This window comes from Calonectris borealis, chromosome 1, assembly GCF_964195595.1.
Source record: "Calonectris borealis chromosome 1, bCalBor7.hap1.2, whole genome shotgun sequence".
Taxonomy (NCBI): Eukaryota; Metazoa; Chordata; class Aves; order Procellariiformes; family Procellariidae; genus Calonectris; species Calonectris borealis.
Window position 1 is genome coordinate 7,964,388 of NC_134312.1, and position 144,179 is coordinate 8,108,566.

General features: G+C 47.6%; 1 protein-coding gene across 1 annotated transcript; it reads right to left on the reverse strand.

Moving 5' to 3' along the window:
- Nucleotides 1-2,608: 2,608 nt before the first annotated feature.
- LOC142079585 (FERM domain-containing protein 4A-like) lies at nucleotides 2,609-80,082 on the reverse strand. Its single transcript, XM_075144011.1, has 5 exons — nucleotides 79,964-80,082; nucleotides 61,777-61,842; nucleotides 26,278-26,372; nucleotides 18,272-18,364; nucleotides 2,609-4,313 (listed from the first exon to the last, which is right to left on the reverse strand). The coding sequence occupies exons 2-5, from the start codon at nucleotides 61,840-61,842 to the stop codon at nucleotides 4,187-4,189; spliced, it is 381 nt and encodes a 126-aa protein (XP_075000112.1). The 5' UTR covers nucleotides 79,964-80,082; the 3' UTR covers nucleotides 2,609-4,186.
- Between the last annotated feature and the right edge of the window lie 64,097 nt (nucleotides 80,083-144,179).

Sequence of the window (144,179 nt, forward strand, 5' to 3'; positions counted from 1 at the left end):
CTGGCTACTGCACGGTGAAGCGTGCGGTGTGTTTTCTCCCCTGGCTAGGCTTCAAAGCTTTCCCTATGCTCCTGGAGACCAAAGTGAGGGAGAACCTGCCCACTCAGATGTGGAGAAAGCCAAATATTCTGTGTAATGGCTTGGTAAATGAGGCATAACTGCATGTGCATGAAGGGATCTTGGGGAGGAGGGAGGAGAAGGCAGGTGGAAGGGGGAGGATCAGGGTAATTTTTATTTTCTTGTGTGATTTCGTGAAAAGGAGTCTGGGAAATACATTTTTTCTCCCTCAAATGTCACCTGTGCTTCAGGGGAACACAGCCTTGTCCTTGACTCACAGAAACAAGGAAATGAGAAAATTTGTCTTCACTGAGGTTGTGTCAAAACCCCCACAGAACTCCTCTGGCCCTTGCTTAGGGTAAACTCACACGAAGAAGAGCCATATTCCCTCTTGGAGCTCTGTTTTTGGCCCCTTCATCCCCATGAGCACTGGGGCTGGGGGTGCTTTGAGAATGAGCTGCGACAGCAAATCTTTTGGTTGATCTTCATTGCTCCATTCTATAGGATTCAGGCCTCGATGAAGGCAATCTTGGAGGGTCAGTAAGTGTTTTGCTTGGACACCATGGTCACATGAAGGACACCGATGGTCCCATGAGATCCTCTCAGGGTCCTTCTGCTGTGCCTGAGATCGTAGTCACAGAACCAATGGGTCCAGCCACTGCTCTGTCTGAATGTGTGGGATGCAGACACGGCATCAAAGATGCTTGGGATGGGAGGCACGAGCATTAATCTTGTGGCCAAGTGTGCTCTGTCCGAGTCTCTGGTCCCTGCTTTTGGGAAGATAGTGGGCTTTCACTGAGATACTGTTTGGGCCTCTATTCTGCAACTAGAACTCCTACGTTGTCTCCTACGTACGTGCCCCTGTAAACTGGGTCACTGTTCAGCTCACTCCTGAGGTGGTTTTTCTGTTGTATTTATTTAAGCTGCTGTTTTTAATATTTTACTTCATCTGGCAAGAAACGAGTGATCTAAATATAGATCACTGCTGTGATCCATGCTCCAGCCAAGTCATGGCCACACCTCATTTACAAGCCACAATTGCTGCGTTGGCTTGTCTCTGGCAAAATCAAAAACAAAGGGAACAAAACAGAGGATAAGATCCAGGTGTCCTTGGCTTTCACCAGTGCCAGCTTTTTAAAATAAGCACTTCCTTCACCTCCTTCATAACAACTCCTTGGGGAGCGAAGACCAGCTCTGCTATGGGCAATAAACACACCTTCCCCTGTTCAGCTAAACTGCCTGATTCACGCAGGCACCTGCACTAACGATGTGCATCTGCCAAGGAAAGCGGCTGGTGCAAGATGTCGATTCAGCTGCAGGCAGGGCCGGGCTGGGGCAGTCAGGCATATCCTACAGCAAGGGCCGATGCGGAGTAGAGCCAGAGTGCCTGGTCTTCCTCCCACCTTGAACCACCGGGCATCGCACGGACAAACCAGCCTCTGCAACCACGTATCGATGTTATGGCAAGGCTATACAAGTAGGTAAGGTGGGCCATTCTCTGGCCCTAAGGGTACATGGCACAATATAGCTCATGACTAAACACTCTCCCTCCCTCCCCCGGTCCCAGATGGGGTTACCTCCACTGTATTGCCTCTTGGGAACAGGTGCTTATCCTTGAACATCCTTGCCCGAGCAATGACTGGGACAGGGCTAGTTGGCACAGGCCAAAACCCGTGCCAGAACGTGCTAGTCATTAAACAGCCTGACTGATCAAGGGACAGCACTCGATGCCAAGCCCTGTCTCATTTGGTAGTACAAATGTGGCTTGGTCTTTCTGGGCAACAGTGGCTTGCTGGTCCTGTGCGAGGGTTTGGATGTGTGGGTCCACAAATGTCTCATTATAAAACAGGGTGGGTGAGGAGGAGGCATGGGCACAGCCAGGAGTATAGTACCCAACGCAGAGCCAGCTGGCAACCCAGGGGACCAGCAGCCCCAAGCTAAACAGGCCACAGTCATCTTCTTTCCCAACTGAGCAGCCCTGTGCATGGGGACATTTGAGGTTGTGTGTCTGGAGAATCAACAGGGCAAGGTCTGAGGTGCTAGCATGGCGTAATGAACTACCCTTGTATCATACGCACTATGGTCTTTCTGAGCTGCAGGGGAGCTTGGGGTGAAGTCATCTGTGGGAAGTCCAATGAGGAAACCTTTGGTGCAACAAGGAAGCTTTCAAAGTTTGGGAGCATGCAACACCCCCTGCTAGCTGCAGGGACAACAAGCACTGGCTGTGCTTAGACACTGAATGCCCCTTTCTAGACCTAGAGCAATCCTCCAGGCATGCCGGCTGGGTGCTCGCCCTGCGTCTTAGCAGAGACTTTGCACCCAACCTTCAAATTCAGCGCCTTTAATAGCACAGCACGGCTTAACTGTGGCTGGAAGTCAAATGGGGAGGGACCCGCATGGGAGACTGGGAATCCAGCAGGGCTATTTTTGGATAGAGATGACAGTCAGCTTGAATGTGCAAAGTAATGGTTTCAGAAGAGGTCAGACTAAAATAGACCAACCTAGATTTGTAGGCACTCTTTTTCTTTTTTTTTCTTCTCTTCTTCTTATTAAGCTTTCTCCAAAAAAAGAACAACAGTGTAAGCGTTTCCTGGCAATACTCCCAAAAGGAACTTTCCCCAGGAACCAAAATGTGATGTTCACTGAGCTCGTTGCTGGAGAGGGCTGACTAAGCACATCTAATTGCAGCCTTGCCAGAGAGCAAAGCTCTGCACAGCTCAGCTCAGCAGCCCTGCCTCTTTCCTGGGCACTGGAAAAAAGGCATTTTCTGGCTTCTACCCTGCACTTCAGGAGATGCAAAGCTAGTCCCTGCATTTTAGGACATGCAGATGTCAGGGAGCGAGGCTCCAGATTCAGTGTAAGCTAGGTGGCTTAGCAGGTCACAAACCTGCTGAGGGTTGTGGGATGGCGGTACAATCCCTCCCTAACTACAGCTGTCTTTTCCTACCACTTCCTCCCTGGCAAATGGAGGTGAGTCACCGGGAATGGCCGCTGCCAGCACAGAGGGAGGTAGGAGGGATCCTCCCAGGGAATCCCAGCTGCTGAAACCCCTCTCCTAGTCCCACACATCGAGCCGCCCCTCCGGTCCACCTGTCCGAGTCCGAACGCAGCCAGCCCCCACCTCAGCGGGTTTTGCGCCAGCTTAATTTTCTGGACCCTGCCCTTGCACTTGTATGGTTGGCTTGTGGCATCGGAGGGATCAGCTTCGCAGCTCTGCCGCGGGCACTTTGGTGGGGGAGTGGAGGCCGTGCCAGGACGCCCTTGTCTCTGGCACACAGAGTGCCTTGCAAGGGGCAGCTCTGTTACAATGCCGGCGACAGCAGGCTGGTGTTTTCAATAGCCTACGAGGCAGGGCTATTTCTGGTACAAAAAACATTTCTCCGTGCATGGCTTGTTCCTGTACAAGGTGGTCTTCAATACACACCCACAGACACCCTTCCCTGCCCCTCATACGCCCACATGCTCACTCCCCCTGGCTCACAAACTCTCAGTCACACTGTCACAAACATGTAGTCATATCCATCGCTGGCACACTTACACACTCTCACAGGTGCACGAACTCTCACGGTTCCAGTCACACACCCCTCACGCACTCAGCCCCCCATGCCTACGCCCACTCTCGCACGCACAACCTCACGCACTCTCACACTTTCCTTGCACACTCTCTCTCACACGTACAATCTCACAGACACACGCACTTACTCTCTCACAGACTCACCCCTCCGTACACACTCCCGCTCCCTCGCCGCCTAGCCCAGAAGATGGCGCCCGCGCCGCAGCCCGCGCGGCCGCTGCCGCCCTCTTCGGGCGGGAACCGCTAACGACATCCACTCAGCCCAGAGCGGGCCGCAAGAGCTTCTCCACCGGCGGTTTTTTAACACAAACCCAGACATTTCCTTCTAAATACAAGCCAGTTTATAATTTTAGCAGCTGCAGATTCCCTCCTACCAACTGGAAGAGTTACTTCCAGGGGTGTTTTACCTCAGAACCTCCCTCCGACAGGGAAGCTGGCCAGGGCGGTTAGAGACAGAGGAGTGAGGGAGGGTGGGAGGAGGAGGAGGGGGTCGTATCTTGAAGTCCGGGTGTGACCAGCATAAATTTTGGGTGAGGGGATGCAGACCCAGGTGTCTCAGCCCACCCCAGTGCCACCCAGAGCTCCCCGAGTCCTTACCTTGTAGATGCAGGACTTGGCATTCAAGAAAAACAGCTCAATGGTGGCATTGTCCTTCAGATAGGAGATGCTTTCAATATAGAACCTGAAAGGGAAAGCAAGAGAGGTGAGACACGAGAGGGAACTAGGGCAAAGCATGAAAATGCACTCATTACATGAAAAATGTGGTTAACGGAGTCATGATGCGTATACTAAAAATGAAGTTTCTTTGCTTGTGACAGACTGCGGTGATGAAAGAGGCTTGTGCATGCTCCAGGATGTGATCAGACATCACCACCCCAGCCATACCAAAGGAACTGGATCATCAAGTGGATGATTTTGTTTCTAAATAATCCTTTGTTTTGTTTTTAAACTTCAAATAATCCTTTATTCTGTTTGCTTGTAAACTCCCCTTCAGTCTCCATCACATTTTGGCATTTCTTCTTCACTCGTTTACCTAACCTGCCCATTTCTGTGCTGTTGACCTGCGTCTTGTAAAATGTTCACTGACAGGAATCCACTTCTGGGTTCCTTTGCTGGCCACTTCAGCTCTGCATAAGGCAAAATTTATAAAGGCTTCTTTACATATTTTAGCAGCTAGCATGTAGCAGCTATGGTTGCAGAGTAAGCAACCAGCAATAGTTAAGGACCTTGCACAATTTACCAGTACCATGAGTAGCGATGTTGGGAATGACTGGGAGTGCCAATAGTCTGATTTTTTTTTTGGATCTGAGATGACTTCTCAGAACTCAGTAGAAAGTTGACCAGCCCAAACCCTCAGTGTCAGAAAAACCCACGGTCTTGCATTGGCTGATTACACCAAATATTTGCAATTATGTTGGAAGTCTATTATATGTATGAATCAATTCAGTACTCCATGTCCTGCCTGCTTTGAAGATTTGATCCTTTGGCAGTGAACTCCATGAGAACTTTGCCACTGGCTTGAATCAACTCCAGCCCTTAATTCTGCCTTATGATCTTTTGGGGAAAAAATCTTAGGATATTGTCAAAGTTAATGACTGATCATTACATATAAGTATGTTGTGTGTTCCTGTAGTAACAGAGAAAGCCTGGATAAGTTCAGTGAATGATTAAGGTGAATTTTGCATTTACTTTGTGTTTTAAGTAAGCAAAAAAAACCCACATCTGTCTGCCCACCCTATTTTACAGTGATCTTTAAGTTGCAGCACAGCGGCAGCAATGATGTTCCTTACATAAATTCCACTACTATCGTGCCTTGTCAGAGGCAATTAGAATAGGGAAGGTGCCAGGGAAATGCTGTCTGGATCAGGAACTTAAAAAAATGAGATACCTTAGAAATCTGTGTTGAGATGCGGGGTCCAGTTACAGAGAAACCTTACTCCCTGACCCCACTGTCTGGGAGTGGAGCTGAGAGACCTGCTGACTCTCCTGGGGCTGCACACAAGCACTGGAGGAATTGTCCATGTTAAGCTATTTGCAGAATTGAGGGCCTTAAATGTAACCTTCTTAGGGGTAACGGTCAAAGCTTTGTAGTGCTCCTAAGTGTCTTTTGAAAACCCTCTAAAACAGTTTATTTCCTGACAGATACAACCAACTGCTTGCTTACCAAAGTGAGAGAAACATTTTGAGCTCTTCTTGTTTTTCTGCTGAAGTGCTCCTGCTATTATCCCTCCTTTTCCCCCTCCAGAAGAGTTCAAATGAGAAATAAAAGTAAAACCCAAATCAAAAAAACCATTTGAGTGTAGGGACCATGAAGCACAAAAATTAAACTTTTTCTTGATTTTTTTTCTGGTTTCCACTGAGTTTCACCTCCTGTCCTTGAAACTGCCTCTCTCTTTTTTTGGCAAATAAAAATATACTTGGCTTTAGAAATGCAAAAAGATGCTGCATTAAAAAAGGAACCTTCTTACTAGATCTGCTCTCTGAGTGCAGCTGGCTTTCCATCTGCTGAATTCATGGAGAAAAATGATAATTTTACACATTCTGTGATATTTGAAGAACCTCCTCTGCTTATCAGCACTACCAGTGCTCTCCAAGTTGTGATGGTAGGATCTTTAATTTCAGGGTCAGAAGAAAACAGGAACATTTATTCCATTTTTTAATCCCAGTGAAGGTTAGCCAAAATGCTTTTTGTTTCATCAGATCAAACGAGACCATCCTCATCATCACTAGAGGGCAATATTGCATTTCTTAAGGCTGCAAGGATCTTTCCCAAGGCTTTTCCACATACACAGATCATTTTCTGTGCAAAATTGAGTCTCTCAGAGCACAGAGCCTGCACATGATACTTCATCTTCACAAAGAAAACCCAATTCTCAAGTGATCTCCAGAGTGGAGAGTGTGCTGGGGAGCTACTGGCTCTCACACATGCACCCAGACAAATGCAAAGCATGTGCACCAGGAAATTGGTGCTACTTAAAAGAAAACAGATTTGCAGAGAGAACTCTTGTGGGATTTTCTGTGTGGCAAGCTCAGAAAACCCGAACTGGAGCAGATCCCCTGAATTCACAGACGGTGCTGCAACAATAGAAAGGGGAGAGAAAGACACGTTTTTTGCACTGATCGTGAATCTCTGTCAGACCTCCTCCTGTTACCATCTTTTCCAAATACGGTGAAGGAAACCGCACTTTACAATGACCAATGTCAGTGTCTAAGGAGGCAGGAAGAAGCATCCAGCTGCTAAGGCAATGAACCAAGCAAAAAATCTGGGTTAAATTCCTGACGCGGACACAGGTTTCTTTCATGACCTTCAGAAAATCATTTAGCTGCTTGGGGCTGTTGTGCTGTGTTTAGAAAACACTCCTCCCTCCTCTGCCTCCCTCTGTCTGTTTTGCCTGTTAAGCTTATAAGCCCTTTCTTAGGGCATGTTTCAAGATCATCAGTTTTAAGGGGCAACTCTCAGATTTCTGTTGAGGACTCCCCTGAGAGCAGCATTCCTCCATGTGCTGTGAAACTGATATATCCAGGAAATAATGGATGGGCTGGACAGAGAAGCAGGCGGTACAATGTGTCCGACACCTCTGCTCCGCTACCTACATCTCTTGCAATACAGCCAACAAACAGCTTTGCCTCGAGCAGCTCCTACAAGAGGTTCCTTGATAGCCAGCAACTGTTGGTATGAGAAATTAGGTGCCTGCAAGAAGGGGGAACACCCCACAAGACTTTGCGAGCGTAAAAACCAGAGAAATCACTTTTGAAAGAGTTTAAAAGATCAGCCAATGTTGATCTGTTTCTGTGTTCCCCATCCCTCCCCACCCCCAGTAACTTACAATTCATCAAGTACATTTTCTAAGCATTAACTAAATAGGCCAGTGAATATTACGCTGGGTAATGAACACAAAGTGCCTATCTTGACTGCTCCTTCTCAGTGGCAGGAAGATAATAATGAGTACTGCAGAAGGTATCTTGGAAGACTTCAGAAACTGCTGCATCTGAAACATTTAAGGCTTTTTAGCTGTGAGGACATGCCTCGTACTGATCAAATTGCTCTATATTAAGCCTTGGTTAACTGACAACTTGCTCTGAGACAGCTTAAGCCCCCTCACACCGTGATGAATGGCAATTCCCATCGTAATCAGCCAAGCACAGACATTTATATAGCAGTGCCTGTGAGAAGCAGCTGTGGAAACTCCAGATCCTTGGGTGATGGGAAACGGGCACCACTGTAATTTCTCCCTTGCATTATACACATGCCCACCTCCGACTTGCAGCAGGGAGAAATGCCTGACTGAGCATTGGACTCACTAGTTTGATTACTGGTCCTTCAGGAGTTGGAGAATCCCTGGCTGCTGCTGCCAGCCTCATATGCGAACCCAGTTGCGTGTGTGCAAATGCGCAAATTTAGCAGTGTTGGGAAGATACTTGATAACTAGTGCTTTGTCCTTGCAGTGGGGATAAAAGGCTTCAGGACTATCAGGGAAATGGCCTCCAAAAGCACCTGAGCTGGTGGTGTGCTTGTGTGGCCAGTGAGAGCTGGAATGAGCAGCACTCCCAATTTCCACACACCAAAAGAAACTGTCAAAAAATATTTAGCATTGCCTCTAACACGCAGCCCTGGACATATCCCTTCAGCCTGAACTTGGCCATCTATCACCTAGCAGGGACCAGGCTCTGAGCGATCGAGTTCCTGACTGTGCAAATGTACTGTCATAGCATTTGAGATCACATATCCATGTGTTTATTTCCAAGCAGAACCTGCCATCGGTAAACATATTTCACTGTGATCTTCAACAGAATGATATTTTGAAGCACGACCACAGCAAATGGATGTCTTGTCTACTTCAGGTGTAGATCTGTCCTTGGGCAGTGATATCATCCTAGTTCTTGTGACGTTTGACTCTGGTGGGAACCAGCTGGTCTAAAAGGCTTTTATCCAACAACAAAACCATTTTTTCCACAAAAAGAAACACTCCAAAACTCCCATTCTGGTGCTATGGTGTTTTCTTCCAAGAAAATTCAAAGAAGACATCGGAAGGACTTTGGAAGACTTCAAAAAGGTTTCAACACTTGGTTTCACTGAGGAACAGCATCTTCTTGAGGAGTGCCCCTACCAGAAAAAACTGTCATGGAAACTGGAGCCCTAGCTAGGACAAAGGGTTCCTCTGCCATCTGGAGAGCCCAGACCCGGCAAGGGCATAGCAGAGCATTCTCTTGTTACTGTCCTATCAAGCGTCACTCCTCAGATGTCTTGCTGCTTTCAGAGGAAGGCAGTGGGGTGGCCACAGGGGCACAGGAGGCAGCTGGGTGAGGGACATGCCAATGCGTGTGGCTCCGGTGTGCTGGTACAGTGCTGTACAAGAGGGCCAGTCAAAACAGAGGCGAGCAGTGCCAGGCAGTGACGGGGAGGCCAAGGATGGCACTGAGGATGTTTGCAGCTGATCAAGGTGACCATGACTGATAACAGTGTGGCAGTGATTTTTGGGTGAGTTCCTGCCTTTTCCAAAGGGCAGGAGCTGGCGAGTTAGTATTGGCAAGGAGGGTACCTTCCCTCCAGCCCTGTGATACTGTTTCCATGCAGGGAGGCAAAACACCCCTCTTGTTCCTTGGAACAGGAAAGGGGAAGAATCACAGAATAACAGTCCCAGTGGCTTTTCTTTCCCCTGGTGAAAACATTAATTTTCCCATGAAAAAGGAAAATAAAGGGTAAAATCGGATTTCATGGAAAAAGTCAGAATGAAGCAAAAGGATTTTGGTTTTGATGTGCAGTCACCTTCCCCAGTGTTTCCTCCTGCCCTACATGGGAAATACACTCAGACCCGAGAGAAAGGATCGAAATGGGCAGAGGTGTCTCCCGTGTCCTTCCCAGCTGGCTGACTCCATTCTGGTTAGGGTGCAGGACAGAGGTGTCAGCAGAGCTCGGTGACTGCCTCTTATTTCATTATTACAAAGCAATGGATAAAGGAGGAGACCCCTTTTCTGCCTCATCTATCCTGGGGTCTGGCTCATTATCCCTCACCATGTCATTTAAAACCTCAGAGGATAATTTGAAAAATATGAGGCCATTTGCTAACCAGGAAAAGAAAAATCACATGCGTTGGTATAATGGGCTTAAATGCAGATGTCATTATGTCCAGTGTCTCATGCTAAATGAGTATTCTGAGCAGCTCAGGCTGCAGAGCTCCTTTTATGTTCCAGCCCTGTTTGCTAATAGTCATGGGTGCGCACTTTTACGTGCTGACACTTAAAGCAGACAATGGTCATGCTAAATAGTTGGCCTGTTAAGTAATCAGCCAGGAATGAAAATCAGAGGCGCTAAAAAGCTCCATTTACCTCCCCTTCTGCATTCATTTTGATTCTTATCCCATGTTCTGTTCCCTGTGCTTGTGCCATGCTCAGACCACCCTCGCCCAGTGCCAGGGATTGGTATGCAGGGGACAGGACACAGCAAGAGAGACCTATGTCAACTTTTACCTCATTGCAAGGAAGCCACAAAACTGGAGCTGAATGTGATTGCAGGAATATAGGGAATTGCAGCTAACAAAAAAAAAGCTGTGGATATTGTTTAACCTCAGCCTATTCCCCCTCTCTTTCCCACCAGCTGTGCCGTACTATGTACTATGAAGCTGTTTGCACCTTTACTCATCACCCATCCATTTTTCTCAGAGTTTGTAAGAGGCTGGCCCATTGAACTCCTGGAAAACCACGTGTTTTGGGGATATTTGCTCATTCCTACGCCTCATCTTTTCCATGTACAAAATACTAAGGGATCTGCTTTGGAATATATAGAGACCAGCTCTCTTCCTCTCTTCCAGGCTGTACGTCCTGGGGGTCTTTGCAAACTGCAAAGTGCTCCAGTATCAACATAGAGAAGGAAAGGAATCAAGGCGGTAATGCAGGCACATTCCTCCCTGTTGTTTGGTTACAGCATCAAGCACCACATGGAAAGACACTGACCTCAATACAGGGAGGCCTCTGCCCTTTCACCAGGACGGGTGTCAGGCCTGACCAAGCCATAAAAGCAGCAGCCAGCTCAATATATTCTGCAAATCGCTCCACCCCTGAAATGTCCTGTGGAGCCTAGCTTCCAAGAGAAGTGCAGCTTTGTGCAAAAAGGCTGTTGCAGCTCCTCTTGGCTTGGAGCGATGTGGTTATCTGTCCCAAGTGTGGGGCAAGAGCAGTGACCGGATCACAGCAGCACACTGCCTTCCTCCCCTCCTCAGTCACCAGGGGAATTTCCCCACACTCTCCTGAGCTCCAGCCCAGCTCTTTCCTGTTCTTTGATGTGACATCTTGGCAATTACAAGTAACTCGATGGGTGCGCTGCCTTCCATAACACCATCCCTCGGTATTTGTAGACCACCTTTCATTTGAGGATCTTGAACTATTTTAGGAATAGAAATCCCTCCAGCCATTCCACCGTGTTGTCAGCAGCACACAAAGGTATGATTTGGCTGTGAAAGCTGGCAAGGGGTTTACTTACTCACTGGCTCTACCCCTTTGTTCAATGCCACGGCGATGGGACCCCTCATAGCAGACCTTTCTGCTTGCTTCACTGATGACAGCAAATCACGCTCACTGGTGTAAGGTATAAATGCACAAATTGCAATGAAAATGGAAACAGCGTCTGCATGACTTTGACCCAGTCAGAGAATCTGTGTGTAGGCGTTGACATAGCTATTGCTGCTTTATCCAAATTAGGTACAAATCCTGCACTGACAGCATCCATCATTTCTGCATAGTACCTATCATGCTGTCTAAATGCTTCCCAAAATTAGACAAGGCAATGCTGCCAGCATCAACACATTCAAAACGTGGCTCAAAACAACACATTTTTAGAATGCTGCTTTTTCTTCCCCCTCAGGTGGCTGAATGGAAAGGAAAAACAACTTACCCCCTTCTCTAAACACAGCTCACTTAATACAAATATATTCCCAGTTAAGCAGAAAACAGAAATGATGTTATGGGACTCAAGAGCCAGACTGCTATTAAGATGTGTGTGTAATGGATGGCTTAGCTCAGAGCTGTGTGCTAAGTAGCAGAGCCCCATTAGTTCCCTTCCTCAAGCAAAGGTCAGTTTTCACACAAGTAAATCTTCTGACTGGAGAGAAGTTTCTCATATCTCTAAAGAGACTCTGAGGAGCAAAGCCTCCCCGCAGGCAATTTATTACACCTTCCCCCTGGTGAACAGAGCAGGGGGCCACCCTGAGAAGGCTGCAATAAATTGTCTGCAGGGAGCCTTGTCTTCCAGCACAAACAAGGTCTGAGCGGCTGTATTTATACTCTGCGGCTGGGTGGGAGGAGGGGGTTTGCAGGGCTGCTGGCTTTTGAGATCTTCCCCCTTAGCGTACACACAGCTGATGTACACCAACCAGCAAAACATATGCTGTACAAAGAGATCTGGGTTACGGCACAGCTTCATATGGGACTTCATAGACAGAGCAGCTCATGGGAACCCCTGAAAGCAGCTTGGTTGGGCTGGGTTGGTTATGCAGGTTTAATATTCTGATTTTTGCTATTGTTTCTACAGCACCCCAGCAGTGCGTGGAGCTGTAGAGATATAATGTGAGCAGAAGATGTCTCTTTGTCTCCTTTATATGTAGCATAAACTGCCTGGGAGCTTGGTGCGGGGAGTTACCAGCTCAGTGCTGATAGTGAGAGCGGGTGAGGAAGACAGCACAGCTGGAAGGAGCTCAGAGACAGCTAGCCACAAGGATGAGGACGGGGCACCCCAAGCTGCTGAGACATCTCAGGGCAGTTCCCTGAACTCTCCTGGGATGATTAAGCTTCGTGGCAAAGTGGGGTCCAGCACCACCCTCCTTGCAGCATCCTTGCAGAGGGGTCTACAGCTGACCAGGGAAGAGCAGAGGAGCAGAGAAATTTGTGTATATATGATTTTTCCCCAGCATCTTTTCCTGGGTGCTAGCAGGTGAGATGAAACATATCTGTGGGTAAGAGCACGGATGCTGCTTCTCTCCCTCTCCCCTGGCTGCCAAAATTGATGTATTTGATAATCTCCTCGGGCCTCTTTCCCCAGTTCCTGCAAACCCGTCTCACACCATGGGGCAGAGAGAGGGCTGCTCTTTCTCCCTCCTTGGTGGGAAGAGGCAGAAGCTGGCGATGCGGGGGAAGGATACTTCTGCTACCACCTCTCTTCCCTCATCTTGGCATCAGCTTCCCAACTGGCTTTCCCTCATCCCACCCGCCTTACTCAGGGATGTACTCAGAAACCACTGCAGCTCGTCCACCGCCCTTATTCCCTGCCTGGAGGAAAGCGGTGAAGCACCACATACCCCTCTCTGGTGGGGAAAACTGTGGATGGAGAAACACAGCCCATTACATGTGAGACAAATAAATTGCTCTGGTTAATTTATTGTGGTTCTATTCCGCTTTTTCTGCCACAGCAGGCTGCTGTCATCACCACCCCCTAATCTAATTTCTCGGAGAGATGCAAAGCTGAGTGGAAATGAATGGCACACACAACTGGGGTGCGCTGGGATCGCCATGTGAGTGAGTCGGGCAAGTTGGGAGCAGCCTGCCATGAATCTGCACCCCATACATGTCTTCTGGCCAATGTGGGAGGCAGCAACATATTTCAGCAGCAAGTTGTAAGGTCCGTCCAGCCCTATGAACAATCCATATTAGCAACCACTGTCTCTCTTCCTTCCAGGGTCAACTGTTTCCAAATGGACTCCTGCTCGTTTTATTTTTAACATTAGTCTTTTTCTAATGGAATACTGCTTTAAAGGCTGGATATAAAGGAAGGCTGAAAAACTAAAATAGCCTAAGGCCTCATTAGCAGCTGAAATCTGGTCCAATTCCGTTCAGGTAGTCAGGCAAAGCCTTGTAGATGGGAAATGCCTCCTCAACCCTGTCTGCGCCAACCCTGTTTTAAACAGTAATCTGAATTTATAGGCTGCCCTTGATGTACACAGAGGGGATTAATCAGGTGAAAAGAGGTAGCTACAATGTAGATGCCTACATCTGAGCAGGGATCTGAGGTCAGAGAAGAGACATAGGTATCTTAAATTGCAACTTACTGAATTCTAAAGCAGTCATCTAAAATAAGTCAGATGAATTGTTCCTGGAAAAAGTGCCTATTTCTTTCCAGTGGTTATACAGGGAGGCTGTGCTAATTAGCCCTGATGTAGAGCCGTCTACCAGGTAAACATCTCAGGTTTGGTGTGGTGAGTCCCATCTCAGACATCTGTCCCACCTGCCTCGGACCTGGACCACTGCCGGTGCACACAGACTTACGTTCCTTCAGGTTAAAGGAAGCAACGATATGCGTGAGCTTTGCACTCTGTGTTTCAGCGCTGGTCTCTCATTTAAGGCCACTTTGTTCGGTAGTAACTGTGGTAACCTGGCAAAACGTCTGGCCTCAATATTGAGAGTCCTGAGCCCCCGTGGCTCCCATGCTGACTTCAGCCTAGCCGGTATGTATGAACACATGCCAGACGTTGCTGGACACGGGCATTCCTTTGTGGGAATACTGCCGGGCCATAGATACAAACACTGCCCCACAGTGTATTTGAGTATTGAGGATTTATTTCACACTTTTTTCCATGTCTTTCTGTAAGAAAAACCTTTCCACGTGAGAGATGTTCTGATTCAGCATGACGACTTCTGCAGTGAGTTGTCACTGTTTAACTGGTGGAGCTACCCTGAGAACACATAAATTAATTCCTGGGAAAAGATCCACCAGTGAAGTGAATTTTATTTGCGGAGCTTGTTCATATAAATTAACAGCATGACAAACATCCGGAAGATAAAGAAATCAGACTCATGCTGGTGGTTCCCTAGCTAAGGATTGCTAATCCCATAAGGCCATTGTTTGAGGATGAGAATTCACTGCAAAGCCTGGCCAACTTTGCTTTCTATGAACAGACAGCGTGCTTATGCTCTGGTCCTCTCTCACCTCAAAGATTTAGGGAGTAACAAAGGGAGTAACTTTGCCTTCCTTCTCCTGCCTATATGAGTCAGAGCAAAATGCTTCCTTCCCTGCCAAAAATATAACAACCTTTATCTGCACCCCTGCTAGCTCTGTTTTCCTCTGACCTCCTTGCTGCCTGGGTCTCCACACTTTACTGAGGTTCCTGCCCTTTGCCGTGCAGCTCATGTTGTAAGGTACAATTTCACTGTCCTCTTCTGGTCTCAAAACACCTCTGTAAAATCAACTAGTCAAGCAATCCTTCCTTCCTTCATCCCCATCGTTTGCTTCTGCTGGACTTTAGCTGTGACTCTCATCTGACTTGGTTTATCTGCACTGTAAACCCTCTGAGGCAGGGAATGAATTTCACCAACAATGAAGCGACCAGGGCTTTAGAAAGCCACCTGGGGAAGCTAATTCTAAGATGAGAACTAATATCACTCCCATCCTGTTGCCAGACATCCCACCTCCCCTGCAAGACACATGGCACTCCCTCTTGCTTTCATGTATGGCTTTAAAGCTATATAAACGGATATTAGCAGAGTCTCATAAAATAATATTGCACAACAATAGCCATGGGGCAGTTCACAGCTGCCCAAGCAGTTCTGATTGCTTCTTAGATTCCTATGTTGTTCTCAGTGGAAAGCTTCCAGAGAAGCACTAGATGACGACCTGAAGACAGAGCTGCGCAAGTGTACAAGGGCAGAAGCAATTTCTTCTAAACTAATGCTAAGAACATCTTTATAAAATCCTCCTTCTTTGACACAGTGCTGTGAAATTTTTGGTCTTTGATTACGGAAGAGAGTAAAGACACTGGACATCAATCTTTCAACGATGTCAAACCCTGAGGAAATGTATGTCAAAAGATGAAGCTTCAGCAGTACTGCAGAGATTTAAATAAGGGAGGAGAATTTCACACTGCAAAGCTTGTGAAACTTCCTATTTTCAGCATGGTTCTTCCAAGAAGCCTTTGCTTAAAAAGGCATGCTTCCTTTAAATGTACGTTTAGAGCAATCTAAAAACTATGGCATCTTTGTGGGCATGCTGCCCACCAACAGTGCTGCAGGCATGTTAAGAGTAAAAACAATTTGATGGTCACATAAAAGGTGAAAATGGTTCCTCTGTATCTTCTCTTCTTCACAAACTACCGTTTACTGTTCTTGCCTGAAGCTTCATGTCTTCAGTAGTTACACAGTGTGGCTGAATTGTACATTTACTTTGACTAGAGGGAAAAACCAACATGATTACTAAATCCTGATACAGTAAACAGATTTCTCTGTAATGAACATCTGGCACATCCAGTTACTTGTATTGCTATCCCCCCAGTTAGGACCCCCAGCACCAACCTAAGCTGTCTCAGCTGCAATGCTTGGGAGAGGTAATGCAAGAAAGGTATCTGCAAACACAGGCAAACCTTTACCACTAATATAGTAGGTGTCATGGGCACCCAGTCCCTTAAAAATTAATGCATTTTTAATTAGGTATGGTACAGCATTAGTTATCTCTGCTTTCCACCTCATGGCAGCAGGGGAGAGGGAGCATTCTGTTTATGGTATGGATGGCTCTGCAAGCTGCTGTGCACCCCCAGATTATCAAAATACAACCTTGTCTATGGGTGGGTCTCTTCACAACCATTCCTTCAGCCCTTGCTTTAGTTCCCAAGCCAGAGCGGAAACCACTGGTAACAGATACATGGGACCTTTCCAACTTCAGCCAGCTGGCTGGAGTCGATTTCTTCTCCAATTGCCTTCTGCTCAGATCAGATTTGGGGATGGATATGGGAACTCTCCCAGGGGAAGAAAACCAGTAGAAAAGCCATGGTAGGTTAGTGCCCATTCCTAACTCTTGAGGCATCTGGCCTTCCAGTCCATTTCAAATTGTAACTCGGTGTGACAATCCACTCATTACTACCAGAAAAAAGAGTATAAGCCCATAGTCAGTCTGGTTTTCACACACTCACTTTTCAGACACTGGATGCTGACTTTTCCCTTATGGATTTCCCCTATGGATTACGATTCTGGAACAGGAGAGGTCACTCATTTACTAACTGTTGTATGGATCCATAGTCCTAAGAAGTCTCTTGGCTAAGATCCTGCTAGAATGACTTGTCTCCGCTGTGCTGCCAACTTTCATAAAACAACACAGATGGCAATATTTATGCTCATTGAGTGGTCTTTGAAATGAATATGAAAGTGGCTCAGTAGCACCGGCTTTCATGTATTTAGCAGTTCCACTCCTAAAATCTGCTTTCTGTGGGATCTCTGCCCTAGCATGGACTCCTCAATTTGGGCCCTAGGCAAGATGCTTGATAACAGAACTGGTATGTTCTTAATGAGGTTTGTTTGTTTTTTTTCTTAAATTTGCCTAGAAGTTTAACACTTTTGCAGAAGAGCACCCACAGTTTTGTGTAGTTCTAAGCACAGGTGGATCTGGATCGTATACACTGGAAATGTTCAGCCCTGGATCTGCCCTAATGGTTTGAAGCACCCAAAATGTAGACTAAGCTCTTCTCTTGGGAAAGACAGCAGGCCAGTTCTGGAGTCATGAGGCTTTGTGCAGTCTGGATTTGTCCTAAGATATATCCACCACTAAATATGGGGACGTAACAGAACAAAGAGTCTCTTCTCTTGAGAAGCCTCCCTTGTAATTGAAGTTAAATGAATGACAATCACTATGCAGGGCAAAAAAGCTTCACTCAGGGGAAGAAACTCAAAAGTAGGTCCTCATTTTTTGTGGGTACTATGCAATGAATGAGAGTGATGTCAGATGTAATATAGCACTGGAGTGGAAAGGCTAACAGAAGAAGACACTGCAGAAAAGTAACACTGCACTGGCTAGTTCTAGACATGAGCTATCCATTAAAAGTAAGTCAAAACCCTCAACTTAATTTTGTACATATGCCATCCCAACCCCCAGCCTCTCTCTGGGTGTTTTAAAGCTGTAAGAACAGATTTGTCTTCTCAGAAAATATCTCCCTTGGAGGCAAAGACGCTCTGTACACAAGAGCACTGGCAGCTTTTAGTGCCTTCCAAACACTAACAGTTCCTTGCAAAATTCCCAGATACAGAGAAGTTGTCCCAAACTGGCATAGTCTTTATTAAAACCTTTCTTGTCTGGTCCGGTCCAGTCTTTGAATACGGTCTATGCCCATGCAGAAGCCAACCGGTTGCCATAAAATGCCATCATTTGCTATTTGCGGGTAATTCATTATACCATTATGTGGTTGAGTCCAGAAGGCAAATACGACAGAGCTATACCGGGATTAATTTGGTCCCTGACATAACGCACACCCTGGGCACAATCCAGAGGAAACGGATGGCTCGCCGACGAGGAAGCGAGTGTGTTCTCTCCAGGTGGCTGGCTCAGGTTGGTTATCCTGGCAGAAAGAGGTCTTTGTTCTGCAGCCCTCGCCAGCTTGGATTTTCCAGGAGTTCAAAACCCACAAGTAAAAATGTAAAGACATAACATTTGGTCTTGCCCTCATACAAGGTTTCTCTGTGGGCAGCTATGGGTGGTTAGTGTGGCTACTACTTATTTACACTTGTGTGAGAAGAGTTTTCAAAGTCAAAGAGCTCAAAAGAAACCTCTGTAAAAGTGTTTGTTTGTCCACAGGTGTTTCTACAGTGTGAGAAACCAACAGCCTCATTTCCTGGCCTCTAGAGAACAGGTTGTCCATAGCTGCATCCCATGGGAAGGGCTTGCCATCACGCACTTACCTGACACAAAAGTACAAAACAACTGGTCCTGACTTTTTGGGGAAGTCATGTTCCAGCACCCGGCGATCCAGCTGAAGCCAGTTCAAGTGTCCCCTGACAAGAGAAGAGACAGTTTTAAGCCCGGCACTGAAGAGGTTTCTCGCTACTCATTGCAATGAGGTCTGAGGTGTTACAAAAGATGAACCGAAGCGCATGCTATTTGCCCTCGGCTATTGCATGATATTTGAAAAACACACAGTAAATGTTTGAGAAGCGGAGGCGATATCATCCTGGCAACATTTCAGTCTGGGAATTGAACTGCTAAAGTTCAATCTGTCAGGGTGAAAGCTGGCAGCACCGAGCAGGCAGGACAGCCCAAAATGTTATGAGCTTCACCTTTTTATTACAACCCCCCGGAGCAGTCGTATCATTAAAAGTCTGTCAAGATTTTCATTAGAAATCCTTATTGTTAAGAGTTTCCACAACGCCTGCAATATTTCACTCAAGGCTAAACCTGACTCTGCAGCCTCAGACAGTTTATTTACCACCCACATGCCTGCAATAGCCTCTCTAGGTTTGCCCAGCCTTCGTTTTTCCTCCTTCAGAGAGCTCCTGAAAAACAGCTGCTCCATGAAGCGTTCCAGCTCCAATTACCACATGCTGCTTTTCTTTTGCCTAGATGGTACCTGTCGCTATTATTTTCTCCTATAATTTATCCATTCGTGCTTTGCTGCTGGAAGCTTTCCTGGGCAGGAGCTCTGTTCTTTGTCACGTTCCCCACATTGTAGCGCGCTGTGCGTGCGTGAGAGGTATTTTATAAATACCATTATTTGTATTACAGGGGCATCTCGCTCCCCAGCTGAGATAAAGGCCCTGTTAAATTAGGCACTGTGGAAATATATAGGGTAAAATTCAGGCCCCACTGAAGTCGGCGGGAATTTTGCCATTGCCTTCAGTGATGCTAGGGCTGCATCCTGTGAGCGTTTTGCTATTGATTTCAGTCAGACCAGATTTCACCCAGAGGGAAAGGCAGCCCTTGCCTCCAGCACTCTGCTGTCTAGACAAGCAAGGGGAGAGAGAATTGAAGTGATTTTGGGGAGAATTTTGCAGCAAATAAAACAGGAAATGGAACTCAGATGTCCTGAACTCTATTCCAGTGCCTATTCACCAGCTCACGCTAATCCTCAAGAATAATTCTTCATTCTACCGAAAATGAAAAAAAAAAAGGAAAAAAAAAGTCTTGGTTTTAAAAAAAGCATTAAATTAACTTCTAGGGTTGCCACAAGCCTTAGCAATGTACCCTGTCAGCAAACACACTCAGCTTTCACAAGGGTCTGCCTGTTACTCCTTAGCAGCGCGTGTGCTTTAGGCAACTGAGAAGCCCCTTTGGAAAGTAAGCAACAACATCTATTTAGCAATTTAACTGGATTTGTAGTACCCCCACTTCATCTTTTCTAGAAAAATAAATAACGGGAAAAGTAGCAGTTTCAGGAGGCTTTGAATCGCCTGGATTCAATTTGAATTTCTGTACAGCTGCCCTGGCTTATGTAGATGCAGAAGAGGATGGGCAGCTCAGGGACCTTCAAGCCCAGGCAGCTGCGGGCTGCCCTGGAGACCAGCTGGGGCATCGTGCGTGATCACCTCAGCGCAGCTCGCTGCTTTGCACTGTCTGAGGGATTCAAAATTACTTGTGACCACCACTCACAGTGGGTTCAGGATCAGATATTTATAAAGACGTTATCTCACCTCAAATTTTGCCATATAGAAGTCAGGTGTTCATTTTAAGCAGCCTTTGCATCTATTTTGCAAGAGTACCAAGTCTCAGCTTGGTACAAGTGATAGGTGTGGAGTTGGGGACTTTTCAAACCCATCCTGGACACCTTTTGGTGTACAAAAAGCATCAGAACCTTTTTTATCCCCTGCTCTAGACACCTGTGTGTTTCTCTCCAAGATATTTTAACTTTTAGTCATTTTTTTCTCTAGATAAAGTTTTTAAATAAGTTTTTTCTCTATTTTTTTTCTCTAGGTAAAGGACAGCCTGAACTGTGTATTAGGGGCACAGATTTACTAGCAGCGTGGCTACCGGAAAGGGGTGACATAATGCAGATTTTCAAGTCCAACTAGTCATCTCATATGTCTCTATTGCTGTACATGGGCTGAGGTCCGGTCTGCCCCGCTGGGTCAGTGCTGTGCAGTGATACTGCCCGGGATCAGGGGGAAGGATGGCCGTGTTAACGGGACCGGGTGTACGGGCTAACTGGTCTTGCTCCTGGCAGGCTGTGTAGCTGGGCACACAGCACGATGGGGTCTCCTTCCCTCATTTCTGCTGCTGGGATGCAGTCGCCCAGTGCTAGTGCGGGATCCCTGTTGTTCAGCACAGCTATGTACTTTAACAAGGCTTGGTTTTTAGAAGACAGATGCTCCAGGCTGTCAGAAAATAAGCCCCATTGAAAGATTCTCAGCCTAGGCACCCAAAAATTAGAGGTGTCCGCATTTCCCACTGCATCCCCCTTCTTGAAATCTGTCCTTTTTCCTATTTTTTTTTTGTCCTGAAGTGCTGTTATGTTTCTTTTAATTGGACTCGGGAAGGCTGACATTAACCGTGAAGGCCACAGTACACACGGGGATTGAAACTAGACATGCTCACCCATTCCTAGCCAAAGTACAGAATGAGCATTTAACCATGTAGGCCAAGGTACAAAACACTGTCAGAGCAAGGAAAAGCCACACTAAGCCTGACATCCTATCCTGAACCTGTCCAGCTGCATTTGTATCACCAAAGTAGCAGCCACCAGCAGCTGATGGCATTACACACTGGTTCCCACCGAGACTCATTTGTTGACAATGGACTTACTGTCTACCTCTATGTTTATTCAACAGAAATGTCTGGGTTTGCCTAACATGTACAACGAAGGGTTGAGAAGCCATGGTGCACAGCACAATAATTCACTTCAAGGTATTTCTTACTTTGAAAAGGCTTGCTCTTTTCATTCTCACTGCATTTTAACTTGAGAAACTGGTTGATATAATCAGTACAAAAAAAATATATGCCTATACGTATGCATGGCAGGTTACACGTTTGTGTTGCACACGTACATGCCTGTGCGTACTAAATAACACATTTAATTGCCACTGAGTTTTTGGGTTAAGAGTTTCATTACTCTCATCTGCATGGAGCTTAAATCTAAAGCTCCTTCAGAGGAGGAAGGTCACTTAAATCACTGCCAGGAGCTAACTGCTCACTGTACTCAATTACCACTTACAATCTTTCATCGCTGAGGGCTTCTGCACTGCAGATTGTCACCTAACTCCTTGTTTCAAGCGTTCATGTGTGGTGTGTAGAGAACAGCAGCAGTGAACAGTCGCTGGCATCTGCCTGTGAATGTGGTCTATCGGGGAGCCAAACTCCAATGCCGTTACACCACAAAACGCTTTGCTCTGGAAGCTGTCTTCCTGTCTTCAGCAGAACTATTCATGGAGCACAATCCCATGTAAGACAGAGAAAAGTATGGGCATATAACCCGAGGCATGTAGTAATCCTGACAGTTTTCATGGACCAATTTAGGCAGCTTGCACTGGGATCCCATTCAAACATGCCTATGTCTAACTGGATTTCCTTCACGGTTCAATTTAGAGACACAAAGTAGCTTTTGTTTCATTATCGTCATTGATTTGTTCATTTGGGTATTTATATCAGTGTATTCACAAATAATGGGGCAAACAGTTTTGGGTGACCTATAGGAAGGTTGAATATTGGAAGCCAGATCATTTTTCTCTGTTGGTTGGCAGTTAAACCGGTGTGTCAATAACAAATACATAATCGCTTGTAGAAGAGAAACTGCGTCCATTTATGTTACAGACTGAGTATGGATTTTGGTGCCCAGGGTTGATATTGCTGATTGCATGCAGTAGTTCTCTTTTCTTTTATCAGGGCTCTCAGTAAAGAGTGGTACATCAATGAATACTTTGCCTCCAGGTGGTTCTCTTTATACAGTTTTGCTGGTTAGTGTCCAGTTTTCTGAAAAGTGGATCCACATGGATTTGTGTTATAAAGGTATTTGGACCAATAAACCAACTCATGCCCCTTCAATGTCAAACTCATGTTGAATTGAATGGACATTGAGAAAGACCAATTCACATAATAGAAACCGTATAAACTATTTTACATTTCCATCAATCATGACAGAAACAAAAAAAACCCTTTAAGCTCACAGATTTTCTCGTTTAAGGTCTTAATCCTTCAACAGAAATATTTTTGAAGGGGCTGCAAAGCTCAAGGAGTTTAACTACACAGATTTTGCAAAACGGTGGACGTGGTGACAAAGGAACTGGTCTAACGCCAGCGCAGGACATTATTCTGAGAGCTGCACCCTCCACTGGACTGGCTGTTCAGCCAGGACATGGGACACCTGGTCCCTCATTTTGGCTCTGCCACATGGCTGCAAGGGTGGAAATAGGCTTCCCACCGGTTCCCAGAGATGAGAGATTATTCCAGGGAACCCTGCTCTTCCCTTGCCATCCCCTTGGCCATAGGGTCCTGGGCTGAGCAAGGGCGCTCTCTGTCATTACCGTATCACATTAGTACAGTCTCTGGCACAAGTGTAACACAAATAATGGGGGCCTCAATGCCTTGCTGTTTTTATCCTATATATTAGCTAGCTGAAGAAGCTGCTCTGCAGGTTCTCCTCTGGCGAGGGAGCAAAAGGGTTTGGATCAGCTTTTGGCTGGACCCACAGAGAGGGGGAGCTGTGGGATGCAAAAGTTGGTAGTTCTCCATGGAGCAGGTGACTCACGTCTAAGGACAAGTAAAGGACGTGGAAAACCTGCCCGTGGCCCAGACGGGGCGTCTGCAGCAAACAGAAGGGTGATCCTGACCACTTGCTCTCAGTGAAGGCTGGAAGAGCTGATGCCAAGGGAAAGGGCGGTTCGTGGAGATTCGTAATCCGCTGAACTAAAAAGAAAAGCCCTTTGCCCATTCCTTTTCACTCTTAATCAACCAGCATATAGCTCTTCTGGCTTCATGTGAAGCTTGGCGCCACGTGCTGCACAGGGACACCCTTTTGACCTGTGCTCTCCCGCAGTTAATGGCTCACGCCATAAAGAGTTCCTATGATCATTAAAATAGGAGGCGTTATTCTCTCCTCCATAATAGTCTGACAATCTAATTTTACTCACGCTGAATGCAGTAATGACCCTATATTATCACAAGAAACTATTAAGTCGCCAATGCAAAGGTTGTTCCTATTGATTTTCTTCTTAGGTTGTCATGATAGAGCACAACTAATGAATGGAAATCCCCAGTCCAAATAATTTCTAAATAAATTACTCTCATAGAGCTTTTACTCTTAAATAGAAGAATTGATTTAATACTTTAGTGGCTTTTCTTCCTTCTAAACTTGCAATTTAGCCAACCCCAGACTACATTTATGAACCAGGCTTGTTCTGTTTTAGCTGGTTATGAGTTCCCTTCAAGTAAGGCACATGGAAGCTCAGTGAAGAGTGAAGAGAAGGAAATCTCTGAGGGCCTGCGTCACAGAATTAAAGGGTTTCTTTTTGTGTTCCTGTTCTGTATCAGCTATAGGGCTGTGTTAGTTGCTCTGCAAACACACATCAAGAGACTGTTTTTCCTACTTTTTGAAGAAAGGATTTTTTTAAAACTTCCATTTCATATTGCAGGTTAAGATCTGTGGTACAGACAGCCCAGTTTATTTTCTGAAGGTGACATGGGACACCTATTTCCAAGACACAAGTATATTTTTTTGGCTGTGTTCAGTCAAATAAAACGATAGCTGTTTGTGCCAACTCTATTCAAAGGTTTTTACACCTGAAAAGGAAATATTTTTGTCAAGGTTATTTTCACAGCACTGAAGAAGCCTCAGTGCAAAGGTCAGACTCGCTATAGGACAGCAAAAAGGCTGCAGACCAAGCTTCATACCAGCTAGGACTTACTGGCATGTTTCTGGGTTGTGTTTACTAGGTTTAACGAGGCTGTCCCCAAATCTTTCATCTGGGCTGGCTGAGCATCTCCTAAAATGCACCCTGCTGCATCTTGACTACAGGTCAAGAAGGTGACCAAATGAGTGGATGCCATCACCTCATCCTTTGAAATCCCGTCTAGACTGCGCATCCATCTGCATCCACTGCACGTCTTTGAGCGCTGCCTCGACAGCCTCTGTCAGCCTCTCGCGCCTCCTCCCATCGCTAACCCAGATCTTTGCTCACGCCGCTCCGTGTTAAACCTGGAGGCCCCAGGGGAGGCTGGGCTCTCTCTAATTGCTGACACCTCCTCATTAGCTTCCCTTGCACTCCCAGGGGAGCCCTGTGCCCGCTCAGCTGAGCTGAGAGCTGGGACTTGCTCAGCTGCTATCTGGTTGCGGTCTGACATGTGTTTCTTGTTTTTAACCTGTACAGTTAGGACTGTTAAGGGAACATTTTCATCTCTCAGTCTGCTTTGGCTTCCCTGCGTGGCTTTCCTGCACCCTTCAGGCAGCACCCACTGAGTAACTTGCTCTCTCCAATAAGAAATAACACCTTGGTGAGGAGCAATTTCCTCCTCCCGCTTTATAAATTGCCAGTGCCTCCTGCTGTTCCTCCTTTGAGGACCAGTCTCATTAATTTGTGTTGGGTTGGAGATCGCCTACAGGGCTGAGCTGCTCACGTCAATGAGATGGAATGGATTCTGGGATCTCCTCTGATTCGGATCCTGCTTCTGCACGTGCCTGATGAGTGTTCCTCCATCCTGGGTGTCCTGAGATGGCCTCAGCCTGCCCAAGACAGGCGCTTGCCAAAGGAACTGGCTCTAGAGGGGCAATTGCTGCTGAGATGAATGTGGATATGTTTGTACAATTACCCAGCAGCCTCTAATTACCTCAACCCGAATCATTATTCCAGCAGATAATTTACATTTCCCTGCCACTTCAGCAGGAGAGCGGAGCTGGCTCAAGACAGCAATACTGCTGACTCAGCTGTTCTAGGAACACAGCACTGGCTTGAAAATCTTGTTTTTTTAAAGCAATATAGGTGCGGGAAGCCCCTTCCTGATTAATATACAAAAAACCCCCTATTGCAAACCAAGGTGGAGTATGGTGGGCGCGCATACAACCACAGTCCATACGCCGAGGACAGTCTAACTACAAAGAGAAAACAGGCAGCTGGAAAAAAGTAGCAGAGAGGTCAAAGTCTAGGACTAATCATAGCATTTGGCAGACCTTTAATGTTTCTCCAGTGCTAATTTTATACTTGCATTTTAAACAGGGGGTAGAAATGGCCTGTCTTGAGACAAAACCTCAAATTTTGTGGTAATACTAGGACTCTGGGAGCTGGGGTTCAAGGCGAACAACCAACATTGCCTGAGGTGACTGCAGTGTCAGGGTCCCATCCTTTGGTTTAGCTCAGCCATAAGGCTGTTGTGTGATTCCTGGTAGGGTCAAATCCTTTCCACAATGGAAATTTTATATTTAAAAATGCTTTTCATTCACGTTAAATTTGGCAATCCCTTCCTTTCCCACACTTTCTTCTTTCCCTTTTTTATGGAACTCTAATCTGGGACCTAAAACATCAGAAATAATAGAGTAATTTTGTGAGGTTGTTTCTTTTTTTCTTTCCTTGAAATAATTTAGCATTACTTTTAAGCCTGCTTGAGTGAATAAACTGATTAGCACTTTGATTGAACAGTTCCGCCAATCTGGTAATAATTTTGAACTAGCGAGTGGATCTTAAGTTCATGAGAGCTTAAGCTAACCTTTTACCATTGCCAAATGACACCAACTCTTTGAACACAGAATTAGGAAGGGATTGTTACTGCCTCTGTACACCTCCAGCCATGCTTAACTTGCCGTGAGAGGCCTCCAGACCTCTGAGGAAGAGGCAGTACAGGACAGACTGTGAGGTCCATGCCTCCCTAGACCTTTGTCTAGGACCTTGGGGTACACAAGTCTTCTATCCTGGTCATTTTGCTTAGGACAAAACTGCCAAGATTTCCTGTGATCTAGGAGTTGCCTTTTAGGTCTTTGATTTCTCACACTTACGTTTCATCTGTGAATGCAATTCCAAAGTACTCCTTCTCCTTCAGGTTGAAATGAGATGCCACCAAGTCAAGCAACTCCTTGGCCAAAAGCTTTGGCTGGAAAACAAGAATGAAAGAAAGTGATTAATGTGGAGAACTTGCATTGTGCTTCTGGAGGGAAACGCTATCCTTGAAAATACTCCACTGCTGTTGCATTTATGTTCCCTCTGGTGTCCAAGCTAAATCTGCAAGCAACATTAGCTCCGTGAAACAAGCAGTAATTTTCCTCCTAGGTAAATACTAAAAACCTGGCGATTCTGACTTCCTCAGTGTTTAATGTCTCTGCAGACAGATGATCTGCCGCCTGCCAGTGTTCAGATCTACCATGACCAGCTCACTCATGCCTCTCTGATAATTTTAGTTGTTAAAGCTTTTTATCAAGGACCTTTGCAAACAGATTTCAGACACCCACTCTCACACACACAGCACAGATATATGCTCATAACACTAAGAAAATACGTAGTGCCGAAAGATAGGATGTGACAGGACCAAATGAGAAGTAAATGACAGAACAAAATAGTTTCCCATTCGGTATTGCCTGTCATTTAGAGATAAGGATACAGCCTAAAATTTAGGCACTTGGAAGGAAAGAGAGGAAAGTAACACACACTTCCAAAATACCCTTTGTAAAAGCAAAAAAGCCAAGCTCAGAGAAACTATTCACCCCATACGGAGGACAGTGCATTACTACCTTTTCTGCAAAACCTTATTTGACTTTTAAGTCTAACGCATCCTCTTGCCTCTGTGAATTTTCACCAGCTCTGCTGAGCTCCTGTGTTTCCTACTGGACTACTGAAGTCTTGGCCATAACAGAGCTCTTGTCCTGACTGTCACTGGTAGGAAACAGGGGTACAAAGGATGCAGCCTGTGATCACAGAGCCCATAATAGCCCCGGATCCCAGAGCTGCAATGGTTACAGCAGCACTGGCACACCTGGGATCAGAGGTCCCAACAACGTTCCCTGGTGACTGCTCATAAGGATTTGGTCTACAAATCTCTGTGCTGCAAGCCTCAGTGAAAATAAAGCTGTCTGCAGGCTTGACTGCCCCAACGAGTCTGCCAAGCAGCTGAGTCAGAGTTACCCCACATGTGAACCAGTTGTTAAATGGAGGTGAAATGATGATGCTGTGCAGAAAATGGGTGGCGGGGACCTGAGAACCCTACTGCTCTTGACTGCTCTGTCCTGTAAATACAAACACAGCTTGAGTTGAAAAAAGCCCTGATTTGTACTTAACTCCCAAACACATTCATAAGACCCTCAATCTCTCTCTAAAAATGTCCCTAAACCCAGCCCTGTCATAGTATCTGACACAGCTGAGACAAACTTGAAGTATACTTCCCTGGCATTCATGTGAGCGTTACACTGTCCTCCACCCACCCATCTCCCTGCCATGTCCTAGTGCAGTTCCCAGCAATGTCCATACTGCTCCTTTGTGCACCCAACGCAAGGGTGGTTTCTAGGTCATGCCGGCAAAGAAAGAAGCCGTAGCCGTGCCTAAATGCAGCACTAGCTTAAAGCAGCCTCCGAATACGAGGAAAGTTGCTGTGTAGGAGGAACAGCCTGGCAGATAGTGAATAGGTGGGATGCAACTAGCTTCATTTTAATTCCCAACTCAGACTTCTCAGGCACAACCGTTGGAATCTCTGCTATGTCTACGCTGCCTGCTGCATTGCCTTTCACAGACGCCTGAACTAGCTCCTGAATGGTGCTCAGAGCTGAGTAGACCAGGCGTGGTCATGTCCTTTGTCCGTTCAGGGACCCAAGCAAAGAGCACACCAGTTACACCAGTCTCTTTGGAGGTTCCTCAGATAGTTCTCTCCTGGCATTGTGCTGGGTGGGATTGACATTCCAAGCATCCCTGTCTCCTGTAAGATGAACCTACCTTTGCTGGAGCATTTTAAGGACAAGCTACGGTTTGGCTTATGAGGTACTCGGATACTGTGGTGAAGAGGATGGTAAGACTGCCAGGTGAATTCAGAGATACATAGGCGCAGTGCAGGTACTTACTGGGGGGCATTGGATGAGTTTTTAGCTTAACAACAGACAAACAAACACAAACTTTTAAAGGAGAGGGGGGAAGGGGGTTTTGTGCCTGTCAATGTGCAGTTCGAGAGCCCAAGTCTTGCTTTTCCCCCACCCCTGCCCAAGCCTCCCTGCTCCTTTCTCTCCTGATCGGGCCAAACTCTCTCTGCACCAGAAAGGGAATTCTTCCCAGCCCAGCGCTACCACAAGAGGAGGAGTGGGAATGCATGGCCAGTGGTGGGTGTAGGGGAGGGCAGGACTGACCCCTCCATGGCCAAGGCCACTGGTGGGGGCAGTTGGTGGCGGTGAATCCGGGCATCCCCATGACGGAGTGCATTGCAGGCGCTGCGCTGTGTGGCTGGCGCTGCCTGGCTCCCAGTGCTCTGGGGTGACTCAGTTATTTGATAAATGAGCAATTGTGCTGCCAAGCAAGGAAGCGAGCCATCAGCCAGCCTTGCTGGGTGTCCCACCTGAGAGGGCGAGGGTGGGGAAGGGCGGTGAAAAAGCATGCCTCAAACACAGCAGCGTTTTCTCAAGCCTAGGTTAAGGACTTGGAGGAGATAGGTTGAGCTTCCATATTTCACAAGAAAGCGGAACAGAGCGATAAATGGCTGATGTGAAACAGGCTGCCCGTGGACATGGGGAAGTGACGGGTCCCTCAGCTCCAGCCAGCCAGCACTGTCACAAGGGTCACTGGACAAGGGGTAAAATTCCCTTTTGATGTCCAGTCACATCATGGAGAAGTGATGCCCAGCGTCCCTTGTCCCACGCACTGCTTCATCCAGCCCCAGGTATCGAGTGAGGACCTGAAAGCACCTGCCTTCAGCCACCCTCCCCAGGCAAGAGGGGTGAATGCAATGTGCTGCTGCCTTATTTCTGCTGAGTGAGACCTGGCTGCTGAAAAAGCCACGGAGAAGTTGTCGGCATGGCGTGACAGCTTTCCCTTCTCTACTGCCCAGTGGCGGCTGCCTCTCTCCCAGCACAGACCCCTCCTGTCCCCGGGGCTCAGCAAGGGCACGATCTCCACTGCCCTTGCCGTGGGGCCTCCTCCAAAGCCTGTGGTAGCAGATAAGGCAGGATAACCCTTTGCCTTGCAAGATAAGGGAAAAGAACAATAGATGCAGACCCAGCACTGGAGCGGTGCCAGGTTAGTTACTGGGCCAGAGTCCCTGAAGAGGCTTACGGCAGTGAAGTTAAGCCCTGCTAGTCCCCTCCAAGATTACTTTCCGCTCTCCTCTTAAGCTCTACAAGGTTATTGTCCTTTCCAGTGGGATGACTCCTGTGTCCTCCCAACACAGACGGGCAACCTGAGATTTCGAAGGGAAGAGGAGGGAAGGTGTCTTCTCCAGGTAGCAAAGACTCATCAAGAAAAACATGCACAGCAGGGATAAGGGCAGGAAAACCCTGCCAGGCACAAGCCGAGCTGCAGCCTGTCACGCTGTCTCAGGAGAGACCCACGCGCTCAACGTTAACGGTTAATCTGCTTGCTGTTCGCAATGGGAATGGCTGAGCAATGACCTCCTTTCATGTGAGCCGCACAGACAAAGAGCTCATTAGCAATGCCTGTGGCAAGTTGTTTTAATTCATTATTAATTTCTGGACTTCATTTTCCAGAGGGATATTCATTTTGCATTAATACAACTTCCGTCACAGACACATTGAAGAAGATGGGGACTGGTCTCTGAGAGCACGGAAATCAATAGAAAGTGGGCCCAGGACCTTCTACATCCAATATAGCAGGACAGCAAGATAGCTTGTGGATCCCACAGGCATAAATCAGGAATAACGGGTGGCATTCAAACCAGAAACCAAACCGTGTCCTCAGTGCTGCAGAGCTGCAGAGCTGGACCGTGGTGCACTGTGAGCTGCCCAGGCAGCTGCTGAGACCCCTCTGTATCTGCTGCTTTTCATCTCCTTCCTACCCACCCCTTCCTGGCATCCTCCACGTAACCTGCATCAGAAAAAGCAGCCTGGGGGAGCATGTCAGAGCTGCAGCTGGCTGGCCTGAACTCGGGACGGGGTACACCAGCAGAAATCCTTCAGCTGGAGCAGCGAGAGCTGAGCATGCTTTGCTGGTGGAGGTGGCTTGCCAGAGCAGTGTTATTCAGCCAGGGTTTCCCCTGCTGCTCCCTCCCGCTATAGGACCCTCTTTGCAAAAATGCACATGAAGAACAACGCACTGTAAATCAACTGTTATTTTTATTAGAGAAATCAGCAGGGCCCCGGTTGTGGTCCCAGCACACGGAGCTGTGGCCCTGGGGGAGAAGAGCCTGCTCGTGGTGAGCGTCTCCCCCTGCCAGGAGGAAGGGCTGAGGGACCCATGCTCCCATATAGTGGACTCTCTGGCACACACACACCGGCCATTTCATAGCCAAACACACTGTCCCTGAGGCTTTTCTGCAAGGCAGTGAGCTGAGTGCTTTCACAGCTCCGGACCCCTACGTGTACTCCTCAATTCCTACTCCAGCCTGGGACAAGCAACACTTTGCAGCCTGGGCTCTTTAGACTTGCAAACACGACACTTTCCACAAAACTTAACACCTCAATACTCAATGGATCCACCTGCCAGGTATGATGGCATCAATGCGTCATCCAGGGGATTCCTGGTCATCTGTAGAGTGGGCAACTCTTCTGTGAAGTCAAACCTGACTTGGGAGCACTCTGAGGTTTCTCCCTTCCCTCTCAGAGAGGCAGGAGAGCAGAGATGGACTCATTAGGGGCTGCCTCCTTATTAGCAGAATGACCCAGACACCCTTCACTGTGCGCTGGGCCACACCTGAGAGGTTTATCTGAAATGCTGCGTAATGGTCTGCAACCACAAACTACTTCTGCCTCAGCAGTGAGGAGCACAGCGAGCACGTGGCCGGGGCTCTTCTGCAACCCCAGCTCCTGCAGCCTTGAAGCAGTGAACTCATTCCCTCCCTCCCCTCCAAAACAACTTAAATTTGTTCAAATAATGACTTAGAGGAAAGGGAGAGCTTTATTAGTGGTGTTGGGAGGTGGCAGGGAAAGAACTGAGCCTCAATAACAGCTCTGTGACTTGAACTTGCACCAAGAAAACTTATGAAAAGGCACCAAAGACAGTGCAGGGAGGTACGTATGGGATCACAGCTGGCTGACACTCCCAGGGCTGCCTCCCTGCATCTCCCCGTTGCTTAAAAAGCCCCCCCCATACCTGGGCTGCAGGCACAGCCTGTGCTAGAGAGAACCACACCAAGACAACTTCAGTGCATGCAATGCCCAAGCTCTGTCTTTATCTCCTTGGCTCTATTTTAAGGAGCATTCAGCACTGACAAATTAACCTTAGGGGGTGAGTGTCTCTTCCATGCACTGCACTTATCTCTGTACAGAGACACTATATACAGGGGCAGTCTATACGGGTGTCTCTTCCCAATTAGACATGAAGGCAACTTCCCTGAATAACGACAGAGCACAGCAAGCACTGAAGGCAAGTAGGGAGGGGAAGGGCAAGCCCGAGAGCGCCTTGGGAAGGGGAGGTGGAGGCTGCGTGAGGGATAGAATCATAGAATCATACAGGTTGGAAAAGACCTCTAAGATCATCGTGTCCAACTGTCAACCCAACACACCATGTCCACTACACCATGTCCCTAAGGGCCTCATCTACACGTCTTTTAAATACCTCCAGGGATGGTGACTCCACCACTTCCCTGGGCAGCCTGTTCCAAGGCCTGACCACTCTTTCAGTAAAGATATTTCTCCTAATGTCCAACCTAAACCTCCCTTGGCGCAACTTGAGGCCATTTCCTCTCGTCCTATCACTTGTTACTTGGGAGAAGAGACCAACACCCACCTCGCTACAACCTCCTTTCAGGTAGTTGTAGAGCACAATGAGGTCTCCCCTCAGCCTCCTCTTCTCCAGACTAAACACCCCCAGTTCCCTCAGCCGCTCCCCATCAGACTTGTGCTCCAGGCCCTTCACCAGCTTCGTTGCCCTTCTCTGGACACGCTCCAGCACCTCCATGTCCTTCTTGTAGTGAGGGGCCCAAAACTGAACACAGGATTCGAGGTGCGGCCTCACCAGTGCCGAGTACAGGGGCACGATCACCTCCCTGCTCCTGCTGGCCACACCATTCCTGATCCAGGCCAGGATGCTGTTGGCCTTCTTGGCCACCTGGGCACACTGCCGGCTCATGTTCAGCCGGCTGTCAACCAGCACCCCCAGGTCCTTTTCCTCTGGGCAGCTTTCCAGCCACTCTTCCCCAAGCCTGTAGCGTTGCCTGGGGTTGTTGTGGCCCAAGTGCAGGACCCGGCACTTGGCCTTGTTGAACCTCATACAGTTGGCCTCGGCCCATCGATCCAGCCTGTAATGGATGAGTCATACTGATTCAATGTCAAAAAACCCTGAGCACCACAACTCTCCCATGTATTTATTGGATGAGTTCTCATTAGCATGACCCCACTAACATGCGCTGCTGGAGCCACTGGGGGAGTAGGCTGGGATCTGCTGCCAGGAGACCTCCCCAGCGCTGGAGAGAGGAAAAGGAGGAGGTGAGACACAGGTGACGCAGAGCAAGGCTTTGCTACACAAGGTGACGTGCAAAACCCATTTTGGTGCCTCCTAGCACCAGCCACGGTCATTGTCACACAGGTTTAGTGATGATATTGATACGTTATGGGCATGTATTGGCCACAGAATGGGAGGAGGAGGAAGAAGGCTTCTGGGGAGACGAATCTCTTGTAGCCTGGGGGAAGCCTGACACCAAGCTGAGTGGTGCAGTTGACACGCCTGAGGGACAGGATGCCATTCAGAGTGACCTGGACAAGCTTGAGAAGTGGGCCCATGTGAACCTCATGAGGTTCAACAAGGCCAAGTGCAGGGTCCTGCACCTGGGTTGGGGCAATCACCAGCATCAATACAGGCTGGGGGGATCAATACAGGGGGATGAAGGCGTTGAGAGCAGCCCTACAGAGAAGGACTTGGGGCTACTGGTGGATGAAAAGCTGGACATGAGCCGACAGTGTGTGCTCGCAGCCCAGAAGGCCAACCGTATCCTGGGCTGCATCACAAGAAGTGTGGCCAGCAGGTCGAGGGCGGTGATTCTGCCCCTCTGCTCTGCTTTGGTGAGACCCCACCTGCAGTCCTGCATCCAGCTCTGGAGCCCTCGGCACAAGAAAGACATGGACCTGTTGGAGTGGGTCCAGAGGAGCTGCTCTTTCTTCTCCTATAAGGAAAGGCTGAGAGAGTTGGGGTTGTTCAGCCTGGAGAAGAGAAGGCTCCGGGGAGACCTTATTGTGGCCTTTCAGTACTTAAAGGGGGCTTATAAGAAAAACGGAGAGAGTTTTTACCAGGGCCTGTAGCAATAGGACAAGGGGGAATGGTTTTAAAATAAAAGAGGGTAGATTCAGACTAGATATAAGGAAGAAATTCTTTACGATGAGGGTGGTGTGACACTGGCACAGGTTGCCCAGAGAGGTGGTAGACGCCCCATCCCTGGAAACATTCAAGGTCAGGTTGGATGGGGCTCTGAGCAACCTGATCTAGTTGAAAATGTCCCTGTCCACAGCAAGGGGGTTGGACTAGATGGCCTTTAAAGGTCCCTTCCAACCCAAACCATTCTATGATTCTATGATAAGCTTCTAGGGGCAACTAGTCTCATCCTGAAAGCGGCCCAAATTCCCACAAATTTCTCTCCAGGAGGGTGTGGTGATTGACTCAGCTGAGGATCAGCACTGTAAATATCTAACCTGACTTGAGCCAAATCCTGCCCTGAGAGGGCAGTGCGGCCATCCGAGGAGAGGGTCCTTGGGGGCTGCAAACCAAGTAGCCCAAGTGCCACCATGGGTGCAACTGGGAGCTCACCTCACCAAGCCACGGGCACCTCAGCTGGCTCAGCGCCTGGGAAGTGAACATCTGCCTATCATCTCAACCAGCAAAATCAGAGAAGCACAAGGATTTCTCTGTAGCTTCAGAAGATCATGTCAATCATTGTGGAAAGTACAGCAGAAACACAAGCATTCCAGTATTAAATATTCAATATAATTAAAAGACAATGTCACTGGGATTTGAGCAGCCTGAGGAACTCCAGAGTCATGTGTTTCCCCAGTGGAAAGACAGGCTGCCCACTTTTGGCAGAGAAGCATGTTTCTCAGTGACAGCTTCCCGTTACGCTTAGAAATGAGTGAGTTGTAGAGAGAGATTATCTATCCACAGTCCAACAGTGCCATGAATAAAAAACAGATGACATGGTGTTAGCAGCTGCTGGTACGTCCCTAGAAACGCAGGCACACACAAAGTATATTTTATTGTTTTATTAACTGTCAAACAAGCCTATCTATTCCCCCTCCCCCATGTCATAGCTTTTCCTTAATTCTCCGTGGCAGAAGGTTTCTGAGAAATGCATAGTTTCAACATATGGACAGACGCATGCTGCCCAAATCCATCCAGCACAGAGACACACTGAACTGTGGGAACCAGGTAACCAGATCACACTTAGTAATGCCTCGTTTCATTAGATTAAAAAGACCGCTACCATCCACTGTCTCCTTGCTGGAGGGACTTACAGCGAGGTATATCATGAGAATATAGAGATGAGACACTGCTACGCCAAGTGCTGCAACGCTAAAGACTGTTTGCAGTACCGGTGCTCAGCCTGCAGTGATTTTGTACTTTAACCCAGCTGTGATCAGACAGAGGCTCCAGGACTCAAATCATTGGTATTTAACTGTGAGCAGGTGCTGGTGCAGTTGGTACCCTCCAAGCCAAAGCCACCAGGGCATGGCCCAGACCAGACACAGCCCCAAGGATGGTCACCCTCTTTGGGGGAGAGAGGGAGTTTACCCCTAGAAACCCCTGTGCCATGTGGCTTCCAGCCCAGCCAGAGAGCCACGACCTATTTTATTTATGAGTGCAGACATAGCAGATGCTGTCTGGCGAGTTCCTGAGCGGGTTTCGTTTCTGCAGGATGGACCGTGAAGTGTGTCTATGTCCTGGTTCTGGCTGGGACAGGGTTAACTTTCTTCCCAGTAGCCTGGGGGGTGTGCTGTGTTTTGGGTTCGGTGTGAAAGGAGCCTTGATGGCCCATTGATGCTTTGGCTGTTGCTGGGTGATGCTTGCACCGGGAGGGGGGAGCACAGCCAGGGTGGTGGACCCAGCTGGCCAATGGGGTATTCTATACCATGTGACATCATGCCCAGTATAAAAACCAGGTGTGTGTGGGGGCTCACCCCGTTCGCGACACGCGGTCGGCGGTCGGTGAGCAGTTGCATTGCGCATCGTCTGCTTTGTATATTCTGTAATTGTTGTTCTCATTGTTATTCTTACTGTTCTACTTAGTTTTATTTCAATTATTAAACTGTTTTTATCTCAACCCGGGAGTTTTCCTACTTGTGCCCTCCCGATTCTCTCCCCCATCCCACCGGAGGGGGGGTGAGCGAGCGGCTGCGTGGGGTTTATTTACTTGGCTGGGGTTAAACCACGACAGTCTAGTTCAAACCAGCCTCTTAAATCTTGCTGGCTTGGTCTAATTTTGATAAACGTTCAAAGGTTTGAAAAACATCTCTTTGGTGGCTTGAGTTGAAATGTAGGCTGGGGGCGGTGTGCGGTGCGGCCAGTCCATCCGTGGGAGAGGTGAGGTGGAAAAAGGAGCGGTTTGCATGAATACAGAGTAATTCCTGCCTTGGCCATGCCCCGTGCGGTACCACCAGGCAGGGTACAACGCTTCTTCATCAGCCGGCAGTGGCTCTCGCCCATCTCAAGCCTAGGGCAGTGCAATCAGGAGGAAATAAAAGTGCAAAATGGTGATGCGCACACAGTTCTTCCCCTCCACCATTATCATTTGCTAATGAAGCAAACTCCAGATGCTGAATTAAATCATCTGCTAAAACCAGCCACCAAGCTATGCTCCAACACCAGTGATAAGGGCAGTAAAGATGCCCATATAGACCCTTTGTGTTCCCACTATGTTTCTCGAGGCATTGGTTATTCAGTGGCCAGCAGCCTTATCTGCTGGAGGCCAGCAGCACGCGTATACCCGTATGCATTAGGCAGTACATTACCCCGTGATAGTTACGGACCGTAACTCCCTCCCGCCCCTGCTTCCTTGTGCATGAAACACTGAAATCTCTCATCCGGGGGCCATTGAACTGTCACTCACTCGCAATTCTCTTCTTGTCAAATTGGCTCTGCCAACAGCTCCGTCACCCGGTTGTTTAACCCATTTTACGCACTTCAAAGAAAAGTAAAATCCAAAGTCGCTCCATAGTAATGTTATGTAAATACCAAATAACGGCCCTTTCAGCTATCGTCTTGTCCGAATACAGCGTAATAACATTGTACAAAACTGCTCGGGCTGAAGGCTTGGGGCCTTAGGGATTTCAGCTTTACAATTCCCCTTATGGGATAGATCCACCATTCCTCAACTCCGCGTTACTGTGTCAATATATGGAGTGCACATAATCAAAGCAGGCTGGGATGTAGTTGGGTGAAAAATTATTCATTGAAATGCAAGATGCCTGGAGAGGGAAACGCCTTATTTTTTATCACGGAACAGCTGAACTCCGCCAGTGTTGGGGACCGACGGTGGGAGCGTTGCTCGCGCTGGCACACGCAGCACCTCTTTCCCAGAGTCAGCCGTTGGCTCTAAAATCTCGTTTCTTCATTTGCATAGGAAAATGAGACAACTTGCCTCCAGCAGTCTCCTCGGGAACGTGGAGGGTGGTGACAGAGTGCCATTGACGTGTTTTTTTGGAAAGTCAACACTCGCAAGTTGTGGGAATTAAGATTTATTAGGGTCAGAGAGACAAAGACAAGTTTTAAAAAAAAATCTGTTTGGTAGAAGGATTAGAAACACCCTACTGACAAGTTGCCTTAGGAATATGCACAGATAGCTGCATTTCTGGGTTCAGCTAATACCTGACGCTCAGTATCTTAAGTCAGAAGCCATTGCCGACACTCTCTAATTCCCCTACATATTAGCAGTGTGAATCTGCTTAAGTATTTTTGTAGTCAGAGAAAGCAGAGAGCATGAGCTGGCCAAGTCTAAATGGCAAATTCATGTCAAAGCCAAAAGGAGAAGCAGTTGGTGGGAGAAAACGACACTTTGGGGTCTGTAGCATCCCTCCTCCCCTTCTTGCCCAATGCAGAGGCAGCTGCACGCTTCCCCCATTCAGATGGGGTCTGCATCGATGGTGCCTGGTGACCCCATTCCTCTCTGTTGTCTTCTGTATCATCCCGTGACTCCAACAGCGTTTTCAGGTGACTGCGTCCAAAGAGACCAGCCAGCTGCTACTGGGACGGGAAATCTGCCCGTCTTCACTGCTCCATGCTCAGACCTTTCTCTCGTGCATAACAAAAGCCTCAGTGCTTCCCTCTTCCCTCCCTTAGCCCTCTGTCTGCTCCATCTCCTCTCTGCTAGAAGCAGCTAATGTCCCCATGTACAGCTGAGAGAGCCAGCTGATGGGCTGAAGATGGAAGAAGGGTGAGCTGAGTTTTATGGCAGGCCCCCGTTTTGTGTACATGTGTTTTTTTATCCATAGACTTGAAGCACAAGGAGATTTGGTGGCTGCTTAGACCACATCTCACGTGGGAATCTGCATCGCTGTCTCCTACACAGCTGGGGAGAGGGAGAGGATGCTGTGCCTGGCAGTCAAGACTGATGTCCTGGTCTGCCCCAGCTGCTTGGGGTGCCAGCAGGAACAGCACACTGTATTTCTGCCTGCGGTCTCCCAAGAGTCTGCATCTCTGCGCTGTGCAGCCGGAATGTGCTGGCTGGACGCACATCACCTTCATGGAGCATCTGTGCCGGGTCCACTGTCTCCCAGTGTACCTCCCATATGCCAGAGTGCTGATCGGTGCGGGCACAAGCAGCCCTTTGCATGGGATTTCCAGAGGCTTGAGAATCAAAGGCAAGTGGTCAAAATCCTGACATTCCCCCTGGGTAATCTTTCTGGGCAGTAAAGGAGATCATAGAATCGTAGAATGGTTTGGGTTGGAAGGGATCTTTAAAGGTCATCTAGTCCAACCCACCTGCTGTGGGCAGGGACATCTTTAACTAGATCAGGTTGTCCAGAGCCACGTCCAACTTGACCTTGAATGTTTCCAGGGATGGGGCATCTACCACTGCTCTGGGCAACGTGTCCCAGGGTTTCACCACCCTCATTGCAAAAAATTTCTTCCTTATATCCAGTCTGAATCTACCCTTTTTTAGTTTAAAACCATTCCCCCTTGTCCTATCACGACAGGCCCTGCTAAAATTGAGATTGTGCAGGGTAACCTCATACGCAGCCATGCTCGAGTCCTTTCCAACTGAATAGTGCCCAGGAACATGAACCGAGTGAGAAGATCTGGCCAACCACAGAAGCAAACCCAGATTGCAAGGGCAAGCAGGCATTTTTTTAGGAGGGATTTGATGGGAAGTGTGGAATTCCTTATGCCGACTGATGTAAAAATTGCTTTTGTAGCACTGCCAAGGTCACTGCTGGCTCATTTAATCAGCCATGAAAACATCACTGAAGCAAGTTAAAAAGTTGCCCCGAGTCAATTTGCGCACGCAACTTTTATTATTCTTTATTTAAACTTTCTAGGTTTATTTTTGGATGGTTGGAGGAAACAGATCCTTCCTCTGTGATGTTTCGTTGTGTTTCTCCCAAAACCTAACACAACATCAAATCTGTTTTGTCCTTTACAAGACACTCCTGACGACAAGCCTGGCTGGCTGCTTGCTTTGCTATGTGTTTACTCTAGCAAATACTGTGTTTTCAGGAGACTACTCTGAACTCCATGGGAGGTTTCATAGTATTGTCAGGAGCTGCATTCTGTGGATTAATACAGCTTTAATGAAAATACATCCCAAATTTGACAGCTTTGACTGAGATTTGCTTTGAGCTTTCAGGGAATTTAGAGTAAATTTATGAGGTGCAAACTCAGAAAGACTGGTACAAAAAAGGTACCCACTTATGTGGACCCAAACAATCAACTTACAAGTGAATTCAGTTCCCTCAGAGCAGAAAAAAACCATTCCCAGCTATGATGGCTAGATTCACTAGCCCTTCAAATCATTCTCAATGTCTTGAACCTATTAATGATCTATTCAGTAGCTTCCCATCTCCTTCTGCATGAAACATCTATGAGATTTCTATGTATAAATGAGAAGAATATGGAAAATAGATCAATAGAGCAGAAGGAAGATACCCACACACAGGTCGTCTTTGCCCTGATTGAAGACCATCGGTTTCATATAAGCAAAAGACAGAAACATCTGTGCTTCAAAGCAAAACACTATTTTCAAGGTCACAGTGCCTTAAGCATCTCCCAATTCACCTAATCTCCAGATAACTGGGACTGGGCATATTTGGCACTTGGATCCCCATGGTTTAGCAGCACTGGCAATGTCAGTACTAGTAACCTGAAGAGGGGCACAGGACTTGAGTGGTCTCCAGACTACAGCACCATTTGCACAGTGCTGGCCTGTGGGAGCTAACATTCTCCCAGACAACGCCCGAGCACCATTTGAGGGATATTTTGGGCCAGGAACCACTTCTAGATGTCAGTATGGATCTGTCCACCTCATTCAAGGGGAAGAGAGTTCACCCAGCTGGATACCAGCAGAGTCCATGAGCCAGTGAGCAAGTTCTGACTTGTTTCTCCTACTAGCACAGACAAAGTAATTGATTTTCCTCCCCTGTGAGCCAAGTCAGAGAAAGGATGGTCCCAAATTGGCCGTCAGTAGTCACAATTAGGTAAACAAACCCAGATTTCACATATTCCTAAACCAGAAGAATGTGGTAGCAGGTTCTGTAGCAACGTTTTGCACAGATTACAAGACACAGCTCAGATGTGCATGGCATGTCCAGCCCTTTCTGCCTGTCACCTAGCCACAGCCACATGTCTGTCTTAATCCAGCGGGCAGAGCACACGGCTTTGTCCCCTCCCCTGGGTTTGGTCCCACGGTGAAGGACACTGCAACCCGGCCAAGCAAGAGAGCTGTGTGCTGGTTTGGGTTCAGTCCCTAGACGTGGCCTCCCCAAATACAAGAAAAACTCAAGCTGTTGTCTCTCTCCTCTGACTTGTCTTAGATGAGGAGAAGGAATGCTGCTCTAGACTTGCTTCCCACTGGGAAGCAGGGATGTGATGATCTTCTGAGTTACTTTGGCGTAACGCAGCTGACTTTGTTACAGGTTTTCTGCTTTGTATACCTGTTCTTTTAGCAAGCTCCTACACCCCAATATCTTTGAGCGGCCTGGAAGAAGCCTGGGTAGCCAGGCAACTCTTCTTCTTTCCCTCATCCTTGCAAAGAGTCAAAGTCATCTCATTTTGCAACACAAAGGCATTTAACCTCTGAAAGTTGCCCCCGCAACAGAGATACTGACAGAGACACTGGCTGAATTTTGGATTTCATTGCCATTATCTGTAATCAATTTAAGCAAGAGAAGATATTACTGAGACTAAGCATATCTCATGCTTTTATCACAGAAGCGGAGTCTGCAGAGGGTTTTTCACCTTCCTTTACATGTAACACACAGCAGTGATGGATACAGAGACCAGATTAGATGGAGCTCTCCAATTGGAGATTGGTGCTAAATTAATACAAAGTGAAGCAGCTCAAGATGCAAATTGCACATGCTGTGGAGTTAAGAGGGTTTGTGTACAGGGCTTTGGTTCAAACCCTTGTCTTAATGCAAAGGAAGAAAGACAGGGATATGGCATTCTTTGCAGCCTGCTGGGTTGAAAGTTATATGGCTGGTTTAAGAAAGCGCTTCCAACATGACAAATTTATGCAAATAATCTGTATCGTAAATGTTTGGCTTAAAGTATTTTGGGGTTTCATGTGTACTTGCCTTTCCGTTTCTGGAGATCTGTATAATTTTGAAAAAAGGTAGTCAACTGCTGCAAGAAAGTCAATTGTGTTTTAAATCATCCGACTGTATCACATGTGGCAAATCAAACTTTGAACATGAAGCGAGCTTCAGAGCCAACTTTCTGTGGCAGGAATCCATTTCACACTCAGTCGACAACAGGGTTTGATAAGAGCTCGGCCAGTGTGAATAACCAGCTGCCTTCTATATATATTTTGATTTGGTAGCATCTGTTGAAGTTTTATATCACTGAGAGATTGTTGGTATTCTTTTTAAGCATTAAAGCTACCTTGACAAGGTCAACAACAGTTTCTACAGAGGTCAGCATTTTTATTTTGAAATATTTGATCATAATTCTGTCAAACATTAAAGAAAGAGTTTGGGCACGTAATGAAATTGGACAGCTCACACAATCCATTTATCTTTTCGACTGTAAACCTCTGAAGCGCTCTAGTTCATCCACTTTCAAATCAACTGTAGAAATGTCCATCTTCCTTCATCCAGCCTACAGAAATTGGTGCTTGGAAATGCTCTTGATCTCTTATTGCTGATGTGGAAAAGGAAAAATAATTTTCCAAGACATACTAGCTTAGCTGCATTCTTATGTTCTCTTTGCTTTTTAAAAATCTCTCCTGAATAAGGATGTTTATTTCCACCCCGACTCAAAGTCACTTCTTTATTGCTGAAAATATTTAATAAGCTAAGTGAATGCTTATTTTTGTAGCACATTTTCTAAACACATTAAAAACATTTATTAAAAAAAAACCCTGCAGAACCTACATGACCATCTTATGAATCGTGATAAGCTAGTTCACATTTTAGCAAATCTAACGGCAATAAAAGTAAATAAAATCAATAATAGTACTAGATCTTATGCATAGAATTAGATCTTCCTGTTTTATCCTACACACCATTTGTGAGTGCAGAGAAACTAATTAAACTTAACGAGAGTTACATCCTCATGTGCTGAGACTGGGGAAGGGGGATGCCTTCAGAAGCATAATGGTTGCATAGACTTTTGTGCATTCATCTTCTTTATCCGAACTTATACTTAGGGATGTAGTCAAGAGAGCTGACTCCACTGTTAGATTCTCCGTACATACAGCAATATTAGATACTCCCTCCCCTAAAGAGCCTGGAGTTGAAGCATATTGGTCTTCCTGGATGCTCTCATCAGTTTAATTATCTGTACATATACAGTTGCTATATTAAGAACATACCACAATGTTTTGAAGCTTCTGGCTTAACACACTCAAATGTAAAGCATGCTACGAAAATACTACACATCAGACGGACAGTTCTTCCCCTGGGAACGTCAGGAGATAGAAGCTGAACCTCACTTGCCAGATGTTGGTTACATTGCTTAACGCCTGCTGGCAAAGCTCAGACGCTACAGGGAGGCGAGTGGTCAGAGACCGCAAGAAATGGGATAGCTAAGCAAACTGCTTTAACCCTGAAGCCGAATAAAGGAATGATGCATTGTGTAGGTCCAGCTCCCAAGGCTCAGTAAATCAGTGCTACTCCACTTACATCCCCACTGATAGTCTGGCCTCTAATCTCCTGTGCGTGAGTGTGGCCCCCAAGTTCTCCAGTGATGGCTAGGAGCTGCCCGTGACTCTCCTGGGCCATGGGGAAGGGTCTAACACACTTTATCCTCAACAGAGAGGATCCACTCCACTCTTGGTGAGCCCCCAATGGAGTCTTTGCTTCTTGAGCCAGCAGAAGGTGCTGAATATAATCAAGGATTAGGCTTGTGATAAAAAGATGGTTATTTCAAAGGGAATGGAGAAAGTGAACAACTTGTCATCTACAAAAGGATAGAAACTCCCTCTGCCTTCAGCTACTCATATTAAGTATTATCTACAGTCTTCCCTAATGAGTCCATACATTCAGAGCCTATATATGGAGCCAACCGACTGTGTGTGTCCCTGAGAAACAAAGGTTTCCGTGTCCTTGGGACACAGCCAGGAAGCTGCCTGGGGACCTCTGAGGTGGTCGCCTCCGTCAGTCATGGCAGTCACCACATCCAGCAGTCACCCGTGTCAACAGAAGAAGGACAGGGACAGGGCACTTCATGGAGCAGATTGAGTTGCAGTGGAGAAACCCTGGGCACAGGCAAATCCTGCCTCCACTTCTAGATGTTCAGTTATTTCTCCTGTGATACCTGCTGAGCTAACACAAGGAATGCTAAAACTCAGTGTGGCTGAAGCACGTGGACCATCCTGGTGCACGTGTCAGGACTGCCTGCAGCCCAAACGGGTCCTACCACTCAAACAGCTCTGCTCCTAATGCCCTTGAAGGCACAATCCGCTGGTGGATGAGAAGGGGATGAGGATGCTGGGCTTCCATTTCCTGACTGCAGGCTCACCATCATCACACAGCGACCCCCATAAATAAAGGAGGAGGCAACAGAGAGTACTGATAATTGGTCACAGCTCGAAAGAAAAGAGAGCAAAATAATACTTGCTCACCATAGGAGTTAATGGGGAGATAAGAAAGGCTTATTTCCCCTGATATTTGTAAAAAGAAGTGCTGGTGATAAACCAGGCCCATTAAAAATGAGGAGGGTGAAATGAATGACCGGATGAGATAGTGAGTGTCTTTTATTAAAAAACAAAAAATCTTTTTTCCGCAAAGAAAGAATAAAGAAGAAATAGGACGGAGCGATTAGGAGAGAACTCAGGCAAGACAAAACCTGTTAGTGATAAATAGCTACTAAGGAAATAATTGGAAAATGTGAACGCATACAAATGTGGGTGATGACCCATGTACTGGGGCGATAGCGGAATTAGCCAATAAATGTAATGAACCGTGGAAGGAGAAGCTTGGAAACTTTATGGAGAATTGAGGAAGATCTTTCTAAGCATGAGGGGTAGAAAGCAAACAAAGGCAGTCTGGTTTCTGAAAAGGAGCGATGCTTGGCCTGCGGCTGGTGCAACGTCACGCGGGAAGAAGGAAGGGGAGGATGAGTGCACAAGATCGGCTGGAGAAGGGGATCTAGGAAGGGAAGCTGATGCCAGCTCCACCGCTTCCCACGCTTGAAGGCAGGAGTGCCTCCAAACCTGGAGGAAGGGGCAATGGCCAAAAATGGTCATACCCACTTCCCTCTCCATGAGCTTTCATTTCAGGTAAAGGGAATCCTTGGCTGCCTCATCTTCTTTTTGCAGAATGAAGGTCAAGGACAAGGTTTGTAACTGGCCCTAGTGGTCTTGGGACTGGGACTGACTTCCGAAGGTGGTCCGGTTTCTGAACTGCAATGTCATGTGTCTGCCCACAGGCTTAGTGTCCTAGAGGTGGGATTTGGGGCATTTTCTGCTCAGGAACACTGCAGAGGAGCCAAGAGCAGACCAAGCTGGCCATGCAGTGGCAGGGCACAGGGAGCTGCTAGCCACGGACTGAGCCAACTGGAGTTATGGGGTCTGAGATATGCTGCCAAAATGCACAGTCAGCTTTAACCCAAGGACAGCACAGGTCTTTGTCCCTCAAAATATCTAAAATCATAGAATCATAGAATAGAATCATTAAGGTTGGAAAAGACCTCTAAGATCATCGAGTCCAACCATCAACCCAACACCACGATGCCCACTACACCATGTCCCTAAGCGCCACATCTACACGTCTTTTAAATACCTCCAGGGATGGTGACTCAACCACTTCCCTGGGCAGCCTGTTCCAAGGCCTGACCACTCTTTCAGTAAAGAAATTTTTCCTAATGTCCAATCTAAACCTCCCTTGGCGCAACTTGAGGCCATTTCCTCTTGTCCTATCGCTTGTTACTTGGGAGAAGAGACCAACCCCCACCTCGCTACAACCTCCTTTCAGGGAGTTGTAGAGCGCGATGAGGTCTCCCCTCAGCCTCCTCTTCTCCAGGCTAAACAACCCCAGTTCCCTCAGCTGCTCCTCATCAGACTTGTGCTCCAGGCCCTTCACCAGCTTCATTGCCCTTCTCTGGACACGCTCCAGCACCTCCATGTCCTTCTTGTAGTGAGGGGCCCAAAACTGAACACAGGATTCGAGGTGCGGCCTCACCAGTGCCGAGTACAGGGGCACGATCACCTCCCTGCTCCTGCTGGCCACACTATTTCTGATACAGGCCAGGATGCCGTTGGCCTTCTTGGCCACCTGGGCACACTGCCGGCTCATGTACCTCAGCACTGCCAGTAATGGGAAGATGGCTTGATGATGTTGACCCAAACCCTACACTGTAGCTAATGCTCTCTCCTTGTGTTAAGGACTCACCCGCAGTGCCTCCAGCCCAAATACATCTCTCCGTGAGCAGACGCAGGGACCGATGTCCTGCAGCGCAGCTGGCGTTGAGGCCATGCTTCCCCTGTGGACAGGATAGCAGCTGCCTGCCCTCGAGAGATGCTGGAGCCCTTCCTCTTCCCTGAGGAAGAGTTGAAGGAGACTCTGCCAGCGTCCAGAAAGCCTCTTTCTGCATCTCACCCAGACACCTCCTTGCTGCATGGTACAAGAAAGTGAGATTGGAGTGACTAAGTATATCTGTTCCTGCTTTCATCAAACCCAATGGGAAGGGTGGGCAGGAGCAGATCCAAAGCAGCAGTGCAGGCAGGGAAATCAGAGGGATGGTTCCCAGTCCATTTCTTTGAGTGACAGAGCCGAAGTCTCATAAGCTGGGCCAGCCCAGAGATCAGAGCCTTGTCATGCTGCTGGCAGATGCTGCTGTTGGAAACACAAAGACTTCCAGAAAATGATGCTGGAGATCTTGATGACCCTCTGGGAACTGAAGTCATCTCTGCTGACTGGCCAGTGGTCACGCTGCCTGTGTGACAGGTCTCTCTCTTCGTCCTGATGTCCTACCAGATGGCTGTGGACCCACCACAAAACTTGCTCCTACTGCAAGGAGTAAATGCCTTTATCATTTCTAATGCTGAAGGGCTGCAGTTTTGGGAAGAGAGAGGGTGAAGAGAATAATCGTATTTAATGTGATTTCTGAAAAACTGAGGAAAGTGAATTCGGGCAGAGGGAAAGTTTTGTCCTTCTCTGTGATAAAGCAGGAGAGAGATCTGATTTGCAGTGGGAAATTGGCTTTGACTACTGAGGGGTTCGAGTGCCCCGGTGTTGCAATCCTCTCTTGCTTCATAGTCCCTTCCACAACTGTGTGCTGATTTTTATCCCTTGCATTGAAAGCTTGCCATGGACTCAGTGGATGTCTGCCTCTGATAAACATTCAGAGCTTCATTACTTAAATGGTGGGAACTGCAGTTTTATTGATTTTCCTTTCCAAATAACTTAAACAGTTGTAGATTGTCGTGGTTTAACCCCAGCCGGCAGCTCAGCCCCACCCCGCCGCTCACTCGCTCCCCCCCCCGGTGGGATGGGGGAGAGAATCGGAAGGGCAAAGTGAGAAAACTCGTGGGCTGAGATAAAGACAGTTTAACAGGTAAAGCAAAAGCCGCGTGCACAAGCAAAGCAAAACAAGGAATTCATTCATTGCTTGCCACCGGCAGGCAGGTGTTCAGCCATCGCCAGGAAAGCAGGGCTCCATCACGCGTAGCGGTGTCTTGGGAAGACAAACGCCATCACTCCGAACGTCCCCCCTTCCTTCTTCTTCCCCCAGCTTTACGTGCTGAGCATGACGTCATATGGTATGGAATACCCTATTGGTCATTTGGGGTCAGCTGTCTCGGCTGTGTCCCCTCCCAACTTCTTGTGCACCCCCCAGCCTCCTCGCTGGTGGGGTGGGGTGAGGAGCAGAAAAGGCCTTGACCCTGTGTAAGCACTGCTCAGCAGGAATGAAAACATCCCTGTGTTATCAACGCTGTTTCCAGCACAAATGCAAAACAGAGCCCCATACGAGCTGCTGTGAAGAAAATTAACTCTACCCCAGCCAAAACCAGCACATAGGTGAAGTGAAAGCTTTGGAAACCAGGTAGCTGTCATCTGAATCTATCTCCAAAAACTCTTTGGACGTTGGTATTAACCAGGATCATTCAGCTATTTTAAACTCTGATTTGGCATCAGGAGAAGAAAAAAGGACTTGCCCCATTCCCGCTTCCCAAAGTGTCGAGGTAGCCCTGCAGAAGCAAAGGATGGGCTGACCGCAGCCTAGGAGGTCCTTGCTTGCAGCACAGGAAAGACCCGTATGGGTTGCTGGTCCCTGTGCCTTCAGTTGCAAAGTGGGAATACCCTGTGCCATTAAATCACACTGTAATATGTCCTTTCATGCAGAGCCTAGCCTCCTATTGAGCGGACTTCAGTCGGAAAATCTGTATTTCTACATATCCCCCCACAAAATACTATCCCTCTGTGTAAATGGAGCTTCCAGACCAGCTCCTTGGTCACTTTAATGTCTCGATGGGTGGACTCTAAGTAGATTATTGAGGACTACAGGAAAGACCATATATCTTTAGAAAGACATTTTCCGTTCCACTTGCCATAATGATCAGGAGAACATTTGCCTCCCTGTCTACTCTCCCAGGAGGCTCTGAAGATGTGGTTGCGGTTTGTCCTAGGAAGAAGATGCCAGTACCTCTTCGAAGAGAAAGGAAAATAGATAGCAAAGATATTTTGCCCTGCAATGCCTGAACTCTTGCTGGTAGGGAAAAGTTATGAAAAAGTGAGGAAAAATCACAAAAAAAGCAGAAGTTTCAAACACAGACTTAGTCTCAGACAGAAAGTGGTTATATGAGAGCAAAGAGATATGTTATATCCTTCTAGTGTAAACCACTGCTGTTCAGTAGAGATCCATCCATCAATACCAGAAGAGAAGTTGGCCTATGGCTCTTTGCTGGTTTGCCAGACTTTTATTAAATGCACAAGAATGCCAAGTCTGTAATGTCTAAAAGTGAATTTATTTAACAATGAACTCTTTGAAAAGGGAGTCCCAGATGTGTAATTAATAATGAATCAGTGATTTGAAATCTGATCCAAAGCCTACTGAAGCTGATAGACAGACTCTCTGACTTCAAGGAGTTCTGGATAAGGCTCTCATTAGGCAAAAGGAAAAAAAAAATAAAAGCTGAGCCAGCTAGTTAGTAAAAAAATATTATAGCTTGGATTCTGCTCTTAACGGAGACATACAATAATCTGCACTGCACATAAATCCCCTTTCTGCTGACAGGGGGCTCACACATTTCTGTGTCTGAAGCTGAACTTGAAAACTAGGAGATAAAATAAAATAAAAAAAAGCTGCAAGAGAGTCCCAAAAGGAAAACCTCCAGCGGTTTGAACCACAGCTCATTTCCTCTTGGCATGAATTGGGAGATAACTGTCGTATATGTGTCATTTGGAGGCAGCAGATGCTGCTCCTCCCTGCGCGCCGAAGCCCCGCTCGTACCCCCACCCTGCTCCAGCCTGCGCACCCACCTCTGCTCTGCCTCGGCTGGCTTTACATCAGCTACACGCGATGCACGGCGTGGAGATAATCAACTTGAAATTCCTGCCAAGCTCAGCGTAGCGTGGTGCCTGAGGGGGGGGCATGCAGCTTGTCTTCCATCAGTGCAACTTAATTCAATTTGTCAGGGCTGCAGAGGGTTTGGGTGAGCCCGATCTGGTCACCGCCATCCCGACATCGGCCAAATTTTGCACAAGCGCTGTGAGACAGGGTTGTGGCAGCCCCTATTTTTCATTTGCCTTTCAATATGACCCTAGCGGGGAGGTGGAGGAGATGTTTGCTGATGAACAATTTCATTGTTCCATGTCTTTTTTGGGAGACATAAAATGCACATATTATATCATCCCCTTGAGTCAAATATTTTTAAGTACAGTAACACAGCTCATTTTTAAATAATCAAATAATAATTAAAAATAATCAGCTCCCATTTCTGTTGAAGAACCATTGCGTCTACATTGAATTTGCTTTTTTAATAGCAAATTATAACTCAATCTAAATGTAAATTCCTGGAGAATCTGCTATCTAATTCTCATTATTTCCACTTGCTTAATGTAATTAGAAACATCTGTCACTGATCAACTGTCCACACAGTGAAAATAAATAATAATTCATGCTATCTGCCTCCATAGTGTTTTCCAGGGAAAGGACTCTCTTAAAATCATTTGCTAAAGCCCAAGAGCTAGAGCTGTGCAAAACGCTTGTGACAAGCTCTGAATCAAACCAAATGTGCCTGACCGTCAGTGTCTCTGTATCTCAGAGACATTTGCTGAATAATTTGAGAAAATCCTGGATACATATAAAAGTGACCACCCCGTTTTCTGGAAACATTTGGCTCTGGGGTCTCCATCTTCAGGGATATATTGTGTCCTGCTGGGGGGCAAATCTCACCCCCTGCTCCCAAAACCTGGACCCAAAGCCGTGCTGGAGCACGCAGATGTTTGTACTGACGGAGCTGTGGTTGCCAAAGGGCCAGCAGGAGGCCAGCGAATGGGATATGGGTGCAGAGAGAAAGGACACTGGAGTCACTGGGGCTCGAGGGTTATCCCAGCTGCTGCCTGTGGTCCCGGTTTGGCTCTACCATGAGAGGAGCGGAGGGAAACAGGGGAGCGGGGTGCCGTGAGAAATGGGTGCCCAATCCCCATGAGATGGACCAGGTCAGGGGCATGGATGGTGCTTCCTCCTCTTTGAAGCACATTAGTACATATAACCCATCTGTATAAACTCTCTGATTGCTCAAAAGACAAGAAAAATCAAAGAACTAGAACCTCAAGAAATGGGCTTGTTCATCCCCTGCCCACTAGTGATGGAGAAGGAGTAAAGGCAAAGTCTAAGAGGAAAGGTATTCTCATTAGGTATCTACTGCTGAAACATCCTCAAAAGAGAGAACTACAAACCAGTCTTCCTAGTAACCAAGAGAAACCCAAAGCCACAGCCAAAACCCTCCGTGTTTTTGCCTTTGAGCTGCTCAGCAGCTGGGGGCTCGTCCCATGCAACGGCCTGGCTACGCGGGGCTGGTGCACGGGTGCCGGGAAGGTCTCCTTCAGTAAACGTCAGAGAGACTGGGGAAGCATGAGCCGCGGCATTGCCCACATCGCCGCGTGGGTCAGAACAACTCTACGCATGAAGTGCTCGTCCTGGCTTCAAAGCGAGGAGGGGGAAATGAAGTGTAAATGGCTTGGCTGGTTTATTTTATTTTCTTCTTAAAAAGGGCAAAGGCAAATCTCTTTAATTAATTTCTTTTCTGGGAGACAAGTGTAACTTAGACATTATAAGATCCACTCTGACAAGTTGAAGTCTCTACCACTGTCTGAGCTGCCAAACCAGGAGGGCAGGGAGGAGCTGAAAGTTGCTGTGAGGGGATGCCTGTACCCCTCACCCCATGTTCTTCCAGGGGGTGCAGGGGACGGTGGCTCCCGAAGGCGGATGTGACGGGGGCCAGGCTGCACCGCTAGCCTGCCGTCTGGTCGCACAGGAGGGATTATTCTTGTTCAGCTAACAGGAATGCCGGAGACAGGCAGCACAGCGGAGGACAGAGTCCTCTCCCAAAATAGGGATGAACCACTAAACCAAAATCTATACTATTAATCAATTTTCCCAAAGATAAACACCTTCCAGAGTTGGCGCATTTGCTGGCTTTACCTCCAAATGTCTGGTTTGACCCTCTACCAAGACAGCATCATCTTCAAAGTCGGGACAGAGACCGAAGCTTCCTCCTAAGGCGAGTTTAGATTTGTGCTTCTTTCTCCCCAAATATGGGCACTTTCCCAGCAAAGGTAAGAACAGAGCAGTTTTCATTCAAACATAATGGTGATGAGCTGCCTCTGAGTGCAGATAGATGGGAAAGTAAAAGACATCCTATGTGTATTAACAGCCTCTCATCCAAAAGGATTGCTTCTCCGGGAGAGGTCGGGAGAGGAATGTAAGGGGAGAACGAGCACATGCCTTGTTGCTCATGATGAGGTCATGCTGTTTTTTTTTTTAAAGCATGACCCAATTATAAGCCGAGAGCCATCTCCCCTGTCCTAAAAATTAGAAAAGCTGATGGTTTGTCTGATGACATCCCGTATCGCGGCCGACACGAATGCCACAGGCAGCCTTTCTGTGCTCGCAGCGGACGCTGTGCCTGCCTTGCTCCTTCTCCGGGCATCGAGCTCATGGGCGTGCTGCCGTCAGCAAGCTAGCGCATCCCTGGGGGAGGAGGGGAATTCGGGAAAATGAACCACCAAAGAGAGAGACAAATCCATTTTGACATCAGATCACGCTCATGAGTAGGCATTTCCCCGAAATAAAGACAGAAAGAACCGACAAGCCACACACTGGAAATAGGGCGAAGGCTGGGGGGATGGAGATTTGCTCGATCGCTTGAAGTTGGCATTTTGCATCATTTTGAAAGACACTGGTCCTAAAAACCACACTCCTGGGCAAAGGCAGGGGGAATAGATGGGGTTTGAAGAGGGAGAGGTGGGGTGGGCGGGGCTGGGGAGCACCCAGATCTCCCTTGGAAAGGGCAGCGTGGTCTCCTCGCATCCCTGCGCTGCCCGTCCCCAGCCCCCTGCCCCCTCTGTGTGGTCGCAGATATCTCCTTTCCCTCGCATGCCGTGGGCAGCGGGGCAAACCAGCCCCAGCAACCTTTGCTGGTAGCACCACGGTGCCAGATCCGGCTTCTTTTTGCTTCGCTCAGTGCCATTGCCAGGTGTGATGCTGAAACCCGTGTCTGTGCGAGCACACGCGGGCTGCCCTATACTAACCCGAATGCGTCGCTGCTGGCAAAGCGTTCCAACCTGCCACCACGCAGCCACGGCCAGCTGCCGCTTGTGGTTACCTGCAGCCAGGTAAAGGGAAAGGAAACCATTTCCCAGTGAGATGGTAAAAGCTTAAGATCCGTTTTGCCCATTACGTGCGATACCCCTGAGCCCAGGAGCCTCATTCGTGGCTGAGGCTCTCACTGTGCCGTGCCGAAGGAAGAGTTTTTTGGCTGAAAGTTGAGATCTTTTGTCTAAACTGCATTCACTTGTGGCTGAAAAGGAAAAGGAAAGGGAATAGAAAACAATTTTCTATAAGTTGAGTAATGTAGCTTAGACAATCAAGCCTGGCATCTCTCATTCACTATCAACCTGGTATTCGTACTGCGCAGCGCGACAGCAGCAATAAGGGGAAATGCTCCATCCTGAAATGCTAGCTCGGATTGGAAATGCACATTTTTTACCTTGGCTTGAAAGCAAATCTGCTATGCTGCCTTGCTCATCATTCCTTCTGAGCTACACTCTTCTAGACTGTTCAATATCTCCTGAAATCATCTGGTACATACATTATTATTTTTCAAAATTGCTCGCTCAGACCATGCTATAAAAAAATAATTTTCTATTTCCATTTCCATTGCCTTCCAGAAGGCAGCTTTTGCCCTGTGCCACATTTAGCACTTTCTTACCTGAATTTACTCTTTAGGTTTCCTCATCCAGGCAGGGGCATGTGAAAGGAAGAGTCAGAGGCAAAGCGGGACTGAGCTGGTCACACGTAACCATCCACAGCGTGAACACCTACCCAAGACCTAATTGCAGAGGGTCCTTTTGCAGTCAAGGAGAGAAAGGAGCATGATTCATTTCAGATGATCTATTTTAGGATGAGCTCAGCCATGCCCTATAAGTGCCCTCCTCTCTCCACCGCCTGTAAAAGCCTAGCTCAGGCACAGACGCCCACGCTGTACGTGCCTCAAGTTAAAGGAGATGAACCTCACCAGCGACCACCACCTGCCGAATTAGGCAGGTGCTCCAGCAAGTTGGGGATGGGGGCAAGGGAGAGGACGCAGCACCAACACGAGGGCTGGTCTAGCACAAAGGAGCAGCAGCGGAGAGCAGAAGGAGCTCTATGCATTTCAGTCTCATCATCCTGCTGCTAAATCCGATTTATTTCCACCTTTGTGCTTGGTGGTGCCCCATGGCTGAGCCCTGCAGTCGCCCCGGGGAGGGGGACGCGAGGCTGGGGGAGGTTGGGTTGTCCATGAGCTGGAGCAGCATCTCATGGGCTACAATGATGTATTTCACAGCCACTGTCGGACACTCGCAGGTTGGCCCAGGCACAAACAAAAGCTCCACTGAAGCCACAGAGCAGCTGAGCCGGGCAGAAACAATAGTGAATTTTCGAATTTCTCCCAAGTAATTGCGAGTGAGAGGTTTTCTCTGTAGCAGAACCATTAGATGCTGGATGTGCCGTTCCTGTACTGGTGTATGGGATGGAAGGTCACCAGGACAATTTAAATTGCTGATGCTCTACAAAAATTTAGGTGTTAACTCATTGGAAAGGAAAGAGCTTTCTCCCTTCACCAGATGTTTTACTGGGATTGTCACTAAGTAAGTTTGAAAAACTCCATGTGTGCTCAAAATTAAGGGTATTTGACAAATTTTAGCAGAACAACTGAAAAAAAAATTACTGAATATCTTCACCCACATTTGGCCAGCTGTAAAGAATATCTAGCTCTCAGCATATGTGGTATGAATAAACATATGTCTTCAGCTTATCTCTCTCCTGACAGCTCATGGATAACTCCCCAGCCTGTATTAGTTTAAATGCAATTTATTCTGGAAGGCTGATAATAGGGATATTGATTATGCAGGCCCTTGGACATCGCACCCTCATTTCACTCCACGGAGGAGCATGATTGCCATTCCCTGTTTATGTCCTTACGAGGCTGTAAGCACTTTGCTGTGGGAGTCTGTTCCCTGAGGCTCCTCACGTGGCACCTGATAGATGTGCAGGGCTGGGTTATGGGGGTCTTAGGGCACGAAAGGACGAAACCCGCTCTCAGCTCTGTTCAGAAACCAGCACGCAGCTCAGAAAGCGGGGAATGCGCAGCATCACTGTGCCAGCGAAGCATCATCCCCCGCAGTGAACCTCCTCAAGACACAGAATTACCGCTGCCATAGGCAAGGTCAACCCTGACCTGACTCGTTCTCGGGGGTCACTTTGCTCCCGGCAGCTATTGCCCCCTGCCTCCTCTTGTCCCATCTTCTGCTAATGCTCCTCCCATGCCTCTGCCAACCCGCAGGCGGCTGAGGAACAAATCTGGAGGGACTGAGCTATCCCTGCTGGCTTTTATTAATTTCCAGTCTTGCCTTTCCTAGACGCAGCTTTGCTTTCTCTAGAGCTGCTTGTCCAGATTGACCTTCGCTGCACGACAGATCCCCTTGGAGGCTCTCCGTGCCCCCCATCCATTTGGGCTCACTGCTGATCCCTGCCCTGGAGCTGCGCACCCTACTTGCCCTCTTCAAATCCTGCTCCTGGTGAACCTCACTAATTAGCATGACCTGCCAGCTTGCTCCGCACAACCTTGCTGGTGTCTCACCTTAGAGCATGTTCTCCTCCATCAGGTCCATTCCTTGAGTGCTGTCCATAGCACAGGGGCCGTGTCCATTCTCACTGAGCATTGTGGTCACCCAGGGTGAGCTCAGGGGAGCCTGGAGCACCCAGAACACCTGGGAGCTGCCAAGCTTGGACCAGCCTCTTGGGGCCAGCACCATCATGTTGGCCTTGATGGAGCTGAGCCAGAGTGTACAGCAGAGGCTCTTCCACCCCTAGTTTTCCTGCTCAGGATTTACCTCTGAGACGCTCATTCCACCTCCTGACCCAAATCCCTTCAGTTTTGCCCTCATAATCGAGACCAACCTTGAGTGGATCTGCTTTGTCACCTTCACCCTGCCAGAGACCCCTCTTGGCTCTTAAGCTGAATTGTTCACTCCCCACCTCTGCACATCAAATTTCTTTCTCTTCTGCCCCTGTGCTCTTCCATTTCCATTTCCCAGCAAACACTCTCCCCTCCAGGCTTGACTTCTGTGGACTTCTGGGTTCACTGGAGCCTAAGTTGAGAAATGAACCTCAGAGATACAGCCCTCCAGCCTGACACCAGATGCTCTGTAGGCCATGGGTGGCGGTGGTGGATGCTTTTTGAAGGGCATTTATTGAGGCTCTGCAGAGCAGCTCAAAGGAGTCACGCCTTGCAGGCTGAAAGGCTGGGTTTGGGAGCAGACCTGGCTCTTCTGGTCCATTTTTCATTTATCCATTTATCCGTTCTAAGACAACATCTAGGAGATGCACTGACTGGGAAAGCCAACAATGCTCCCAGCACCACATTCCCCTCGGAGCAATGCTAAACGTATTTTCCTAACGTTATTTGTTGGTAAACAGCCAACTTTTCAGCAGAAAAGCTCTTAACTCATAGCTCACTGATTGCTCAGCGAGAGCACAGACGTGAATTGCCGGTCTGGGCTCCCACCTCCCTGTTTGCAGAGCAATCTCTCCTCCATCCCTCCCCATCCCATGGTGACCAAACCCAGCTGTACATTTGCCCTATTTGCAGCCACGCTCAAAATGAACAACACTCTCAAACGGGGACCTGAGATGCAGTGAAAGGTGAGGAGGGGTCTTTTCTGCGGGAAAGAGATGGCTCCTCATCATTCATCTGCCAGGAGCCACAGGCTGTGGAGGGGGAGTTGCGTGGTTTGTCCCAGTGATGTAAATCCCACCTCAGACACTGCCTGGCAGGATCCTTCTACGGCTTCCAAGACGATCCAAAGCTGTGGATCTCAATAATTTTTAATGTCAAAGATGCTCAAAAATCTACTTTGCAATTTTCCAAACACTTCCTGAGCTGGACTACAGTCTCACTCTTGCTGTAGTAAATCAAGATTTGGTTTTGAAAATAGAGTTAAACCAGAGTACTAACATTGCAGTTAGGGAAAATAAAGCCTCCTTTCCAGAACACAGATCTGAGCACCCCTTCAGCTCCAACCCATTTTAAATTATGATCCAAATCCAATTTTTGCACATTTTTCTTAGTGCAAGGATCTGGATCCTGCCAGATTCATAGCAAAAAACTCCACTTGAGCTCAGCCTGGTCTCCAGTTATTTGTCTGCCTTATAGAAAACATGCTTTTTTTTTTTTTTTGGAAAGGAGCAACACACCAACCCACAACCTACAAAGCCACTCAGAGGACAGTTGTCAAACCAATGCTGAGCCCTTGCATTAAGACGAAGGGACACTTTCCAGCTGCTTCGTTGCAGGTACGGAAAGGCTGGGTGGGAAGAGTGGATGCGGGGAGCCTCCCTCGGACACTCACGGAGGGCATCATTGCCAGCCCATCCCAGCTCTCCATGCCCTATAGGACATGCCCTATAAGCCACCCCAGCAATATATTCACCGTGCTGCTCCTGCAAAGGGTGTAAGGGAGGGCAGCGGGGCTGGCAGGGCTGTACTCACCCTCTTGCCTGCTCCTGCCTCCTCGCTCCCAGGCCAGCGCTGGCTGCTGCTGCCTTCCGCAGCGATGGTTAAAAGCGCTTTTGGAACAGAGCCTGCAAGCGCTGCAGGGAACCGTGCTGCCTCTCCCGCACGGCGAGGACAGCTACTGGCACCCAAACGTCTCCATTTACGGTCAGGGCTGCGCGGCTGCATTTCTGCATCAGCCCGGGAGCTGGTGATTTTAAAGGGATCCCCAGTTTTGGCAGTGGAGCAGGGCTGGATCTCATTTTTTTTGCAATTTTTGTGTCTTCCCAATTCAGCCTAATTCGGGGCTTGTTTCTCCCACTCTGAGGATGGGATATATTGCTGTGGTCTTCATGCAAATCCTGTATCCAAAGTTACACAGCTTGTCCCTGACAGCAGTCAGGTGCCATCCTCAGTGCCACCTAAAGGGGAACCTTTGCAGTTTTTCCACCATGCCAGCCCAAGTAACCACCCTACTTATTGGCATACAAAATGAGGCAGCAAGAAAATGCAGGTAAACCCCCATTGACTGCAATTTCCTGACCATGAGCAATACTGAAAATATTGCAAAAACTCTAACAGCATCTTGGGAACATTTTATTTCTCCCTCTAACCATTATTAGTGGAGTTATTGCTCTCAAAAGATGCTGTATCTTCCCCAGGACAGCGTGCCTCAGCCTGGCCCCGGCGAGGCTGAGCCTGGAGGAGCAAGGGACACCGGTACGCTCTGAACTGAGCATCTCCACCTGGACGGCCATGCTGGTGACAGCCATCCGTGCGGCAGTGAGTCACCAGCCCACGAGGCACCTCGCCAGCCCGGCGCTGGCTCACAGCTACCAGCGTCTCCCAGTCTGGCTTGGAGGCGGTTCCTGGGGATGAGATGCTGAAGAACGGCAGGCAGACTGGAGACATGTCCTGGGCTCCTGAAGGGCTCCTGACCTGCTCAAAGCAGAGTCGGTGTGCAAGGCAGAAAGGTTGGAAAGGGATGTTCTGCGCATCCTATTAATTTTGGCTGTACATATACACGTATCGCTGTTAATGTGTTTTTGGATGCACTTGCATCACAGAGGTAGAAATGCTGCAAGCTTACCTAGCTTACCCTGAGCTGTTTGGGTAGCAAGAGTTACTTGAGAAGTGGTAACATGGACCTCCAGGTGGGTTAACCACTCAAATACCTATGGACAAGTGTGGTGCTGACCTTCACGTCTGTCCCTGACTCTTTCAAATTGGGCTCAGTGCTTCTCGGGGAGAAGGTTAGAAACAAAATGCCCAGTTATTTCCTACGATCAAATTTCAGAGCCCTCCAGACCCCACCGACGGCTCTGCTACGAGCCTCAGATGAGCTCTGTTTCTGCAATAACTCTTCCAGAGACAAAGAATTAGGAGGTTTAACACTTTCGGATGACAGTTGCTGGGGTCAGATAACAGGTACCGGCAGCCGGCACAGGAGCCGGGAGCGAGCCAGGCCGCCTGATTCAGCCAGCCCCAAAAAAAGCCGTGTTTATAAAAACCCACATGAAAAAGAACGGATTGCCAATTACGCAAAAGTCTTTAAATAAAGCAAACCTTTCATGTGCAGCAGACAAATGATACACGGTCAGAGGGAAATAATATAACAGATAGGGAAGCTGAGAGCGGGGAATGTGAGCAAATCCATTTTCCAGAAGCAAGAAAGGGGACTTGCTCGCTGAAAAGGATTAGCTGGATAAAGCCAAACACTTAAAAAAAACCTGTATTAGAAACTAAACATGCATCAAACAGAAACAGGAAAAAAACCAGATTGTAAGAAGATCCAAGAAGCCACGCTCTGCTCCTGCTCAGAAAGAAAACGCTGTCAAAAAAATATCCTATGTAAACTTGCCACACACACCAGACCATCAATAGGCATTTATCAAATGAAACACATACGAAATGCAACTCTTCTTCCTAATCCCAAGTCAAACAGGCTTTGAGTTTCAGACCCTCGGGAAGAGATTTCCATATGATCCTCCTCTGTCTCCGTTTATGATTAGCCCTTCTAAATTTCAGCATTTATCTGACAAAACACATTGGGGAGGGCTTTCTTTTATCCGCAAAGCCTGTGTTTCTGCTTTTCCTTAGCTGCTGCTGTACCACTCTGCGGCAGTTCAACTTGGGAGGAAAAGACTTTAGTCAAGACCCTTTGATTGACTAAACCCAGGATCACTTTCCCGATGGCTGTAACCCCAAGCCCTTGCGTTATGTGCCAACACCGAAGCAAGCCAGCGTCCGCAGAAGGGCTTATAAATGCTGCCTCTGAGCCAAAATCTTACTTTTGGGGCTCAGTAATGCAAATAAAACGTATGTGTGTGAGGGGTCCCACTGGCAATAGCTGTGTGGCCAGTCTGAGGGGTTTTTGTCATTTTGGGAGCAAATTTGTGGTGTTGAAACATTTCAATATCTGGTCTGGCGGAGCTGTCGCATGAGCCAAGGCGACTCCTGCGAGCAACCGCCGGAGCGCAGTTACCGCTTGTCCTCCTGCAGCCTGAGGTATGGTCCTCGTTAACCATCAATTGATATGTTTCGAACGACATATTCATAAACCCCTGAGTCTGATCACAGCTAATTTGCAGACAAAACCCGAGTACATTGGCTTAATACACTGCTTTTTGCAAACACCCTGATCGTTCCCAGATGCATCTTTTTCTGCCCAGCAGCACTCGAGACAGCAGGAGAGGAAATAATTTCAGCTCCCCAGAGTCACCGGCCTAAGCAGTTTCAAGATGCTCCAGGAGCCCTGCTCCATCCATTCGAGGGAGCTGTACCCATCTCCCTCCTTCGATCAGACCCAGCTCCTTCTGCTGTTTTTTTCCACACCGAAATACAGCTTTCCATTCAAGCAGCAGGATCCCTGAACCCTTCGCTAAGCAGAGCACTTGATATCGCACACGCAAGCGCTGCAAGGCTGCGGAATCCAGGTGAGGACGGTATTTTGATCTCACCCACGGCAGAGAAATCAGTTTTGCCGATTCCCAGCGGTCTCTCCTAAACTTGCCCTAGGAGTGTGAAATTAGCTAGGGAGAAGCTTCCAGGAAAGCCTGAGGTTGGTGGGAAGGAGGAAATTCCACACGAGAATTTTAAAACCCCGTTCCCGAGCGATTCAAACCAATGCAGATCTAGATGTTAAGGCCCAACACAGCTATGGAATAATCTCTTTCACGGCATAAACCAGCAAATCAGCCCTCCGTTTCAACTTGTGGCAAGATACCCACAGAAAAACACAGCTTTGAAGTGACAGCCAGAAGCTCGGGGTTGGATGAACATTTTATTTACAGCTTCTTCTTGAGATAAGGTCATAATAAAAATAATGGTGCTCAGAACTTACAAAGCAACTTCTATCTGAAATCTCAGCACAAGTTACAAACAATAACTCAGCTGGTGAGATTTCCCCTGGCAAAGTGCATCCCTAGTTGCCTTGGGACCTGCCAGGGCAAAGCACTACTCCTCTGGGTAGCACCAGCCCGCTCCTGCCCCGAGCGGAGCAGCCCTAGAACCACCCCAAAGCTGGTGGCTTTGCCCAGGCTTTACTGGCAGGACAACCAAAGTGTTGTGCCCACGTCTGCAAAAAGAGTATCAGTATTGGAGACACACTCGAATCCAAACATCCTCTTCCTCTGTCGTCTGCTCCACCCAAAAGCGATTTATTTACTACCGCCCTGAGTAGAGGCTACCTAACAGCTTTGAAAAGCCTCATTTAACCAGAAAAGCATCTGAGATGCCTCAGTGGGCAATGCTGGACACATACAGGCACGGTGCTGCTCAGAGAGCTGGGTCAACCTGCATGCAACAGAGGTTACTGCTTTTTCTGGGTATGAATTTTTCATAATCACACCTCCTGGCCTTCCCCCTTCAGACGTTAGCTGAAAACAGGGAAATGATTTATTGTACAAATAAAATTCAGCCATGGATCACTTGCAAACTGGTTAGCGTGATTTACAGAGCAATTCGCTTCCTATATTGATCAGGAGAAATTCCCATTGAAGGTGCGATCAAACAGTTAAAAAATATAATGTCACGTGATATTGTTTCTGCTTACTCAGAAATGGACACAGAGCTTCCCAAACCAGCCTCCTCAACTGTCATCTTCACTGTGGGGTTTTTTTTTGTGTTATTGATAAAAAAAACCAAATAAGCAGGTTGGCCAGGGCAGCTCGTATAGTTTTCCCACAGTATATTTTAAACTGTGATTATTAATATAGCGAGCAGTGCTTTAGCAGAGCTGTTCTCCCATAGCCCATTCATTTTTCATTGAACTAAGAAAAATTTAAAAAGGCATTTCTATGAAATAGGAAGCCAAATGCTGCATCCTTGTGATGAAGGCGGCTGAACTTCCCCCAGCCCGCTGCTAAGCATCGGCGAGCCCGGTGCAGCCTGGTGCAGGGATGCTCGCCGTGCGGAGGCCATTGGTACGGTGTTTTGGTTTAATTAGTCATCCTGATTTAGCTGTTCTCATTCCAGCCCTGGCCTGGCTCATTCATGGTTATCCGGGCACTCGACAAAGGATTTCACCTCCTCAGTGACTCAGTACTTGAAAAAACGTTACCCATTAACATTTTGTTAACGGTATTTTTAAGCAACTTCCCAGAAAGCGAGGATGAGTGTGCTTCCGGCGATTCACGTCGCCTCCAGAAATCCCCATTCAGGTTTGCCTGTGCTGGGTAGGATCCTGCCCCCCTCCCAGCTTATCAGCTGCGGCCGGGGGATTTGGGCGCTATGGGAAGTTTCATTTCCTGCTTCTTGAGCTGCCTGTGGCTGGCCAGCAGCCTTTGTGAGAGGAAAGACATTCTTCTAATTCTTGTTATTAACCCGTTGGTGATCTCCCAGACACGAGCCAAAATCATCAGAAAAGCTCAGGATGCTACAGCTTCCATCAGCCCATCATTACAACAGCCAGCACCAGGCTCTTGTTTTTCCTAATTTTCCATTTTTTAATTTAAAATAAAAAATAAGAGCACAGACTTATTTTAATGCATGTTTGTGTTTGACACATGATTTACAGCCTCTGTAATGTCTCAAGCAATGCCTGCCCGTGGCACCCCACCGGCTGCACTCCTGGCGCAGGTGGGTGCGCGGGGCACAGCCACCCCGGCATCGTACCCCACCAACTTAGGAGGGCAAGTAAAGAAGATAAAAACAAATGCTGGAGGTATTTTAAGCAGATGCAATACATTTCTCAAAGCTAAGCAACGCCTCAAAAAATAGCTAAGTGATATAGTAAGAGTGTCAAAAATGACCAGAGCTGCTTTCTTTCTCACTGGCAGTGACTGGGACTGGTTTGGCACAGAATAAATCAAAACACACCCTGAATTAATCCTCCATGCAGATATGTCTTTGCAGATCTTCCCCACCCAGCACTCGTGCAGCTTCCCTGAGCTCTGCAGGCAATCGCAGCATGAAGTTGCTGAGAAAACCAGCTGAAAACCCTTTTCTTTCCCCACCCCGGTGAAAATCCGCAGCCGTAGCAAACTATGGCGTGGTGAAACGTGCAAGTTCCTACCTGAACGAGGAGCTCCAGCTTCCTGTCATCAAGGAGGTGAACTTGGCATCTGCGGCCCTCCGTCATCTGCAAGAGAGAAGAGGCACGTGCGTCAGGGCGCTCAGCTTTCCAGCTCGGCACGCGGCTGCCGGATCCCCCGGCGCAAGCTGGAGGCTTTCATTTGCTGTGGTGCTTTCAGTTTGTGGTGTTTTTTTTTTTTTTTTTTTAATTAATCCCCATTCTTTTGGCACTGGGGGAAAGAAAAGGTTGGAAGGAGAAGAAGAAAAGCCACCCCGGTAGCTGTCACGGAGCAGTGTGTGGTGTCTGCTTGGACGCAGCTGCTGGGAGGAGGTCGTTCCAGCGTGAAAAATGGGTCCAGGGGGACGGTTTGCAGCACAGGGGCCCCGACATTTCATACCGCAGCCTCCGCCTTCGCAGCCAGGTTGGCCGACGGAGGAGACATCCAGACAAGTTTCCCCCAAACCCCTCCACAGCAAGGATTCAACCATCCCAGAGGCAGGGCAGAGCGAGCAAAGCTCCTCCCCGGGCCGTGCTGACGGTGCTCCCTGGGGTTGCACCAGCTGCTCGTTTGGGCCTGAATCCCAAAATGGGCTTGTCCTACTTGGGGTGTCCTATTTAAGATGTACCACAGGAGCCACTCGTGGTATTATTATACTGGTCGAAAGGTGCTTCCATACCAGTATAGTTTATTACAACTGTTAACAAATAATAGCAATAAAACTTTTAGGTATGGAAGACTATTTCCTCCAAGGTCCTGTAGATTGGGATGCTAAGAAATAAATGAGCCACAGCCTGAGGAAACTCCTCTACAGTCGATCAAGCCCTTTCCTGGCTCTCCTCCGGCACAGAGCACCGTAAGCGAGGAGCAATTTTGCTTTGCAGAGTTACAGATCTGGACTGAGCCCCGCAAAGCCCTTCAGCGCGCACAATCCCGCTAGCTGCTAATGGGATATGGACGGCCTAAGCCTCTTTGACTCTTGGAAATCCCTTCTTCAGCACAATTTAGGCAGCACGCAGGCAGCCCCCCTGCGTGGGCTCGCCCCACGGCACTCACGCATGCCTGGGCCCACGGCGGCACGGACCCAGCTCAGCCCCACAGCATGGCCAAGGACCCCCCACCCTCCAGCCAAGGCACCTTCTGGAGCACTGCATGGATCCCCAGGTCAATTTAATGATATTTCTTGCCATGGTGAGTCCTAAAGCATCGCCCCAAGGGAGCAGAGGGTCCAGGGGAGACTGGCAGGGGGGGTACAGGCTGTCAGGGATGCGGCTGCTGCAGCACCCTGGGCGTTTCTGCCCTCACCCATCGCTTCTCCCCACCGGCACCCAGCTGAGCTGAGCCCCCGATGCAAAGCCGCCTTGCAGAGAGCAGGGAGATGCGGGCTCGGGGGGTTAACTGAGGACAGCTCGGCTTTCTGCTTTAGCTCTGCTGGTTAAAAATCACTCACTCCCGTGGCTTGACAAGGCTGGATGTGCTGGCATCCAGGAGGTGGTGGTGGATGCCCCACCATCAACTTCATCCATTTTAGAGCCAGGCAGTGTGTGGCCATTGCCATGGGGTCTGCAACCTTGGCCGTCTCCAGCAACACCGTCCTCACCCTGCCCGTCGCTGGCTCTTGGCATGGGAGCCCACCAGGCTATCCTGGGTGCTCCTGTCCTCCCTCTTGCCAGCTCTGTCCCACATCCATCTCCCCCTTTCCTGGGGCCAGGACAGACCAAATCTTACCCTGGCCCTGGCCTCTTCCCCATAGCAAAAATTCAGATGTGCCAACAACTCTATTGAGCCTCAAGCTGGCCATGCAAGATATGGAGTTTATGAGACAACTTCAGTCAAAATGAGTTTTTCCCTTCAACTCATCTCAAATTTACAATCCTGGCGCGCACAAGTCCAAGCAGGCTTTACCCCCGTTGTTACTCACACCAGCATGCCTCTGGAGTATCGTGCGCGCTAAATAACATCGCTTTCCTTCTCATTTTCCGTGAGCACAACTGGAGCCCTGGCATTGCAGCCAAAGGAAAGCCTTGTAAAACAAGGCTTCTCATAAATGTCAGCCAGTTACCGCCATGGTAATAAATTGTCTTCTTACGAGAGTTTCCTCTGGTAAGTAATGTTATGCAAAATATGGCTTCTCATAAGGCATATTACTTGGTGAGTGAGATTTCTCTCTATGAACTCTGTATTAAACAGCTTTCAGCTCATTTGTAAAGCTACATCAGAGGCTCGCAGGCGGCTTTGCAATGGTTTGCCCTGCTTGGAATAAGAGTGATGGGGGTCGTGTTCACGCGGGCGCAGGGAGCCGCAAGCTTTCTCTGCTGGGCTTCCCCGCAGCACCGCACCGCGCGGCGCCGTGGATGAAACTCAGTGGTGAGCTCTGCTTCGGCATCTCCCTCGTCCTCTTACTGTCACGTATCTGCTGCATCCCCAAGATGGTGAGTACGCACTGATATTCCAGTTTTAATATGAGTTTACCCAAGGCAAGAGATAAAGCAGTGAGTTTATCGTGGCGGTAACATGTGGTGGCAGGGATGGAAACATAGTCCAGCTCTTGTGTGTTACGCTCCGTCAGTTATACCAAAGTTGAGATAAGAATAAAAGAAAATTCTCCGAGATTGTCTTTGTGCTTTAGTGTTTCAGCAAGGAGCTTGCTTTCCATGTGGAGCTTCTTTAGCTCTCCACGCTTTTCCAACCCAGAGTTTCATATCCCCTTAGTGCTTTCACTGCTTAAAGAAATCCCAAATGCAAACAGCTGGTAACATGAAGTATCTGAATAAAATGAAGCTCTGAAATGCAGCACATGATGGTCGACTAATTGCAAGGCATTTCATGAACATCACTTGCAGGAAAGGGGGAGGGAGGAAGAGTGAAGGGAGGGAAGGCACACTGCTTTCACATCAGCTTGTCCCCAGCAGTTCTGTCCATCAGCAAAGTGTCTGTCAAAGACCATGATCGCTTTTATAGTTTGATGACACAGTGTGTGAGCACACAGCAAAGCACGTGCTTTATTTCTTTAGTGCCACCTTGTTTTCGTGCCTCTCAGTGGTTTGAAGGTTCATGCTACAGGCTAATGACCCCAGCTGGTGGCCTGCAGGCTGTTTCCACCTAGGCTTTTCTGCACAAGAGAGGGTGAAGAGCTGCTCCAGGAGCTGGAGAGGATGCTTCAGTCACTGCACAGCCTTGAGGGGAGAAAGAGACCCAGCCCTGGCCCCTGCTTCCAGCCACAGGTACCAACACAGACAGTGAAGGAGCTTCTGGTTTTGTCCTGGCTGATGCCTTGAAGCTCAGAAGGACCACAACGTACGTGGCTGGAGATCTGCTACAGTATTTCCTGCTGTAGACAGGATGCTCAGCCATGGGGCTTTTCACTTCCCTTAGAAACAAATGATGCTTTCCAAGAGAAAAGAAAAGAAGGTAGAAGACAGACTTCCTCCTTGGTATAAGATAAACTATGCTGGTCTTTCCCTCCTTCCTTTCTGTTTTATTATTCCACCAGGTGTCTGAAGCCCACACTATGTGCTTTTTTGCATCGTCAGATCAATACAAACTCTGCTAGTTTGTCAGAGCAAGAAAAGGGAACATTTCAAAGCACAGCGAGAAGGAACTGATTTAGCACAGTCTGTCTTCATGAAAGATGCTGCTTCTGACGCTTTGCAAATCAGCTGATCTGCGCTATCATCTGTGGCACTGCGATGGGTGGAGCTGTGGCTGGTTCTAGGGGGACAAGTCAAGGAACCCCTTCTGCTTCTCTGTGTAACCAGAGAAGGGAAATCTACACCAAAGCCCTATAGATGGGAACATGGGAGCAGGACGTCACTAAGCGTGAGCTGAGCAGCACCAGAGTTTGGATGGAGGACAACTACAAGGAGTGGATCGAGGTACTCCACTCCCAAGGCTCTTACCCAGAGAAGGGTGGGGGGAACTGAGAGCTAAGAGGCACAAAGGCATGGCTTTCCCTTCACCATGGAAAAGCAAAATCCCAGCAAAGAGACAAGAAGCAATGGCTGAGCAGAGCTGTTGACAGAAGGGAAGGACACTTGATGTGGCAGGGAAGCGGGGGAGTTTCCCCTTGATCCAGTCCTGGGTTTCACCGAGAGCTCGGTGAGAGAGTTTTCCTGTACCAACACAGCCCCCCAGTTTCCTTCTGGAGGGCAAGAACCCTCTACCCTAACTCCAGAAAGTAAAAAGTCAAGTGTCTAGTTCAACCTAACAGTCGAGATGCCCTTGATGCTCAAAGCAGAGAGAACTTTCAGACATTTCAAGTTAGGCAAGACAATTCCCAGGCGAGCTCCACGGTTGTGCCTGCTGCTTGCTCAGCCGCTTGCGCATGGTTTGTCCCACACCTGGAGCCCTCAGCCCAGGAGAGTCTTCCAACAGCCAAGGATGCTGTATCCACATCAACCCCCCAAATTTTTGGTGCTTCTCAAGACGTGTGAAGAGACGGGACTGTGTTACACACTCCTGAGTGCTAACAGTTCATCCATATGGCAGGGAGCTGCGCACGCCGGGTGTGAATATGGGCCACATGCATTTCATGGGCCAGACTTATCACGAACTCAGATGGAAATTATGCACCAAAATACAGAACAGATTTTTTTTTTCAAAACAGCTCAGTACATCACATTTTTCTGAAAATCTGCCGCTTCTTTTAGTGCCTGCACATGCGGCATGACCCTCGAGCACTTCAAGAGCCGAACACGAGCGCTTTTGAAAAGCTCTGTCATTTATGTACATGAGTGTGTAAAGACTAGGGATAATATATCTCCAATACACAAACACAGATGGTGCTTGTAAGGCACGTGAAGGTCTGAAGCAATGTGTTTGTGGGGATGAGGTGCTGGATTAGTGTGCGGGAGAGCTGATCATACACAAGGCGTGCGTGCTTTCTCCACTCCTTGGCTTCTGCACCTTGAGGATGGGAAAATTGCTGCTGACCTCCTTTGCAAAACGCTTTGAGATCCATCAGTGACAGCAAGACCTGACATACACGCTTGTTCACTCTAACATAGGGATGCTACAGAAGGGAAATATCTCTGATGGTTACTCATGGGATCTTCCGAATCCTAGTTGTTTTTCTCAAGGAAAGGACATTTTAGTTACCTTTATCACAAGACTTTAAATCTCCTTTGGAGGCTCCTACCAAATATTTACACAATGAGTTTCCTAGGGAAGGCAAGCTGGTGGTTGTTTTGCTCTGGCGACTGCCCTCCTCTCTATTCATCTTCGCTGTAACTCCAAACATTGTCTCGGAGAATCCTATAAACTATCTGTGACACAGCCCGAAAACCCGCACTGCGCTCAGCTAATCCCCGCGTGCCCGTCACTTCGTCACTAAATTATCAGCAACTGCCCACAGAACTGCTCCATCCAACACAAATAGCAAAGGCGACGGGAGGAAACAGCTCCAAAGGGAACCTTTCCCTTTCAAAACGAAAAAACCCTCCTGGTGAAAGCGCCGTCACACTAAATAACTCAAAGGCACCAAATGCAAATGCTATTTACAATGGCAGTTCTATAAATATCCGCGGCATGTTTCATTAGCCGGTGACTGCAGAAATAGAGGAATAGGGCCTATTCTTCCATGACTCAAATCAGAAATTATAACTGGAGGCAGAATATTTCCTAAACGCTCGCTGCCTGTACGGGAGGCAATTACTGTGCTGAATACACAAAAATCTGTGTCGCTTTGCCGGCCGTTCGGACAGACCCGCTGAAAGGAGATAGGCAGAGATGACAGCCAGCTGATTACAATAAACTATTAGATTAAACATCCTGCTCCCTCTTGAGCATTTCTTACTGCCTTCTCATCCTGGCAACCCCTAAGCTTGTAGGGAGAGAGAGAGGGGAAAAAGCGGTGTGCTTTCCATGCCTGCACAGTTTATTTTGTGTATGTGGCAGCACTTCACTTTGCTGAATCGGGGCCGGTCTTGCAAGCGGTGGTCACACTGACCAGCACTGTCTCTTCGCTTGCCTGCATCCATCTGTCATCTCCTGTCCTACACTCACGCTTCAAGATCCTGGAGGAAGGACTATCTTGCTTTTTTCTGCCATGTGTTCGCAGAGCATCCTCCCCAGTCGCTGGTCTGCATCAGCACCTAGTAAATAATAGTGACGGTGACTGGAATGAGGATGGCTGTGAGATAGTGTGCAAAGAGCTGAGCTACGTGGCTCATGGGCACCTGGGGAGAGGGGACATGACCACAGCTGGCTCTGTACGTGGTGGGAAGGGGAGCAGCACTGGCTGAGAAGCAGGCAAGGCTATGCCCAGAGGGGCTTGCTTGTTTTTGAAGTCCTTTAGTCATGACTCAGTGGGAGCAAGCCCTGAAGAATCAGGGAATCATTAAGGTTGGAAAAGACCTCCAAGATCATCGAGTCCAACTGTCAATCCACCACCACCATGCCCACTAAACCATCTCCCTAAGCACCACATCTACACATCTTTTAAATACTTCCAGGGATGGTGACTCCACCACTTCCCTGGGCAGCCTGTTCCAAGGCTTGACCAAGGCTTGTTCTTTTCTTTCAGTAAAGAAATTTTTCCTAATGTCCAATCTAAACCTCTGTTGTAGCAACTTGAGGCCATTTCCTCTCGTGAGGGAAGGGGAGTGAGAAGACTGTTGGTCCAGTCTGGTTCATCCGTCCCAGCCGCAGGGCTTGCACGCCGCCCTGCGCTGGCATGCACATCAGCATGGTTTGCAGCACTGCTCATGCCATCTTGCTTTCCAGGTCCAACACCCTCCCGCACACCCACTTCCCCTGCCCTTCCCCTTCACCAGAAAGGGCTGATTCAGGCAGGCTGGCTTCCACCTGAGCCTCGGTGGCTGGAAGCTCTGAGGATGGGGAGACAGTCAGGACAAACTGTTGTTTCTGAATACGGTCCTCATTTCTACCAGTTATTTCCATGAGTTTTTCCTAAACCAATAGTGGAAAGTTTGGTAATTATTTTTTCAAGAGGGAAAAAAATGATTTTAATTTGGCACGAGGCTCCTGGCATAGGAAGCATAGGTCTATATAGCCTCCCTGCCTGTAAAGGTCAGCGACACAGTACATAACATGGGCTGAGCTTTCTGAAATAATCCGATACAGAAGTACAAATGTTTCTCACTACAATGCGTAGGAACCCATTAGACAACACTTCTGCCATTCAAATTTGTTCACGTAATGATTTTTTTAATTGAAAAGGCTAGTTGGTGCTCTGGAGCAGGAGAGGTTAGTTGTAAGCCAGTTGTTTTTTCCCTAGGAAGGGTATCCCAGCCCTATCCTCAGGCATCTGCCATCTTCTAGCTGTACTTCTGTAGGAAAACTAAGATGTCGCATATTGAAAGAAACAGGAGTATCCTTTTTAGGAAGTGAACTTGGTGGCAAATGGAGCTTTGGAGCTGAAAAGATGGGCCCAGGAAAGATGCTGTAGATGTGGATAGTGGTGATGTGAAGAGAAGTAGCCGATGGCTGATTCATAACCAGACACCAGCTTAGACACCTCTAATGCAGCGTGGGTTTCCCCGTTATGGAAGTGCCCCAGGGCTCTGTGAAATACGTGCACAGTCCACAGCTGGATTGAATGGCTGCGGCAGTGTGCTCCCCTGCCCCCGACCTGACCATGTCCCATAACCCCGCTCAAGCGATAACCACCTGTGGCGACGGTGATGGATGTGTCTGGTCGTGATGGATGCATCCAGCTCGAAGTGGATTTGGGGGAGACAAATAACAACACAATCGGCGGTGCGTCCACCTAACCACAGTGCTGGTCAATGTCTGACTCAAGCCAAATTTGAACATCTACAGTCGGTATGTAAATATGACTATGAGTCAATTATCTTACCCCCATAAATAGTGGGCAGCCCAAGAGCCCTTTGAGCTCTCCTGCACGGCAGCGGGCTGCACGCCAGGCTCTCCCCTTGAGTAGGGACACCTCTCAAGGTTACTCCTCGAGGCTGAGAGATTCCTTGCTGCAACAGATCCTCGGTAAGTGATTAATAGCATGCTAAACTTGGAAATCTTAACTAAGTGATATAAAGGATTGATTGCGCATACATAATCCTTTAGACATAAACTGTTGACCAAGTCTGGGACTAGGACTGGATCCAGCTGCACTTAGATTCCTCTCTGAGAAGGATTAGAAAGCAAGGGGGTCCTTCCTGAACTTCATGACTCAACGGGAGGGTCTTCCTGACCCTGTTTTGTCTAACCCTGTCCTCTATGCAGTAAATAATCAAGTCTACTTTGCCATCGAATCTTGTTAACTCACTGTCACATTTACTATCAAACTTTGTTAAATCACTGTCTTTCTTACATCAATAAACATATTGCTACTTCTCTCTTAACGAGTGAAGTGCATCTTTCCCTCTTACTCCATCTGTGACAATGGCCAGAAAATATGCACCGACGATGATGCAGCATCTCCCATGGGTTTGGTAGGACCAGAGGAACATATCACAGGCCAGGCCTTTGGCTTTCCCTGCAAGCCTCTTTATCCCACCCCTTGAAAAATCAATGATGTCCTTACCCATGGACTAGGGAATGGAGATGAAATTGCTGAAACCATGGTTACAGATGATAGAGCTCTTAAAATCCTCTCCTATCCTGCAGGAAGGGAGTGCTGCCGTGCCTTGGAGGAGCTTGACATTACCCATCGCATGGGGGATCTGCACAGGGGATGTGTTTAAGAGGCATTTCATCAAGTGTTCAGTTCATTTCTGCAAAAGCTTCATTTGCCAGAAGGAAAGGAAAAAACCAGTTTCAGTAATTAGAAAGCAAGAGTCCTCCTCGAGAAAGGAGGTGGGACGGTGCCGGCCGCAGTGTCACCCCGGTGGAAGCACGCCGCGCAAGGCGCGACCCAGCCATTGTGTGGATGCCGATGGGGAGCGACGGGAGGAAAATTAAGGCGATCTAAAGGCTGAGTGACCTGGTGACTTCCCTGTTTTGTCTTGAGAGCTGACAAAAGAGTTCCTGACCTGCCCAGGGGCTCCTCGCTTCCTCCGCGCCGCGCTTTCCAGCCTTGCTCAGGCTCCCGCATCGCCCGGGGACATCTGCACAGGTTATTTCTCATGCTTCCTCTAAACAGCGCTCAGCAAAAATGCTCTGATTCAGCAAAGCACATAGCTGTGTCCATAAATCCCTTTTATTTCAGCGTGACATAAGCAAGTGTTTAAGTGGCTTACTGTATCAGGGCTGAAATGAAAAACCGTCTCCTACGGTCCTTAAGTCCATTTACAACATCAAGCAATAACTCTCAGGCGAACTTTAAAGCCGGGAATGCCGCGTCTTAACCTCAAAACACTTGGTGCTTGAGCCATGTAGTTAGAATTAAATCTAATTCCGACGCCGCATTTTAAACCAACCAGGGTATTACCCGGCAGACGCCTAAATCACCGCTCTGAGGGCGGCTGGCCTCGGAGGCCTGATTTCAGTTATATCCTGAGATAAGAAAGTCCTTTCCTGGACAGGCTGGCTTCCTCACTAGAATGGAGGTTGTGCTGGTTTATGTCACGTATTGTTTTCTTTCTTAAAAATAATACAGATCTAAATCTTTTCAAATACAAAGGGAAGCAGAACATCTCGAGCCCTCCCTGCCTTCTGGTGTTGATGCAGGAGGAGAGGGCAATCCCAACGCATACTTTTCACTACCTTTTGACTCTTTCGCCCTCGTAACTCTTTCCATTCCCTTTCCTGGCTAGAAAAAAAAAAACAGTTGCCAGCTTAAAAACATATCAGCATCCAGGCATTATCCCCACTATTTACAAGGCAGGTGGAGAATATAGAAGCTTTGAGACGGTTGGTCAGAGCATCCTCTGAGCTCTGGAGCTGAAGGTGATGCCAGGGAGGTGGCACTGTTTTCACTATTTATTATTTTTAGTCTAGAGGATTCACTGGTCACAGACGTCTTAAACCTTACAGATTTGCAACCGCTTTTGCACTCAGGAAAAGTGTGTCTTGATAAACCTTGACTCAGCCGGTCAGTTGTGCAGGTGGTTCAATGTGGACACTTGCTTCGAGCAAATGTTTTTAGGTCAAGAACATGCCAGAACTCTTAAAACCTTGCTCCACACTGGGATCCTGTATCTGTCTCCTCCACTTTTACCTGGGAAGCCTGTGTGGCTCCCTTCTGCACGTGCAGCGTGCTGGCTGCACCCAGCGATGGATAAGGGCTGTGCGGGGAATAAATAATAAATCAATAATTGTGCAATAGAGGTGGCCCAGCTGCTCCTTCTCCTGCCAGCTCAGGGCTCTTCTCTGCAGTCAATGCTTTCATGCAGATGAGTTTTAATTGAGTCAGGGGATGGGATTTCCATCCTCTCCTGACGGCGCAGCCTCATAGACCTGGTAGATCAGCTCCTGCCTGGAGCTGACCGCAAGTCCCGGTGAGAGAAGAGAGCCGCAGTGCTGCTGAGCTGTTCATGTTTCCCCACGGAGCAGACACCGAGCTGTTCACATTGAGCATTAAGGAGCATCTTTAAGTGCAGTGAAACCACTTGATCCATGTGAAACCATTGCAACCGGAGGGTCGCATCCTATGGGAAGTGGAAGGTGAGTGGCTAGGGCAGCCTATGGCCTCATCCCACCTTATGGACCTTGGGACTATTCGTCGGTACTATGCTATTCATCTGTATGCCAAAGTAATGCCCAAAGGCTGCAAAAGTGCCACTACCACCAAAAAACATAGGAAAAAATAAGCCCCCTCACGCCTGCATTAGTAACACGACAGGTAGACAATCTTCCTTGCTGCAGGGCTCCCAGTTAACACCCAAAGTAACCTGCCCTGTATGTAAACTTCTCTTGAGCTAACTCAGCTCAGGCAAACTGTGTGAAGAACATCTTTATTTTGTGAGCTTTTCTTTTTTCTCAACCCCCCGCAAGGGTAAACTAGTTTTCTAAATAATAATCACTTTAAGGCAAGTTCTGTAGTTTCATCCCATGTTTGCACATTATGTACAAGGGCCATGCTCCATCATTTGGGTTGCCGGTCTCTAATGCAGCCCAAAGAAATAAATGTCAACGGCAGAACTAAAATGGGATGCTCAGAGGGAAAGAGGGTGAAGGATCTTTGGCGTCTTTGCACAAGGACAAGCAGCGTGGTCCTGGGACAGGTGCTTCATCAGCTTTTGAGCACAGCTGTGCTTCAAGAAAACTGCGATATGTCCTGGGAGGTTCTCGCTTCCCCTGGAAGAGCTCCGTATTTACTCTGTTTGCTATGCGCAAAGGACACAGCATGGTCTGAGGGAAAAGGATCTAAATTATCTGCCAGGGCAATCCTTTACCAATGATGGATTCCGCAGTCTTTTATAAGTCATATCAACCTCTCTGCAGGGACTCCTGATCACCTTCTGGTTCATTCCCTACTACGTACTGCGGCAAGCACCGTGAGTCATCATCGTGATAATGACCATGTGGCACTAAAGTACATAGCAATAGATTATTATTATTATTTTTCCCAAAGACATGTCTGTTAATCTCTCCTACATCTGACTTTTAATTCCTTGTAAACATACATAAAAATGTAATTTTTTGTACGGTTTCACACTTCAAACATGGCATATTTTCAGCAAACTGTTCCAGATATCACTCATTTGTGCATGCAGACAGGGTGGTAATTACATGAGAACATCCAAGTCTTCTGGGAAAACATTTGCAGGAGGTTTGGTTTAGTTATAGAAGAGAACAGGACGATTTATTTGCTACTGAAACTGGTGTGATTTGCTGGGGGGAAAAAAAATCAATGTAGGTTCATAGGAAGATAACCAAAGTGACCCAAGGCAGTGGAAGCAGTAGTATGTATGAAATATTTTTAAAGGACAAATTAAGATTTAAGGCTCAAAGTGTCCCTTTAGCGCTCGTTGAGCGTTTTGTACCTGCTGTATCACTAAGTATTTGGAGGTGTGAGCGGTGAGCGCCCTGATCAATGGAGCCAAGGCACTGGGCAGTGCATCGCTCAGATATTCTGTAACAGAGCGGGTCAATAGATAGCACTGAGCAGGGTTGTATATAACTGTCCTGGTTTTGGCTGGGGCCAGGTTAAACCACGACAATAACAGATAATAGAAAACACACTTGCAAAAGTCATTCCAGATGTGAAAAAAAATGTAAAATGTTAATCTGTACACAGAAGTGTTTTTTTTTTTTTTTCTTGTTTTGAATAACACTCTAAGAACTGATATGCTTCCAGTGGAAAAATATGTTACCAGGCTGTTTCCAGCCACTGCTAATCAGCGGGTTTGACATACATTTGATGTCGAGAGCCAGGGCTGCGGCTGGTGCCCAGGCTGGGCAGCCGCCAGCGGTTCTGCCCGAGCTGCAGCGGCTGAGGGGGTGGGTGCTGGGTGGACATCATCCCCCAGCAGGGTTTCACAGGAAGGACAGGGCAAGATGCAGAGCACATTCAAATGACAAGCAGCTGACTCATCCTCAGAGATGCAGGTGTTTTTAGAAACAGGTCCTGCAAAAGTCTGCTCCTGCTTTGCTCAGGAGCACACCCTGTGCTGAGCAGGGCAGGGTTGGGGCTGCAGGATGGAGACATCTCCCACGGCTTCTGCCTGCATGCCTGGCTGGGTAAGCATGAAGAGGTCCTACCTGCCTTCTCTTGTCCTGAGAGCTCCTGATGCTGAGCACCTACATACCTGGGGTGAGGACTGGAGCTGAGACTAGCCCCACCATGGGCTCAGGCAGGGAAAACTGCCTCCGGGACACATAGCCTGCGCTTTTATACTCCCATTCATCTTCTGAGTAGTGCCAGGATTTTGCATCTCCTGTATTGGGAATGCTTTGGCTGTTAGTGCAGAAAGACCGCTCCCTCTCTGCATCAAGACACCTCACAAGATAATAAATATGGACATCCTGTAACCTCTGCACAGGAGGACCCTGGAATAAACACCTCGACTTGAGCCCGTCTTTGTACCAGACGCCTCTGCCTTTTAAGAGCCGGGGAAAGATGTTCCCTTCTGGAAGACACAGCGGCTCTTTAATACTGGGCAGCATTGATGCAGAAGAGTTAAGGATGGGAAGCAAAGAGGGAACAGCCTGATGCAATGTCTGCAAGCTCAGCGGTTGGATCCGATACCCCTGAGCCTTATGCTCCCAGGATTCGATGCCCATTTTGGAGCAGCCTTCTGCCTATCAGCGCTATCAGCTGCGAGAGGGGACTGAGAAAGCGAGGGCACAGCCCAGCACCTTTACATTTGCAGATTCCCCCCAGAATCGCCGTCGACGCTCCCAGAGCGTTTCAGAAAGCATCTTCCGCAGTGTAATGCAGAAGCAAAGCAGGCTCAGTGCTTCCCTCCAGCTCTCCCTGGTCTTGGCGAGGCACAAATCCTCTTTCCCCCCGCCATTCCCACCACCTCCTGCAGCACAAGCCCAGGTGACACCTTCGATGACTGTATCACCACCCCCAACAGGGTTGCAAAGCATGCCAGGGAGCCCAGACCACTTCAGACAGTATTTTTTGCAGTTTTTTGGTCTTTCCAGTTCAGAATTGCAGAAGGCAGTGGAAGTTACCTTCCAAATTTATTTTCCAGCATGCTTCCACACTGGGAGGTGTGTATGTGCACAGAGGAAGCACTGTATCTGATTACACGTCCCTTAAATCATCCGTGTCCCCTTGAATGCCCCATTTCACTGGGAAATGAGGGTGTCTGGTGGTACACAAGCACACATGTGGCAGCCACATGTTGAGATGACGGGCATCTTCACAAAACCCTAGCTGGGAATAGCCAGGAGAGATACCGTCCGTGCAAAGCAAGGACAAAACTGATTTTTAAAGGTGGAAAGAGCTCAATCCATGCTCCCCTCTCTAGGACAGGTCCACATTTCAGCTTCAGATTTTGTGCTGACTTTCCAAGCTGCTCACTTGATGCGGCAGCTTTCCACCCCTGCCTTGTCCTGCATAAACCCGGGGTGAAAGCAGCAGGATCAGCCTGGGGCTGCTCCGCTACCTGCAAAGCCCTTCCCGGTGCAAAATGTTTCAGCTCGGATGGACGGGATGGCAACAGGGCTTGCAGCGTGTGTGGTATGGCTGCAGCCACGTTCGATCTCACGCGGTCAGGAAACCCAAACAAGGGTGGATTTATTTTGGTTGGGAGATCTGGGAACTTCTAAGAAGAAAAAAAAAAAAAAAAATCTAAATACGGAGCCTGAACCTTGCGAGTTGGCAAGCCCAAGAGCCATTGTCAAAATGTTACGCGTTACACGTGGAAGTGTACGCACAAAGGATTTCTGAAGCCAAAATGGGAATATCAACTTCTTTTTGGTTTGCAGCTTTCTAGGAGATTTTCAGTGGACCCTTTTACAGTGAATTTAAGTAAAAAAGGGTCAACTTGCCTCCCTTTTTTCTGCCCTCAAGGACTTTTCCCAAAGATTACCACACTAGGTCACACGACATCCCACCAGTTTTGCTACCCACTAGTGATCTTTTCTTGAGGGTGGGACACAGCAACCGTTTAACACCATGTGAAAACATCACACAGCAGCTCAGGACAAGAGCAGAAGGACGGTGTATCTGCTAGGAAAGGAGTCAGAGGGGGCTGTAAGCAAGAACATCGTTAACTGCACTGGAAATGAGATGGTCTCTGCTCCTCTGGTCTCCCTGCTTTAAGGCTTGGCAAAGGCTGAAGTCCCACCCCACCCCATGGAGATGCACCCAGGGTATCTGACACCATGTGTAACACAACCACGAAGCAGGGACACACTAGGAGGCGGAGGTACATCAAGGTCTTCTTCTACTTATTTTGACAGGCAGATGTAGGCAAGGACTAGACCTCCAGACACCCATCAAGCTGCAAGTAGGTGGAGTGCAAAGGTGACTTGGAGCAGAGGGAGGCAGGATCAAACCCTCTGTGTTTGTGATTCATCAACATGAAAGTGTTCCCAGAAACTCAAAGCTGATCAAACGTCTGGCTGGGGCCTCTTCTCAGTGTCAGATCAGAGAGAAAACCAGTCAAAGTCTTTTTTGGTCCTTAATGGGATTCATCTCCGGAGCAGAAGACAGGGGCTCCAACTCATTGTGCAGCCTCAGAAAATAGTTTGTGGCTTTCTAGGAAATGGCACATATTAAGATTTACCGGAGAGATGGGGATTAAGTTGTTAAAAGTCTGGGAGAATGAGAAATATCAGGGGATGCTGTCAGCTGCAGTGGTCCCCATGCTGGGCAATCCACTGCTGCCTTAGGGACCCGTACGGCCTAAGAGATGCTGGGGCAAATTGGGATTTGGAGCTGGAGGAGGCTTGCAAGCAATTCAACCGCAGCTTAACCTTGTCAGACCTTGCTGCCTGCTGGGCTGCCGTGCTCTGCTTGCACTGGGGCTGGAGGGCAATCCGCACCTCTAGCCGCTGGAAGGAGCGAGCCAGCAAGGATGACTGGAGATTGACATTGCCGAGTGACCTTGGGATCCAGCTGTGCACCCAAGCACACCCCATCCTGCGACGAAGCATGGGGTCCCCGGGGAGCCACCGTCACCTGCTCTTACGGCTCACCCCGCAGCACTGCCTCCCCCCAGCTCCCCAGGAGATGAGGCATTTGTGGGATGGCTCCCAGCTAGATGGAAATTTTGGGTGCAGCGCAGAGGCACAGCAATACTGGCTGCCTCAAACCTAGAGTGTTTTGAATGAAAGACACCTAAGGTCCCTGAGAGCTGAGCGTGAGCGTGGCCCCATGCCTGACAGCAGCCTTTGCTTGTCCCAGCGATCCAGCCCACTCCTGCTTAGCTCACGAGAACTGGGCCACACCGTGCTTTACTGCGTCTTACTGCAACCCCAAATTTGGTTGATGTTGGATCAACACACTCCTTTTATCCCTTCCCTGTGTGTCTCACCCCTTTCACAATGCATGACCCTTCCTTCTCCTTCACAGTCCCACTAGATTGAGACTTGAGACTTCAGTCACCCCCCAGCCCCTTTCAAATTCTCCCTAATACAGCTTTTTCTCCCTCATCCATACCATGCAGTTTTACGTTATCTTTGCTGTCTGTTAAGCTGCATTCAAACCTTCTGCTGTTATTCACAGAGCAAGCAACAATAGCAACAAAAGGGATATGTATGACTGTAATTACCTGTGATACGTGGGACTAGACTCCGTGACTTGGGAAGTCTTTCCCAGTTTTATGTCCCTACCAACGACACCCAATCACCAACCAAAGCTCTTGACTTGGCTAAACAATTTGGCACGCTCTCTATGGAAGATGCTCCCTGCGCGGAGTGATGCTGCATTGCTGTATGGTCCTGCGTGACCCAATGCTGTCACCACAGGTATCACCAAATACTGACTTGCTTTTTTAATGCAATAAGCTCAGATGCATGGCAACAGGACCACTAGAAACCATCTACCAGGAGAAATGAGTAGCTTGCCCCAGTGGGTTGCAAGTGGCTCACTAGTGTATCTGTACTTAAATAATGGCAAAGATCCCATATTTCTAGCACGGGTGTTTAAAACAAAAATTCACCTAAGAACAAAATGTTTATTTTACATTTGCATAAATCCACATGCTATGCCCCACTGGCGCCGTTACCCCCCCTGTGGGAACTGATTTGGATGGGGCCACTCGCAGGGCGAGGGATGACCAACGCCAACTCCTGTCATCCCCTTCAGCCCATTTGGTCCTCAGAGAAACACAGCTGACCTAAGCAGCGGTGTGAGGTGGTGCTGAGCTGCAGACCCTTCAAATTATCCCCTCTCATTAAAAGAAGCGATGTCTCCTTAGCTCCCCACAGCTTCTGCCACAGCCCCCCTCGCTCAGCCGCACAGCTGGGCTGCGGAAATCGCCCCACGAGCAGCTCTCCCTCCTGTAGCACGTGCCACGTCCCTGCCTGACACCAGTACTTAAAACCCCCTTAAAAATATTAATATTTGGAAGAGGACAAACTGCCGGTAACTTGTGCCAGGAAGGTCAAGACAAGCAGCTCTGAGCCACCAAGCCGAGCTGGTGCACCATCGCCCGGCCAGGGTTAGCATCGCGGGTTCAAGTAGCGTGCAGGCAGCTGTGCAGGCAGCAGCCCTCCTGCCGGGCCCTCTGCCATCGCCGCAAGCAGAGAGGGGCTCAGTCTGATAGTTTTAGCTCCATCGAGATCTCTCTGGTGCCTGGTAGGCAATTCTAGGCAGGGAAAATGGCACAGACACCCACGCCGGTGATGGCCCCCTCCGTGCATGGACGGGGGATGCTCGTCAGACCCCGGGGGCCAATCTAGAGGGAGCCAAGTCCGAGACACCCCGATATCCAGCTGGCGCAGGGCAGAGCTGGGATTCAGCCTTTCTCGATACCCAAGGCACCGGGAAAGCCCAGCTCAGCCGTGCCAGTGAAGTGCGGCGCGCAGGCACAGGCACCACACCCCCTTCCCGGCAGAAAGGGCGAGCGATGCCGGGGTTTTTGTTCAGGACAATGTTTTAAAATCCTAAACCAAACCAACAAGCTGGGAGTTCAGCTTTCCCTGTGACCTGGCTTGCCTGGGAAAAGAGATTTGCTAGCTCGCTCCCGCATCTGTGTGTATTGTATTGCTAAACTGCTGCCAGGGCTATTATTAGAAACAATTGTGTCTCCTGGAAATTTTATATAGAGGCTTGAAACAACTTTTCTCGTGCCCTCCCCAGCAGCGAGCGGGCTAACAATGCAGCCGAGAAACCCTCCTTACGTGGAGCATGTCTGCAAGGCATGCAGATACACCCAGACAGGCACAGTTTGGAAACAGAGCTATGTATTTGTCTTTTCTAGCCCTGGATCTGTAGCAACTTTTCTGCCCCTGATTTAGGAAAAGGTGCATAGGGGAAAGGAAAAACAGGCCAGGGGCTTTACCCTTTGCGAAGCCCCCAGCTCTGCATTAAACTTGCTGCAGCCATTTGGAAAGGGAAGGAGCAGTCCATCTTAGCAGTCAGTGGGGACAGGCATCCAGATTGCTGGGGCGGGGGGGAAAGAAATCACAGCACCAGCTTCTCCCCCCCGCAGCCTCTCCTTCCCTCTAGTGCAAAAAAACCCAGCCGCCGAGCTCGTCTCCCTGACTCGCCCACCAAATTCAGGATTTTGGGGTGGGATTTTTTTTTTTTTGGAAAGGATAGAGAAAGCAGATGCTGCCCACATTTCTCTGTTTGAGATAAATGAAGGGAGGGGGGGCGTGGAGCAACCCGCACACTGCGGCTGGGCTTTCCCCGCGGGGCCGGGGCTGGACGGGGAGCCCCGGCCCGCCTCGCCTCCCCTCCGCAGACAAAGACCCCGTTACCTTCTCCCGCTCCCTCGGCGGCTCCGGCGGCCCCTCAGCTCCGAGCCCGGGGCGAGAGCATCCCCGCTGCACCAGCGTCGGCAGGCCGCGGCTCTACCGCACCGCATCCATCGCCCGCCTCTCCGCGCTGGGATGCGCGGGGCCGGCGCGGCCCTTCCCTCCGCTCCCGGCGGGCTCCCCGGGCGGTCCTAGGGCGGTCCCATGCTCCGTGCCGGGATGCCGTAACCCTTCTTTCCCCCTTCTTCTTCCCTTTCCCCGCCTGCCGGCCCCCGGCGCCCGGCTCCTGCGCGGCCGCCGCCGCGCTGCGAGGCTGCGAGGCTGGAGCCGGGAAGGGAGGAGGAGGAGGAGGAGGAGGAGGGGGAGGAAGGAGGAGGAAGGAGGGAGGAGGGCAGCGAGCGGCAGTTGGCGCTGGGTCATGTGAAACAGATGAACCCGGCTCGGGCCTGCCAACATCTGGGCTCCCCCTCGTCTCTGGGAGGATGATGAAGGGATGGAAGGACGGAGGGAGGAAGGGTGCGGGGGTGGGGGAATTCATCCCCCTCCCGACTCACGCGTGCACACCTTGAAATGATAACGGAGAGGGGCGAGAGCAGTGGGGATGCTTGCTCCCAGTGCTCAACGAGCCCAGGCAGGGAGGAAGAGGAGGGCAGCGAGGGTCCTGGGCACCCAGGGGGCTGGGCAGGCAGAGCAGCTCCTGCCTGCCTGCCTGGATAATGCACCAGGCTGCAGCCCTGGTGCTGGGGGGCATCCCCGGTTTCCCCCTCTTCTCCCAGCTAGGAGAAGGGTGCAACTCGTGATGGTGTAAAAGTGCACCCACCAGCAGAGGATGCTGCCCAGGAATAAAGCATCTTTACAGACTGCACTAGCTGTAGCCCTGGTGCGAGGATATTGCTATTAAATAATTAGATCAGTCAAGAAGGACAATGTGTGTGAGCCTCCAAAAAGTGCTGATTTTTTGCTTTAAACAAGCACAATGCGAAGCACCCACACTACAACGCCTGCAGTTAGAGCTCTGACTTACTGCTGCTGCTTTCCCTCCCAGTCAGCATTTTTTTTCTGGGACCTGGTAAAACCCTGAGGTGCCACGCTCTGGCACAGGCTGGCCAGGAAGAGGTCTGCTTTGGGAGGGGAGGTGTGGAGGTGAGCCCATTCCTTCATTTGTTTTCAGTTGGCATTTATGCCACCACAAGTCTGCTCGTGGCAAGGATGGAGCTGGGGCTTACATGGGAAATAGGAAATTTCCTCTTTGCCCTGTAGGAAGATGACAAAGTCGCTCTCCCAACGTGGTGGTGGTGAACGGGATGGATGTCTGATTTTAGCTGGGAGTGTTTCTGGGTTTGGTCTGCTGTCAGACTGAAAGCCAAGACCATGCCAGCATGGAGATGCCATGAGCCTTGATGTCCTCTCCTCTGCAATAGGCTTGGGGGGCCAGCGGGCTGCAAAGTGCTTTTAGGTACAATAGGCAAATACCAGAGCACAAGCTCAGTTCCCTCTCCTGTCTTTAAGGGCACAGACATTATAAAAATGAAGCCGCACATGCAGCCATAGGCAGGCTCACCCATCCAGCTCGCTCCACCCAAGGGGCTGGTTTTGATTAAGGGGATAAATACAGAGGGAGTTCTGGCCTCCGGCTGCTGAGGGGTAAGAGCAAGCGGCTGAGGTAGCCCAACTCTGCCCTGGAGGCGATCCCAAGGTCAGAACACAGTGACACAGTGACAAGAGGCAGCAAAGGTAACCCATCTCTGCAGGGGGACCATGGCTATGTTGCAAAGGTAAAGCTAGATCCTGTTCAGGTTTTCAGGTCGCATCTAACCCACGTCTAGATCTGGCTGCTGAAGTACCCCCGAGGGGCAAACTGCCAAAACACAAACTTCAAAACCTCCTGGAATTTTAAACCCATAATTTCAGAGAGGGGTAAAACTTCAAGTTGCCTCCTAAATTCTCTTTTGCTCTTTTCCTTCAATGGAGGTCACAACATATCTCAAGCAGATTCTGCCATCTTCAGTGACGGTGGTGAAGAAGAGCATGCAAACCTGAACCCCAGCCGTGGTTCAGCCCTGCTCCTGAACCCTGCTCAAGACTAGCAATGAAAAATCACCTTCCCAGGCTGTCTTTCACTAAAACAGGAGGGGAAGCTTCTTCAAGGGTGCACTCACCATGCAGATGCCTGCTTGTGCTTGTTGCTCTACAGGAATATGCCAAGGCAACGGACTTTGCCCTTGGGATAGGAAGATCCTTCAACCAGCAAAGCCCCAAGGCAATTTCCCCACCCATCTCTGTATGGCACATGTTGCCCTTCAAGGTAACTCATCCTCTCCTGGCAGGATCTGCCTCCAAACCTGGAGCAGAGCCAGGGTGTGGTGCAGCATTATTCAGCTGTTGATAAAAGAGCTCGCCTGGTGGGTTAAAGAAGCAGCAGCAGAGATTGGAAGCCTGTCATTGGAAAGTAATTTGTTTCATGCATAGCAGCAAAAACTGGATAGCAAGGCTCACCCTGCCCAGAATTGCAATCTTCAGCTCTCAGTGCAGGTGTGGGGAGTTTCATTAGACTTAGCTCGAAATTAGAGGCTCCCCACAACAGTTCAGTCTCTTCCTTTGGCACAAAGCTTGGATAAACAGGTATGGGTTTTGGACTAGTCTGGAGACAGCAAGAAAGCATCCTTTCTCATGCCCCATGTTACGGTGGGGTTGTCTACCTGAGGTGCCCAAAGAGCACCCCATCACTGTGATCCTAATGGTGTCCTCCAACATCTTTGGGGCATCAGTTGGTTTATGTCACAGGGAAGGACCTGAGTCACAGACCAATTGACTGACAGGTGTCATGTCATGGAAACTGTCTGGGTAGAAATGGATAGAGAGCTCCTCGGTTTCCCAGGTGCAATGGCTCAGCACCTCTGCAGCCTTGAGCCCCACCATGCAGAAAGGGAGGCTGGATCATCATGGTTGTGAAATCACAAGCTGCATCCTCCTCAGATCCCTAGTAAGGACGTGAGCATTCCTACCCATCCAGGACCAAAGGCACAACACTCCCCGAAAAGAAAGTGGAATATGGTTTGGTACAAAGGCTTAAAATTTTCTGCAATGGTGGGACATATTCCTGCTACATTTCCTTAATCCTCTAATTCGAGACGCAACATTTGTAATAAAAATAAACTACTGGTCTGAGTGAAGATAACATCCTCTAGGTACCTGACAGAGCTAACAAAGAACTTAGAAATAGGTACTGTTTCTTATAACATGGAAAGATAGTGGAGCATTGTCCCTGTCAAGAGTTGATCATGAAAGCTCAACCAGAAAGAGTTGTTTTCCCCCAGAACTAGACAAGGAATTTGCTCCAGATCTTCTCACTGGTTCGTTGCACACCCCCTTCCTTGAAACACCCCCGCCAGATCTGGGCTGATTCCCTGGTGGCAGGGTGGTACCCTGAGCTACAGGCACAGTGGGGTGGAAGGGTCTGTGGAGGGTATAGACCAACATTTGCAGAACCTTTAATTTGGGCTCTATAAACAGAGAGGAACAGAAGCTCACAGAGTAGCTGCAGACCTTAACAATAAGAAAACCTATCTGGGGTGGAAAAGTGAGAAATGCTGTCCCTAGCAAAGCCTCCAAGGGGAAAACCATGCTTTTGGGATCCTTATCCTTCCTTTCAACCTTGCCCACTTCAGGTAAATCAGTGAGCTGGGGCAGCAGAGGATGTCAAAGAGTCTCCTGGATGAAGAGTAACTGTTGTCTATAGTTACGTGGCATCGCTTGCAGAGCTCTGCAGCCGGAGTTAACCGAGCCCTGTGGCACTCCCATGATGTCAGGGAGAGCTGCCAGTCTTGTTTCATAGATGGGCAAACACACATGAGTGCAGAATGGCACTCAGGGCTGTTCGATGTGTGGGAAATTGAGCTCATGAACTAGGGGGCACCACCCCATGGGGTAGGTGTACATTGCTGGGAATGCAGCCTGGTGCGTCCATACCTGGGACAGCTTTGGATGGCTGCTTAGACGCTGGTAGACACAAGGCCACCAAGGGTGGGACCACTAGTCCAAGGAAGACACCAAAGCCTGAGGGAGCATCGTAGTGCATGCAGGGCTCGCTGCTGGCTCAGTGAAACAGCTGCCGAAGGCCCCACCAGCTCCATGAAAGCCTGCAGAAGGATGGCTGCATTGCAATGCAGAGGCGATGCCTTGTGCCACCCAGAGTTTGCTCTCCCCGTCGTCTTCTCCCAGACGTACATGCTGCAATTCAGATTTCCTCAACAGCATCCTTTCAGAAAAATCCCCACCTTTCACCTCATGCACATTCCTCTCTAAATTTCCTAGTTATAATTCAGCAGCAGTAGCAAGAGTCCTTTTCTTCAAGGAGCTTCTGTAATTTCACAAGGTCTCTGGAGTTGTCAATGCCCAAACAATATGGCCCGGTAACAAACATTTAGTCTGGAGGCAGCAGAGCTGCTGTCATTGCAATGATTAGAAGCAGGCGGTAGCTGCGTCTCTTCCAAGCTGGTTTGTGTCATGGCAAGTCCCAAAAAGAGAACAGTAACCCAAATATTTAACTTTGACATACACAGAGGGAAGCCTCCAGCAGCCAGATGCCTCTGCGCCAAAATAACAACATGTTGATTCCTTTATATTGGTTCCTGATAACAAAGCAAGGAAGAAACACCATGGCCTTGTGCTGGAGAACTATTGTTGACAATTCATTTCCATTCTCATTAGCAAAGATTAAAGTATCAAAATACTTTACAGGGAACGTGGCGATAGGACTGTGGGTGCCATCAAAATGTGTGAGCTGTTACATGAACATTTCTAGTATTTTCAGAAAAGCTTAATGAATATTGTCTATCCCAGAAGTGCATTAATTAGCACTGATGGGTTGGAGGAGATGTCATGTCATGAAGTAATATTCACACTTACACAATGATTTGCATCCGTATGCGGTGCAGTGCTTTAGAGAAGTCAACGTCAATTCCCCGTATGGTACATCTGAAACCCATGGAAGGTGAAGGAAACGCTTTCAAAGAATATTTAGGTTTTGCTGAAGGTATCTAACTGCCTACCTTCCTGTGGGAGGTGTTTAAGGACCTAAATCCCATTGATTGCACAACTCTTAACTCAAAATATTTGAGTGTCAGTAAAAGGTTAAAAAGCCCCAAAACTTAAGAAGCAACATGGACCTAAGTAACTTGGGAACTGAAATCCATTTTCAGAGATGATATAAGCTGTTAGGCACATGAATCTCAATGTAAATCAGTGCAGCTGACTTATTCTAACCATGACAAGGGTCAGCCAGCCCTAGAAAATGAAGCGTCAGGTTAGCCTGTGGGTTAATTCAAGTGATTCCTCTGAAATCCATGGTATACCACTGTCTTGTCTGCTCATGAGCTCTGATGTAGGCTGGCTGGAGAAGAGGCAAGTGTCCTCACCTCTGTTCAGCTGAGATAATCTGTATCCTCCATGCAACAAGTGTGCCTCAACGCTGGGAAGTAGAAAAGGGACTGACATGACCCAGCTGGTCACCCAAGCCACGAGGTTGCCCTCACCCACTTCCATGGGCCAGGGCCAGCAAGAGAGAGACGGAGGGTTGCATGTACCACTACCAAACCTGTCCCCATCACCTCATTTTCCCTCCCATAACAGGTTGGGATGAACTGTGTCCTTGAGCTAATTCATACTGAGAACTTTGGAAACCAGGTGGAAACCACAGGGATCTCATTCAGAAAAATAAAACGCAATTACTCAGGAGGAGGACCTGACTCATATGATTGGACCCAGACCTGCAAACAATTTAGGGGATAGAGCACATGCAATACCAACTGTCACGGTGCAGCACACTTCAAACTGGGAAGATCTCCAAGTTTGATGAGTGAACCATGAGATGTTTCTAGTTAAGCCTTCCATAGAAAAGCTTCTCTTCTGAGACGAACCGTGTGGGTTATATCCCATGCTGTGCTTTCATTAATTTCCAGGACAATCACTTAAGTGATTGGGGCACAAAAGAAGCGGGGAATGGGAGAAGCAGGACTTTTATCTTTGGACAAAATAAGCCTCCAGGGCATCTGATTAATTTTCACACAGACTCTACTTAAGCTCTCTTCCTGAGAGCTGAAGAGGGAAGTAAGCAGACCTTGACGTTCCCCAAAAGCCGGTGCAATAAATCCTCCCTTCATTAGGGGAAGAAAGGGCATGCCGGCAGGATTATTATCCAGGCAAACGAAGCTCGGTCTTCGCGCGACAGCTGAAACGGATGGTGGGGACAAGCCAACTCCAGCTGGTTGGTGCTAAGACCCATGGGCTGGCAAATCCTGCTTGCTGCCTCCAGCTCCAGCCTGGGGCTGGTGTGGAGAGGGACAGGACTCCCGTGTAAGTCACCCGCGTCCCAGTTATCTCTGGGTAATCCCGGCATCCAAAAGGCCAAACAAAGCGAACAGCTGAAGTGTGCATAAAGGAATAAAGATGAGCTGGGTGTGCCACCAGCCCTCCCTGGGTGACCCATGTTTTGCGGTGACGCCGGGGAAAAGGGCCGTTCTTGCAGTCCCCCTCTTTTCACCCGGGGGCTGGGGGTGAGGAGAAGAGAGAAGGAAATCTTCCTGATGGAAAGTGCTGGGAGCTATCCCTGTCCTTGCAGGAGGAATAAGAGGGGTGAGGGTTCCCCTCTCTGCTGGAGGTCAGGTCCTCATCAATCCCTTCTACCGTCCCATGGGGTGGAGGGGACACATGGGACCCCGCTGCCCTTTTCTTCAAAGCTAAGCAAAGCTCTGGCTGAGGAACTTCTTGCTATTCCCAGAATATTGCCATTTTCACCTGAAATGGCCTGAAAACAGAACAATGCAGGAAAGAGTGGACATGGCAGGGGCCTCTTCCATCCATAAAATGAGCTGGGTGGTGGTGGGAGATGGGGAGGTCTTGCACCAGGGTAGCAGGGGCTGGTGGAGGAGATGGGTGGTGGAGGCATGGAGGAAAAGCAGAAAACACTCATGCTGTTGGCAAAGGGCACTGTTTGGCCGGTGGAGACCTGGAGAGATGCTTGCAGACCACCAACATGACTACAGCGCAGACAGAAATAAATGCAACTAATAAAAGGAAATCTCATCCCTACAAAGGCAAGTGGACAAACCTCATTGATGCAAGGGAACTGCTGAGCAAATAGCAAATGAGTAAGTGGCAAGAACTTCAGAACAAGAACAAGAAAGGTGAGATTATTCTCCCCACCCTGTCCTCAGATACTGCAGTTGACTGACACTGCTGAAAGCCACCCAAAAGCCTTCTTGGATGACTAAAGACAGCACAGGTAATTGTGAAGGACATCAAATGAGTCAGCTGAGAGATCCAAGCCCAGAAATGTGCCTCCCGTTAAGCAAAATCTATAGGTACCTCTTGCGTGGAGCTACATAATGAAGTACTTTCTTTTGTAGAGAAGAATGAAACAAACAAATTCTCATATTTTTGGCTTTTTGTACTGAAGTGGTCTTTGTACTTTGTGTGATGTCAGATATGAAGATTTTTTTTGTAGTTTTACACTGCCTTCTACTGAGGATTGCAAAACTTACACCGATTGGAAAAGCTTTCTATTTCAAAGGGTGACACATTTTGCAGAAAATCCAGAGAATGTTCCAAAATGGCATCAAAATAATGATTAACAGCTTTTGCTAAATGAATTTTACAAAATCAAAAGCCAGTTAGACAATGCTTTCAATACATCACTGCAACATTAAAAAAAGGGCTCATGAGATACTAAAGTGATGCAGCCAAATGACAATTATAGCAACTGAAAAAAAAGTGCTGTTAACGTGCTTTCCAATTTCTGTTACTTTTCGGTCATACTTTTCTATTTCTTAAAATGTTTTCCTCTCCTCTGTTGTTTGCCCACAAAACAAAATCAGGGAAACCTCCTGGCTGTAGTAGGAAATAGCTGTTCTAGCAAAGGTCCTGTAGGTGTTAGTAGGGGGTAGCCTAATTTCAGATACAGGTGTGGTTTTTAAGGTAACCTTTTCTTCTCATTGAAAGTTTCACTATCTCTGTGAGGCAAGATCATTACCTAAGTTGAACAGATGGGAAAAATGGAGTCGTAGAGAGATCAATTTACCTGGGTAAGATCCCATACCAAATTAGAGAGAGAGACACCTGGGAATAAAACCTCGTGACACCAAAGCCTTTGTGCTAACTCGAGACCCCTCTTCTTCCCCCAGCTAATGAATCGGTGATTAACAAAGGCTGCTGCGTTTCTGACAGTTTAATCGGCGATTTCTACTTTACACTTTGGTTCACTTTGGCTTTTTTAATCTTTATGAGGCAATCCTTGCAAAGAGAGGAAGCAAACAGAAAATAAATCTTGGAGCAAGTAAGCCCTCATGTCATAAAATTGCAATGAACAGATCTTCTTTGCCAGAAAATATTTATCTGACCAATAATATTTGCACTTAGGCCCAGTCAATTGCTTTAATAACAAACACCCAAATTACATTTAATATGAAAACATTTAAAATGGGCTCAGCATCTTCTAAGTAAACATAACACTAGTCATAATGGTGCTCTGCTAGAGCCAAAGACTCAGTGTTACTTGATTTATTGTTTAACTTGAGTCTAATTGCTGCATATCTGATGTCTCTGAGAGCATGGTCTTCTATCGCTCGTCTGAACACAATTTCCTTTTCATTACTGAAGCACATCAGGAATAAAACCCAGCTCTCCTGATACCCTGTCCAGGGTGATCATCACAAGACTATTAACCCTCAGCTAAGAAGATTGAAGTGCTTGATTAATTCACTACATAAAGGTTGCTCATTTCCCCTCTGTACGTGGTGGTGGCCTGGTTTCTGAGCACCCCGTGGTCTGCACGGCTTGCTCCAAGCAATGTCTCTGCGAAGTCTAGCTGTGTTTGCACGGGGCCACAAAGACCCAGAGCCACTAGACACCAGCCTCAAAAAGGGCAGGAGACCCTGGAAGTGGCCCATTGATGGGACTTAGCAGTCCTATTTGGGACAGGATAGTCTTGGGTATCGATGCCTGCTTTGAGGACTCTTTATGTCTTTCCCCTAATGGCTGTAACAAGCCTTGCAGACACATGTGAGGCTGTAGGATAAGTGGCATTGATACTCCCCCCCCCAAAAAAAAGAGGTGAGAAGCTCAAATTCATACGTCCTTAGGGAGGTCTAAACCACAGAGCCCCTGCATGAAAAGGGTGAAGGTTTTGCCCACTAGCTGTGGCTTCAAAAATGATCCCCTTGCTCAACTTTTCATCCCCTGCTCCATTTTTGCAGGAAAGGGTGAAAGTGTCTGCCTCCAGGCAGCGTGCTGATTCCTAAAAAGTCAGCATTAAACATCCAGTCCCCACTTTGGGTATAGCTCTAACCTGGCTGACACTACCTCAGAGCTAGGATTTGCAAGCAAGACGTGGGATTTGCACCGTAGCACCTTTTCCCCATGATCACCTTGACTCCTGGAAGCGGGAAGTAGAAGATATTTTGTCTCTGAAGACTGATTGACCCTATCAACTGCTCAACTACCAGCAAAAACAGTACTTGGCTGTTATAAAAACTTGTTGGCTCTTATAATCGTAGTTTTTACAGCTCTGTAGCGTTGTTGCAATCTTTGGGCTATGGAAAACTAGGTATCTGTTTTTAGGATGGGGAAGAATGGGTTTGTGCTGAGATCTGTTCTCTCCCACCCATTTCTCAGTGACATTTTGCCTTGCACTATCCCTCTATCCTCACCTATAACCTGAGTTTGGTGGTAATACACTTCCCCCTCTCCTGGGAGGACTATGAAGTGTAACTCGTTAAACTCTGAGAAGTGAATATAGACTTTGGACATAACACATAAGTCAACTCTTGCTAAGGTGATACTTTTTACAATGACTCCTTGGGCTTGTTTTATTTAAAACGGGGAGAAATTATATTCAGATTAGCTATAGCAGCATATGCCACCAGTCCGATAGGATACAGGGCAATTAAGCTATACAACAAACTGACTAATGTTTGGGTTTTGACTTTGCAGGAACACTGTGATGGTGCCTGCAATCTTTGCTTATAAGATTTTGAGTACATTGAAAACATTTTCAGATTAAGTGTGTTGGAAGGGTTGTTATTAAAGCAACTGAACAGGCTTAAATACAATCATGGTTGATAAATGCATATTTTCAGGCAAAACAAGAGTTTCCGCGGCAGTTCTCATCGTCCCTGATGTTTGCAATATCACTGCTAAGGTGCAGGGTGCAATTAAAGTGTGCTTCCAAAATAGGTACAAACACCTGCAAGGAGTAGACTGCATTCATACATTGCCCTTTGCACATTCAAGCTGTAACGAGGGAAACTAATGATAAAAGGATCCCCTTGTCTGCAAATTGCTTGGGAGCCACCACTGTGAACGGGGAGCACATCCTCACCGATGTCCCACCACACCGGGGGTGGCAGGGCTGTGCTGCTCTCCACGGACCGTGGCTTGGATGCACCCATCCGATGGGTGCATGGGCGGAGAAGGGGATGCAGATTCCCAGCGGGTTCGGATCATCTCAGAGGGCAGTGATGCTATTTCCCCACCGCAGCTCAGGATCCTCGTTTAGAGCAATGCTAATTTTCCCGTCCCCTGGCTCGCAGGCAGACGCTTCTCCCCCTCCTCCTCATTCCAGAGACGGCTGCCTTTCCGCAGTGACAGTGACCTTACGATCTGAGAGCGCAAGGTTGCCAAATCTCATGACAGATGACGTTTTTCTGAAAACCTGCTCTTCTGGGCTGATTCCAGAAGGTGAAGGAGAAGACAGCGCAACTCTATGCATTTTATTAATTCCATTATTCTAAGGCAGTCCTAATATTTTTGAGCCTTAGCAATTTTAAAAACGGAGTATGCCTTGCTGGTTAGGGTTAAGGGAGTAGTCTGATATATTAGTATAAACTTTTTACTCTCTGGTGATGAACACTTGCATATGGAAGACCCTGTCCTAGTCCATTTTATAATGACAGTAACCAGTTTTCATATAGTTTCACTGGTCCTTGTTTCATGTGGGACCAGTGTGCTTGGTGGGTTCAAAAAGCTCAGCTGCCAGCTCCATGTGAAGTGAGGACTGAAATAAATGGGAAATAAATGAGAGGAAAATGGACAAAGCCAATAGTTAAAGGGTCACAGAGGCAACTACTCTGCAGGAGGAAAAAAATTTAATTAATGCTCTTTCTCCATAATTTGCTTGGAAACACAGACTGAAAAGCTGACCTGGGTGGCCTTGTTTCAAAGGACTTAAAGGAATGATGTTTGCTTTCTGCAGAGGGGCTTGGAGATATAGGCACAAGTTTTTCCTGTCCCAAGCAGGAGAAGGGAGTCAAGTGTGGGAACAAGTGCTGGGAGGCAGAGAGATGGGCAGAAAACGGGAAAAATGCTGTCTATAAAACCGATCCTAGAAATCAGCAGTGCTGACATCAAGAGGGCAAGTGGTTAACGGGGGCCGGTAGCAGGTTTTGGGTCGCTGATGACACGACACACTGGCTGTCTGTCCCAACAACTGGGCTGGGACAACCCTTCTACCAGGGCAGAGCCATGCAGCCTCACTTGCCAACCCACGTGAATTGAACTGGGAAAACATTCGTTAACAAAATGCTATTGTCACTCTGAATAATAACTGATAATGGCAAAGCTCCCAACACCTCCCAGTGCCCTATTTGTACACAGGTCTTCCCTTATTTTGTAATCACTGTTTTCCTCCTTTTCCCTTTTTATGGTTATTATTATTATTACTGGAATTATTTCTGTGCAAAAAACGTGTCTTTCTATGCGAAAAGATGAAGTTACAGTTTCACTCCTAGATGGCAGTATAAATTATTACATTGGCTACCCTATAATCTTTGGTCATGTTGTACGGCAAGGTAATTGATTCCCAAGTCACTAAAGCTAACTAACATGACTGTAAATCTAATGCTTGAGCAGCGTTTGCTATTAAAAAGTCAACATCTACAATAGTTACTACACTGCAATTACTGGGAAAATGCTGATTTGCTCTAGACTTGGAGCAGGGAATAATTGTAGCCTCTCTTGAGACCTTGAGTGTGATAATTGGTGGTGAATGGTGGGTTTTTCCAGTGGTGATCACATAGGTTGTCTCTCTGCACACTTATTCCCAGAGCCCTCATAGCATCACCATTCCTGCAGCTGCCAGCGCTGGGCTCGGCACTTCCACCTGCATGTGGCCAAAATAAATAAACCCTCTAGGAAGAGCACACAGACTCAGATTTTGAGCTGGTACAGACCTTCAGTAAAGTCCGAGGATTGTGCCAATACATCCCACAGAAACCTTCCCCCTTCTGCTTCCATTTCCCAAGTCAAGTGAGAAATCTTACGACCTCTGAATTCAGGCTACAGCCTACCTAGAAATATGAAGATTTTTCAAGTCATGTCACTAGATTTTTAACTTTCAAGATGATACATTGGATATGCGTGAAGTGTGCTCTAGCCTTTGATTCTTTAGAGCAACTGGGGCAGCGTGCAGCAGCCGCCGCTTTGCTCTTCAACCCCGCGGGAGAAGCTCTGGAGATCAGGACGTGGCCGGTCTCTGGCCTGGTGGCTTTCCATGGCACCATGTCCATGGGGATGAGGAGAAGGCTACAAGGCTCCCCCCAAGAAGAAGAATGGCAAATCTCAAGGTTTCAGGTAGTTATTTCAGCTAATAGCACCCAGAACCAGAGAGTGGAGATGCCATAACAGGCCATTCTGCTCCAGTCAGGGAAGGAAAGCACAACCCTTGAGAGGAGCTGATTTCAACAGCAGCCTTCCAAATATTTTATGTAGGTTTGCGTGAAATATCTGGAGGGAAATCTGGAAGTCATCCCCTTTCATGGCTTTCACTAGAAGTTCTTTTTCCTGCTGATTTCCCCTTGCAGAGAGACAAGCAAGCCCAAGCAAATAAACAAGGCAATCCATAGGAAATACCCCATTTCCCTCTCATCCATTTATTCCTTCAAAACAAACTCCTCAAACTGCTGGATGGCTGAAGACGGCTTGCTGCTTGCGACAAACAGAAATGAGAAGCTGCCACCTGCTTTGATGCAAAATCAGCTCTTTTTTTTTTTTTTTTTGCCAAACTAGGGAAGACAACTGTTTTCTGCATTACCAAATGACCAGGGACAAAATCACATAAATGATGGTGCAGGATTGTAAATGTCATTTTTATACACTCCCTGGCAGAAAAAGGAATAATAATAATAATAATAACAACAACAATAACAATAACAACAACTTAGAAAAAATTATTCATTAGACCCTACAGTTGAATACTAACAAGCATGCAAGTTAAACACCAGCATCCTCCTCGCCGTTACCGCCGCATGGGCAGAGCTCATTGTGCAGCCGTTTCGGCTGGGGATGGGCACCGGCGTGGGCGCGGGCTCCGCGTGGCAGCTGCCTGCACGGGGACACCTTCCCTCCTTGCAGCACTTGCCCCCCAAAACCGTGATAACTGAGGGCGGACGCTTCGAAATGATTCTAATGAGCAGGAGTAGAAAAACGGCTTGGAGGAAAGGAAGAGAAGGAAAAGGGGGGAGGAAAAATCCCGCCAAAAGAAAGCCAGTTGTAAGGAATACTTTTTTAAACGAGCCTGTTTAGCAGTGACTGTGTTTATAGTGCAGTTCAGCATCATTTTACTTGTGCGGCCGTTCATATATCGTTGTGCTAACGAGGTAATGAGTAACTAGGTGCCTGTATACTAAAGGATGCTTTATTTCCACTGAACAACCGAAACCCTCTAAAAATAAGGTTCGAAATCCAAAACCAAACAGCTGGGGTGCTTTGGGAATAGCGGTAGGAGAAGGAAAGTGAGCGCCGGGCTCAGCCCTGTCCCCTCGGGAGCTGGCTGGGGTTTTGCAAAGCTCCTTTTCTCGACTTTCCTGTGCCCACAGACCAACACATGAGCCTGTGTTTGCTTTGCTCCCGCCGGGCGAGCGCGAGAGGAGCAGGAAGAGGCCCCTGCCCTGCCTTGGCCCTGGGAAACAAAAGAAAAAAGGAGTCTGCATTTACTCCCGATTATCTGCAATTGTCTTGGCCAGCACAGAGCACCGTGACCTGCCCTCTGACTGCCCTGCGCTGCCACATTGACCAAAAATCCCCCCGAAAACCGAGCAATGCATGGCAGGATCGATGCCCAGCCGGTGCATGCAGCGCGAACGAGAGGTTGGGTGCTTACGGCGGGACTGAAATGTTAAATAACTCCTGCATACTAATTTATTTATGACTTCTTGAGCCTACAGTAACTACAAGCAATAATTGGATTGCGCCCAGCATAGCTAGATTGATTTGCTACTTAATAATAAACACGGGTCCTCTGTTGATAATGGCATCCCTAGAAACGAGGAGGAGGTCGGGTGAAAAATGCGTTCAAGATGCAATGCTAACTCCGAAAGCTCACGTGGCTCTCGGTGCAGAGCAGGATCTTTGCCAGATGCAAATTTTGTACTGGTGACTGTTAAAACATGCTCTTTGTGGCCTCCTGCACCTTCGATGGAATATTCACCAACTTTGGCAGGCCTGTTATTTAGCGTTTTGACAAAGGACAGCGAAGGCAGTGTATTTTTCCATAGTTTTCTGAAGGTTGTGGCTAATCCCCAGTGCAATCTGCAGTGGCCTCTGGTTGCCTCCGAGTGAAAAGTGGCATTTAGACTTAATTACAGAGCAGCGCTGGCGAGCTGGACTACCCAAACCCCTTTCTTCATCTGAAGCCAGCAGAGCCTAAAGCAACGTAAAATGGACAAGCCTAGCCCCTGTTGCTCAGCCTTCTGCGGATGGGCATTCATGCAGACGGGGCTGTTTCTCCAGCGCTGCTCCTTGTGCCTCACCAGCAGCTCAGGTGATGGGATGGGAGCAGGTGGCTTGTGCCCTGCTGCTCCCTTCTTCAACCAGATGCCCTGGCTCTACTGGCAGCAGCTTAAGGACCAGAATTATGGCTACAGCATCTCTCAGATGTGTTTAAGGATGCCAGCCTGCTCTGCAGGCATAAACATAACCTGGTTTTCCCTGGGCTTTGCCTTTTTTGAGGAACCATGATGCTCTTGCTCTTCCCTGAGCTCGTGGCCGTGGGAGGCACTGGTACCTGAAGCCACTTGAGGTTTCCTGGAGGGATGATACCTCCTAGGATGGCTACGTCTCAAATCACTCCAAAAAGTGCTTGAGACTGCTTTGTATCTCCAGCCTTGGCCAGGCTGGAGGAGCTGACCCTGCATTTTGGATGCTATGTGGGCATGGAAGATGCTTGAAAAGGGCATGTTTGCTCCTGTGCTACAGCAGTCGATGAAGCTACAGGAGCTGCAGGCACAGCCCTGCGAAGGCGTGGGCACAGCCAGGGGCCCTGACTCCCAGGGTTTGTCCTACTCCCCTCTGCTCATCCACCCTGGCTGCAAAAAATCCCCATTACAAGGAAGAGATGGCCAGGGAGGGACCCGGGCAAGCTGAGGAGATGCACTCAGCAGTACCCTCCCCACCAAGCACAGCAGAGCACAGGAGGCATGGGGCCACCTCGGCTTCCTTTGGAGCACCCAGCTGGCGGCCAGGCCGTTGTGCTTCCTCCATGGAGGAACTTGGTGGCTGTGGCTGTCCCTGCGCATCCCATCTGAGCACACAGGTGCCCCCGGCCATGTGCAAGCTGCCTGCCAAGCCCTGCCAGGACAGGCTTCAGGAGAGCAGAGAGGAGCAAGTTGTTATTTAAATGCACATTTTAGGAACAAAGCCAGCTTCAGGATGCCACCTCCATTTGAAGGATTGCCCAACTTCGCGTGCAAATAAAAAAAAAGCAGAATGTTTGAGGCATGCATGCTGAAGAAAACAAGAGTTTGACGGGAATAAGAGCATTGCCCAGCTCATTGCCTGCCTGTCAGGAGCTTTTATAGAGGTGGCTGCTCTGGGCAAAAGCAAAGAGCGCAGGCTCACCTGTCTTGAAAATGCACAGGACTTGTGCCCTCCATCGTCCTGCACCTGCAAAATGCTCAGAGCAGACCCAGCTCTGCATTCAGGCAGGATGGGATGCACGTCTGGTGCCTTCGCACTTTGCTGGATCCCACTGTAAGATATGCAATGTAGTAAAATAAAAATACAACCGTTGCGTAGGTAGTGACCCGTACTGAGGTTGCTGTTGTGCTTGCTATGGCGGACGTGAGGTGCTGTCAGCAGAGGAGAGGCTGTCAAAATCAGTTTGCAAAAGCATGAATTTAGAGAACATTTTCAACTTATCTTTCTATTATGTGATTTTGAAAAGATGCCTTACTCTAGTAGTTGGCTTATCATTATAATTCTATAATTATCATTTATAATTATCAACAGACAGCTTGAGGAGCAAGAAGGGGTGAAAGCAAGACTCCTGCTGAATTTGGTAGGTTTTGGTTGGGAAATCAGTTAAAGGAGGCCTGAATGTCCCTGCGTTTAAACATGCTGCCGTATCTCAGGCAAAATGTTTGGTGCCTGATGCTGCCCTGGTGCACTGCCGAGAGGGTTTGTGGCTGAACGTCACACACCATTAGGCGCACAGAGGGCGGGTCTTGGTTCAGCCCAAATAGAGACTCAGGGTCACAATGACCTTGAAGCAATTCATTTGGGGGTGACATGCCAGTAAATTATGAAGCCCAGCTGCTGAGAGACTGACCACTTTTTTGAAGTGTTTGAATTGGCTTTTTTTCCACTGGGACTGGTATCTCCGATCTTGGCACAACAAGAAATGTCCTAACTCAGAACCCAGCTTCCCCTCCTTGAACGTCTACACAGAATAAAACCAAATTTTGCTGCAAGAAGGCTGGCAGTTTGCTTGTTTTATGGACTCATTCCCATATATATGCATATACTTATGTGCAAATTTAATGTATAGCTGTTGCTCTAAAATGGATGTATTTCAACAAGAACCAGGGCTAGTGGATGGCCGTGCTGAAGCAATTTTGAAGGCAATCCTGAAGGTGCTGCGCGTTATGTACCATCACAATTTAATCAGACCTTAAGCATCTGAGATGACTAGAATTGCCCAGCTGCAACAGATTGTGTTTGGGGCGTTTGAAGTAGTGGGACTGCTCCTTCCCTGCCCTCTACATCGTTAAATGGAGGTGAGTAATGAAAAGCAGGTGGTGATGTGGGAGAAGCCCTTCCTGGTGAGCGCCATGGGGAGCTCGCACCGCCGGCCGCACAGGGATGAATGGGATACAGCGGCCACTCTGCTGGAAGTCAGTTCAAGAGACAACAGGAGCAGGAGAATGGGATGGGATTCCTCTTGTCCTCTAGTCCATCACCTTTGTTTTTCTCCCCTGAAGTGGATGGGAGATCCCTAGTCTCCTCCCAGGATTTTGGGGACCACATATTGTATCTTTTTCATTTGTTTCCCCCCAGTATAACGGGGACATCACTGAAGTCCTGCCAGAGTCAGGGAGCGGAGTGTCTGTCCCCATCCCCACCTTGGTTATCCTCAGTACGAAAGGAACAAGGGAGAAACCCCCCGAGAGGAAAACTCCAGATTATTCACCGAATGACAGCATGTCGCCAAATAAATAAACAAAGCAGGAAAAGCAGGTCATGCCTGTCATTCCCAGCGCGAATCCCCTCTGATGCTGACAGCCCTCATGTTTCACAATTTGCGCAGCCAGTTCCCTTTCCTTGCGGGATAATTAGCAGCCAGGCTGGGTGACGTCTGACCGGGCTCTCTGCCCCAGGGTCACCCACATGAGGTGACAGATGTCCTGCCCATGCTGGAGGAGGACCCTGCCCTGGGGAAGGGTCCCCAGATGATGCAGGGGTCTTCTGCTGTGCACCACCTTTCCCCTGCTTTATTGGCCAGGATGGAAGGAGATGGGGAGGTCAAGCAAAAACGCCATCTCAGTAAAGAGATAAAGGCTTATATCTTGATGTCCAAGGCTATGAGTTATGTGCATTTAAACCAACCATACCACTAAACCCCTGATTTTTGGGGAATTAAAGCAAGGCCCAACTCATGACATAGCTATACATCCTAGCGGAGTAAAGTCTTCTGACTCAGCCTTGAGCTCAGCAGGACCCTCTTTAGCAGCTATCTTCACCTTGCATTTCACCTTCACCTTTAGAAATACATCACTCTTGCTCTGAAAATGAGACTCTCCTGGTCTGCACAAAGCAGGCTCTTCTACGGGGAACGAGCTGAACGGCATAAATCTAATCTCCTTTCGCGATGGGTACCTCTAATGAGCCTGTTGTTGTGAGGATGGACACAGCCCTTTCCTGGTCAGCAGACACATTTAATGCTGTCTGCATGGTCAGCCCCTGGGCAGCGGTGCTGTTTTGGTAAACTGGAAAAATGATTGATGGAAGTATTTTTTTGGCAGAGAAAGCACTCATACCAAAATGCCCTGCAAACTCATGTTTTGCTAAAAGTCATACTTGGTGGTGAAAAAGTGGGAAAATTTCTAACAATCTATTTTGACTTTCCCTAAAAAATAAAAAAAAAATTTGCAATTTTTTTTAAAGCTTAAGAGGAACATGTAATATAAATACTGTACCAGTAAAAGCAATGTGTTTCAATTGTTCCAAACATTTGGTGGTGAATTTTAAAATCTGAAATGCCTTATACCAGGCAGGGCCCAGGATAAAAACAAGGCAAGAAACCCTCTGAGAATAATTTCATTTCTTCCATCTCCTCTTTCTTATCTCGGAAGGGTCAGCTGTGTTTTGGGAAGACAGCACTGCAATAGCTGTGTCTTTCCATTCTTAATCACAAACTGTCTCGGCCTCAGGGCGATGCACAACTTCCCCACGCACCTCCGCCGCTGACCGCCTAGCACAGGGCAGCTGGGTGATAGAAACTCCCGTAGTCTGAGCCAAAATCAGGTTTGTGCTGCAGATTTGCATATTTTGAAATATTTCAGATTTTATACATGCTCCCCCGGTCTGTGTACATTATACATTTTTATCCTTGTATAAAAATATATAATAATAATATATTTTTATTCTCTATATAGGAGACAAACTTAAAACCACAGTTACAGGGTTCGATTTTTCAGATCAGGTAGCAAATGCAATACTATTGCTGAGGACGGCCAGTCCAATGCGTGCCGTTGGCTATGTCGATGGCCATCGCAACAGGGGGCCAGCTGCACCATTACGATACCCTCTGGCAGCAGATCAGCAGCTGCAAGAGTGTACAGGATTAGTAATAAATCAAACGCATCCTGTGAACATTGTTGCAGGATATGATTAATTTTCACGTATGCCAATAACACAGTGAGCCAGCTCCTCTGGTAGTATAAAGCTGCCTAATTCTTGACTTCGGGATTTGGCTTCGTATATGCTCACTTGAGACTCGTAGCCAGTTTGCCCGTATCAGCATATATTATATTGGCTTCTGTGTTCAAGGTCAGATCCTGGTAAAATTTGCAATTTACAGCAAGGAAAAGTTTGCCTTCTAGCAATGAACGGAGATTAATATGAATTGCTTTGCATGCTAACCATTGCATTTCAGGAAAACATACAAGATGAGTAGATCCACGGAAAAGGGAGCTTGCATGGGTCCAAGCAACAAATCCAAGAGTCAGAAGGGACCACAGTGGGCAAAGCCACTAGACAAATGTGCAGACTGAAGTAAATGACATTGTATTTCCAACACCCGATGCAACATGCCAGAGAAAGTGTAAGGGGATGGGGACTTCTCCACCTCTTCTCCTCACCCTGGTGCCTAAGAGCCCATATAACCCCATGCCTGTGGAAGCGGCTGACCTGACCCAGCTCTCCTTCAGTCCGATGTAAATCAGCAGTAAACTCACTGTAATAATTTGCATTTACCCTTGCATAACCTGCTAATATTTCCCCATTTATCATCCCTCCCTCCTTTCCCCAGACCGACTTCAGCCCTGCAAATGAAATGGGGTTGGTGCAGTCCGTTGTAGCTGAAACGTCCCGGGGTGGGAGGGAAGATCCTAATAGCTCTCTGCAGAAACTCATCTTCCTCCTCACCACCATGAATGGCTGAAAGAAGACAAGAGAGAAAGAGCCACTCCTGGAGACCTGTGGGGTGGAAAACCTATTGTTTGAGGAGCAACTCTGCTAGGCAGCGTTCAGGCTGTGTTTTCCTCGTGCTTGGAAGGAGCATGTCTCGTAATGACATGATTACGTTCCCTGCTGATTTGTTGGCCTTTGCAGTGTTTGGATTTCCTGGTGACTCCATTGTGAAGGGCCCTATTCACTCAGGCATGTTTACCCAGCTGTGGGAGCTTCTCTGGGGCTGCTGCACTTGGGAGCCAGACGTAGCACCACGAATTGTGGGGAAGAAAAAAAGCAATAAGCTCAAGGAGGATAAGCCTAGAAAGAAATCCTGCTGGAAATGCCCTATTTACCATATGATGGCCATGTGCATGAGACGGCTTCATCCCTTGGCTGGCAGTGAGCAGGTGCTCTTGTTCAATCAGTGTGCTCCGTGGCTGTGCATTACCTTTCCAGGACAGAATCGTGCTGATGGCTCCAACAAATATGCTATTTTTTTGCACTCAGGTGATTTAGTAAATTTTATCGACTGAAGGAAGCGCAGCATTGGCGTTTGGGATCCCAGTCAGTCTTTAGAGGAAGACTTCCACTGAAGTCAGGGAAGGGATAATGATTTAAACCCTCTGAGACCCATCTCACCTTGCCTGGTGTACAAGCAAGGGGCTGCCCATCAACTAGTGCAGCTTCTAGCCGAGGTCCAGGAGACAGTCTGAATATCCTTTCCCTGGGGAGCCTTTTCCTGGGTAAGAAGAAGAAAAGGATACCCTAACCCCAACGCTAACCCTAACCTTAACCCCAACGCTAACCCTAACCTTAACCCCAACACTAACCCTAACCTTAACCCTAACCCTAACCCTAACCCTAACCCTAACCCTAACCCTAACCCTAACCCTAACCTTATGCGTACATCTCCTCCGGTCGGTTCACGCAAAACACAGAGCGTAGTGGTGCCCCAACCCCTTCCAGCCCAACTGTAATTCATGCAAACATTTAAGGCTGTGTGCAGAAGCCCTGAACGTGCGTGGGGCCTCGCAGGGAGGTGCAGTGCTCTTGTGCTGCCTCCCACAAGCCGCAGGACGGTACCCAGACACCGAGTCGCCTCTGCTCGCTCACCCACACACGGAGACTGAGCGGAGCCTTTTAGCTCCCGCTCAAGAAAATGTGTAAAGGGACCTTAATGAGGAGAAGAAATCAAATCCTTTTAAGCCCAGCTGCTTGGATTGTGGGTAAATCTGTGGGCTGGAGTATGGGGAAATTCTACAGATCTGGATTTCTTCTGATTCAATTTGCTCAATGCAATCCCACCGTTGCCAAAAGGTGACAAAATTCCCATCTCGATGCTGGGCTTGTCTCAGCCACAGAGAGAGAAACACCACCCATGTACAGTAACTACTTTCTTTTAAAAGAGAGAGCAAGGGAGACGAGCAGCAATAATAATAAAAAAGGACAAAGACACGCTCAGCCTTTAAGGCTTACAAAAAGCAGCTTAGCCTTCAATAAGCAATTCTTTGAAAAGAAATTAATGGAAAAGGTTACAAGCCTTCTCTTGAGCAGAGCCCGTCACACTGCTTTTTCACATTGTTGCTACAAATGGAACAAGTCCGTGGCATTTCTTTTCATTTCAGATGCCCTGAAAGGCTGCATTACTCACTGGACCTTGCATTTTTCCTTTCCCTGTTTGCACAATGCACTGAGGAATTCCTCGTGGGTGATTCAGCGGGCGATTCGTGCTGAGCCCAACCTGCACACCCCACGTAGCAAACAAAACGGCATCTGCTGGCCACCTCTCGCCGGACACAAGAAGCCCTGTCTATCACAACCTGAGTCTGCTTTGTAGAAAGGAAACCATGAAAAGGAGGAAAAAAAATTCAGGGTTGCTTGAACGGTGCCGTCCCTTCACCCACGGGAGATGGTAGCACACGTGGTGCAGCTGGGAAATAGGATTAAAAATTAGATGGGGAAACGGACCCTCAATTTTGCAAACGCGGGGTTGCCCTTCTTATGTAGCTGGGCTCTGTCACTAGGTGGTACTGTGCATCACAGCTTCGTGCCTTCCCCTAATTCCTCACTCCTGTGTTTGTCCATCCCCTGGGTGAGATGTTTTGCTGGTAAATATTGTGCTTTGAGAGAGGGAACCTGTTGTCCAAGTCCTCTCATGTACTCCTGACTTCACACCCTTTTATTGCTAAAGGCAATTAAAGACTTCTGACTCAGCTCACGTTCAGTGCTGGTGCCTGATTTGGGTTTCTGCTGTCAAACAGCACATGTTTAATGCTGCCTCGCTGAGCCGTTTGGTGATGGATTATGACAGTTTTCATCTCCAGATGCTCAGGCTCATGAAAGGGAAGGAAAACCCAAACAAACCAGGGACGGTTCTATAAAAATGGGGAAAGAAAAAAGATCTTTGATTCTTTTTGTAATGAAACCCTTATCTCTGAAAGATCTTTAGCCGTCCTACCACTGCCTGAGAAAGGGCAACAAAGAGGTTTGCTGGATTTTCACTGCTGCTCTTTGGATTTCTGGCAAAAAATCCAAGTTCAAGAGATTCAATAGAACCTGGAAAGGGGGATTTTGCTTGCTTGTGCAAGAAAGCCTGCGCAGCCCAGGCCGTTGGCCGGTTGCGGTGGGCTGCCCTGCCTCGGCGGCAGTGCCACATCGCACACCTACCCCTGCTTTCACACCAGGTCCTGCTGTACATGTTTTGTGCAGAGAAAAAGGTTGTTAATCCAGCTCCACCTCCCGATGTAAGGTCTCAACCCTGTACAGCGACTTTCACTTCTACCAGCCCATGGTGTGGAAGCCGTTTGTAAGATGAGAGCCCATGACGCAGACTGTATTGCCTGGATGAACTCAGTGCTGAACGCCTTTGCAGCCTTTCAGTGCTTAAAGGGGACTTATAAGAAAGATGGGCACAGACTTTTTAGCAGCGCCTGTTGCGATAGGACAAGGGGGAATGGTTTTAAACTGAAAGAGGGTAGATTCAGACTACATATAAGAAAGAAATCTTTTATGATGAGGGTGGTGAAACACTGGCACAGGTTGTCCAGAGAGGTGGTAGATGCCCCATCCCTGGAAACATTCAAGGTCAGGTTGGACGAGGCTCTGAGCAACCTGATCTAGTTGAAGATGTCCCTGCTTACTGCAAGGGGATGGACTAGATGGCCTTTAAAGGTCCCTTCCAATCCAAACTATTCTATAATTCTATGATTCTATGACGCAGACTGTATTGCCCGTATGAACTCTGTGCTGAACGACTGCACTCTCTCCCATTAAGATATCAGTTTATTAGGCATATTGCAGCATGTATAAAAAACTTGGCTGAAGCCTCTTGTGAAGTACACTGTTATAAACTCAGATTGTCCCAAAGCAGGTCTGAACAACAGGAGGTGGAAAACCCAACACCCAGGAGGCAAAGGTCGTGCAAGGTCCCAAGATCCTACAGTCCCCCGGCACAGCTGAGTGCAGAGGCCAGTGTCCTTGTCTCAGGCCAGGACAACAGATCCAAGGCACATTTCATCTGTTAAGTTAGCATTGCTTATTTGTGTCTTTTCCCTCCTCCCTCCAAAATAAAGCAGCTTATCCAGCACTTTCCAGCATTCAGCTACCCCCCAAAAGCCTCCTCCAGTCCAAAGCAGCATCAGAAGAACTGCTGATCTCAGGTCCAGCTTTGTCCCAGTCTGTCTCCAGACTTCACACTGCTGCAATAGTATTAATTTAAAACTCCCTTTATTTTCATAACTACAAAACTGTCAAATGATTCTGCAGATTTCCCAAACTGCCAAATGGCCCAGCAAAACCCTTTCAGAGTATTTTTTCTGAGTGTGTTTCATTTTGCATGAAGACCTTCTGGGTAGTTTGACATAAAAAGGAAGACCATATTGATGGGTGATCAAAATTAGGTCAGTGATGACTAAGATAGGAGCCTTCATCAAATAACTGGCCCTGTGCTCCACAGCTGCTGCAGTACAATGCTCAATCACTCAGCTGCACTCGCTCCTGGGGTGCACCACGGACATGTGAAGTGGTGCTTGGCATCTTAAGCAGCATTTGGGTTTTGCCTCAGAGGAGCTAGAAGCAGTGTCATCTGCAAGTACTTTAATTTGCTTATGAACAGGAGATGGAGTGGAAATGGGTGTGCAACTCCTGGCAAGAATAGTCAGAGCAAAAAATACTGAAAAGCAAGGGGAGAAACAGCAGATGGGAGGGAAGGAGGTCTGCCTGAATTTGTAAGAAGGCGGATACACGGTATTTCAAGGGCGGTGCAGCTCTTCAAGGCCACAGGCTAGTCATCACCTTTGGTCTATCACCCTGCCCAGTTCTCAGACCAGCCACTCAGACAGAAACCTGGTTGCTCCAGGCGCTCTCTTTACATGACCAGAGCAAATAGTGGCTAAGAATGAAAGAGGGAGAGCATGTCCTGGGAAAAAAAGATGCACGTGAACAGAAAGCTTTGGAGAAGGCTTTTCCTTTGAAAAAACCTTTGGAGAAAATCCCAAGAGGCCATCCAGATACACTGATCCCTAAAACACAACAAACTTGCGAGACCTGGGAGCAAATGCCCCCCTGAGAAATCTTACGACTGGCCTATATTAATAACAATTAATCTCTGGAGACCTGCAAGGTGTCTGGAGCCCTGTTAGAGGAGGGGGAGGCTCTCATCATCCAGGATAACGAGATCCACTGAGAAATGTGGAATGAAAAGGGGTGAGGTAAACCAACGGTTATCAGATCCAACAAAAATTAGCTCTGCCCACCCCTGAGCATTCACAAACCATTTCAACACTGTGCGCGCCGTATTCCCTCTTGCATTTTCCTGGCCAGGTTTCGTTTGCTTCCAACCCTCCCAAGTCTGATGCAAGAGGGAGAGGAAGCTCTAATGGCTACCGTGCCTTCCCCATCCACAGCTAATGGTTAAGACATTACCCATGTGTATTAATAAATGATAGATGCAGGCCCAGGCTGAAAGTGGAGTGGGTGGGAGATGGTCCTGGGCAACCCCAGACCTCTGCAAGGCAGATGGGTTCATCTCTCCTGGCCACCCCCAGCTGTTGTCAGCACTGGCAGGAGAGACTTCTGATCTATTTTATGTATGAACTCAAAGATGAGATGAATCACAGGAATGAGTTTGTTCTTAAAGCATCTGCAGGTAAATACGTGATTAGTTTCGCTATTATAAAGTGGTATGGCTGGGATTACCTCTCCTTGGAGCCAGCCTTTATCACCACCACCCAACGATGGGTCAAGGCTCAATGACTTCTGGCTGGTTCGACGCTTACAAGGGGGATTGTCCTCATGGCTTATCACTGCGATGCGATTGCTTGGCAAAGTCAACGGCAGCACTTGAACCTGGGGCTTTCCACATCGAGACTAACGCCTTACGACAAGTGGGTGTAAGCCAGCGAAGGACAACATCTTCAGGTTGGGGTGACTCTGAAGCTGTGTGCCCTTTGCTGAAGCTGGATAAAGAAGCCCATAGTTGGGAAGGGCTTTGGCCAGGAGGTCCCTGCACAAAGTTTCCTCACCCATGCTGGGACATCCAGGCTCTGCAGTGTGCGATAACATAAATAAAAAGCCCCGGGCTGCAGCCCACCCCCACAGTTGCACAGACGATGGCTGTTTACACTGGCTCCTTTGCAGGAATTCAGGATTTCAGTCCTGCACTATATTTAGGCTGCGAAACTACTGATATTTTTTAGGTCATTGGCCTTTGACACACAAGTGTATTTTCTGAGAGGAAAAATTTCGGCTCTCGACTAAGTGGTGGGAAAATACAACCCCCAGAAATGTTAAATTTTCTAAAACTGGAGCCAGGAGTTAGGAACCGACAAGGAGAGTTTACATTATAAATACAGTCTGTTGACTGAGCCAAATGTTTAAGGCAGCTCTGTGTCGGGGACCCTTCGTCTGGGTTAGCAGCACTGGGCTGGCTCCTGACACTTAGGACGTCCTGGATATTTACATTTCAGCTTTTACCATAAGAGGAAGAAGAGCTGTTAAGAGCTGATTATCTTGGGACAAAGAGGAAAGAGGTTGAAAATGGGACACAGTCCTTTATTGAAACATATTGTCTGCAAAGCAACATCTGGCATTTAGAAAAAAGAAAAAAAAGTCCCACTTCCAGATTCCTGGTCTGAGTGTGTTACAGGACCGGGATCCAAGGGGAAAAGATTTCTGTGAAAACGGCTTGAATGAAAGAATCCCTTTGTAGGAGGTTATGACTGATAAATTACGGGAATGTTTGTGATATGATATAATAGCGGCAATTAAGAGACATTTCAGATGATGAATGCCTGAGAATATGCGACGCAGTGAACTTCCCAGAACCTCTCTTTTCTAAGATGAACAGTGACTCTATTCTCACTTTAATTAGAAATTATCCAACCCCTGTGCTGCTTATTCCCCTTCCTTCTTCCTTACCTCCTCATCCCGGTGGCTGCTCTAATGTAATTTGTCTGGCGCAAACCGTTCCTCATTTGCAGTCTGGTTTTGCAAAACCCCTGATTGATCGCCTGAGGTTTTGCAAAGCCCAGCTCAGCCGCTAGCCCTGCCGATACTCAAAGCTGTTGTCTCAGCTGTGGTTACATACATAAGGACCCACCTGACTCTAGACTCCTGTGGCTGTGGGGCTCTAAAGAGTATTAAAAAAACATAAAAAAAAAAAATGCAGAGGTCAACCCAAGTACAACAATTTACAGTAATATAAAAATTCCCAGCCCTCAAACAGGTCTCTCTTCATCATGAGTTGCCTCTTTACGGGCATGGAAATGACTGTACAAATGTGTCAAGCCCCTGAGCACACGGAGGTTGAGATCGAGCCCCATGGAAGTGGAGCAAAGCAGATTTGCAATGGCTCTAAAACCCACATTCCTGCCCTCCCGGAACTCTACAACAGCCCCTTGAGTCCCAGCGGCCGGCAGTTCCAGCAGCGCAGTCACCAGTGAAGTTAGCGAGTAATTGCACACAACGGGGTTTGCAAGTTATGCAATGCTGCAGACATCGGGTGACTCCTGCCAGGTGCCGGACAGACGCTAATCCCCCATTGGGGTGCCAGATGGAAGTTCACAGCGCGGAGGAATTTGACCTCGGATAACTTTTTGTATTTGAGACTTAGCACTGGCTGTCATGCGGAGCTCTTCTCCAGGAGCGGAGGATAAGACCAGCCTGAAACTATGCTTTGTCAGCTGTTTTGGAGTCCCTGGTGGACTCACATGGTTAAAAAAAAAACCCTCCCAAACTGAAAGGAGAAGAAGAAAAAAAGGCAGGGTTTGAAATCCCATGACAATTTCCCTCTAGCTTGACCCCATAAGCTTCCAATTTAGAAAAACAACTCTCCGTGAGCCCACGTGAACACACGCAGTGCATAGGAGATTTAAATTAAGAGTGTTAGATGAATGAAAATGAGTGGACGCTACAAATGGCTCTTTATATTTAAACTTCAGAAGTAATTCATGTGCAAATGTTGGTAAAAGACTTACTGTAGCCACTCGCCGGTGTCAAAGGTGTGTGGAGTTAATATCCTCCTCCATCCAACATGGGAGGGATGGAGGGAAGGAAAGAGAGGCAGGACATACCCTGACTTCAGTGCCTTCTGCCACTGCGACCTCGATGGCATTAAAAGCCATTGTTCAGGTTTTTTTTGCTATCACAAGAGTCATCTTTCAAGTATGTAATTTGGGCTTGTTTTTCCCCAAAGCTCCCATGCCCAAGAGTGACTGTTTTTCTCTAAACAATTGGATGCTGTCGGTTGGATGTGAAGAGAGTTTCTGCAAGAATGCGGATGATTCACGTGAGCATCTCAGATGCAGCCGCACATACAGTTAGGGCAGGATCGCATCAATGGCACTAGGCAGCTCCACCTTTGCTCCAGGAGAACATCCGAAAGAAATGGCATCCGTTGCACAGAGCCTTTGGTGGAGCAACAAAGGCATGTTGCAAACAGAGAAGGAAAAAAGCAGGTTTTTCCTATGATCATCTTATTTTACGCAAGAAAAGAAACACATGGAAGCCTGATGGGAGTGGACCTGTTCTGGGGCTACGCTGAGCCATATATTCAGGATGGATTTCTCTTTGAGGGAGAAGGGGTTGAATCGAACACAAATTCTTCAGGCAAAACTCCCCGCTGGTTTCAATTACTTTAGAGGATTGAATTGTTCACAAAAGTCTCTCTGGGGAAGGCAAAACTCTTTACCAAAAGCAGGTTGCTGGGGGTCTGTCCCATTACAGAGCATGTTGTATCAACTGCAACAGCTGAAGCTGGATGGCTCGAGCTGCAAGGTTGCTGGGCACTCTGTCCTGATGGCTGCCTACCTTCCCGAGGGCTTCCAACATTTTCCACTTTAGGACCCAGGCCCTTGGATGACATATTTTTAATCAGAACAACGTGACTGGGCTTTACCTCACAGGACTGTGGGTGTTTAACACTTTGGGTTTAAAAGTCTTAGTTCTTTCTGGTTTCAGTACAAAGGGGTAGGCATCTCCAGAGAGTGACTTGTACTAAGACACCCATCTTGGAAGGAACCAGCATAGAGGAAATGCCTAATTTTTGGTAGTTAAAGGAACATGAGATGCATCCCATCTCACATTTCAAGACACTGAGCAGAAAATAGCTAAGCCTGGGAAGAAGCAGTTCAGACCTGGCTTCTGCAAACCCAGGGGATCAAACAGTATTTCCCCTGCCTTGCTGGTAGGTGCATTTCTGTTATAAGCAGGGTGAGCTGGTAGGGATCGTCTCAGTTGAGATGGTTTGTATTCCTCGTGGAGAGCACAGTTTTCATCCCTTGCAGCCAAAAGCAAAGACGGGGCAGGAACGCCCAAGTCGTTGGTGGTGGACTTAAGAGAACTCAGCTTTGGGACGGACTCAAATCCATCCTGGGCTAGAAACCATTCAGCATCGCTTGTGTTTACTCCTTGGCCGGTGGCCTGTATAAGGTGCATCGGCAATCCTAACCCATTTATTAGTGGACTAGAATTAACACTATGAAAGCCTTTGCCCATGTTCATAACGGGGGCAGCCGGACTCCTCCCTCATGAGCAGACTAGTACTGGAGATTGAATGTTTCTCACAAGGAGGCAGGTTGGAAAAATCCGCATAGGAGTAAAACAACGCCAAGTACGCCTCCCCTTTTAAGAGGCTGCCGTATTTCTTGAACGAAAGAAAGCTCAGTCATGAGACTTGACCACTCAATCTCCTCCTACCATCCCTAAAAGCTCATGTAAAGACAGATAGGAGGGTCAATGTGGGTTTAAAGTCTACCTCATTTTCTAGCAGAACTGGACAATTTGCTACAGCACACGGAAAGCACTGCAGTGTTGTGTTTGCAAATAATTAACACAAGCCCCAGCCTGGCGCAGCTCCATGTTAGCTTTTGTGTTCGGCGGCACAGCAACCCCAGAGGTGATTTAATGGTTCAGGTTCAACCATTGCCCAGCAAACCTCTGGTGCCCGTCCCTGCCCTCCAGGAAACCCCTGTGCCTCTTGTCTTGACCCACAGCTGCCTTGGGGCAGTGGAAGGAGAGATGAGACCCCACAAGCTGCCGAGGGGAGTAGGTAATTGTGACTGTCCAGGACGCAAAAGGGTTATTGTCCCAAACTTCCCAGGTGTGTAAGCCCTTTGTGCTCCTCTGGTGAGCTTCACCATGACATTTTACCTTGAATCCTTGGACCCGGGCAAGACATCCCAAGTAGCCCTCTAGCTTTACCTGGACCAGACTGCATTGCCCTCTCGCCTGATGCAGTGTGGGATGGAGACCAGCCCTGGGCAGGCTGATTTGGCATGCCCTAGAGTGGGGATAAGCACTCATATCTAGCTGGATATTTTGCAGTGTTAACATTTTGACCTCCTCTCCACCAACATCAATGCTCCGTGGGGCTACAGTGGGACTGGTGGCAGCAGCACGGATCCTATCAGACTGCTCCGGCTCTTGCCAGCTCTAGAAAGGCAGGGGAAGCCTGTATCAAATGCTGAGGGCAATTTTACAGTGTGTTGTAAAAATACCTGGGGACGGGAACTTATTGAACACCTCTTGTGCTTTCTCCATAGATGCCTCGAGTGGAAACGGCTTGGGGTTCCTCCATAGGCTGATTTTTTTTTTCTGTCTGTTTGGATATGTTTTCTGGCAAAGATGAATTTTTAAAGTTTGCGTTTTCTCTCCCCTCCCCTGTCTGTCTAACCCTCTTTGCTTCTGCCTGTAACAAAGATGGGGTGAGAAACTCTGCAAGCCAAAAGCTCCCGAGCAGCTTTCAGAAACATGTGAGGCTCATTAGCCCTTTCTGCAGCTCTGGGACTTTTGGGTGGAGGATTATTTTCCTCTTTTTTTGTGATTCGTGTCGGTTGCTGTTGTTGTTTTTTTTTTTTAAGGGAAGCAGTTCAAGTCTCATAAATGCTTAAATATGTAGCAATAAAGTTTGAGAAGTCTCCAGGGCAACTCCAGAGCCTGCGGACTAGCTCAGCAAAGAGTGCCGGGGAAAAAAGTCACAGTTACCTCCCCCTAAAAGTGGGAATTAGGCAGACTGCAAGCCTGGAGGGGCCAGATCCATTTATGATACCCCATGGGATAGCTTTAGGGGGTCCCAAAGCCTCCTGAAAGCCAATTTCCCTGGAGCATCACGGTGCCTCAAGAATATAACAGCCACCAGCAAAGAGTCCTGCGAGTGCAGCTCTATGGGTGGTACCGGTACCCAAGTCCACCATTGTGCTTATGAGTAGAAAATCAACAGCCCCACTGAAAAACCCTCTGCCCAAAACCAGAAGAGAAAGGATCTGGGTTTGCTGACTTCGAGGGAGTCAGAAACGGCTTCAGCTACAACCTGAGACCTGAATAAGGTCCCATGTTCTCTACTTGAGCTAGTTAGCTAAAGTGAATATTGTTGGCTCTTTTCTCCTGCCCACCCAACACTCCCATACGCCTAATCCCCCGTTTCCTCAGCCTTCATCGTGCTGGAGCTAACTAGATTAATGGGAAATGCTAATATATCAGGCCTGAAAGGAAAGCAAAAAGCTGGTTGTGTTTGAATTCCACATTAATCTACTTGGTGATGAAGCTATAAATCAAAACCTGGAAGTTTTACCAATCTGAAATGATGTGTTTAACATTTCAGCCCTTTCCTTCCTCCCTCTTGCCCGACATTGATTTGCACAGCCTTTTACAGCAGCAGGGCAGGCTTGCAAAATGCTGCTTTTGCTCCTGAATCCCTAATTGTGCTTAGACATAATAAGATGTCTTCAAGGCAAACAGGGTGAGGAGTGATGCTGAAACAAGAATGAATTTCCAAAATTGCTCCTTTATCAGGGGGAAGACCACATTCCCGATAGGGTACAGGGGATGTAGGGGTGTCTCAGAGCCCATTGCGAGGTAGGTATCAGCCTGTCCCAGCAGGGTGCTAGCTGTGGGTGCTAATCCCCCGAGTGAATGAAGGAGAAGCCCCAAAGCCCAGCTCCCCAATGCCCATGGCAGCTGGGTGAAAACCCATTAGCACCCGGTTGCCAGCAGCAGGCACCATGTGGGAAACACACCTGAGATGCGTTCTCCCCAGGGAAAATAAAATTGCAGGATCTGGAAAATAAGAGGAATGAAGTAGCTAAACAGGAGGACCAAGGAGGACATGGTTTGGGGGCTCACATGGCTGAGTACATCTGCATGTACGTAGATGAAAAACCAGCTTCTGGGCTGCAATCCCTGCCAGCTCTGATCCAAGAGGAGTGACAAGGAGTTAAAGCACTGCAAAACCACCCTCAATACTAAGGGGCCAGGATTCATGGGTGATTTTCACAGCTGGAAACCAGTTAGTGAGCTGGGATCTGCACCTTGATTCTGCCTTGCAGGAGCTGGGGGTTTCCACAGCAGCGGCAACCTCCCTCCCGGGGCTGGGGGTGCCCAGAGCCCCCAAATATCCTTCCCCCATCACAGGACCTTAGTTTCTGCATTTGTTCCCTTGCTCCTTGAGCCTTTATCCTCCTGCCAGCATGGCAAAAGCTCTCTTCTTTTCCTCATTTCAGGTTAACATCCATCCCCTGAATGCTACAGCCCACCTCCTTCCTTAATGCCATTACCTATAACGGGATATACGGGGAGCAATAAGGTATTGAAGACAATTCTGTACTTGTATCTATAGTCTGAAGTGAGTAATTTTGTCCGTCTCTGCCTCAGTTTCTACAGCAGTAGAATAGGCGTGATATTACTTAACCGCCTTTCCAAGTACTTGGTGGATAAGAAGCAGTGTGTAAAAAGTACACAGTACTACTGTGTACAGTGTGCAAGGAATTAAACGGCTGTGATTAGTATTACACGACATTAGTATTAGACTGCTCTGTGTCCAGCAATCTGCCTCCGTCTTGGTAGGAGCAGTTGGTGGGATTTAAAACAGACAGACACATAAACACATTTTTACTGAAGATGGAGGTCCTGGCCTGCCTAATGTTCTTTGATACTGCACAGGCAAAGCCAGGCAACTAAAAGGTTTGTTGATGGATTTGGAGATGAAATAAATAGTGAAATATCTTCAGGATGTTAAAATGCAGAACTGACTGCCTATCCCATAATAAACCAGCCCTTCCCCAGCACTTCTTGAAATGTGAGTATTTCCGCAAAAGCAGGCACTGTGTTAGTTCACAGGACCATTTTTTTAGTAGGTCAGAGCAGTCAGATATCTTCTGGGCATTGGTGAAAAAGCACCCGACAGCTCTGTGGCATCTCGCACAACTGACTGTCCGAAGGCCTCGACTGGAAGTTTACTATTCGTTAATCTCCTTTTTCAAATCCGTTTCGATGCAGTCAGAAAGCCACATGGTGGAACACGAAACACAAAATATAGCAAGCGTTCATCACAATTAAAATACAGCAAGCGGGGGATATTAGCCCACTGAAAAGAGAGCAAGGCAAGTGTTTGTTCAGTCTGTGCAGACAAATGTATCCCTGGGAATCTCAGCAGACTTGCAGGAGGATTTTACATGGTGGGAGGAGAAATGCGGTCTGAGACAGATGATGGTACCTTGCTTCAGGGTACCAAAAGCCTCTAGTTCTTGTATGTCGTGAGTACCACAGTATCACTTAAAGACAATGACAAATGGAGTTACTCAGAGTCAAATCCAGTTTGGAGACCAAGAACAAAGGAAAAAATTTTTGATTGTTTTAACCTATTTTATAACAACTACTGCTCAGAGTGCAGCCTGAGCAAGTCCAGACATCTGATTGCTATGTCAGTTTGGATTTGAAGACTGAAATCTCAAGTGGATGGGATCCTGACCACCCCAGCCAGCATCACACCAAAATTGCTGTTCCATCTACCTCTGCTAATGCATTGCTGCTGATTTCCTGAGAGCCAAGAAAGCAAGTCTCGTTTGTCAGAAATAAGGGGAATTACACTGATTATGTTGGTGCCTGGAGCTCCTTTTCTTTTCAAGAACCCATTGCCTGTTGCATTAGCAGTAAATCTGGACCGTACCCTCTGTACAGCATTAGCTTTGTTTTTATATATTTTGTAGCTGGGACAGTAGAAGGGAATTACTGAACCCATGGATGTTTTTCAGGGTTTGTGTGGTGGAGACAACAGTCTAGGGAAAGGATACCAAAAAATTCTCCAAGTTGGTGTCAAACCCGAGCAGCCATGGTCTTGGTTGGTGGTGCAAAGGAGGACCTGAGTCCTCCCCAGTGGTGTGTGCACAGCAGCGTGGGTCCTGCTCAGCCAGGGACCTGGCTGTGCGGTACGCTGCTGCGGCACCCCCGAGCCAGTCTCAGCAAGGGTGAGCCAGCAAATGGTTCCAGAAGCACATATTCACTGGGATGTGATTAACTTAAAGAAAAAAGCATAAAGCATACTTTTTGGAGTACGAAAAAGTTTTGCTTAATTTTACAAAGCTGACTAATGTTTCTTTTTAGAGTTGTTTCGGTTCTGGTACCATGCAGAGGTCCTGATCTGCTCTGCTCTCAAGATGCAGTAGCAACAGGGATTAATATATAGCAGCAACAAAAACTAGCATGGTCAAGAGCTGATTCGCTCATCTAAATAATAAACAGTGGAAGAAGCCTCTGTTTCTGGGAAGTGATTAAACCATCAGGCTTTCTGTCCAAGCAATATTCTACTAAAATACCCCGTCAGTGTTTAAACTGGAGGATGCTGGCTACTGGAGAAAATGCTGTTAGGATTAATATACATGAGTGTAGAGTTAGCTATCAGCTCCTGCTGGCCACTAATAATACCGCTGGCTCTCTGTGGCGATGAGCTATGAGATGCCTTTCCCAAGCAAACCTCCACCCAGCAGCAACTCTCCTGGTACCTGACCCACCATTTCGGGTCTTCTCCAAAGAATTGGAAGCTCATGGGCATTGACAAATAAAGTGACGTGGTTTTACTGAGCTTTTGCAGATGTTCACTGATTCTGTCTGAGAAACGGACAACTATTCAAGTCCACCCTGCCCTGTGAGTGTCAGGCTGCATCGATGCTCGTTTGGATGGGAAGGGAGGCACCTTTGCTGGTCCTGTTTCCCTGGTGACTCTAGCAAAGGGGGATAACACGCCAGGAACGTGACATAACGCCATGGGGGATGGCTGAAGATGTGTGCATGTTGTAATGGAAAAAGTGCACTTGTGCGTGTGCTCAGTGCTCGCAACAGAGTAAATCTGTTAAAAGACCGCCAATCCCGGCAGTTATCACAGGCAGTAGCATCCCCTGATGCATGGTGCGTAGTCTGGAACAGGTTATTCATAATTGGAATCGGGACGCACCTAAAAACTAACTCCTTGGTTTTTGAGGATGGTTTTACATGGGTGGAGGGTAAAAAAGGGGCTCAGCATTGAGCCCTCTTGCTTCCCCCTCCCCTTTCCCAGGCCCACGTGAGCTAATTGGCTTCAGGTTCAGGCTCCTAAAACAAGCTGCAGAGAGCGGATGGGGCAAGCCCACACCATAGGCAGCCTCTGCACAGACTGGCCTGCAGGTTCACACCAGCCAAGACCCAGGGAGGGCAGCTTGGTTCACTTGGAGCCATCACTGTGGTACCTCTCATGGGGGTTTCAAAGCCGTGCCCCAGGGCCACCAGGGTAATCGGTGGGATGAGGGGTTCTTCTGGGTAATGGCTTTGTGTTATTGGCTGCAGGCATCTTCTAGAACAAACAAATACTTAAAATAAATGCACCACCCGTGCCTGCTGAAGTCCAAAGAAGGCCATAAAATCTATTCCTGAAGTCTGCTGAGACCAGAGCATGATTTGAAGCTGGTTCAAAGTTTGCTGAAATTACTAAGAGCCTTGCCCTGGTCTCCCTCTAAGCAACACACACAATTTCTACAGGCTTTCAATTTGGCTTCTTCTGTATAACTTGGCTTTACACATGGAGAGTTCCAAAGCACAGGAAAAGCAAAATACCAAGCAAATGGGTGTAGCAGAAAATGCCTTTTCCAAATGCAAACACCGATCAGTCAATCCAGCGTCCGGCATTAGCCAAATCTGTGAAGTTGATAAATACTGTAATGGGTTTGTGCCCGCAGCAGAATAAATGTCTAGCCTAGTTGTCTAGGGCTGATTAAAAAAGCAGACGAGCTGGATACTGGTTGGTTTACAGTGTCATTTCAACCTGGACTCACCTATGGACTGGAATGAGTTGCTATTCCAAGTGGCATCCAGTTCTAGTGCCTTCACTGTGATGTTCAGTTTATTTAACCCAGTTTAGCCAGTCTCAGAAACACACAGTTTATTAGAGCTGTTTTGTTATACCTCAAGCTGCAAGCAGTTAGCGTAACTCTACAGAGAAGCCAGTCGACCAAGCCCCAAACCTCTCTATACCACACAAAACACATACAGGATAAAACAAAAGTTTTCGACAATCAGATGCCTCGGACTTTGCAAGACTAAGCAGGCAGAAGGCATTGCACAAGTCAGGTAGGGATAACTAGCGCTACTGCAATTTAAAACCCTCCGCCTTTGCCCATTTTCCACAGGCTAGGTGTCTTTAGATGTCCTTTCCTCTGGGTAAGTTATAAATTACTTTTGTGCAGCTGCAGGGACAGCTTGAGGACGCAGCGCAGCCAAGGCTGGCTGTACTTATGAGTATAAAGCTCAAGGAAAGGGGATATAGCAGAGTGACCCTTAATTTACAGTCACTTATTCCCCTCTGCTCTGTGGGAGAGTTTGGACCTGTGTTCAGCCACGGGAGACCCCACCACCATCCTCAAAACCCGCGTTTCTCCTCCCAGACCTCCCCTGCCCATGGTGTCTCCTCTGTCCCACCGCCTCTGGTAGGACCCGAAGCGGTTGGTAGGAACAGGACAGGACCCTGTGCGACTCCCCGGGGTGTTTCCCCTCTGCAGCACCGGGGTTTGAGGGTCTGGCCTGGTGTTTTGTAACCCTACCTGATAAACGGCTCTGGAAATGCACCATGGCTTCAGCATGAGCTGCAGGACCCTCAGGTTTCCAAAGCGGCAAGTCCTCAGAGCCCGGGACGTCAGGCTCCACACCAGGCTGTCCCAGCTGTAGAGCAGATCCTCAAAGCCAAAGAGCACAGCAGCCATGCCAGCTCCCTGTGTGAAACACCCCGGACTCCCTGCTCGGAGGCAAACAGCTAATCCCAAGGCGCCTTATGAACTGCAAGGTTAAAAAGTCACTGCAATTTCCATCAAAGAAGGAGAAGGAAAAGAAAGGAAAAAAAAACCAAACCACCAAACCAAACCCGACAACAAAAACCAGCAGCCAAAGTAAACTGTTTGGGGATGTGTCTTTCTCCCTTCGCACACGCCCTTCAGGATGTGGTTTCTCCCTCCGTGTATCTTCTCAAAGCGAGTTCTGCTGCACCCAGGGATGAGCAGGGAAGAGGTAAAAATACCTCTCCTGACTTAGGAAGGCAATTGCACATCTCTCGCAAAGGGCTGCTTGGTTACACTGCATCACTTCCCAACTCTCCGCTGCAGAACCAAGAAGCAAACTCGGATCCAAAGTCATCACTTTGCAAGCTCAGTCCTGGGACTCCATCCAGAGGGAGGAAAAAAGCCGCTCGCTCTCCCTCTGCCAACATTCCCAAGACATTCCAGTATTGGGCTTAACTCTTTCAAACACTCCCGAAGAACAGCTGAGAAGACAGCTTTGCCACATGCAACATCTCATCCTTTTGTTTCGTGTGTTGACTAGCCCTTGCGCAGTTACACCCCAGTTTTTTTTCCACCCAACTGTCTGTTCTGGAGCCTTTATATGTTTTGGACTCAGAAGGGGACTTAATCTTTATATGAGATTTACGCAACAGTCTGCAAAGCACCTTATTTACCCAAGGGGTGATATCTTGGAAATTTGCACAGACTGAACAATGCCCATTTAAAATCGGTCTGATTCAGCTGGTGTGGACATATTTTTAACCCTTGCTGAGCTTGCATTCATAAGGGTGGGTCTCATCCGAGCAAGCCCAGGAGAATGCAATACAGTTCTCTCCGTCTGAGCTGGACACAAAACCACCCTTTTTAGTCTATGGATGCAAAGATCCATTTCTGGCATCCCTTCCTAAAATAGATGTTGAGAAGAGATAAGTTCCCTGTCCATTTGCCCCCGCAGGAGCATCTTGTCAGGGTGGAAACTTAATGCTGTCAACATCTATGATGAGGTGGGCTGAGGGAACTGGTCCAGTGAGGGTGAAAATACATTATCAACACAAGGATTTTGCAGTTCATTTAAATCACCACAAAAACATGCAGTTAAATTGCAACAGGTTTTCCAACTAAATCCCATGAGTGCTCCTTCTACCTATGGGCTAACGTTTAATAACCTGGTGGGGAAACTGAGGTGGAAGTATTTCTACCAAAGGCACGGTGCAAACGAGCGCCCTTGGAGACAGCTGCCTGTCAGTGCTATTTTTCACTCATTTCACTCTCCCTTCAGAGGAATGTGCACAAAAAGGCAGCGGGACTTGGAGGGAGCAGGTGGGAGTCAGCTGGGGAGTGCCTACATGGAGGCACTTCCGAGGAGGCATTTTTTAGAGGGACAGGACAACACCGCTTTGAGCTGAAATCATCTGGGCGCACTGAGCCCCTAAAGCTGCTGGTTTAGCAGAGCTGAGAAGCCACCATTTCCCAAAAGCCTCGTTGTCTTCTCTAATTCTACTCCCTGGATGGGGAAGGAGCAGGAATAGTAACGTCTGGTTGATTTTCTGCAGGTCTGTCCCACCCTGACCCCATCCATAATTTGGTCTTTGAGGACTGGAAGGCACGAAATGAGCGGTGCGTCATGATAACGGCACAAGGATGCTCATCATTGAAAGGGCAGGTGGAGGGCCAGGAAAATACAGCTGCAAAATTCATGTTCTCAGCCTAATTGCTTCTTCAGGACATCATTTTTAGAGTGGCATAATAAAATATGGTAATAAAATCATAATAATATTTCCTTCAAACTTGTTAGAAGCTATTCATTCTGCAAAATGTAGTTTTCTTTCCTCCTCTCTCTGTCCCTGCCTATCTGTTTTCTCGGTGTCCAGCCTTTGCTGCTGATCTCCCTGTGCTCATAATCTCTCAGCTATTTCTTTGCCTGCCTGTAAACTAGGTAACACACTGCCTCTGTTAGCAGCGATGTAGACAAGGGACCGGGAACATCTCCATTATAAAGCCTCATTTGGAAGAAAGGTATTTTTTTTTATATAACTTGACTAGACAATATTTGCTCCAGGCTACAGCCTGGCGTATAAGATCTCTGCCTGGGAGCACAAGAGAGGAAAAGAAAGAAATGTGTTTGATAAAGGAAAACAGAGGGGGGAAAAGAAACCATAGCAAGTGATTGCTCTGGGATGTGACCTAACCCCTTTGGTATTCTGCAAGGGGGAGAGGAGGGGAAATGGAGGATATGCCACAGTTTTAAAATTAGCTACTCCACATGTGCATCTAGTCTTTCCGTATGCTCGAAAGGAGACTTTCGGCCCCCCGTCCCAACTCGGTAATTACTCAACAGATGAGGGCAGCTCTGAAGGAGCCTTTTCACTTGGCTGGTGACGTAATCAGACTTTCTGAAAACAGTTCCCCTATGTATTTATTTAACTGATAGACTGGAGCAGTCTCCTTAGGAGTTACTTGAGTCTATAGGAGGCCCAGTGAGCATTTCAGTGTGTAGATTTACCTTCATGATTAGAGCAGATTGTTTGGTTTCCTGCGGAGGTTTTCCTGCTGATTAGACACACACTTTTTTTTGAGGGGGTAAAACCTGCCTGAATACAGATTACCCGTCCCACCTCACAGCTTCCGAGGGAATTGCAACCGCGGACATTTCTCAGGCAAAGACAGGCCATTCCCTCCAGAGCCAAGGGATACACCACCAAAGGTGCTCTTTTCCAGGGAGACACCACAGAAGGTGCTCTTCCCTATCCAAAAAGGTCAGAAGACGTCATTGCCTCAGGGAATGGCAGAAGAGAGGAGAAAAAATTACTGAGAATCAGCAACTTGGCTCTTCTGCTGGTGTATACTTTGAGTCATTTCTGTAAAATCATCTTACATTTCTATAAAACATGCTGAGCTTCACCTTCACTAAGGTCAATTAGAAAAAAAAAAGAAGCCTTTGCATTCTACAGAGATCTATAGATATTTGCAGGTCTTTTCAACACAGCCTCTTTAATTATGCGCTGATTATTTCCCACTGTTTCTGAGAAAATGTCAGGCAAAACATTTACTATGAAACCTCCCACGTTTTACTGACAGTCCAAAGACTGTTACTAGGGTATAAAAATAGCTCCTTACTTCCCATGAAAAAAAAGAAAAAAAGCCCCAAAACCCTTTGGGCTGCTGTGTTGTTTCATGAGACTGTCACGGAGGCTTGAAGGCTGGGGGTGGACTTCCCAACCCAACCCCAGCAGACAGCTCCTCCTCACCGCAGACCCTGCAAATCACTGCCGTGCACTGATGTAGGTAGACGCTGCCTGCACCGGGAGCTCGAGAGACGGGTCCGTGTTTTGTCTTTAGGCAGATTGTGTATTCTGGCCTCGGAAGGAGGAGTTCAGCGTCTCTTTCCAGCGCGCTCTAGAGTAAATCTCTACCCACAATTTTCTGATGGGTGTGGATGTATTTGGGCGCGTTGAAAGACAGACATGCCGGGTGGAGGGCGGTTTCCTTTGAGCTTGCTGTAGACATACCAGAAACATCCTGCTTCTGCTCAACATATGGCCCTAACGGTCCCTGCAGCTCCAGCGCAATGTGGTCTTTTAGGTCTTATTTCAAATCCACTACCCATTTTGATCTTTATTTCTCCATAATGTTAAGAAGATTAATGTTGTTAGATCTTTGTGTCTAAAGTTCCCTTTCATGTTGCAGCTTCATGCTTTCTTATGTTGGAGATGTTTTTTTGAGATGTTTAACTAGTTGCATTTTCCTCCTTGTGCCTTAATGGCACATAATTTTCCTGGCTAATATGATGGGAACAGTTAGTTAGAGATGACCCACTGCCAAGTGATCAAACGCACAGAGAAGGAGCCACCCCCCTTCCTTCACATGTGCCCACACAGAGCCAGAGGCCTTGGTGGGGTCTTACAGAAGTGACCTTCCTCCTGTAACTGCACTGAACCACAAACTCTGCCAAGATTTCCAAATGGACGTTGGGCACCAAATCCACTTGAGAACCCGAGCCTCTGAGTGCCCTATTCCCACCCCAACTAAGATGGTCTCACCCCTCATGCTGACTCATTTGGGCTTCTCTGTCTTCTCCCTGACAAGCGACCTCATTGCCACCCAGGGAGGGACCATAGAGGGTTTCTGTGTGTCCAGTGGGAGCTTCCCAGAGTACGAGGACCGGATACTATTGGCTTTATTTCTTGTTCCTTTGCCGGGTTTTGTACTTTTTTCATATAAGGAAAGGTTTGAGGGGAGGGTTTTAAAAGGTGCTGGGAATGGCATTTGAGTTGAAGAAGCAAATCCTCAGACTTTGAGGGCTATATTATACAACATGTATGTTCTAGGCAAAGGAAACTCACCTGAATTTTAAAAGAATGAAAATAAAGTATGGATGTCCATACTGGGTGTGCTGAGAGCTTTGATCAGACCCAGAGAGGGTCTGCTGACCCTCTAATCCTTTTGGATTGCTAAAAGATCATGACCTCAGTCTGGCTGGGCCACAAGACCTGGACAATGATCATGCCTGAACCTTCACAGACTTGTAGAGGAGGCACCAACGCCCCTAGCTCATCTTTCTGGAGCTGTAGGTCAAAAAGCTCTACTTGGAAGTATGTCCCCAAAGATCTGCTGCCTCATGCAATGTGATGGCTGTGCCTGCACCACTTCGGTTACCTTCTAACTCTCACCCATCACATGCTACCAAAACCACAGATAAAAACAGCCTCCACCCCTCACCCCCTGGTCTGCCACCACTACAACCCTCCTGCGGAGAAAATTCAAGAAACTGAAGACTTCTCGGCTGGTTACATTTTAGGATGAACATCACAAGTCAGAAATCCTGGCCAATTTCCTCAAGATGTTCTCACGAGTCCATATAGCCTAAAATGTTCCATAATGAAATGAACTGCTGCTTCACAGTAATAACTGAATGAAAATTTACTATTCCAGTCATCCACCTTGATCATAACATTTCTAAAGCTCTTTGAAAATGTAAAGTGCTCTGGTAGTGCTAACTATTATCGTCATGCGAACAGCAGCTCCTTCCGTGTAAGGCTGTACGTGTCCTCCCTTTAGAGAGGTTTTTATTGACTGACACAGGAGAGTATGTCATATCCTCAAATCATACGCATTTCATTTCCTAAAGTAGGCTGTGTTAGCGATTTAACAAGGTTTAAAAGTAGGTGAATCCTATAAAGCTGGGCTTGTACTTGTCCCTAATATGCCACCAGCTAAAGTGATTTTCACTTCTACTACGCAGAAACACGAAAGAGATTGTGCAGAGATTTGCTATTCAATCCTCTTTCTCCACGAACGCGGCGGTGAATGAGTCTGCGGGAGGGGATGTAGGTCAGGACAACTTATTAAGTAAATAGTGCAGAACAGCCGCAGAAAGTGAATGGCGAGATCTTAAATACGATTATTCACTTTGGAAACCCAAGCTTATGATTAACTCTGATCCCGCTGGGGACTGCAATGTCCTGTGACCAGGGTGTCCAATCAAAGCAGCACGCGCTTGCGGATGCCCATCGCCACAAGGTTTATCATCACGCTGCTCTCTGGTATTATGTGCAGAAATGCTCGGGAGAATTATTTTTGGCCAGAAGAAAACAGAAAAAAATCACAGCCTGCCTAGGAGGCAGGTATGAACAGGGGGCAACCTAAATCTTATCCAGCAGCTGAGCTGTTTTCCTTCCATGTTATTCGGCTGTGTCTAAAATAGCCTCTGGTAAGGTTCAGGGGTGAAGCGATACGAGCCTGAGACAAACCTGTGTTTGTGCCCATCAGGTGGGCACTGAATTTCAGGTTGCGGATCGAACACACCTGACTGTTCACAGAAGGAGTCACGCACTTGTTCAGTTACACTTTTCTTGTTTCAAGCTTTTGCTTATTCCATTGGCGACAGGAGCAAGTATTTGCCTTTATGAGAGGTTCCCCTGTACCCCTGTGTTCATGTCATTTTGAATTACACATTTAGCTCGTGCTTCCAACGCCTTATCAGAAGATGATGGCCAAGCTGTCAAAATGGCCTTGGCTGTGGGCTGTGGCTTGGAGGACACATTGCTTCATGTTGCAGGTGTCTCTCAACTGGCACTGTTTGCTTGGGAGAGAGGACAAATCTGGTGGCTCATAAAAAAACAGTTTGCAGTTTTGCCCTATGGCAAGATGGATAAATTTAATGAAGGGCAGCCTTGCTGTCTATGCAAAACAAGCCCACACACAGCACAAATGGCCCATTTCAGCAGAACATTTTCTTACAACTTATCCTGCAGATATATTTAAGTAGTCTGTCTGATTCAGACCCAGTGGTAACACTCACTGCATTCAATGACTAATACAAAGTCCTTTCTGTTCACAAACAAGAGCTGAGCATTTCATTAAAAAGGAGAAGGGCAAAGGGAACATATTTTAGAAAATCAATGGTCCGGATTTCTCACGTTTGATCTTGCTTATGGGTTGGAAAGCCTGCTCCTGCCTAAGTTAAAGCACATATATTTGATTTATTCTGAAGCTCCTTATAAATAATCATTACAAATAAATACTGTCCTTGCTGGATGTAATTGTCACAGGACAGAGAGGAAAGATGTAATATAAGCAGGTCAACTATAATCTTCAGAGTAGAATGAGGAGAGATCTGGTCTTATTCCAGAAAAGTCATCAGTTTCCTGAGCAACATTAGACGAGTCACATAACTTTATGGGTCTCCATTTCCTCAGTAGATTAATTCACTGACATTTGTCAGGTGCTATGAAATCTCAGGGGAACTGTTTTACATAAAAAAGTAAATATGTGTTCAGCCTGCTAGAAAGGCAACTGGTCATATTGCACAAGAGTTATGCAGCAAAAAGCAGAAATACTTAAGATATCTTGGATTGATAATGTACCCTCTGTGTGGAAGGCTCCTCCACTGATTATCAAAATGAGCATAACTATGGGTGAATAAATGTTCCCTGGGGTGAAGACTACTTATGTATATATATGCTCCTTGTGGGAGTAGTGCTGTATACATCCAGGCGGTGCTAAATGCATGTAGGGAGGGTGCCGTGGAGGAGAGTGATGGCTCTGTTGACTCTGGGGTAGAGAGGTCCCAGAGCGAACCATGCTGAGCTGTTAACACCACAAAACGTAGTGCGTGCCCACACTTGCACACTCATTCATGGCATCTGCACTGGGGCTGACTCACGTGGGGCGGTTTGGTTGTTTCTATTGCCACGGCGCAATTAATCTGCAGATGGGAAACTCAGGAGTCAACGAAGGGGGATTACTGTACTACAGCAGATCTTCACACTGAGAACATCTCCCCAGCTGGGACCAGCTAGACCTTCTCAGTAGAGCATAAGAGTTGACCTCTACCCTGTTTGATCCCGAAACACAGACCCCTGTGGCTCGCGCTAATGGAAAATCTCCATTTGCGTTGTAGGACAGCACTGGATCCATGCCATCTACAGTGATAATGCATGCACAGTTGACAGAAGATAATAACTTGCACTTCTGCAGCTGCTCAGCTTAAAACCCTGTACAAACATCAGCTTCTATTGCCTCACGATGCATTGAGAGATTTGTATTATTGAGCTGCTACCAGAGCTGCGGATAAAGAGGCACAAGAGGACTGAAGTGCCTGTGTGGGACAGCCCGTCACAGACGCTGGCAGTCCTGGCTTTCCCTTTCTCTGCCTGTTTTCTGCAGCTACTATTACACCCACACACCCACCAACATATCCAGAGGGGGTGCTGAGTTTCAGGAGGTATAAATAGTAGCCCAGACTCCATCTGCAGAGGTGGAGAGCAGTTAATCAAACACCCCCACGCTTTGCCTTCCAACCTGATCATTTGGAACGTGGAATCCAAACTCACTGTCTTGCTTGTTTGCTCATACCTCTGAAAAGAGGAGAAAATGGATCGAAAGTTGCCGGATCGAAGCAGCAAGTCAGTCACTTCATTGTCTCTATGGACAGCAGACTGAAGCTGGCCAGAAGTTAAAACAAAGAGGATTTACGCTCTTGATTTAGAAATTCATGACTCATTCCCATTTTGGCTGTTAGAAGTGGCTTTCATTTCCCCTGCCCCCAAAACATCCATGCTGTAAAAAATAAAACCCATACGCTCTTTGCTGTCCTTATCTGGATGCACAAAGAATTCAAATGTTCACTGTTGCTATCTGGAGCTTGACTTCCTGTTATTAAGAAGGACATCCTAGTATTTAACAACATGAGATTTTTATTTTTTCCCCCTTCTTCAAGCCAGGCAGAATGTCTAATGATTCTGGGGTTTGTTTCCTGCTTGTAATTAAGTAGGTCACAGCTGCAAAGCAAGAGAACAAGAAAATATTCAGATCACACAAAGCCAAGAATGATTAAATCATTTGCAGCTGAAGGATATGGCAGATTTTCTTTTTTAAAAAAGAACTCTCAAGTCTAAGGAAAACAAATATAGGAACTTTTAAGAGAATGATGAACTTGGAAGTTCTGCCCAAGCACCACAGTAGCTTGGAAAAAAAGAGTGATCAAAACCCCCCCTAATGTTGTTCACAAGTTGAATAGCTTTATGTGGTTGAAATAAGCTCACTTCTTCAGTGCTTAGGGCCACATATTCTATCCATGCAATTCTCTTTGAACCACATGCAAGATTGCCCTCATTTCTTCTGGGCAGTTCCCACCAGGCCCTCCGTGTCAGCCTGAAAGGCCATGCTATGCCCTCTCCTGTAGGTCCCACACAGCACACACCCTCTGCGACTCCAGATGCAACTCAGTCACAGCACGATCTCTACCCAGACATGAAGCTCCCATGGGGCTGAAAGTCTTTTGATCTGCACTCATGGCTCTTGGTGTTATGTTGCCCTGTTTTGGCTCCTACTCCACCTCTGTTTAGGACGGCGAGCTGTTCTTGGTCCCTGCACGACTGCCTTCAGCCCACACACAAGTATTGGCAGTGCATGGTCCGTTGCCCTTAATGAGTCATGCACACGTGGATTGAAGAACGACCTCTGAAGGGCTCTGACAGTATGGGTGGGAACTGGGGTTCAGGTCATGGGGTTCAGGTACCAATTGACAAAGCCATGCCACAACCTTGCAAAGCCAGGAAAAACTTCCTTCCTACAGCGAAGGTGTTGGTCTGTGTGAACCAGGCACTTCAAGACAAAGTTGGTCCTGACTGACCTCATTTGGGTTATTGCAGGATTCAGGAGGAACATAAATGACTGCACATTTCCATCGTGGTGCTTCTGCCTCGGCTTTGGTATAAACACTCCTCCAAGCCATCGCTCAGCCAAAAAGAGGGGATAGAGAGCAACAATCCCACCACCCTCACCTTCCCCAGGTACAGTGCCTGGGACTGCCCTGCTCCATCATGAAAAGGGGATGAAACAGGGTACTCAGCTATGAGAACAGCCCCATTAAGTGGCTGCCTTGGTCTAAAGAGCAGTGGAGACGTGTCCCAAATGCATCATAGCTGTAACAATAGGGCTCTTATTCTGTGCAGTGAGAGAAACGGTCTTTGGGAAGATTTATGTCTGAAGCCCACCAAAATCAACACTGTACAGGGCAGTGGTCCAGTCAGACGAGAATCACTGCCTTGGCAGGGGACACCCTCTGTGAATCCGTTTAATTTCAAAATAGGGTGTTTATTTTTGTCAGAATAGTGATTAAGATATGGGCAGAATAGCAAGAATGAAAGCGTATTGCTGATTTTATCAAAATGTGATCAGGAGAGACATAAATCTCAGCAATTATAAATTGTTGATGACCTCATGTTTACTCAAGCTCTGATTGGGAAACTGTCATGGGAAAAAAAAGCCCACGTAGATGGTATTCTGGGCTCTGTCCCCGTCTGACCGGACGTGGTCAGTTAATTCCAGGATAAGAGAATGTGGACCTTTTCATGCTGGTATTTCTTGGCTTCACAAGCTAGGAACTGGGACGGAGAGATGGTCAGTGCCTCCCTGGTGGACAATCGTTATGAAACACAAACAACAGAGGGTTTCTCGGAGGCTGGTGCCCAGGGAATTTGAGGCCAGTCCTGCAGTCTGTCCTCGCAAAGTGCGGACCTCACGGGAGGGACTGCGTGCGAGAGCGTGGTGGTACATATCCTGGGCTGCAGAAGATGCCTGATCCATCTTCAAGTCATTCAGGGTATCTGGATTTGCGGGTTTCTACCTGGAATTTCTCTAAAAGGTGCTGACTTTCAGAATAGTTTTGCTGCCTTCCTTCCAAAATGGGGTTCTTTCACCTTGAGCCCCTTAAATAGAGGACTCCTGGGGAAAGGAAGGTGCTGACACCAGTGCTGGGCTCTATAAGGGATGTTCAGAGACCTCACAGCATTTCTTGGCCTTTGCAGGAAAACATTCATGCTGCCTACACCCTTGTCCTGAATCTTTCAGCAGTTTCCCTTCCAGTCTAGGGCGGATAACAGCATCCGTGGATTAGTATGAAACAAAGCTCAGTAATGAAAAGTTTTCAAAATGCTGCTGCAACCCAGAGTCTGGCCAGCGCTGCACAGTCTGCTGTGACTGACCGTAAGGAAAAGGGGCTAGATCATCCGCTGGCATCAGCCTGCTTATCTTTCCCCCGACACCATCCTCCAGAAGCTGGAGGTTGGCCCCAAGGCCACTTCAACGACTCTCCGGTGACTGATTGGATGCATTGGAATGCACTAACATAACTGTGCTTTTAAAAATCAACGTCCTCTGGTTTTATGACTCTTCTTGGCCAGGTTCCCACTTGCTGTAGCTGAAGCAAACCTTTTTTCATCTGCAGGAAACTGCCACTATTGGTGCATTCGAAAGTTTACAGGAGGATACATGATGGCTGCATTACAGCAAAGTCCAGGATGGAAAAAGGAAGCTTTCCAACATTTCAGAGTGGAAATTATGAAAATTAGAAAGCCTCCTCCCAGTCCCTGGTGTGGTTTGCAAGCACGGGTTGGGTGGAGAGATGCTAGAGAGGGAGGAAGGGGATGTGGATGTGCACTTCCAGCTAACGGGAGCCCTGAAGTTTTATCCTGCTTCAAACACACCCCAGATTTGCACGGTGTCGGCAGTTCACCTTGGCTTTTACCCTGAAAGCATCCTGGCTGCCAAGTGGGAACGACAGCACTGGCTGGGTCTTGCAGAGGTCTGGAGAGGATCAAGGTCTGTGGAGACTTTGTAATATGTAAAGCCTGATCTATTATAAGGAATCATTTAAAATTGTGACCTAGGATTGCCAAGCTTTCTTCTTGCAATAACCCATCCATCATATTAGCCTTGACAGATTTTCTTGGATGGTATTTTCAAAAATTGGGAACTCCAGGCTCTGCCCTCAGGCAACAGTAACAGCTTTGAGCTCAGCTCCGAGGAAAGGAGAGCCTGTGAAACATTTGCAACTCGCTTTTCTTGGTTTTCTGTGAAAATCCGGACCTTTAATGAGGACAAACTACCTGTGGGGTTTTAACCTTGCTCCTCCTCCTCCCCGCTGTCTGCTGATGATTAAGATTGATTAAGGGAAGACTGAAAGACAGAAAGTCACTTGTTGCTGTCCTCATTCAGCTTCCTAAGATGCTCCAAAGCATCATGGATAATATTACAACCCATGCAGGACAAGCCTTGTGGTTAGAGCCATATCGTGGCTACTGAATGTACAGCAAAATGATTAATAAAAGCAAGATGTTGGAGAGATTTTTTGCAGTGCTGTGGAGGAGGAGGAGGACATTGGCATTCTCCTCTCTGAAGAGTGGTAATTTCTCATGGATCAGGGGAGCGCACTGATCCTGTGCTCTCCCCCTGAGCATCTCACAGTGCTGTTACTCAGCCAGATCTCAGCATCTCTTTCAGAGGCAGTAAATACAGGCATTTATGCAGAGAAACTGATATGAGATACGTATTGCTTTGAATGTCAGATTATATCTACCCTGTAATGAAAGAGAGGCATTTGGAGAGGGTGCAAATACAGGATCCAGTCCCTCTCCTATCTCCCCAGCTGCCCTGTACTTAGGTGAGGTATCTGGCATTTTATCAAGCCATCGGTCATAAAGCTACACTGTGCATTTTCAACGATCTACTTCTGGTGCCCTTACCTCCAGCCTGCAAGCACGTAAACGTGGAAGACTAACCCAGTAGATGGCCATGGGGTTGCCCTTCAGAGCAGGTTCAGACATTCTCTCAGGCTCTCTGAACACACATGTCTCCAAAAGAAACAGCGAGCACCATGAGCTCCCCAAAACAGACTCAAAGGCAGAGACTCCTAAAATTGAACGACTGCTTTTGCAAACACAGTCTCAAGGACACAGAGAGGGTGCTGGAGCCCTGGACCCTGCTGCTTGGCACCTGCCCTACATCTGGTGGAGTCATCCATATGGTGGACAAGAGCATGCCCTTGTGACACAAATTTTAGCTTTGCTAAGACTTAGGTCATGATCTAGCGATCTACAGCAATAAGGAAGCAGAGCCTTCTGCCTGGCTCTGACTTGAAAGACAACATAGTCATCATGTTATGCTACAGTTTTCCAACCTGATCTAGAGGAGCAGCGGACCACCACCAGGGCTATTAGGGCAGGGCCACCAGAAGGATGGCACCGTTGACACCTTTCAGTAAAGCCAATGGTGGCCACCTAGTCTGCTGCAAAATCAATAAACGGTATTGCAAGAGGCACAATTTTTATTAGCATGCAGGCTTGCACTGTACTTGCAAGCCTTGACTAAAGGAACAACTACACAGAGCCGACCCTTGCCCATCTGATCTTCCACACAGGAAAAGCTGTGAGAAGCATACAGGGGTTCCAACATGAATGAGCTGGGCTGCTCTCCTTGCTGTGAAATAGGTTTATATCTTCTCTAAAGTGGAGTGCAGCCCATCTGTTTTGCAGTGCTCCCCTACAACTCCCCTCCAAGAACAGGCAATTTCTCCCACAAGTCCTACAACTATCGGAGGTGGTAGTGCAGGACTTCCCAGGACAAACCCTGGGCTGATGAACCAAAGATTCACAGAGCCATGTGCAGAGCTAGTGAACACACAGTCGTGGGATCAGACCTCTGTTGTGGGGATGTTCACGTCTGAGCTGGGCTAGCCTGGATGCCCCATCTGGATCTGGTCTCCAGGAGTAAACATGCAGAGCAGACATGGCAGTCTGTGTTTATTTCCTCTAACTGGAAAAGCTTTTGTTCCCTCTACAGTTAATGGAAGATGAATGTCAACACAGAGGGTAATTCATCCCATCTTAAATTGTCTTTGAAGATATTAGGATGAGTTGTCACCAGAAGACACACATTACTCTCTCTTCTTTGACCACTGAAGAGGCCTCAAAAGGTAGTAAAAATTATTACATTTGCACGACAAACCTGTAAATGTAGGCTGGCTGAAGGTACAAGTGGAAGGCAGCTGACATGGGAAATACACCCTAGCAAGAACATAACCCCCTACCTTTAATCTCTCTTAGATGAGTTTCTCCAAAACACATCTCATCCCATCACTCATCTGTTGGGAGTTGGCAGGGTGGAAACTCCCTCTGGCAGAAACTTCTGAGTTAAGGTTAATTTGGTTCACTCTTGCCATGATTTCTGTTCTGAACTAAAATAGTAAAACAGTAAAATGGTACTTGTTCTGCACGTAGATCTCCAAAGGGCAGATGCTTAGTGCCTCAACGTTAATTGTAGGTTATGGGTCCTTAGCTATTGTTTCACATGGAGTTTACCTAATCTATGATGATGCAAAACCTGGAGAGAAAATAGATATCCGTGGTCCCACCCCATCAAGACTTGGTGGCTTTTATAGAGGGAGTGCTGGAAACTAAAATGAATTTCAACCTCAGTTAAGAAACTTGCTCACTTATTTCAAAGCGTGCACAACCCTAATTACACCTTCTAAATATATTCCAGAAGTACAGCTGGATTGTAGAGTGTGTGCGGATGACTAAATGGCATCATTTACAGCCCATTATCTTTTCAAAAGCTTTTCATGTGGTATCTTTGGGAAGTGGAGACTAATTGCGCTCCTTGCCTGTGCAATTTGGAGAGTTTGATACTTTGGTCCCAACAACAACAAAAAAGCGCGTAAGAATCACTCATATCCATCTGCTGGTAGAATGAAAAGTCACCGTTTCTTTGAAACCATTAGAAATGATTGAGACAACGAGGATAATATATACTTCAACAGGAAATAAGCTAAACTCAGGCAGAAAGTTTGACCAGAAATTTGGAAGCGTGTTTGAAATCTAAATCCAACTTTCCGAACTTCTTGAATCAGCAAAGTAGAAACTGTGCGACTACCTACAGAACAGATTTCCTTTTGGTCAAAACAGCCTCTTTCGTGATTTCTGTCAGGCTGGGTAGGGGGCCCTGGTGCTTGTGAACTTCACTGAAGTCACTGCTGGGGTTTAACCAGACTTGTGTCGGTGTTGGTCTGGACCAATGATATCTCAAGAGAGAAAATGGAAAAGCTCTACGAAGGCTAAGTTTGTTGCTCATCCACTGTTTTGCTTTTGGGTTTTTTTTCCCATACACTTACAGTATCCTGATCTAAATGGATGAAAAGATTGATCAAGAAATTAAGAACTGGAAAAAGGCATGCATCGTACTTTGCACTTCATGTCTGAAAATGCTGTTAGTTCAGGAAATTGTTGAAGGAACATTTAAGCAGTCCGTTGCACGGATCATGAATTGACAAAGTCTAGAAGTTTTCTATGCCTGGACTTCAAAACCCAGCATGTCTAAACCCTTCCAGGGATAAGTCCTGGCTAGAAGCTGAGTTAGGGCTAGGTCTTCAGGGTGGGGTGGGTTGGAAGATATTTCAAATACACAAGCTACCACTTTGCATTATCTATCACCTGCCAACCTTGCATGAAAGAGTCTCGGTACGGAAAAGCCCTTCCAGGAAGCTCCTGTAGGGGTGGTAAGTTCTTGTCTTTTGGGCTATAGAGCACTATCTTGAGGCAAACTACTCCGGTACTAAACCATCATAAGTCCTGAGCTTTGGACTGCTGGTGGGGTATGATCCGAGCATGGTACCAGCTACCTGAGAAAGCCCTTTGAGCAGTCTCATTAGCTGGAAGACCAAAAGGGTCCATGAACTACAGAAGCCTTTCCACCCCCTCCAAAGCTTTATAACTGGATTCACATGATCCCCCCCTTCCCTTCACCCAAATCCAAAACATTTGGCTCATTTCTGGCTCCCAACCTCTGTCCCCTGGCTTGCCCTTGCTCTGTCCCCTGGCTTGCCCTTGCTCTGTCCCCTGACATACCCTTGCTGTCCCAGGGTCTGGCCAATGCGAAGGCAACAAATGCCAAACTGTAATGAAAAAGGCTTTTCATTTGCCAATCAAAATAAGAATCTGAAGCACTGGAAATTTCACAGCAGAGTCTCTGCTCGTGAGGTCTCCAAGCTTTGAGAGCTTCCGATAATTCAATTAAGCTCCAACCATTTGAAAGCCAATTTGAGCAGTGTCCTGGCTCCGAACTCTGCAGTCACTATCCATTAGCCTCTGGTGTGCTCTCACCTCTTGCACTGTTAACCTGCGTGCATTTTGGGGGGATAAAGCCTGGCACAGCTCCTGATCCATTTCACAGGAAAGTCTGGTTTGATTTGTTACACCTTTTAGAAGTGTCACAAAATATTACAACTTCCAGACACCTGAGAGAGTGCACCAAACATTTATCTGTCTAGGTAGAGCTCAAATTAAACCAATTCCTCCAAAATACTTGTGAACAGGTCAGAAAAGATAAAGCTTAGATGAAGCAGATAAAATTGATGTTTCGGCAGTCACAAGTGATTATATCAGAGCATCATACAGGTGACAGTTTTGCTACTTAAGCTTATCCTCTTATTCATTTTTTTTTGATACAATTATTTGTCTGTAGGACTGGGCAATAATTCATTGCACATAAAGTCTGTTGCAAAATGCTGCTTTTTTTTTCACCGCTCTAAGTTTGTATATTGGTTTCATCACCTTGAGACTTGAGTGACTTCCAGAAAAAAGCTAAGACGGCAGGAGTTCCTTGCTTCAAGGTCTCTCTTCTCTCTTGGGCAACTTCTACACTCAAATATCTACTGTTCTTTTGTTATCCACAGTATCTGAGTAACTCGGCAGTCTATCAGATTGGTAGTGATGCTGTCAAGGTAAGAGGCCTGTCCAAAAATTGTTACTGAAAGTGCTAAGCAAAGGTCTGCAGGACCTGCAGGCCAGTGCAAGAGTTTTCAAGTAAATAGGGTGAACTGGAAAGATCAACTTCCCTTGAAGCACTCGCTTAGTCGTGGTGTCAGAGCGAGTGCTCGCAGCATCACTCACGGAGGCTTGCACGAGAGAGTTTAACAAATGAGGACCACTCCACCGTGAACACCACAAGATCTGCCTTGTTCCGTCCCGTTAGACCCTGCACTACAGCCCTTGGGGTGAGAGGTTTCCGACCACTTTGCTCTGGAATCCATGCTGGAAAAATGATTAATAACAAGCCAAACACTGAATTATGCTTTGTCTAGTAGAAAAAGAAAACAATAACTCAGAGCAGTAAAAGAGCTGGTAGATTTGTACAGCAACAAGATATACCCGAACTCTTTTGCCGGGTTTGCTTGAAGGCAACCTCCCCTCTTGCCAAAAGCGAAGGTCGCTATAAGCTGCAGAATAGCGTGGGAAAACCTGCCTCAGACTTGGCCTGCAGAGCAGAAAGACTGATTTTTTTTCAGCCCTGGGTTCTCTCTTCTCAAGAGAAATTTATTTCTAGGAGGAATGACGTTTCCTGCCACATTCTTAACGTGCTTGCAGCTTGGGATAAGAACATGGGAGCTTTGTCTTCTGCCATCTGTTTTCTATGGCAATAAATATCCATTTACGGATTTATCTCTGCCTGGTGTGTTTTAAAGTAATGATATGAATGAGTGTTCACGGATATCCATTCAGAGAGGAAGTGTCATAGGTAAATACCAGTCCCAGCTCCGCGCCGGTGTAGATTTACACTTGTGTAATGGACAGTGGAGTTCTGGCTTGGGCCTCTGGCCTCATTTTTAATCTTAGCTTATCTTCTTCAGAGGCACAAGAAATAAAAAAGCAATCTAGAGTAAAATCCTGCTGAGCTGCAAGCATCCGCTGACACAACTGGGCACAGGGCCTTTAATTTACCATAGCTGAGAGCTGGGACCTAAAGCTGGGGTGCAAACTGCAAGACCTAATTTGAAATGGCTTTTCCAGCCATATCTCTCCCAGCTTGATTTGTTTCTTACAGCACTTCATTTAGTCTGGAGATGGCCTTCTTTTTTACACAGCATCTGTAGTACTATCCTTTGAGCCTTGAAGGCAGAAGAGAGAGCAGACTTGTTCTTTTTTAATACAAGAAAGATGCATGTTTTCTCTAGGCTTTCTAACTCAAAAAACAATGCCTTGGGTTTGTGGTGAGAAACATTCCCTTGGCTGGAAAATAGCCAGTGAGGTCTTGAGAGAAGGAGTAAATAGGCGTTCTTCTTTACCAGTGCCTTGCAACAGTAGAAAGAGATCTCTGAATGGTGCTAGGCATTTGTTAGACATTAGCAGGACTCTATTCATCTTCCTCTCGCACACATCCGCAGCACATGGATATAATAAAGAGAGCTCGCAGGCATAAACCGTCTCACATTAATAATGCAGAGGGAGAAAGGACGACATATTTAACGTGCATGTTTACTGGTGGGGGAAGGAGACCCAGAGAAGGCAGATCTGGTGGGGAGGGCTCTGTGTTGAGAAATACTGTGTTAGGGATGGGATTCATGTTGCCTGGGTTGGGGGGGTCCTCTTCCGAACAAGGTGTCCCTGTATACGCTGGCTAAAGGAGAGCTGGCTGGAGATTAAGGAGTTATGAATTCAGCCAAACAAGGGTGTTCAGGGGACCACCTCTGCAACCCCCCCAGAGTATTTTGACTCTGCAGTGATCCCAAAGGCAGCCCGAGGTGCTGGCCAGGATGGAGATGTCTCATAGACATCAGCATTGACTTAGATGAACCCAAGTCATGTCTCAGTCCTGACACTGGCTGCTGGTGTGCCCCATGGCACAAAACTTAATTCTGCTTCAGCTGACATGTTTGGTGACCTCTGTGCCATACCTACTGATATTTAGCACTGCCCTTTTTTATTTGGACTTGTAAAAGCCTTTGCAAAGCTATTTCTTCTGCTGGGTGCGTGCCACGCATTGCACAAATCTCTCACATCTCAGGCTTTACACGTGCAACTTGCTCATGCGGGACCGTGTTTCGGGCTCTCTCACTGTCACAGTGGGATTTCGCAGGCTCTGAGCTTAGAAATACAGCTTCTGTGTGCCTTCAAGACCCCAAGTGCAGGGGATCTGCCTTGCCACCTCTAGCTGATGGGGGGCTCCAGGGAGAGAGAGCATGATGCATGCTTCAACCAGGTTGACCACAACCTCATGGGCCAGGTGCCTGATGGGGCAGCTCTGTGTTGAGATGGAGAGAATAACAGCAAGGACAGAGAGTTAGGACAAAAAAGAGCCAGTTGCAAAAACCATCCTACCAAATCCTCTGACAACCCTTATAGGAAGGCTACAGCATTTGCCTGACAAGAAGCCTAAACCACCCCAACCTTAGGTCAAGGAGTGGGAAGGAGAGAAATAAACTGTGGATGTGAGTGAAAATAAAACAACACAACCCCCCTGACAGCGGCCGGTCGCTTGGGCTGTGCGTGGAACTGTTAAGTGTGTACACACTGCCAAGTCCCCTGCAACACCGATCATCCTTACGCATCCGTTCTTGCCTCTTATAAATACTGACCTTCTTCGACACCTTCTCCTGCAGGTATTTCCATGCTCTCCCTTGCTCCCCACCTCCTGGAAACACCCTGTGAGAGTTCTGCTGTCGTTTACACCTCTCCATCACATGGACTAATGCACAAAGCAAAGCAGCTGTTGCTCAGGTAGGTCAGTATGGACAGCGTGTTTCCAAAGGGGATGTGTGTGTGCATGGAGGAAAGCGGTCTGTCTCTCTTGCTCACGCCGTATCCTGTGTACCTCCCCTTTTCCACACTGTTATATGACTTGTCTCCAGGCTCATTGGTCTCAGGTATGGTCTGCATGAAAGCATGAGCCCTTCCAGCCTGGGAGGGACCTGCCATGGTGGAGGATGCTGCAGCAGCTGAGAGCTCACCCCAGCTGAAAAATCATCTACCACCTTGCGGGAAGCCACCTTTGAAAAAGACACCAGCTTCTCCACCTCCCCACACTTGCAAGAGCAGCTGCGAAGCCACCAGATGCCGACCCATCTCCTCTGGTCTGGGTCAGCAACAGCAATGCCTCTGTGGAGGGGTGAACCTTGGCTGATGTAACAGCGGAGTTGGGCACTGTAGAGGGGACACAAAAAAAATCCCTGTCCCCAAGGCAGGTTAAGACTGCGGGCAGGGCTGCCTGCCCTGGGCCCCTCTCAGAACCAACATCTTGAACCGCAAAGCCCAAATCTACCAGGAGGGACATTTCTCAATGTGCTCCAAAGCAACAAACAACAATCAAACAATAGCAGACCAAAGCTGTGTGAATAATTGATTATCTTTGGTTTGCTTGACGGACTGGAAAGGCAAAGAAAATATGTTTCAGGTTGACACAAAGTTATTCTGCTTTCCCTTCTGCCAAATGCAGAAGGAAGAAAAACAAACAAAAAAAAGGCTTTGTGTTTAACTGAAACAGTTTTTGACCTGCATTTGATTTTTGAGGGTTTTTTTAATATTCCTTAAAATATCAAGGCATTCCTCCAAATGAAATTACACTGTGTTTGAACGAAAAATTGGAAAAAAAAATTTGGTTTGAAATGTCCAAAACCAGATTTTTTTTTTATTTTGAGTGAAGCATGCAACTTGAAGTAAACTTACAGGTGGCTTCAGCTGCTGCAAAACTGCTTTTCAGCAAAACAGATGCCTCGAGCAAAGGTTTCCCTCAGTCCTGTGCGAAGCAACTTCGAGCCACTCTGGGTTTGCAGAACTTCTACACGTGCCACCAGCCATGGACCAGTGGGTGCAGCAACCCTCACCCATCCCCTCAGCACCCTGCCCAACCCCCCTGCGGCAGGGAGCGTGCAGACCGTGCCCATTCCCTCCAGCCGAGCACCATTTCAGAGGATATCAGCAGTGACAAGCAGAGGGGGTGAGCAAGGTGTCCCTGTCCCCTGGGGGGCCGTGCCACCCCTGCCAGCTCTGGCAGAGGCAGCTTGCAATGCAAAGGCAGCCTGAAGCGCCCGATGTGCGCCCGATGTGTGCTCGGCGTGCGCTCCGCAGGTGCGCATCGCTCTTTGAGCTGAGACCCGTGTCCCAGCCACCGCCTCTTTGCCAGCCTGTCAATCCTTCAAGGTGATGGGACTCCCCCCCGGTCCCCCGGGCACCGCTGCTAAGGCGATGCGCTTTCAGGAAATTAATGACATAATTACGGCTTCCCCGGGACCTGCTGCTACGCCCACCGCAGCAAGAAAGCAACAGCGTCGCCTTGGCTAGCCAGGGACTGCCAGCCCGGCCGTGTCACGTTGGCTGGCACCGACCGGAGCCACACGTCATGCACCGTATAGCCCATATTGCACTGTGCAACCACATCTCTGCTGGGATAGACACCAGTGGGCATCTGCATCTATGTTCACTTACACAGAGCCCTTCCACATCAGCCTGAGCTGCTATTCATTATTTGACATTATTATGATTTACTCCACACTGCTACAGGTTGGTGCTGCCATATGCCATCACACTGTCTCAACGAGTATTGATTATTAGAAATTATCCTTTTCAGCAATTACTACCTCCAAGTATTATCACAGAGCCTGTAACTAGTTCTAATTGCTGCACATTATCTTACTGTTCCTGCTGGCACCGATTACTACCCCAAATTATCACACAGCCTCTGACTAGTACTAATTCCCATTCATCACCATGCAGGTCCCACCAATAGTAATTTCTACACACCATGGCATACACCAATAGTAATTTCTACACACCATGACATAATCCTTATTAGCTCTGACTGCTAACGGGGCAGGCAGCTGCTATCAAATGGTACCCTCCTCATCCTCTGCGCACGCATTCAGGACAAAGAAATCATGGCTTACCCTTTCCACACTGCGTCTCCTCAGTGATCCATATGGTATTTTGAATAAAAGTCTTCGGGTCCTACCCGGAGTCACAGCTGTCTGTACTACCATAGTGCAGAGCTAACTCGTGTGTGTGCGCGCGTGTGTGTGAGAGAGAGTTCACAGCACACACAGGCTTCCTTTGAAATAACTTACAGTCTCATCTAGATTTCCCAACTATCAAATAGCTGAGTGGGTTTTCACATCAGACCGTATGAGTCAAGATGTGGCTTGTTTGAAAGAAGGAGGGGGGAAAAGGGAAAAAAAAAAAAAAAAAAAAAAGAAAGGAAAACCCAAGCCTTGTAACCTTAACAACATGCTTCAAGCGGCGTATCTTTAGCTTCCTTCTGTTTCTCGGTGTAGTTTGCTCAGCAGGATTGCTGTGCCACAGAGGTGGAAGAATTAAGCTTCTGGGGAGAATGTTCCAAAAATGTCAAGCTCGCTTCTTGTTGCTACAGATGGTAACCAGGTCAGTTGTCTAATCAAAGCTCTATCAGAGTTATTATACATTTTGCCATGTGACTGCAGACCCCTCTGGTTTGCTGTACAGTAGATCACATGTTCACCTTAAAAAGAATATCTGGTATATCACCATCTGGTGCAGAGATTAATGTTAAATCCTACATTCAGATACTCCTCTCTCCTAGATGTTGGGAAGCACAAACCCAGAGCACAGGGCTCGAACGCATCCTCTGGGCTGCCCAGCTAAACACAAGCACTCACCGGTTCAGGCTTCCTGGTCTGTATGGCGTAGTGCGGCGTGCGCGTAAGTACAAAGAACAGGCATCACCACTCACACTCACGTCTGTACACATATACATCAGTGAAAGCCTGCTGGGTGATGCCTACAGCTTCTATGTGTACTTACAAAAATTATTATATTAGAGCTGCTATAACTGTGGAGTGCTGTCTTCACAAAGTCAGACTCAATGTCTACTTTTTTTTTTCTCTTATAAAACCACAATAAAGATATTTCCTTTCTCTGGAAGAAAAGTTGGAAACTATATTTACACTTTAAATTGTACACAAGTGTTTTGGAAATGGGAAAGATTCTTTCCCTTCCCACAGACTTTCTGCAACACCAGGAGTTGTCCCAAAGCAGCCAGGTACGATTCTGTGTTTTTGTAGAACTGTGTTTTGGATGTCATGCTCATTTCCATGCTCAGTTGCAGGTACTGGTCCAGATGCAGTTTAGAATCAATGTGTGCGAAGTGGGAGCTTCTCAATCCACCAACGCCATAGTGGCATTCTGAATTTGCTTAGTAAAACGGAAAAGATTTTGGCCCACGCTCTTTTCCTTGGAGCAGTCTAGCTGGGAGAGCAAAATCTGCTGAGCTGTGGAGCCAACCCTTTCCTCCATGTATTGTTCTCATTTTAATGCAAAACTAAAAATACTTTGTTTTGATTGAAGTCCAAAAGCCCGGATGAAGGTGTTAGGGACATGACATTAAAGCAACCATTTAAAATAAAAAAGAGAAACTCTGTATCTGCTCAGCATATGCACATGCATTAAAACCAGTCAAAGAAAAACTCAGCAGCTTGATGTGGGAAACTCTAAATATTAAAACAATCGGCCTTTGTTCATAATTAGTTCCATATGCCTCTTGCCAAAGAGAGTGAAAGAGACAGGAAAAGATGGAAATATCTTAAGCATGACTGACTTATATAGGTTCTTTATGTAGAATAGGTGCAGAGTTAGGGTCTTTGCTTCTTACAGGGTTTTTTATGATTGTTAATGCCCCCCTGCTATCTCACAGGATGCCTACCTGTTTATTTAAGCACGAGATGCCTGGCATTTCCCAGCTGCCCACAGGGAACCCTTGCCTGCATCCAGAGCCTCTGGGGATCTACCGGTGGAGAAAGAGGACAAAGAGGGCAAAGGCCTCTGCGATCTGCTTTACTGGGAGCTTTGCCTGAATAAAAACTGAGTCATATCTGAGTCAGGACCTCGGGGGTGAGTGCCTCGTACAAGAGCAGAGTAGTAAAGATCTCCCAGGGTAGTAAAGATCTCCCTGCTCACCCTATCTGAAGCCCTGGACTGGGAGGGCTCCTGCTCACGCCAGCCCCCTTCCCCAGAAGCTCTCATATTTCTGCAATCAAGGTCCCCCTCAGGTCCAACTCACAGAAAGACCAGCCTTGTAGATAGAACTTTATCCACTAGAGGGGACAAAGAGCCGTAACACACATCTCCACCGCTGTCTATGAGCAACCAAGCTCTGGGGCCAGAGGCAAACAGTCTAGTGGTACCAGCGTGAAGCACTACATAAACTCATTTTCTCCATAGGGGAAAGGGGAGAGTTCATTCAGTCATTTCCATGAACCACAAGTTCTTTGCATAGGTTTTTAGGTCTTGCAAAGGAAATGCAAATCTGCGTATTGCTAAAGGCAGCTGAATAATAATACAAATATTCTTCTTTGCAGGAAACCTCTTGCGCATGTGAAAAGTAGAAGAAATCCATCCATTTGCATGGTATTGGAACCAGTTCCAACAAGATCCCTGCATATCCCAACGGACCTCACCCCTCCCTCACTGTGCTGCACCCCAGGCACAACTCTATGGGTATCATCCACAGAAACCACATAAAACTGGAGACCTGGACCCACTATGACACTTCCTCTTTCCTCTCTCTCATTCCTCATGTCCCAGTTGGTATGAACCTGGAGACAGGAAGCCAAACCAGAATCATCGGGACTATGGAAATCATCTAGAAGCATGAGATTTTGGCTTTCTATTTTTAGAGCTGTTTAAGGTACATCAGTAGGTAAGTGTATAGGGTAGTCTATTAAGATTATTTGGATAGATTCCCTATAGGATAGGTAATGTAAAACATGCTCTCATGATGGTCTTTCTAGTTGTTCCCAGAGAGGGAGTTTAGGTGTTTGTGGCAGATGATAAGCACTTCAGCCTATCAAATCCTGAATTTCCCTCTGGAGAGCCCCCTCTGTCTTGTAGTTGACTGCAGGGGCAGATTAAGATGACCAGACTCATCACCGAGGCTTCATTCAACTGCATTGTCTGCAGAGACAATCTCCAGACTGAACAGCACAGTAGGAAATAAAAGCCAAACTATTGTAAAGGAACGTCCTGGCTTTGCCACCACAGACCCTCAAAAGAGACACGCCGTATTTACTAACTGCTGAAAGACGAAAGTCTTTAAATCAATGGATGCTTTTCAGTACTAATTGCAGGCTGCCAGGAACAGTGGTTTGCGGTAACAATGCATCAGAGGAAAGTACATTCCGATAGATTGCTATTTAGACTAGATTTTTTTTTTTTTTTTTTTTTGGTCTTTAATGAAAAGGAGAGAGAAATCATTTACTGCTGCAAAGCGTGTCTTATATTTGCAACAGAGGAGTCAAGTTTCAAGTCAGTGTATGCCGAGCAGAGATCAGTGAATGGAAGCCAGGGACAGCAGTGGCACAGACTGAAATGCAGTATGCGGGTATCTATCAGATCTGTCAATAAGACACTCTCTTGTAAAACTGAACCGTCACTCAGTACAGAAAAACCCACTTAAGTTCTGTACTCCGTGAAGACATGAGTATGCAACAGAGTAAGAGGAGAACAAGGATAACTTGCAGCTCCTGACAGTATTTTTCCATCCTGGATGATATCTATGGTCTCTATTAATTTCAAAGCCAAATTCTTCCCTGGAGTCCCAATAGGGAAAACCACTTGTATTTGAGCTCTTTAGCAGCTTCTATTAATCTTGGTGGAATTTCTTACTTCCCACTGTAAGAAAACCTCCCTAGCTGATTGGTTGGGGCATGGCAAAACAATAGGAAGGCGAGGAGAACAGGGCGATGCTCTGGGGTCGCAGTCCCTACAGTGCCTTAGCTTATATTTTATTGCACCCAGAATCAGACTGTAAAGGAAACTGCCTCGTTGGGAGTGAAAAATAAGCACAGGTTGTCATTGCAAATCCAGCTTGCCTTAAAGTTAACCCCTCCCCCTCTCGATTTTGCAGTCTTACATGGTGTTTTACAGAGAAACGTTACGATCACTCCAGCCTGGAGAGGGATGTGGGAAAACACAGCGGGTGGAGCTCCGTTCCCGTACGAGCCTTTACCATCAGAGCTGGCAATAACCCAGCAGCTTGCTAGGGTGAGAGAGGCTGTTTGCAGCCCCTAGCCGTGAAAGCCCAGGGGCTTCCCCTGCGTGCAGCAAGGCTGTGTCACATCTGGGGGCCACACAGACCGTCACACGTCCCTGTCTCCTCTGGGCAAGCAGTGCATGTGAGGGCCTTTTACTGGGTGCAGCAATCCAGGCTGAATATGAAGGTCAGCCCCACACTTGAACAGAGATTCTTGCTTTGTTTTACTCTGTTTTGGTGCTCTGGGTTATGCAGCGATCAGCACGGTGTTGGACTGCCTGAGCAGCATGTCCATCACTTGTACTAAGAGAGACAATTGGGAATTTAGGCTCCTGTGACAGCTTTGCATTGTGCTACAGCACGGTTGTTTAACCATCTGCAGTTCATAGACATGTTAAAAGGTCTGACTAGCATAAGCCTAAACAGAAACCCCGAACCAAGCACTTCTGGACTCAGAGAAGTTCATATGGGGTGCACATTGCTGTAGGTTAACCCGGAATGTAATGTTAGATGTTCCTAAATTTCCTCATTCATTGGTATTCACATGGCCACTCATTTGTTGCTTTTTGTACCTCAGCCTTGGGTACGATGGGGAATGGCTGGCAGAGCAGAGTGTGAAACCCAGGATGTCACCTGCTGAGCCTGCACCTAGCCAAGTGCTTAGACCCACCAGTTGGTGTGTCCACCAAGCCAGCAAGTTCTTGGCACATCTTCTAGTGAAAGTCATGGCACAGATGTAGACACCCCAGAAAATGTCTTCAGGAAAGGGGACAGAGCAACCTGCACCCTTCCTCTTCCCCTACTGCCACCAGGCAGACTCTCCAGGAGCAGCCTCCGTCTCACCTCCAGTTCTTCTCCCCACCCACTGTCCCATGTACAGTCCTTGCTGGGGAAAGCGGTCGCCGTCTCCGAGCATCCCGGCAGGCGGGCTCCTGGAAAACCCTGGCCAGAAGAACAGCAGCAGATATAGCAAGTGAGGCCTCTGCTAGATGGAAGGACGTTTCCCTTGTGTTTTAGTGTGCTGGTAGGTCGGCTCTTTTCCCACATAACTCAGAGAGACAGTAATTAATTAGGGAGGGAACTTGCCTGACCCCATTGCCCTGGAGACACGCCCTTGTAAACATCACGAAGGGATTGCAGAGGCCACCTCTGACTTCCAGGGCTTACATAAACAAAAGAGGACATATTTGGCAACAACACCACATTCCCACATGGTGGATGTGTAGCAGAGGCTGGATGTGATGCATACAATAGCAGTCATGCACTCAGCTGGGATATAACTATGCAATATTTCTATCAAGGATCTGGTCTAAAGTCTTTGCAAATCCTGGCGACTGCAAGGAACGTGCAAATACTTGGTGCATCTCAGTATCAAGTCTTAAAATGTGAGTGAGCTATTCCTGTGTAGTGCTTACACTGCTGATTTGCTTCAATTCCTGAAGAAATAGGGGTTTGCTCAGCACAGCATGGAAGATACTCAGCCTTGAGCTAGCTTTAAGGCTTAAACAGGATATGTGACATATGGACTATGTCAAACACTGTGAAGATAAATGCTTCTTTGTTCTGTGTAATTTTCCCTCTTTTAAAACTTCATCCTTGCTACACTGCTTTGATTAATCTTAATATATTGCGGGAAAGCATATGTGTCTATGTGAGGGAAGGAGAGAGAGTTATGTTGCCCCAAGAGAAAGCCACATGGATAGCAGAGAGGCCAACGTCCCTAAAGAAAGGAGGGAAGCAGAAGACTCGTGAGAGACATTAGGAAGAGTTTTTTTAAGCCTTGCCAGACCTGGTAAACTGCCTCTCAGGCAAATTTTGTTTTGTAGTTGAGGTCTCACAGGCATGGAATAATGATGGCTTTTCTCTGAGTGAGGAGAAAACGGTTTGCACAAAACAGAAAGAGGAACTGCTAACACTGGCAAAATACAAACCCAATTTGGTTATGTTCTGAGCTTTGTAGCTTTATACGGACAGATGAAGAAATGTGAAAAGTTTGTCTGACTCCCTGGATCTTCAGCCTTGGAGTCTCTCCCTGTAATTCCTATCAGTTTATATTTTATTTCTTCAGTTCTCCTGTGTCTGCCAAGCTGTAACAACACTCTACCTCAGTTGTAGGAGACATCTGGAGTGGCATTTACCTTTCCTATCTTTGGTTGCTTTCATCTGAGCTTGTCATCTGGACTCCTTCATCAGTGAAGAGAAATGGGCACTTGCAAGGTTTGAGACACCAGACCTGCTTCAGCTGCCTACTTCAGTGAGGGGTAAATGATACCTAAAAGTGTCAATATCTCCCCATTGATTATAAAATAAGCTTGATAACTGGCCACTCTTGGTCTACCTCTCCAGCTATCAGAAGTTCTGCCGTGTCCCTTGGTAGCTGTATTTAATTATCTTGCCTTTGCTAACATCCCTGTTGGCATTCGCGCTCCCAGCTCTTCATTCTCACCGTCTTCTTTTTGTGCGTTGTTCAGTGTGGGCGAGCAAGCCTAGGCTGCTCCACAAAGCTCTTCTGTTCCACAGAGGCTTTCTGAGGGTCAACAGTGTGACCTGACTCTCATGGGAGCAAGGTTAGGAGTTATCTGCGGTTGATGGCA

Excerpts from the sequence above, each read along its gene's own strand:
- LOC142079585 (XM_075144011.1), bottom strand. The coding sequence starts at position 61,842 with ATGACGGAGGGCCGCAGATGCCAAGTTCACCTCCTTGATGACAGGAAG. Across the intron at positions 26,373-61,776 it reads AGCTGGAGCTCCTCGTTCAG|CCAAAGCTTTTGGCCAAGGA; the intron begins GTAGGAACTTGC and ends CTTGTTTTCCAG. Across the intron at positions 4,314-18,271 it reads GTTTTGTACTTTTGTGTCAG|GTTCTATATTGAAAGCATCT; the intron begins GTAAGTGCGTGA and ends TTTCCCTTTCAG.